Here is a 118,799-nt window from a genome sequence, read left to right as displayed (position 1 = left end):
AGTGATACATGGATGAACGCAGACGAGCCGACGAGGAGCACAGGCAGACACCAACTATAAATACACACACCAGGTAATGAGGAAATGGCACACAGGAGGGGACACAGCTGGAACTTAATGGGCATAACGAGACACAGACCTACAAAGTAAAACAGGAAATCTAGAACCCGAACCGGACACAAGGGGGGAGGACACAGAATAACTAGAACAGAGGGAAATAGTCACAAAACACAAAACGCTGGGTCAACGACCCAGGACCATGACAGTACCCCCCCTCCAAGGGCTGGCTCCAGACAGCCCAAAACAAAAACAGACGACCAACCCAGGGCGGGCGGCGGGGGCCCAGGACGGAGGGACCAACACCGAACAAAACAAGCTCCAGCGGACCGAGGGAATTGTCCAAAACAAAAACACACATGCTGGAGTACCAGGACAAAACACAGTTCAGGAGGCCGGCCCAGAGGCTCACAGCTCAGAAGTCCAGGACAGTTTATCTTCTGAGGCCGGCCACGTCGGCGACACAGCTCCGAAAGCCGACCGAGTGGAAGGCAGCGGTGGCGGAGCGGAGGCAGTTCAGGGGACCGACCGTGCACACGGCAGCGGCGGCGACGAGGAAACCGTTCAGGCGGCCGACCGTGCGGACAGCAACGGCGGTGACGAGGAAACAGTTCAGGCGGCCGACCGTGCGGACAGCAACGGCGGCGTCTAGGAGGTCGTCCATAGTGACGATGACGCTCCACCAGCGGCCTGGCAGATGACCGCCGATGTGTCTGGTGCTGCGTGGCCATCGCAGCACCAGACGAGACCGAAGCAGAGGCCGGACCAGGCGAAGCTGAAGCAGGAGCCGGGCCAGGCGATGCTGAAGACACGAAGGCTGGAGCCGGGCCAGGCGAGGCTGAAGACACGAAGGCTGGAGCCGGACCAGGCGAGGCTGGAGCAGAGGCCGGACCAGGCGAGGCTGGAGCAGAGGCCGGACCAGGCGACGGCGTGGGTGAAGACACAGAGGCCGCAGCTGGCGAGGATGGAGACACAGAGGCTGCAGCTGGTGGCGATGATGGGTCTTGGGGCTGGACGGGCTCCTTGGGCCCCCCAGCTGACGAGACAGGAGGCTGGCTAGGTTCTCCTGAACCTCCAGCTGACGAGTCTTGAGGCTGGACGGGCTCCTCGGGCCCTCCAGCTGGCGAAGCAGGAGGCTGGACGGGCTCCTCCGGCCCCCCAGCAGGCGAAGCAGGAGGCTGGACGGGCTCCTCGGGCCCCCCAGCAGGCGAAGCAGGAGGCTGGACGGGCTCCTCGGGCCCCCCAGCGAAAACAGTCTCTGGACCAGTGGGCACCGGGGCCCCTGGAACACACAGGTCAGAACCAGTAGGCGCACGGGCCTCTGGCAGGCACAGTTCAGAACCAGCAGGCGCACGGGCCTCTGGCAGGCACAGAACAGAACCAGTAGGCACACGGGCCTCTGGCAGGCACGGGTCAGAACCAGCAGGCACACGGGCCTCTGGCAGGAACAGATCAGAACCAGCAGGCGCACGGGCCTCTGGCAAACACAAGGCAGACTGCAGCTGCACAGAGCATTGACCCAGCTCAGGCAGCGACAGCCGGATACAGTCCTCAGCTGGCTTCTTAATCTCCAGGGGTCCAGAGTCGGCCGGGGGCTGGGACCCAGCCTCTGGGGAGGCCCTGGAGTGCGTCACAGTCTCTGGGCTGGCCAGCTGTTGCGGACTGACAACTGCGTTATGTGGTGTGTCTCTCTGCTTGACATGAACAGGTGTAAAACAGCGCTTTTCCGGTTGGACGGACTGGACTTGTAGTACAGGCGGAGCTGGTGTAGATGGTGGCTGAATAGGTGGCTGAGCTGATAATAAAGCTGATGAGTCTCTTGCCAACTGAGCTATTGACTGAGCTATGGATTGTAACCAAGTGTCTAATAGGTCTGGCTGTGACAGTAATGGAGGTGGCGATTGAGTGGCTAACAGAGCTAGTGGCTGCTGGGCGGCTAACTGAGCTACCTGCTGGGCAGCTGGCTCAACAAACACAGCCCCGGAATAAACAGTCATTCGAGCTGGCGAAACAGACGGAGTGTCTTTTCCACTCACCACAGCCGGCAGTTCCGAAGTCCTAATCTCCGGCTGTGGGGCGACGCGCCGACGGCGCGATCGTCGCTTCCTCCCGGGCAAAACCTCCGGCGGGCCGGGCAAAACCTCCGGCGGGCCGGGCAAAACCTCCGGCGGGCCGGGCAAAATCTCCACCGCCGGGCTGGGTTGGGAAGCGGTAGCGGCTGGTGGGTGAAGGTGCAGCTCATGAAGGAGGAAGTCCCGTGCCAGCGGGTGAAGCAAGTCTAGCAGCCAGGAGTGTGCCGAGAGTAGCTGCTGTAGCCTGGCTTCTACAGCGCGGTGGAACTCTTCTTCCTCCTGCTCGAGCCACAGGTTTACCAACCTTGCGACCGTATCGGTTACCTCCTCCCGAAACCCCTGGGTAGGTGCGAATGCTGCTGGGTCCATGTTGGTCGGCTCGTACTGTCACGGCTGGCGGAGGGAGCCGTGTGGTGTGGAGGAAAAGGAGGACCCAAAATGCAGCGAACTGATGACAGAGTGATGTTTATTTACAAGGTGGTGGTGGTGGCAAAAACAGGCAACTCAACATGAGCAATTACAAACCTAAACTGGGAGAAACTAAAGACAAACCTGAGACCATACAAAAGGGGTGCGGGGCAGAGAGACGCAGAGACAGGAACGAAACACCATAGAATGCAGAGCTACACGGAGGAACGCAGTGATACATGGATGAACGCAGACGAGCCGACGAGGAGCACAGGCAGACACCAACTATAAATACACACACCAGGTAATGAGGAAATGGCACACAGGAGGGGACACAGCTGGAACTTAATGGGCATAACGAGACACAGACCTACAAAGTAAAACAGGAAATCTAGAACCCGAACCGGACACAAGGGGGGAGGACACAGAATAACTAGAACAGAGGGAAATAGTCACAAATGTAAGTGAACACACCTGCTAGATGGTCAGCACAGCAGCGCAGCAGACGGCCGGTGATGCCGTCTGGCCCCGCCGCTTTCCTTGTGTTCACTCTCCTCAGTGCCGCTCGGACGTCATGCTCCGCGATGCTGGTCACCGGTCTCTCGCTGATGACGTCACTGTCCTCGGTAGTCAGGCGGTAGATAGCATTAGCCGCCTGGCTAACCTCGAAACGGGCGTAGAACCGATTCAGCTCGTTGGTGAATGCAGAGTCGGCGTTGATCGGCGCACTGTCCCTGGCTTTGTAGTCCGTAATGGTGCGTAGTCCGTGCCACATACTCCGTGTGTCGCCCTGGTGGAAGTGGGACTCCACACGTTCCCGGTACCTGCGTTTGGCATCTCTCACCGCGCGCCGCACGCCGTATGAGGCCGCTTTGTAGGCGCTCATATCGCCAGTGGCGAGACCCGCGTTGTAGGAGGCGGTCCTGGCGTTTACTGCAGTGCGGATCGATCTGTCCATCCACGGTTTCTGGTTTGGGAATGTGGTGACTCTCGCAGTGGGGATAATCTCCTCCGCTAGCATATTGACGAAGCATACTGCTACTTCCGTAAACTCGTTGATGTCAACTGCGCATGCTCTGAACATGTCCCAGTCTACGTCGTTGAGTGCGTCCTGTAGCGTACTTTCTGATTGGGCAGTCCACCGTTTTACCTCCCTCGTGGTCACGTCTTCCCTCCGTATGCTTTGTTTATACTGGGGAATGAGGAAGATGGCGTTGTGGTCAGACTTCCCAAAAGCCGGGTGTGAGACAGCTTTGTAGCCCTGCTTGTATGGCGTGTAGCAGTGATCCAAAATCCGATCCCCTCTCGTTGGACACGAGACATGCTGGTAAAAGTTTGGCATGACTTGTCTGAGGTTCGCTTTTTTAAAGTCTCCTGCTACAATGAGGGCTGCGCCCGGGTCCTTGTTTTGAAGCGAGCTCAGCACATCATGTAATTCGGACAAAGCCATACCTGTGTCCGCTTGGGGTGGGATGTAGACCGCCGTGGCGATGACCGAGGTGAACTCACGGGGCAGATAGAAAGGGCGGCACTTAATGCTCAGGAACTCCAGATGTGGCGAGCAGCCGCTGGAGAGAGTAGAAATGCTCCTGGCATCACACCACTTTCTGTTTACCATGTTGTCCCTGTCTCCCTTTCTGTTCTGTCACATGATCTGTTGCATTCTCCTTATGCATCTGTCAAGTTCCTAATAACCTCCTTCATGTCTCTCTGCTCCTTTTTCATTGTGTCATTCACAGTTCAGGTTTTTGCTAGTTCCTATTCATGTTTTGAACTTTCTCCTTTGTCTGTAATATTTCCATCAGCTCAATAAAAAGGCTTGCTTTCTGTTTAAACCTCCTTGGTTGATGGTTCATTGGTTGATGAATGGAATGAAATGGAGTGAAAAAGCAGCCGATATAAAAACACAAACAAAACAACATAAAACAAAAAAACCCCAACAACACTGAAAGGTCCTCAAAAAGCAAGATAAAGTATTGCTCACTTTGAAAAATGAAAGAAAGTCTTGATTCTTAGAAGCAAAACATAAAGAAATGAAGGGTGGACAAGGATATTCGGACAGTACTGTACATACTTACTCGTCGTATGCATTTATTTTGACTGCATTGATTTTTATCACCATAGACAGTATCACAGATGGCTGCAGCTTCTCCATCTGTAAAATGAAGTCTCTAATGTATGGTTGCAAAAATACTTCTGGTCCTATAATAGTCTGAGCTATTGATTTTTTGGTCTCAGTCCCTCATTTCAGGTCACACTGAATAAATATTTAAGTCCATTTCCCAGATCTTGGTCATATGATGTGATATGACTTGGTATCATATTTGCTACGTGAGTTTCTGAGACCTCTATCTCATCAATATGATTAATACTTGCCATCGTTTCAAAATGTTATCAACAAAACTCTTTTTTTGTCTAAAATGAACAAAAGTTGCCAAAAAAAGTTGTATCAAATGTGATACAAAAAATCTATAATAAATATTTAATAAAAATATATCATAAACAACATGGTAAAGGAAAAAGAAACATGAATTTAATAATAACCCAATAAGGGTTATTGAACATCTCAGTTCCAAAAAATCAGAATTTTCTGGGTATTTTTTTAACTTGTGTTGAATATGGTACAACTATCAGTCATTTTTAAACACTATGTGTGTTTCGGGAGCCTGACATCCAGCTCAGTGAAAGTCCAAAACAGGTTTAGAAACGACTGAAGGACCTGTATGGCAAATGGATCCAACCGCAAAAAAAAAACAACCAAGGAGCAGGTTGCCATATCGTTGAGCAGTTTTATTGCTCGTTGACTCCAGAACTCCAGGTGTGGGTGAAAGTAAGGGCTCCAAAGTCAACGCAGGAAGCTGCTCAGCTGGTGAAAAAGTTTCAAGCAGCTTCAGTCAAATCTTTCACTACACATGGAATCCTGGGTGAGGCCGAGGAAAGAACTGACAAGCATGTTGAACTACGTTTTTCAGATGAGGGAGAAAATGGAGCAAAACACCAAATTGGTGAAGAGGCAAGAAAGTGCAGCAGTGACAGTTGGCCTGTTACAACAGGGCCGCAAGGGAGAGATTGGTCAGCCGAGGACAGCAGGTACTCTTACTGCTGAAAACAAATTTTTTGAACTCAGCTTTCCTAGCACAGTATATGGACCTCGCCATTTAGCAAACAACTTATGAGATCCAGATGCCAGAGAGAAGAAATCCAAAAAAACATTTCACATCAATCTTTTTTTTTAAGCAAGATCTTGGAGAGGATTGTACATACCCAGCTGTTGGATTATTTGAATGACTGTCAGAAATCTTCCAATCGGGATTTAAGCCCTTTCACAGCACAGAGACAGCTCTTGTTAAAACTATGAATGACATTCTTGTTCCTACTGATTATGGTAAATATTCTGTGCTTGTGTTATTGGACATGACAGCTGCATTTGACACAGTGAACCACGACCTGCTGATCTCCTGCTTACACCACTGTGTGGGACTTTCTGATTTAGCATTGTCATGGATAAAATCATATCTTTCTGAAAGGAATTTTTGTGTTAAGCTGGGGCTGGCCGCTTCCTCTGTGGCCCCTCTGCTTTGCGGTGTGCCCCAGGGATCTATCCTTGGGCCATTATTTTTCTCGCTGTATTTACTCCCTCTTGGTGCGATTTTTCATAAACACGGAGTGTCATTTCATTTGTATGCCGATGACTGTCAGCTTTATTTACCTTTTAGTCATTTGGATACCTCCCCATGTCAATCACTGCTTGACTGTCTTAGCGATATTAAATTATGGATGGCAAATAATTTTCTGAATTTTAATGATCGCAAAACAGAAGCAATTTTATATGGCCCGCATCGTTCTACTGATTCTCCAGATGTTGATTTTGGTGATTTGACCTCCCATCTGAAAAGTTCAAGGTTCAAGGTTCAAGGTTCTTTATTTGTCACATGCATAGTTATACAAGTATAACACACAGTGAAATGTAGCCTGACACGCTCCTCGACATGTGCAAAAATGGGGGGGTAGAGGAAGAACATTACATATATATATAGTATATAGTATATACATTGGGTTTATTCAATCACTAATCTTGGTGTTAAACTTGATTTCGCAGATACTTTTGAAGGTCATGTAAATGGGGTGGTAAAATCAGCTTTTTATCGCCTCAGACGCCTGTCGAAGGTCAAGCCTTTCCCTTTCAAATGCAATTTGGAAACTCTTATTCATGCTTTTATCACCTCACGTCTGTCCATCCATCCATCTTCATCCGCTTTATCTGAGGCCGGGTTGTGGGGGGAGGAGCCCAAGCAGAGAGGCCCAGACCTCCCTCTCCCCAGCCACCTCCTCCAGCTTATCCGAGGGAACACCAAAGCGTTCCCAGACCAGCCAAGAGATATAATCTCTCCAGCGTGTCCTGGGTCTGCCCCGGGGCCTCCTCCCAGTGGGACATGCCCGGAACACCTCACCCAGGAGGCGACCAAGAGGCATCCTTGTGCGCCCAGGATGCCTCCTGGGCGCACAAGTCCATGCAATAGTCAAGTCCATACAATAGTCCATCCTCATGTCTGGACTATTGTAATTCCCTTTTAACAGGGGTTCGGTCGGGCACCTTGTCACGCTTGCAGTTAGTGCAAAATGCGGCGGCACGATTTTTAACCGGTAGTAGGAAATTCGATCACATCACTGCGGTTCTGGCTTCCTTGCATTGGCTTCCCATTGAATTTAGGGTTTGTTTTAAAGTCCTATTATTGGTTTTTAAATCTTTAAACGGTCTGGCTCCTGTCTACTTATCTGATTTGCTGAAGCCACACGATGCTCTGGAATAACCTTCCCCTCCATATTAGACAAGTGTCATCAGTGCAGGTCTTTAAGTCCAGATTGAAAACCTATTTTTATTCCCTGGCTTTTAACTCTGTAGGAAACTGACACCTTCTTATTTATTTGATGGTATTTTTAATTTGGTAGTTGTTTTGATCTGTGTTGTTCAGCACTTTGGTCTGCCTGGTGTGTTCTTAAAGTGCTATACAAATAAACGATGATGATGATGATGATGATGATGATGATGATGATGATGATGATCAATCTGCTAAATAAATGGAAAACCCGGGATAGCTGAGGAGGAATCTACACGTGTTGGGCTTAACTTTGTTTCTCTTGACCTTTCCATCTCTCTGTAACTCAGCAGGAAGAATTGCGTGCCATTATTCCACAACATCTTTTTCAGGAGAACCCTGGGGCGACAAACCTTACGGAGCATGGCATCTTCCTGAAAGGCAGACAATGTACAGGATTAAAAAAATTGGAAAAGTTTTGGAAAAGGGGGTAGCTCTGATGTTCGAGTTGGGGGTTATTGAGCCCTCAACCAGTGATAGGAGCAATCCTATTGAGAAGATGGTGAAGAAAGATGACAGCATCCAATTCTGCAATGACTTCAGAAAGGTAAATGCACAGTGTGACTTTGATGCGTTTCCTCTACCCAGGCTGGAAGATCTAATTGAATGTCTGGCCAAGTTCCTCTGACCCAAGGATAATTGACATCTATTTTAGTTTTAGAGTGTCTCTGTGAAATGCACTATACACAGGTACACACACACACAGGTCTTTATCACCAGGTTCCACATTTATTTACAATTTTCCCAGGTTATGACTGAACACAGTCTGACAGCTGTCGGTCCCAACTGATTTCCCTCAGTCTCCGCTCCTCTCCGTCTCACTATAAAAAGGGAAGGAAACCATCATCAGTCCAAATCGCCATCAGCTGTTCTCACCGGCATCTCCAGCACCGCCCCATTGAGCCCACTGCACCACTCCTCCCCTGCAGCCGCGCCCAGGACCACACCTCCGCCACAGTCTCGTTATTCTTTTTTTTTTTTTTTTTTTTCTTTTTTCTTTTTTTGCCTGTCCCGTTTGGCTCTTTTGCATCAGAATTGTTGTCTAAAGGCAAAGAAAGATGCCCAACGGATTTACTTTACCAAACTGACCATCCCAGCCTTGCTGAATGGTCCATTTGATTCACCTTTTATTGTTTATTTTATTTTCACTTACTGAATACGGGACAGACTTGACTGGGGGAAAGAAGGGGAGAAAGAAAGAGGGAAAGAGAAACAGCTGAGAAGAGGGACGGGGGAGAAGGGCAAAAGACAAAAACCAACAGAACGGGCAGAGAAAAAAAAAATGCATATATCAATCACCTGGATCACCTGCTGAGAAAGAAAAAAGAAAGCAAGCAGAAGAGAACAAGAGTAATAGAATAAACAACATCACAATGATATATGGGAATATGACAGTAAATACTAAATGTTAAACATTATTGTGCAGCACATAAGATCAACAGAACACAGTGTGCTTTGAGGTAGGAGCCAAAAAGGGTGTAGTTTGTGGGTGTGATCACCCGTGTGTACACCTGTGAGCATGGACGCGCTTGTTTTTTTTTTTAAAGGTTCCTTCATGTAATAATCTGCTAGAGGGTGTGGGGGGGCCACAGCCCCGTCCTCCAGGGCATGAAGCAGGTATGGAGGAGCTCAAAACTCCAGACATCCAGAGGCCCCCAGAACACAAGAGACCAAGGAAGACCAACAGAGGGGCAGCTGCGCCACTGTCCCGGAAAGAGCTGAGGAGAGTCCCAGATGAGGGCTCACTCAGCAGCCGCGGAGCAGAAGCCAGGGGGAGTTGCAGTGACGTGCCCGTGAGCTCCGCCGGCAGCCAGCTGCGCCTGAGTGACCGAGCCCCAGGCCGAGAGGCCGGGGGCACCCCACCTCCGAAGTGGCCCGAGCGAGCCCCAGGCTCCAGGCCCCGATAAGCGGCCGCCAAGGAGTGAGCCGGTGTGTACCTGGACGCCCATCCCCGGACACAAAGAACCACCAACGCACCGATGTCTGAGGGGGTCCGCCACTGGCAGGGGAAGTGGTGGTAGGGGGAGATAGGCCTCCAAACCTTGGAGGGCCTGAGATGTCCCCAGAGAGGTGGCGCCTGACACCCAACCTGACATATAGACACAGACATACAGGCACACACAGATACAAACATCCATTCCCACCCTCATGCTCTCATATGCACTTACTCCACACTCAACCAACGTGGAGACAGACATAAAGAGACGTTGTACACACGATCACACTCCCCAAGCGTACTCTACAAACCGGGTCTAGGTGCCCCCGCCCCTGGAGGGGGGAACTGCACCCAGACCCAGGTGGTGTTTCCCTTTTCCCTGCGGTAGGGGGAGGCAGACCGCCCCGACTCCGCAGCAGCAGGAAGGCTCCACACTCCAGACCGCAGTCGGACGGCCAACTCCTCCTCCTAGTCCTAGCCCCCCTGCTCCAGCAGGTCGCAGAGAATGGGGGTGAGAGAAGACTCCAAACCTCCCTCCACCCGCTCATTGTAGTGTTGATGCATGTGTGTTCTAAGGTGCATTTAAAACCCAGGAGGGCTTGGAGCTACCTGCCAGAGAGCAGCAGGTAAGCGCATGGTCCCTCCTGCTAGCCCTCAATGTCTACGTGTATTTAAAATTGAGAGGTGGGCAACGATGCCAGGGGTGGGGTATACACCCTGATGGTACTTTGGACTCCGTGTATCGTGCCCACCCCCAAGATCCTATATGTATGTGTAATGAGAGTGTGAGTAATGTGAATGTCTAAGTTGTGGGATAAAATTGAGGCAGAGGCAGCCAGAAGGGGACGGGGGGGGGGGGGGGGGGGGGGGGTAGCCTCCTCTGCACCCTGGTGACATACCCCTACTCCAAGGCCCTGCATGTGTGGGTGGTTGTGGTGGAGCGGGAAGAGGGAGGCAGCTGGAGATGGGGAGGGAAGGAAGGGAGGGGCAAGTGACCCCTCCCTGGGGCCAGCTCCCCCGCTGACCCCAGTAGGCACCCCCATACTCCGCGACCCGCCAGGGAAAGGGGGCCCAGGCCCATCCAGACCGGGCCCAGTGCAGCAGCGCCGCCCGGCCCCACAGAGCCCGGGACAGTCCACCCAACCCCACCACAGAGAAAACTGCACCCACCCCACCATCCACTCATCTTCCAGACTACATAAGACAATAAACACCCAGGCTGAGATCTTCCTCCACCTCTCCTGTATCTCCCCCTCCTGCAGAGGGAGCTCCTGAGGAGAGGAAAGCTCCTGCAAGATGTGACAATCTCCCCCACCAGTTGAAGAGCCCCCCAGGTGGCTCGACGCACCGGCAGCACCCTGCTCCAGGGCTGGGCCCCCATGCACCCACCCGCCCACAACCCCGGCAACACACCAACCAGGACCCAAGCCCCCGAGGCCCGGTCCGGGTCCCAGCCCAGAGACGGAGCGCCCCCAGAACCTCACGCCCATCCCGGACCCACCCAGGGGCAGCCAGGCTACCAGGTCAGTAACCCACGTCCGTCAGCACAGACCCTCCCCTAGCCCCGCTGCACGCAGCCGCGAGGAAACAGTCACCTGAGAGCCAACAGAGCCCCTAACCGGACATGACCGCTACCCCGGGTTGAGCCCCCCAAGGAAGATGCCTCCGGGGAACCCCCCGACGCCCTAAGCCTGTCCCTACCCCCACACCAATCACAACAGTGAAGGCGGGACCAAACTATGACCCCCCACCCCCACTAGGTGATGGAGCTGATCAAAGGAGCCCAGAGCAATTGATCTGATGTGGTGGCAGAGGCTGTATCAAGACTAATGTAATCTAATAGATAATTTCTATATTGGTTAGAATTAAGATTATTTTTATTTTTCCAGTTCATGAGGACTGTTTTCTTGGCTATGCATAGGGCAGTGAAAACCATATGGGCGATATTCTTTTCTGAAGTGACATTATCTAAGCTGCCCAACAAACACACTAAGGGGGAAGTTGGAATGTTACATTTCAGACACTTCGATAAGTCTTCACATATCTCGCGCCAAAACTTCTGAACTGGTGGACAGAACCAAAGAGCGTGGATATAATTGTCCGGTGAATTGGTTTGGCAGTGTGAGCAGTTGTTGGTAGACGAAAAGCCCATCTTGAACATCCGATGACCTGTATAGTGCACTCTATGTAATATTTTGTATTGAATTAATTGAAGACTGGGATTTCTAATTAGATGAAAGGTTTTTAAGCAAATCTGAGACCAGAAGTTTAGGTCTAAGTTAACTGATAAATCCGCTTCCCATTTTGCAATAGGAAGTGATATTGATTCATCTGTTTTAGAAAGCATTCTGTATATTTTGGATAGTAATTTGGGGGGTTTAAGAGTAAGAAATTGAACCACACTTGGTGGTGTTTGTAGTTCAACTTGACCCGGTTTAAATTTCTTTTTTACTATGGATTTAATTTGTTGATATTCTAAAAATCTTTTCTTGTTGATCCCATATTGTGTAACTAGTCCGTCAAATGAAATAAATTCTGTTCCTTCTAGTATATGTTCTAAATATTTGATTCCTTTATCACTCCAATCTGAAAAGTTTATCATATTATTGTTTTGTAATATGTCAGGGTTGTTCCAGATAGGTGTACGTTTGCATGGGATTAATGAAGACGCCGTCAATTTTAGAAACTCCCACCATGCTGTCAGAGACGAGCTGATGTTGATGCTTTTAAAGCATTCATGTCGTTGGATGTTTGAGCTGATAAATGGTAGGTCTGAGATCTCTAGATTATTGCAGAGTGCTTGTTCTACATCTAGCCAAGGTTCATCTAAGAGGGTGTGTTTTAGCCATCCTGAGATAAACTGAAGCCTGTTGGCTAAGAAGTAGTGCTGAAAGTTAGGCAGTTCTAGTCCTCCTTTATCCTTGGTCTTTTGTAGTGTTTTTAAGCTTATACGTGGGGGTTTATTTTTCCAAAGGAATTTGGACATACATGAATCTAGAGATCTGAACCAATCTTGTGGCGGTTTAGTTGGGATCATTGAGAATAAATAATTTATTTTTGGTAAGACCATCATTTTTATAGCGGCAACCCTTCCCATGAGTGATATGGGTAGACATTTCCATCTAGCCAGATCATCTTCTACCTTCTTTAAAAGTGGGATATGGTTTAATTTAGTTAGATCTGCAAGCTTGGGAGAAACATTAATACCTAAATATTTTATATTTCCCGATTGCAGTGGTGTAGAAGAGGAATTATGGAAGGAGCAATTAATCGGTAGGACTGTAGATTTTGACCAGTTAATTGAGTAATCTGATATTCTTGCAAAAGAGTTTATCAATTCAATCACCCCAGAGATATTGGTTTGTGAATTTTGGAGAAAGAGTAACACATCATCCGCATAAAGGCTGATTTTATGTTCCACGTTCTTGCATTTTATGCCCTTAATTACTGAATTCTGTCTAATTGCTGCTGCTAGTGGTTCAATAAAAATTGCAAATAGTGAAGGGGAGAGTGGGCATCCCTGCCTGGTGCCCCTCAAGAGCCAGAAGCTGGAGGATGTCTGGTCATTTGTTCTAACACAAGCTGTTGGGGAATTATATAATATTTTTAACCAGTTTATGAAAGAGGATCCAAAACCAAATTTGTGTAAAGTTGCAAATAGAAATTTCCAGTTAACTCTGTCAAATGCTTTTTCTGCGTCTAAAGAGAATATTGTAGTTTCTAGGTTTTTACTGTATGAGTAGTCTATCAAATTAAGTAATCTACGTGTATTTGTTGATGAGTGCCTACCTTTTATGAAACCAGTTTGGTCAGGATGAATTAAGAGGGGGGTTATTTTCTCCAGTCTCTTTGAGAGAGCTTTGCAGATTATTTTAAGGTCTACGTTTATAAGGGATATTGGACGATAGCTTGAGGGATATACAGGGTCTTTGCCTGGTTTTAGCAGGAGATTAATGTTTGCAGAATTCATATTTGATGGAAGTCTGCCCTTTTCTTTAATTTCCAACAACGTTCTGTAGAAAACTGGTGCTAGAATCGACCAGAATTCTTTGTAGAATTCTGCAGGAAAGCCATCTGGACCTGGAGCCTTATTATTGTGCATACTTATCAGGGCTTCCTGGAGTTCACCTGGTGTCAGTGGTGAATCCAGTGCCATTGCTTGAGTGTCCAATAATTTTGGAAGAGTTATGTTGTCCAAAAACTGATCAATTTCCTTTTTATATGGGTTTATTTGTGGTGAATACAACGTTTTATAGAAATCCCTGAAAATGTTGTTTATTTGTATCGGATCATATATTGTGTTCCCAGATGAATCTTGAACAGCACATATAGTTGTTTTTTCTTTATTTATTTTTAGCTGGTTTGCTAGAAATTGACCGGATTTATTACCATGTTCATAATTTTGTAGGCGTAGTCTTTGTACTAAGAATTTTGTTTTTTTTATCAATTATCTCATTTAATTCTAGTTTTGTTTTGCGTATTTTGTTCAATGTTTCCTGATCTTGGTGGGACGCGTAGGCTTCTTCTAGTGATTTGATGTTTTTTTCTAATTCCTGAATATTTTTGTTTTCTTTTTTCTTTTTATGTGATGAGAAAGAAATTATTTTACCTCTCATCACAGCTTTCCCTGCTTCCCATAGAACAGAAGCTGATGTTTCGGGAGTGTCATTATAGTCCAAATATGAAGTCCACTCTTTTTTAAAATATTTAATAAAGTCTTCATCTTTAAGTAGTGATATATTAAATCTCCAGTTTTTTCTTGGCGTAGTATTATTCTTGTGCATTAGTGTTAAAGATACAGGACCATGATCGCTGACAGCTATAGGGTGAATCTCAGTGTCTGAAATGTCATTCAGCAGTGAGCTGCTGACCAAAAAATAATCCAGACGAGAGTAAGAGTGATGGACATGTGAGAAAAAAGTATATTCCTTACTGGTGGGGTGAAGGGAGCGCCATGCATCGCAAAGACCAAAGTCGCTCATATACTGTTTGATTATATTTGTGGACTGCCAATTACGCTGAGTTCCCGCTGTTTTGAGCCTATCCATGTCTTCATTTAGTCCAAGGTTGAGGTCACCTCCAAGAACAAGTGTGCCATCTAAGTGTTCAGAGAGTGCACTGAAAAAACCGTGAAAGAATGAGGGATCATCAACATTTGGACCATATACACTTGCAATACATATCTTTTTATCAAGTATAGATAGTTTAATGATTAAGAATCTGCCCTCTGGATCTATAACTGTATCGAGTACTGTGAAATTAATATTTTTATGTATTAAAATTGCTGCTCCCCTTTGTCTAGAATTATAACAAGCTGAGAACACATTGGGAAACTCAGGTGTTTTAAGTTCATTCGAACCTCTAAGAGGTCTGTGGGTCTCTTGTAATAGGACAACATCCGCCTGTAGTTTTTTGAGTTGGTTAAATATTTTTAACCTCTTTTCTCTGGAGCCAGCTCCATTTATATTCCATGTAATGAACCTCAGTGTACCCATAGATGTTTGTGTATAACTAGGGATGTATGCTGTGTGCGTCGCTTAGACAGGTGGAGAGAATACGTCACTTGTTCATAAATAAAGAGAAGGAGAGAGAGAAAAAATGTGTGGCGAGATGCTCCCTGAGTCTGACTTTGTGTATGCATAGTTACTAATATGAGTAGGCTTGGCTTAAGTGTGTGTGTATCTTATATGACTGTGTGCGCTGTCTGACTGATGTAAATGTGCTGCCGTTGAGCGCATGGTGCGTATGTGTCGAAATAAAGGATGTTTGTGGATGAGTGTCGAAGCAGGTGATCGAGGCAGTGAAAGGAATAAAGAAAGAAACCAAGGACAGGGGTGAGCAGCATAAAACCAAGAGGGGGAAAGAGAGGGGGAAAGAAAAAAAACAAAACAAAACGTAAACATTCCAATTAAATCACTGACGGAGAGTGACGGTGTTAATTCTGCTATGAAATCACACTTTAAGATGTGATTTGATACTGGTAAGTTAAACAGATGTTAATGCAAGTTAGTGTGAGTGGATAGGGAAATGGTGTAGCTGATTCTTATCTGGTGTGAGGTTAATACAGCCACGGAGTGATGTTGGGGTCTCGGTGGAGCTGTCCGTCCACGTACAGCCGGTCCACAGCGATGACAGCGCGGGAGCCTTTCTGGATGAAGCCGCGTCGGATTGGGAAGAGGACCCTGCGTCGTTCCAAGATCTCTTTGGGGAACTGGTCGTTCACGCTGAAGTCCGTTCCTTTTAATTCCCTGCCGCGGCTTTTCACATGTTGCTTTTGTTTGAAGTGGCCGAATTTGGCCACGATAGGACGTGGTCTCCCGGCCGTAGCCCGAATGGGGCCGAGGCGATGTACCCGATTGAAGACGATGTTCTTCACAGTGTCCTCCGGCAGCTTCAGGTGGGTTTTGATGAAGCTTTTTACCGTGGTCTCCGCGTCCTCTCCAGCGGCTTCTGGAATACCAGAAAATACCAGATTATCACGCATGCTACGAGCTTGTAGATCGATAACTGTTTCTTTTATTTTTTGATTTTCTCTATTGAGCTGGGTAACATTATCTGTGAGACATTTCACCGACTCCCTTAGCGTGGCATTTTCAGCAGCAAGCGTTTCCACCTGCTGCTGGCTGTACTCCAGGGTGAAGCTCGGTGAAGAATCTCCACCAAGGACAGCCTTGCGTCGAAACTGGACAATCGCTTGTCGATTGACTCCAATATGTCGGCAATATCTTTGCCGGCTGGCGATGTTGAGCCGGGGGAATCTGCCGGGCGTTGTCTTTTCGACGACGGCGTCTCAGCTTTGGCCGGGGAAGCTGCACACGGGGTCTTCTTCATCACGAGATCCTGAAAGCACTGATCGATGTAATCTTGGAGAGTCTCTAAACTCTCCTCGTTGTTCTCCAGGGTGTTGGAGATTATTTAGACAAATAGTGTTAGTTATAAGACAATTGATAAGTGTATTTGGTAATGCTGAAGCTTAAATGAATTTGTTCAAATCTAAACTACCATTTGCTTTAATTTTCCGCCAAAATCTCCGGCGTCTGACGTCAGTTACAACATGAGTCGCTTACCTTGTCCGTCACTTCCGTCACTTACTCACCTGCTGCCCGTCCTCCTGTCTCTGGTGATGTCTCGTTATTCTTGTGGGTTGTTCAATGTGTTGAGTAAAGTTCAAAGTCTCCATTATGTCCTTGGGTGTTTTTATGTCCTTTTCACAGTCCCAGTTGACATTAAAATCTCCCATTACAATTATTTCATTAGACTTATTATTTATAGTATGATATTTAAGTAATATCTGTAGTTATTCATAAAAAATATTATTTGCGGAAGGAGGGCGATATAAACAGATCAACGTAAATGACATTTCTGGGGAAAGAGTGATTTTAACAGAAATATGTTCTACTTCGAGTAAAGTAAGTAAGTAAGTAAAGAGCAATCCAGGTGTTTTTTTACATGCACAAATATTCCTCCTCCTCTTGTTCCAATTCTATCCCTTCTGAATACTGTGTACTCTGGAAAGACAACCGCAGACTCAGGAGAAGAACTTGTGAGCCAAGATTCAGAGATACCCAAAATAGAAATATTGGAATTGCTTAGAATATGCTCCAGCTGCTCATGCTTTGGTAACATACTGCGAATGTTAATGTGTCCACATAGAAGCCCCTTTGGTTTATTTTTAGTGTCCCAGATTACTTTAGCCTGCTTAAATGTCTTGCAGATCTTTGTTCCTCTGTAACTTTTAATAGCAGGATTTCTTGTCCTTTTGTTGACAATGCTATGAGCATTTAATGATGAGAAACCCTTTACCGGAGACTGTAGTTTGGGTACAGCAGGTGGGGGCCCAGGCAGCCGAGATGGGGGCCCAGGCAGCCGAGATGGGGGCCCAGGCAGCCGAGGTGGAGACCCAGGCAGCCGAGATTGAAACCCAGGCAGCCGAGGTGGAGGACTGAGCAGCTGAGGTGGAGACCCAGGCAGCTGAAATGGAGGCCCAGGCAGCTGAGGCAGAAACCCAGGCAACTGAGGCGGAGGCTCAGGCAGCTGAGGTGGTAACCCAAACAGCAGAAGTGGAGGCCCGGACAACAGGGGCGCAAACACTATTAGCTGCAGATGTAGCCTTACTAACTGGGACGGTGGTTGGAGCACAGTTAGTTGAGGTGGAAAGCAATGCAGAGATAGCTGTGCCCATAGGCTAACTAGGCTAATTAGTTGTAGCCAGTCCAAATCACTGATGTTTGAATTAGGTCCAGGATTTAGTTCTATATCACCAGCCAAAAGTAGCATCAGAACAAGTTTCAGAATCTCCAGCGACAGTTGTGGTATATTTGATTGTTCATGTTTACCTGGGGGTGGTCTAGCATGACCAAAATCCAAGAATCTTGTGAACAAAAGATGTTGACTACATTTGGCTGGGAAAGTGGTATAATTATCCAGCTTTCTTGGACATGTCGAACTCCACAGAATATAAAAATGTATAAAAACAAAAAGACAAGTTAATGTCAAGATCCAGGGGGTTTTAGATGTTTTTTAGGTGGGTTTTTTTGGCAAAAGCACAGGACCTGCCAAGCTGTGTGTCTGCACCCTAGCAGAGATCTTGAATCTTGTGAACAATTGAGGCAGAAGATCCAAGTATAGCCAGTGTACCATCAAGTGGTACTTTTTTCCTAAATTGGTTTGAAAACCTTGTAAAAATCTGGCACCAAAAAGCATTCAAGACTGGGCAGTGCCAAAATAGATGTGCAGGGGAACCTTCATCAGCGTTACATCTATCACACAGGGGGGGATACAGGACTCTCAGTCTGGTTAAGTTTGAGTTTAGAAAAAGTAGTCTGTGAATGACTTTAAACTGGATTAGTTTGTATCTGGCATTTATTGAGCCTTTCTGAATGCTGGACCAACAGTTTTGTCATGGTGAATTGGATTAAAGGACTCAGGTGCGAGACTCCTTGCAGAATGACAGTGGATTTATTTACAGTGAAAAGGTGAGTTAACAGTTCGAGTCTATAATCCAAAAAGGGCAGTGCAGTGATACGGCGACCTCTCCTCACGGTGACAGTGCAGTAATAATCCACAACAACTCCTGGTGCCGGCTCCTCCTCCAATCCCTGAACCCTGGAGGCAGATGAGAAAAAACACACGCTCAATAACGAAAACGTCCTTCTCCTTCACAAACCGGGTATGCTAATCATGACTACGCTACCCGGTTTAGTTCAACGTTCCAGCGTTGGTTGTGACTCAACCGCCCCGTTAAATAGGTCTGCGCTGGCAAGGTAATTCTGCACAGGTGTGATGATTCTAGCTCAGGACACTCCCCTCCGGTCAACTGCCGTTCCGTGCCACGGCTTCCGGAAGTACATGTTCCAGCAGAAAAACACATGCACAGGATGGAGAGGAGAACACGACACAGTACACACAAACACCACAACAAATTGGCAAGACGATCGGTGAGGACCGTCTAGCCATGACAAGTTTGACCATTGGTCCTCAGACAGAGGGACACCAAGGTCTTCAGCCCATGTATTCCTGATTCGATCAGAATCTGCTGGAATTGTAAAGCACTTAAGCTACCTGCGCAGGTGAATGACCTTTTAGATTCTAAGAGTCATGAGGTGTATTTCCCAAAGCCTGACCTGCATAGACCCAATCCATCACAATAACTTATCGGCGTTAAGGGTTTTAAGTTTTTTCACTACCATGTTACATGAATTAGTGTAATTTATAGTCAAAGTTTATCTGTGGAATTGAATCAGTGACTTTATCAGGTGGTATATCATTCAGCCGTCACTGCTTCAGCTTCATCTTCATATCATTGCGTCATAAAAGCTGCTCAAATTTTCGGGCTCCTCACCCATTAAACATCAGCTGCCCCCCCTGCTCGGCCATCTGAATCTCATATTTGTCACTGTATAAGATAAGATGACCTTTATTAGTCCCACAGGTGGGAAATTTGTTTTGTTACAGCAAAAGTGCAAAGTTATGTAGCAGAAATTAGAAAACACTGGAATGCAATAAAATACAATAAAATAAAATAAAATACTATATACAATAGAATAAAATACAAATACTATATACAACTCAGTAGGAAAATATAAAAATACAACTTCGTCAGAAGAAGAATTGCACATATAGCAGTCTTATTGCACATGTGTGGGTTTGTGTGTTTGATCAGTTAAAGTCTTTGTTGTGGAGTCTGACGGCTGTGGGGAGGAAAGACCTGCGAAATCTCTCCGTCCCACACCGTGGGTGCCGCAGTCTCCCACTGAAGGAGCTGCTCAGTGCTGTCACAGTCTGCTGCATGGGGTGGGAGATGTTGTCCATCAGGGATGACAGCTTAGCCACCATTCTCCTGTCACTCACCACCTCCACTGGGTCCAGAGGGCATCCTAGGACAGAGCTGGCCCTTCTGATCAGCCTGTTCAGTCTCTTCCTGTCCCCAGCAGAGATGCTGCCGCCCCAGCAGACCACACCATAGAAGATGGCTGAGGCCACCACAGAGTCATAGAAGGTCTTCAGGAGTGGGCCCTTCACTCCAAAAGACCTGAGTCTCCACAGCAGGTACAGCCTGCTCTGCCCTTTCCTGTAGAGGGCGTCTGAATTGTGAATACAGTCCAGTTTGTTGTTCAGATGAACACCAAGGTACCTGTAGCTGTCCACAGCCTCAATGTCCATACCCTGGATGTTCAGTGGTTGCAGTGGAGAATGCTTGTGCCTGCGGAAGTCTACCACCAGCTCCTTGGTTTTACTGGCATTGATCTGGAGGTAGTTCAGCTGGCACCAGTCCACAAAGTCTTGAGTCAGTCCTCTGTACTCCTTGTCGTCCCCATCAGCGATGAGGCCGACTATTGCAGAGTCATCAGAGAACTTCTGCAGGAAGCACTGGGTGGAATTGTGGGAGAAGTCTGCAGTGTAGATGGTGAAGAGGAACGGAGCCAGAAGCGTTCCCTGTGGGGCCCCCGTACTGCAGACGACCCTGTCCGACACACAGCCCTGAGTCCTCACATACTGTGGTCGGTCGGTGAGGTAGTCCAGGATCCAGGTAGTGAGGTGATGGTCCACTCCAGAGTTCTCCAGCTTGTCCTTTAGAACCGAGGGAAGAATAGTGTTGAAGGCACTGGAGAAATCAAAGAACATGATTCTCACAGTGCTTCCAGCGGTCTCCAGGTGAGCGAGGGAACGATGTAGGAGGTGAATGACGGCATCATCCGCTCCAATGCCAGGCTGGTAGGCAAACTGAAGTGGGTCCAATATTGAGCTCACCAGGCGCCGAAGCTGAGCCAGGACCAGCCGCTCCAGGGTCTTCATCAGGTGGGATGTCAGAGCCACCGGCCTGTAGCTGTTGAGGTCCTTGGGGCGTGAAGTCTTTGGCACTGGTACAACACAGGAGGTTTTCCAGAGCTGTGGGACTCTTCCCAACCTCAGGCTCAGGTTGAAGATGTGCTCCATCACACCACACAGTTGGTCTGCGCAGGACCTGACGACCCTTGAGCTGATGCCATCTGGACCCGCTGCCTTCTTGGCTTTAACCCTCCTCAGTTCCCTCCTAACCTGGGTGGTTGAGAGAGACAGGCTGGAGCCTTGTGTTGAGTGTGTATTGGATGCTGTTGTTGGGGGTGGGGAGGAGTGAGCAGGGTGAATAGAGGAGGTGTGAAGTGTCTGAGGTGGAACAGCAGCAGTGGGGGTGGGTGAGTCTGCAGCCGATGTTGCAGACTGCCTCATGGTTGAATCAAATCTGTTGAAGAAATGATTCAGTTCATTTGCCCATCTCACATCCCTCCCAGGCAGAGAGTTCTGCTGTTTGTGGCCTGAGATGGTTCTGAGGCCTCTCCAGACTTCACCAACGTTGTTTTGCTGAAGCTGGTTCTCCATCTTCTGCCTGTAGCTCTCCTTCCCATTCCTTATCAGTCCCCTCAGCTCTCTCTGCACCCTTTTCAGCTCCTACTTGTCTCTGGATTTGAAGGCCCTCCTCTTCTGCTTGAGGACAGCTTTAATTTCTGGGGTAATCCAAGGTTTGTTGTTGGAGAAACACCGTACAGTCCTGGTAGGTACGGTGTTATCCACACAGAAATTAATATAGTCAGTAATGCATGTAGTAAGGCTGTCGATGTCCTCACCGTGGTCATCACAGATCACCTCCCACACAGTCGACTCAAAACAATCCTTAAGAGCCTCCTCGCTCTCCTCTGACCATCTCTGCACTGTGCGGGTGGCTGGTGGCTCCCTGCGCACTAAGGGCTCATACACAGGGACAAGGTGCACCAGGTTGTGATCAGATCTGCCCAGGGGAGGGAGAGGTGTATGCCTCTTTATTCATCTCAGCTCTTGACTTCTGCTACTGTCTGCCAATGAAGGCTGTCTCAGAATAAGGTATTTGCCATACCTGCTCAATAATTTGAATGGTATGTTCTTTTCTGTGACAAAGACAATAAGCCGACGGACCAGTTGCAGGAACCCAAACATGGCAGGTGTGTTTTATCATGATTCATATAATACTGATGACAGATTTTTAGGCTAATAGTCAGGCTAACACACTTACCTCTCATCTTTTCTTTCCTCACAAAACCGATAGATCCTCCCCTTCTTTTATGTGTCTCCCAGCGCAAATGTTTTGGTTCCTGCAACTGGTCCATCTGGTTATTGTCTCCCCAGAAACACTTCCTTTGTGCTATTGGAAATCTGTTTTTTCCTATATCAGTTGTGTTTTGTGCACTTTGTAGCGTTTTTCTTATTGCTTGTGTTTTCTTAAGTTGTAGTCCGTTGGGCCTCTCAGGGCCACCGTAATTCACCCACCCTTGACAAAATGCAGTTACACTTCTCTTCATTGAATGTGGACTAAAGATGCATCTTTAAAAGGGTTTGTAATTATAACTAGTGAATCGCTATCTGTACTGTTCATTCAACTGAGTGCTTTATGAAATACTGTAAAAAAAAAGTGTATTCACAGAAATATGAAAATGAAAGTAATCAATGTAATCAGCTTTAAAGCTGTACTTGTGTTTGTTAAGCATGGTGGAGTTTCCAAGCTCGACACTAAATAGGTAGGTAGCTGCTGCCTCAGGAGCTTTACAAGCATCTCAGTCCAGTTTTAAGTTATATTCTAACTCACTCAAATCTAAAACTGTGTGGAGAGGGTCCACACCTTCTGGTTCTTTGGTGTCCTCATCTCCGCTGACATCTCCTGGACAGACAACATCACAGCGGTCATCAAGAAGGTCCAACAGCTGCTGTACTTCCTGATGGTCCTCACGAAGTACAAACTGGACCTCAACCTGTTGCTGACTTTCTACCAGAGGTGGGACCAAGTCATTGTTTTGCAAGTCTCAAGTAAGTCTCAAGTCTTTATCCTCAAGTCTCAAGTCAAGTCTCAAGTAATGTCAGGCAAGTCAGAGTCGAGTCTCAAGTCACTGGTGTAAAAGTCCGAGTAAAGTCACAAGTCTGAAATTTTGAATTTCAAGTCCTTTCGAGTCTTTAAAAAAAACAAAATGAAAAAATAATGTTGCAGTTATGCTAAATGTAAATATTAGACCATGTAATTTTTAAATCTGTGTTTTTCTCAACACATGACAAAATAGTGAACTTAGAAAATATACACAAATTGTGAAATTGCACCTCTTTAAAATGCAGCTCAATTAAATATAGCTCCAAGAATAATTTTCACCGACAGTTCTGAGATAAGCTGCATGTTATTCTTGGATGCGGTTGTAGGACCGGCTTTATTAAAATCGCATGACAAAAATATCATACACATTAAAGAAAAACTGTATCACCAACGTAGCCTGGACAACATTTGCTAGTTAGATGAAGTCAGCTATCTCATCGTAGCATATTTATATGCATTTTTATAATCATACGGTTCTTGGAGTGAGTGCATACACTCATGAAGTTTAGTAACTTCCGGTCACTGCAACAAGCCCAGGTACAGTTTACCGACGGATGGGTACAGGACCTTGAAACGCACCGTGTAGAACGAAAGACCATCGTACGTATCATAAGTTTACCAGTCTCACAAATCGTCGTCATAAATACACATTCCTTAACCGTTTATTAATATAACCTTTGAGCTCAACGGTAATTAATTAACAGTGGAAATAATTTCTGGTACCCATCACAGAAATGTAGCAGTGACAATAATATTGGATGCTGTAATCGCACTGGGCAATTAGTGATACAAAAAACCTGTTTTATCCTGTGAATAAAAGTATATGTTTTTTTGTTTCTTTTTTTTTTCTTTTTTTTTTTGTCGCTTCTTTTTCCTCGGGACTGTGCTCCCAAAGTTTCATCAGCTTTCCAACAAGGAATAACAACATCCTGGAACACATCTACAGCAACGTAAGGGGCGCATACAAGGCATTGCCCCACCCCCATTTTGGACAGTCTGACCACATTTCTGTGTTCCTCTATCCAGCATGCAGGCAGTTCGTCAAACATTGCTTCCCAGTTAGAATTATTATTAAAGTTTCAAGTGAAGAAAATGATTCAGTGCTTCCTTTGATGCTACAAACTGGGGTGTGTTTTAGACTGCTGCCTTGAGAGATGACTGCTCTGTGGATTTAGAGGAATATGCATCAGTGGTTACCAGTTACATCAGCGCCTCCATTGACAATATTGTCCCCACCAAGTCCTATAAAACATATCCAAATCAGAAACCATGGTTGAACTGTGAGGTGCGTTCCATGCTGCATGCACGCTCCACTGCATTTGCCTCTGATGACGCAGAGGACTACAAAAAGCAAGATTTGCCCTACGTTGATCCATCAGGGAAGTCAAGAGGCAGCACAGATTGAAACTGGAAGGATACTACAACAACTCAGATTCTCAATGCATGTGGCAAGGCTTGCAACACATCACTGATTTCTAGCAGATTAGCAGCAGGGTCACAGTCAGCTGCAACGCACTACCAGACGAGCTGAATGAGTTCTACGCTAGCTTTGACAACCTCAACACCAACCAACACAGAGGGATTCTACCAGCACAGGCAGCACAGAGTTCTTCACTCACTGTGACGTCAACTGAGGTATGCAAGGGTCTGAGGAGGACTAACCCCGAAAAGCAGCCGGCCCTGACAACATCCCCGGCCGTGCTTTGAGAGTCCGCTTTTCAGAGCTGGCTGAGTTGTTTACAGACAGACATTTTCAAGTTGTTAAATTTGGATTAACCTCCAAACTGCTCAGCAACTTTTACAGATGCACAGTGGAGAATATTCTGACAAACTCCATCAGAGTGTGGTAGGGGAAAAGCACCACTCAGGATAGGAAGGCTATCCAGCGTGTCATTAAAACAGCACAATTCATCTACGGAGTACCCTTCCCACCACTACAGGACATTTACAACACTCGGGTCAGAAAAGGGGCACACAACATCATCAAGGACCGCACCCAAAACACAGCACACACTGTTCACACTCCTGCCATCTGGCAGATGCTACAGTACTGTGAAAGCAAGGACAACCAGATTAAATTAAACCAGAAAAGGTTGGGTCTTGTTTATGACCCCTGACTGAATAAAATCAAGTGAAATTGAAATGACAATCACGCAGAAGTGCTACGTCGGATCTACTGACTTGACTGCAGTATTGTTCATTTACAGATCTTTCTCCTTGGAAGCTCTTATCCTCTCTTCTCAGAGATTATGCATGACTATTTATATCCTGCGTACTTTTTTTTTTTTTTTTTTTTTTTTTTTCGCCTGTCCCATTTGGTTCTTTAGCCATCAGAATTGTTGTCTGAAGACCAACAACGATACCCAATGGATTTACTTTGCCAAATGGATCATCGTGGCATTGCCGTATTGGTCCATTTGGTCGATCTTTGTTTTTATTATTTATTATATTTTATTTCCAGATGTTACAGACGGGACAGACATGAGTGAGAGATAGGAAAGGGAGAAAGAAAGAGGAAGGAAAGGAAAAACAGAAGGGGAGAGGGACAGTGAGAAAGGGGGGGAGAAAAAAAATTAAAATCTCCTGGATCACCTGTTGAGAGAAGAATAGAAAACAAGCAAAAAAAGACAAAAAAAAAAGAAACAAAGCAACATACTAAACACAACACCATCGCATTAATCTAGCTAAGTGTAAACAGCAGTAAATACTAAATATTCAATGTTGTTGTGCAGCACGCAGGACAGATGTGCTTCGAGGTAGCAGCCAAGAAAGGTGTAATTTGGGTCTACGAGCAGTGAACACCCGTGTGCATACCTGTGTGGATCAGCGCGCTTGTATTCCAAAGGTTTCTCCATGTAACGATCTGCTAGGGAGTGTGGGGGGGCCACAGCCCCGTCCTCCAGGGCATGAAGCAGGTATGGAGGAGATCAAAACTCCAGACATCCAGAGGCCCCCAGAACACAAGAGACCAAGGAAGACCAACAGAGGGGCAGCCGCGCCACTGTCCCAGTAAGAGCTGAGGAGAGTCCCAGATGAGGGCTCACTCAGCAGCCGCGGAGCAGAAGCCAGGGGGAGTTGCAGTGACGCGCCCGTGAGCTCCGCCGGCCGCCAGCTGTGCCTGAGTGACCGAGCCCCAGGCCGAGAGGCCGGGGGCACCCCACCCCCGAAGGGGCCCGAGCGAGCCCCAGGCTCCAGGCCCCGATAAGCGGCCGCCAAGGAGTGAGCCGGTGTGTACCTGGACGCCCATCCCCGGACACAAAGAACCGCCAACGCACCGACACCTGAGGGAGTCCGCCACCGGCAGGGGAAGTGGTGGTGGGTGGAGATAGGCCTCCAAACCTTGGAGGGCCTGAGGTGTCCCCAGAGAGGTGGCGTCTGATACCCGACCTGACATATAGACACAGACATACAGGCACACACAGACACAAACATCCATTCCCCCCCTCATGCTCTCATATGCACTCACTCCACACTCAACCAACGTGGAGACAGACATAAAGAGACGCTGTACACACGATCACACTCCCCAAGCGTACTCTACTAACCGGGTCTAGGTACCCTTGCCCCTGGAGGGGGGAACTGTATATGTTTTTGTCAGTGTACCATGGTAATAACAGAAGCGAAACGCAATATTGTGTCAGGACAATTCACTATTTATGCACAATAAATAAAGGAGCATAGCGCGACAATTTCTGCTCAGCGCCAGACTTGCTTGTAACCTATATCACCAATTATGTTAAGAAAAATGACGCATTAACTACAACAGCAGACTGACCTTCGTGTAAATGCTTGGAGCAGACTAACCTGTGAGCTGGAGTGTTCTGGGACGTTATATTTGCTCTTTGAATGGCTGCAATCCAGGCCATCCGTCGCGTCTTTGTTACTTCGGAAACATGGCTCGAACAATTTCTCTTCAACGACGTAATCCGATAACAACCGATCTCTTTACCCGTCGGCTTCCCGTGGCTGTCATGCGACCGGCTATTGCAGTTAATAATACAACAGCTTCTTGACATTTTTGTGTTTCTTTTTATCTCTGTGTAACTGATTTTAATTGAAAGCCTGCGTGCGCTAGTACCGCTTGCCACGAGTTCCCAGAATCCTTTGCGGTTCTACCCGTGAATGACGTCACATTTTCAATCTCTATATAATATGCATGTTAAATTTTATATTTGGGGTAAAATATCAAGTCTTTTCAAGTAAACCGGTTCAAGTCCAATTCAAGTCCCACGTCATTGGTGTAAAAGTCCAAGTCAAGTCACAAGTCTTAGAACATTTTTTCAAGTCAAGTCTAAAGTCATAAAATTAATGACTCGAGTCTGACTCGAGTCCAAGTCATGTGACTCGAGTCCACACCTCTGCTTTCTACCGCTCATCCATTGAGAGCCTGCTGACATACTGCATCACAGTATGGTACGGCAGCTGCACTAAAGCAGACGGAGCGTGGAACAACACCCTGATAACGACTGTGTTTAGACTGTTCTTCCCATTCCATGCAAGGCCACCTGGGTTGGCTGTTAGACTGTTTACTTAGCCTGGCAGGGCGAAGGACACTGTCTCAGCTGAACTCTGGACACGCACACACATACATATATATACACATGCAGATATACACTAAACCCCCTTTCCAAACGCCTGCGACGCTTATTCCCTTCCGATGCTGACGGTGGATCAAGGAGACCAGCGCTTATGCTGCAGGCCCGGATGTGCTGTCTACACTGGCTGTCTCTCACCCTTTACCCCCCCCCCCCTGTTGCTTGTCATGTGTTTCTTTGGTGTATTACGAGTTGTTTCATGTGCTGAGGTGTTTTTTTCTGTTCTCAAACTGATCTCCCTGTTGGAGCTCAGTCTGGGGGGAGTTATTTTTTTCTCCTTATCTTTCCTCGTGTGGTGCTTTTTCCATTGTTATACCTCTGACCTGTCTTCCCCATGTGATTTTATGTGCAATAACCCAAACTGGAAATACACAACACTATTTATTTAAGTATTTATTTCCTTTTTTTCTCCAGATTGTTGTTTCTCATTGTATCGTCTTGATGCATTCACAATCATCCAGGTAAGTAAATCTCCAAAGGCTGATTCTGTTCATCTGGACAGAATCGCTACATCCAGATGAACAGAATCAACCTTTGGAGTTTTTCATTGTACATCTGTAGAGTGACAATAAATGCATTCTATTTTATTCTATTTTGCAACTCTGTCTTAAAGCAGGCCCTCTACTCTCCCTCATTTCATGTTCTGGCTTTGTCTTGGCCTTCAGAGGCCTTGAACTTTAATACAGACACTCCTTTCTCTCCTGACCTTTGCCAAACTCTCAGCCCTATCACAGGCTCTCTGCTCTGTGCTGGCAATCAGCAGCCTGCACATTAGAGCAGGCTCTTCTCACTCCTTGCACATCAGCTTTGAATCTATCAAAGGCTCTCCTTCTCTCTCTTAACTTCAGCCTGTTTTAATGTTTTATCTCAGTGTCTCTGTGCCCTCCTGGCCTCCAATGGCCCTTGAGCCTTTTTGCAATCTCTACTCTGCTTTGAACTACCCCTTTGCTTTCCAGACCTCTTGTAATACTGCTAACATTCATGGGTTCCATACCTATAGGTCAAAATTTCCTGCCATATGTCTATGTTTCAGGTTGAGTCTCCACCATCTTGGGCCTTCCCAAGGTGTGGAGGCCTGTCTCCACCCACCACACTCCCTGCCGGTGGCTGTCACCCACAGCTGTCGGTGCGTTGGTGGTTCTCGGTGTCCAGGGCTGGGCGCTCAGGTATGTACCCGGCTCACTCCCAGCGGCAGCTTAGCAGGGCCTGGTGCCCGTGGCTGGGTTGGGCACCATCCGGGGGTGGGGTGCCCTCAGACTTCGGGCTTCTGGGACTGGGGCTCGATTCTCTCTGGCGGGACTGACTGCCAGCAGACCCCGCGGGCTCATCAGTGCAGCCCGCTGTGGCGTCTGCACCGTGGCTGCTGGGTGACCCCATGTCTGAGGCTCTCCTCAGCTCTTTCCGGGAAGGTAGCACAGTTGCTTCTCCGTTGGTTCTCCTTGGGCTTTCGCAATCTGGGGGGCCTGTGGATGTCCGGGCCTGAGTGCCCTCAATGTCTGCTTCAGGCTCTGGGTCTGAATAATAACATTCAATAGTTAGTATTTAAATACTATATCTTACTGTCCCCCCTTCCCCTCTGTTTCTCTTTCTCCCTTTCTGTCTAATTGTCTGTCCAATTTGTAATAACTTAAGAAATTAAATTAAATTACATTTAAAAAAAATTTAAAAATAGGAACTTCCTGCCATGGTAAGATTGCTTTTCTTTTCTTTGGGGGTCCTACCCTAATCCTTATCACTACTGGGATTCTGTTCTGCTTCGATGGGCCATCAGACTGCCAAATACCTCAAATTGAGTTCTGTACATCAATAAATTATCTTCACTTCCTTCTAATGATCTTGTCACCATCCCGGGGCAGACCGAGTGAAGTGAGCGAGGTCGACCCAGGAGCAGACAGAGGCGAGGAGACGGAACTTGAGTTGCAAACCAGATCCTTTATTGTGGCTGAAAACATGAATACAACTCAAACGAAGGCAAACATGGGAGAGAGCTAACTGAACCTGCACTGGGAAAAACTAAGATAACAGAGACGATACAGAGGAACTATGATACCTATGAATACATGAAACGAGGAAACAGACAACATGACGCTGAACAGGAAGACTGAGGACCTAAATACACACATGAAGTGATCAGAGGAAGTGGCGACATGAGGACACAGCTGACTCGAATGAAACATAATGACAACACAGGGGCCTAAATGACCCAGAACCATGACAGATCTGTCCTTATTGAAATTTAGCTCATGCCTCAGTTTAATAACGAAGATCTGAAGTCACACATCTGCTGCTTCCCAGGTCTTGGCAAAAAATCCACTTTCCCACGCTGTCAAGCTGGTTGTTAAAAATCACTGCCGGCTTATGCAGAGTGGTCAACTGTGTGTCTTTACAGACAACAATTCACTAAGCTTCCTTTCTTCGGCCAAGCTAGGTGCCACAGAGCAGAGGTCGGCATCTCAACTGGTGGCATTCATCTTTGAAATGAGATATCAGTCATGCCGTAGTAACCAGAAGAAAATGCAGCTGCTCTTTCTTGACAGCATGAGTCTCGCTCCAGCTTGGCAGAATGTGTGTTGCTCAGGACTTTTGTTCCAATCCCGCTTCAGCAGGAATCATGTCCAGGACCGGTGCCACCTGCAACTCAGAGAAACCAGGGCCTTCCCATCACATTCTCTTGGAGATATTTGTACCCTACAGGAGTCTGATCCACTGCTGTGGGATTTGCTATGTCAGTGTTACCATTTGGTAGAGAAAGATGGGATACTCTATTGCCGGATCTCACTTCCTGATGGGGGCGAGGAAGTGCTCCAACTTGTCCTCCCAGAGGCTCTGAAGTCAGAGACTCTGAGATAGCTGGATCAGGAGCTTGTGTATTGTGCTTGTGTATTCACAGAATAAAAGGCTGCAGGGAAGGCTGGGAGCCGGAGTCGTTTGAGTACAGGTGCAGAGTTGCAAGTTAAAATGTTTGTCTTGCTTTGTTCACGGGTGATAAGTCTCTGAACCAGCGGGGCCTGCAAGCGCAGACCCAACAAGTACTGTTACTGGCCAAGGATGTCCTCTGATATCAAGCAGTAGGTTCAGGGTTATGAGCATTGTCAAATTGCAAAGGATTCGGGGCTGGTATCACATAGCTAAATGGGCCATTTGTAATCCTCCAGCAGTGGACTTGAGAATGTCCTGGTTATGACTGATGTTTTCAGCAAATATACCGTTGAAGTCCTTACTCGAGATCAGCGGACTTCTACTGTAGCCCAGGTTCCTCTGACAGCGTGGTGTTCCTAGCCGCATCTACTCTGACCAAGGCAGGAATTTAGAGTTTGTTGATGCACCAGTTGTGTGAATTATACCAGGTAGCAAAGTCTCATGCAATTCCATATCATCCAGTGAATAATGGACAGTGTGAATGGTTTAATAGAACCCTTCATAACATCTTGCACACCCTTCCATCATCCCAGAAACGGGATTAGTCTGTGCGTTTATGCACACATGCTCTTTTGTTATACCAGCACACCCCATCAGGGCACAAGGGAGTTGCCATTTTTCTTGTTTGGCTCTCATCCCAGGCTCCCCATTGACTTTCTTCTGGGTTGGGCTGCACTAGTGCCATCACCTCTTTACTCATTATCTACAGCTACATTTAATGAGCAGTACGGTGGCTTATTCTCAGCCCTGATTCACTTATTTTCAGCTGTTGTGGATAGGGCACCTGCACTTTTAGCAGCAGTTCAATATAGGACCCCTTAATTCTGGGGTAAGCAGCATTTGGCACTATTTTGCTACTGACTCCAAATTAGAATAAAACAACATGCTATATCTATTGTTATTTCCAGGATCTGACTGTTGCCAGCTAGAGCCTCTGTTCAGCGGTCAGTGTTGATTGTTTCAGTCCGGTCAAGTTGAGCAAAACACCTGCAGCAGCTGCTGTTTTGGGCACATCCTTTGGTTTTGTTTTGTTATTATTGCATCTTTTTATTTCCTAGAGGTGAAATTCATGCAACCGATCTCCTCCCTGTCATAGCCTCTCCCTCCTCACTCCAGGGGGTCATGCCCTCATCACTATCACCGCTGGGTCAGCGTGTAAATATCTAAACACCAAATACCTCAAACTGAATTCTGTACATCAGTGAATCATGTTCAATTCCTTCTAATGATATTTCCTTATTACCACCCATAATACTCTTTCTCACAGAGGGCCTCACTCATAAAAAATGAAAAAGAAAAATGAACTCATAAATGCATTTAAATTAGCAAATTAATTGGCAAGTTTTATTGCACAAACCAATATTGAAGCAGAAAATTCTTTATATTGATGCACGTTGCTCTTCTGGTCCTCCATATTGTCATGAATTTGACTGAGTGCAGGAAGGAAAGGACTCAAACGGAGGCAAAAAGTAAACTAAAAAAAAGTCAGCTTAATTTGCTGAATGGCAAAACAATACAAAACTAGACCAGGACATATATAAACTGATACAGGTAGAAGCACACAGGGAAACACACAGCCATGAGGGAGAATGCAACACCGGACGGAGGGAGACTCTGACCTAAATACACATGAGGATAAGTGGTTTTGATTTGACGTGTGTATATATTCTGTCTGTGACGTATGAAGGGGCGTCGTTAATTCAAACCCTGATGCTATAAAAATCTGTGTATGCTTTGATTAAGTCGAAGATTAATTCCTGTCTTCCCACGTGTGTATTCATTAAAATCAATTGTTTTACCAAGATCTTCTGGACCTGGTTGTTTGTACTCTCCTTCCTCAATTATGTGAACCTTAACAGGACTGAAACCCAAGGAGGTCACAAGAACTTATACAAGCACATAAGCACAGACTCACAGAGGGCAAAGACACAAGGGAAAACACTAAGTAATCAAGCAACTAAACAGGGAATATAAGAAACTCAAAACAGGATAACTAGGCACAAAAGAATAAATGTAAAACTAAAAAGGTGAACTTGTACATAAATCATAAGACAAAATGACAAAAACACAAGAAAACTCAAAATGCTGGGTCAAATGACGCAGACCATGACACATATATCCCACACTGGTGACTGAAGTGATGCTATAACTATGGAGAGTGTGATTTGATGTGTGAATTCTTACCTGCAGAGTGTAAATGCAAAGCCAGCATCCCCACTTGTCACTGTCCCACTTATTGGGCTTGCCTAACCTGCCTGCTACCACTGATGTACTATTTACTGATGATGTAAATGTAGCCACCCCTGTAACAACAAATGCCCAGCTAATCATAACTAAAAATGTCAGTTTCACCAGAGAATATCCAAAGGATGCTGTTAGTAATGTGCATCAGTTAGAAGAGCTTTTTGCTCAAATCCTCATAATCTACCTCACAAGCCACGGCACAACTTACATCTACGAGTTCCACCAAACAAGGCTCCACCTCATTCTGAGACACAGACAGACATTTCCAGACAAGGGGACCCCAACAGGTAGTGTGCTTAAAGGAGCTTTTCTTGGAACACGATAGTATCAGGCAAGACATGAAAACAGGGCGGTGTTAGAATGGTACTGCGCAAGGAATCCCAGTGGAAGGGGCTACATGAATAGGGACCAGTGGAATCTTCAATACCCAGCATCCAGACTGATGGTAAAACAACTATTAGCTCAGTGTTCAAACATTCAGAAGAAGGAACTGCTCTCATGGCTGAATGTGAATCTGCCTTTAGGAAACCAGACAAAACATGACATTAATCTGCCTTGAAAATCTTTGATTGGCAGTATCCAGCCCATTAGAAAACGGTTAAAACTGACTCACTCCCAAACAGAGACAAAGATTCAGAGTGCCACCACTTCCCCACCTGCACCACATTGTTTACCTCATAGAGGAGCTGGAGGGAATGCTACTCCTCTCTAAGGCTGTAACCAATGTTCCCTCTAAACTGCGCGCATGCGCAATTGCGCACTGCTGGCACGGTCTCTGCGCAGAAAAAATCTGCATTGCGCACACAAAAAAAAATTAAAGTAAATATGTTAACAATTCTGTTTTGCAGTGTTAGTCAGTGAGTGACTGGCTGCTCCCATATGGGATTAGAACGATGCCACCCTATCCCATAGTCCAGCCAATCACGTGATTCACATTCGTACATACGCAGCTAATCAACGTCATTGACAGGCTATGACAGCGTCCTTATGTGCCGACACCGGCGTTTTAACTAGCAAAGCGCCGTGGCTGATGTGGAGTGAAGCCACGTTATTGACAACGTGTACAACCATTGGAGATGTGAGCAGGACAGACGGAACAACTGACGGGAAAAGTGTGGACTTTATACCAGTTTTTAAATTGTGTTGATCGGCCACGTAAAACCAGAGTTATGATAAAATATCTGCAATGTTTGGTTTTCTTCCTGAATACTGTCGTTGTTTATGTTTACTGCAGGAAGAAACGGTAAAAACAGCGTTTTATAAGGAAAGCGCTCTCCGCCTGTGAGCAAAGACGAAACCAAAACACCCCCACCCTTTCCCATTGGTCGAAAAATCGAGCAATCAAAACATGCCATTTAGTTATTAAGAAACAGGGGGAAGTTTTAGGAGTGACGGCGTGTTTTGAGATGTGAGAGATTTTCGACGTTTAACGCAAATCTTGTGTAGTTAGTGTGTAGTTAGTGTGTAGTTAGTGTGTAGTGTAGTTTTTGTTGTGTGTGTCAGAACAATGAGGCGACTGCTGAGTGTTACAGGTGTTACAGCAGTGACACATCTGCTGTTGTCAGGCCTGCAGGTATCAGGCTGTTGTTCTCCTTCATCTCATAGTGGACAGAAATTATTTTTGGAGCGGCACAAATAATTTGTGTGGCATCAGATTTGATGCAGAACAGCTGATTGTTCTGTAAATAGTTTGAAATGTTTGTTTAAAAACGCCTTGGCTGCATTTTTAGGTAAACAGCTGCAAAAAACTTTGTTGTTTGCAAAACTCAGTTACTTTTTTGAAGAAGTAACTATATAATTAATTGCCCAACATTGGTCATTATATCCTGTATTTTGCAGACAAAGAGTTACAGACTCTCTCCCAGACCACAGACTCATAATACAAGTCAGAGCTTTATGTTTTTTTAAAAAAAAAAAGAAAGAAAGTTGTGTTTTCAAAATTGGAGTTCAAGTTATTTTACTTCCAATAGTGTTAACATACTACACAGGTCATGAGCAAGATTTTTTTTTTATTTTCATTGTAAGTGGGCTAAAGCAGTTAAAAGTTGTCTAACATATATGCTGTGATTTGATTATTTTAATAAAACACGTAACTTGGATGGATTCGATGCTGGTGTGACCACAGTGCACGTCTGCTGTTGCTCACAGTGGTCCAAGGGACGCTCAGGGAGTTTGTGTGTTCGCTCAGACACATGAAACATTAGAGGGAACATTGGCTGTAACTGGATTTAGCTGCTTTTGCAAAGGATGCTAATGATATTGGCTATATTCAAAGTCTACAGCTGTCACTAAACCTTGAAGACGACATTCCTATTCAAAAAGTCTACAGCTCAGTCCCAAAGCTGTTGTTTAGTGAAGTAAAGGAGTGCATTCACAACCTACTAGGTAAGGGCTGAATCATCACATCAAAGTCTCCTTATGCTGCCCCTGTTGTATGTGTTTACATGGCACATAATGCCTGCTGTTTATTGCATTGCCTATTGTGCAATAAACCAGAAAACCAAACCCTGATAGGCACCCACTGCCCTGTATCCAAAACCTGATTGACACACTGGGGGACCATTCCTGGTTCAGTATTCTTGATCAAGGAAAGGCTTACCACCTGTGATTTAACACAAAGGTTTCAAGGCATCTTGCAGGCTTTGTAACTCCCTGGGGGTCGTATAAGTGGGTTAGAATACCATTGGCCTCTCCAGTGTGCCTGCGGCCTTTAAGAGGCGCATGGAAGGGATGTTGGATGCATTCAGGAATGAATGCTACATTCCCTATTTGAACGACATCCCCTGTTATGCCAAAACCTGTGAGGAGCATTTTGGGGGTCTTCACAAAGTTTTGAATCACTCCAGCATCACGAATTGAAGCTAAGGCCTGAAAAGTGTGAATTGTTTCTGTGCAGTTAGTCAAGGCCAAAACTCCTCAGACTGGTGCTGATGTGGGACTCTTGGGCTTCCAAAGCCTGTGCATGAACTTCTCTAGCATGTAACTAGCACAACCTCACCAGAAGAAACCCAAAGGCAGTCAGCTGTCCTCTGGTACTCCTGTGGAATGGGCTGGTGAACACCAGGGGTCACTAAAGCAACACACTGACATACTCACCCATCCTCCAGTCTTAGCCCACCCAGACTTCCACTTACCTTTCTTGCTACACACAGATGCCTCAGAACAGATCCTTGGTCCTTGGTGCGCACCGCGGATGACGTCAGTGCGCACACTGTGTCTGAGGAGGATGTGCGGAAGTGCTTCAGGAAGGTGAACGCACGCAAAGCTACTGGTCCGGACGGGATTCCCGGCCGCGTCCTCAGGTCATGCGCGGCTCAGCTGGCTGGAGTGTTCACACACATCTTCAACCTTTCCCTCTCTCTGTCTGTAGTCCCAGCCTGCTTCAAAATGGCCACCATCGTCCCTGTACCCAAATCCTCCACCATCTCCTCATTGAACGACTGGCGACCTGTAGCCCTGACCCCCATCGTGAGCAAATGCTTCGAGAAGCTGGTCAGGGACTTCATCTGCTCTGCACTACCCGACTCACTGGTCCCTCTACAGTTCGCATACCGCCACAACAGGTCCACTGATGATGCCATAGCCCTGACACTACACACTGCCCTGTCACACCTGGAGAAGAGAGACACGTATGTGAGGATGCTGTTTGTAGATTACAGCTCAGCATTCAATACCATCGTTCCCTCGAAGCTGGACAGGAAACTGCAGGATCTAGGACTGAGCAGCTCCCTCTGCAGCTGGATCCTTAGCTTCCTGTCTGACAGACGCCAGGTGGTCAGACTGGGCAGCATCACCTGATCCCCCTTCACACTGAACACTGGTGCTCCACAGGGGTGTGTACTGAGCCCTCTCCTGTACTCACTCTACACCTACGACTGCACAGCCACTAACAGCTCCAACATCATTGTGAAGTTTGCGGACGACACTACAGTGGTGGGTCTTATCACCAACGGTGATGAGACAGCTTACAGGTGTCAATCAATCAATCAATCAATCAATCAATCAATCAATCAATCAATCAATCAATCAATCAATCAAAGGCTTTATTCGCCACATGCAGGTTGCCTTGCAGTGAAACAGGACCCCCCCGACCTTACACACAATTCAATTCAATTCAATTTTATTTATCTAGCGCCAAATCACAACATAAGTCGCCTCAAGGCGCTTCATAGATACAGAGAAAAAAACCCAACAATCATATGACCCCCTGTGAGCAGCACTTTGGCGACAGTGGGAAGGAAAAACTCCCTTTTAACAGGAAGAAACCTCCAGCAGAACCAGGCTCAGGGAGGGGCGGGGCCATCTGCTGTGACCGGTTGGGAGAGAGAAGGAAGACAGGATAAAAGACATGCTGTGGAAGAGAGACAGAGATTAATAACAGATATGATTCAATGCAGAGAGGTCTGTTAACACATAGTGAGTGAGAAAGGTGACTGGAAAGGAAAAACTCAATGCATCATGGGAATCCCCGGCAGCCTACGTCTATCACAGCATAACTAAGGGAGGATTCAGGGTCACCTGGTCCAGCCCTAACTATATGCTTTAGCAAAAAGGAAAGTTTGAAGCCTAATCTTAAAAGTAGAGATAGTGTCTGTCTCCTGAATCCAAACTGGAAGCTGGTTCCACAGAAGAGGGGCCTGAAAACTGAAGGCTCTGCCTCCCATTCTACTTTTAAATACTCTAGGAACAACAAGTAGGCCTGCAGAGCGAGAGCGAAGTGCTCTAATAGGGTGATATGGTACTACAAGGTCATTAAGATAAGATGGGGCCTGATTATTTAAGACCTTGTATGTGAGGAGCAGGATTTTGAATCCTGGATTTAACAGGAAGCCAAAACAGGAGAAATCTGCTCTCTCTTTCTAGTCCCTGTCAGGACTCTTGCTGCAGCATTTTGGATCAGCTGAAGGCTTTTCAGTGAGTTTTTAGGACTTCCTGATAATAATGAATTACAGTCGTCCAGCCTGGAAGTAATAAATGCATGAACTAGTTTTTCAGCGTCACTCTGAGACAGGATATTTCTAACTTTAGAGATGTTGCACAAATGGAAGAAAGCAGTCTTACATATTTGTTTAATATGTGCATTGAAGGACATGTCCTGGTCAAAAATGACTCCAAGGTTCCTCACAGTGTTACTGGAGGCCAAGGTAATGCCATCCAGAGTAAGAATCTGCTTAGATACCATATTTCTAGGCTTTTCAGGGCCGAGTAACAAAAACCTCAGTTTGATCTGAACTAAGAAGCAGAAAGTTAGCGGCCATCCAGGTCTTTATGTCTTTAAGACATTCCTGCAGTTTAACTCATTGGTGTGTGTTATCTGGCTTCATGGACAGATAGAGCTGGGTGTCATCTGCATAGCAGTGTAAATGTATGCTATGTCTTCTAATGATGCTGCCTAAGGGAAGCATGTATAATGTAAACAGAATTGGTCCTAGCACTGAACCCTGTGGAACTCCATAATTAACCTCAGTGTGTGAAGAGGACTCTCCATTTACATGCACAAACTGGAGTCTATTAGATAGATATGATACAAACCACTGCAGCACAGTACCTGTAATACCTACAGCATGTTCTAATCGCTCTAATAGGATATTATGGTCGACAGTATCGAACGCTGCACTGAGGTCTAGCAGGACAAGCACAGAGATGAGTCCACTGTCAGAGGCCATAAGAAGATCATTTGTAACCTTCACTAAAGCTGTTTCTGTGCTGTGATGAGCTCTGAAACCTGACTGAAACTCTTCAAATAAACCTCTGCAGATGATCTGTTAGCTGTTTGACAACTACTCTTTCAAGGATGTTTGATATAAAGGAAGGTTGGAGATTGGCCTATAATTAGCTAAGACTGCTGGGTCTAGAGATGCTTTTTGAGTAAAGGTTTAACTACAGCCAGCTTGAAGGCCTGTGGTACATAGCCGATCATTAGAGATAGGTTGATCATATTTAAGATCGAAGAATTAATTAATGGCAGGACTTCTTTGAGCAGTTTTGTAGGAATGGGGTCTAAAAGACACGTTGAAGGTTTGGAGAAAGTAATTATTGAAGTTAACTCAGAAAGATCAATTAGAGAAAAAGAGCAACACAGACATCACATGGGGATACAGATCGGAGATTGGTAGCGTTACAGAAAACAAACACTGAAATATACACTACAATGGGAAAGTACAAGAGGAAAAAAAGAGACCACTACTCATGCTGGGCTCCTGGGAGGACAGCATGAGAACAGGAAACAAAAAAAGCACAACATTATGGAGCACGTGACAAGCCACAGGGTCGGGTGGGGGGTGAGGAGTAATCCGAAGCAAACACAGCAGCCATCCTGCCCAGTGCTACCATTCCAGCGCGGGCTCAGACCCGCCGTGTTCCCCAGGAGGGAACAAGCATCGAAGGCGTTTGGAAAGGGAGGGGGGATGAATGTATGCATATCAGTGTATATGTCTGTGTGTGCGTGTCCAGTGTTCAGCTGAGACAGTGTCCTTCGCCCTGCTAGCCTAAGTAAACAGTCTAACAGCCAACCCAGGTGGCCTTGCATGGAATGGGAAGAACAGTCTAAACACAGTTGTTATCAGGGAGTTGTTGTTCGGCTTCAGCCTTGCGACCGCAGCTGGCGCCAAAAGGGTTTCCACATGAAGTGATGGTGGTTTTTACTTTAGTGCGAACAACTCATATGAATTTCAAAGCAGTTCTAACAGTCCAACACTGGTCTCTCAATATCCCGTTGGAGAGCCGCGAGCTTCTCCATGATGTTATCAAACTTGCGCTCTGTGATGTTGTCATTCTTGTGCTCAAAGAGCCGATTCTGAGAACTCACGACCACAGTGAGCCTCCCCAAGATGTAATCCAGTCTGCACTCAGAGATCTTATTATGAGTATTCACGGCAGCCGTAAGCCTCTCAAAGATCTTATCCGTGCTGCACTCAATGAGCCCATTTTGAGAAACTCACGCCTCTTCCCATCGTTTTAACAACCATCTCACCCTCAACGTCGCAAAGACAAAGGAGTTGATAGTGGACTTCCGGAGGTGCAGCACACATGCCCATCACCATCAACGGCGCTGCTGTGGAGAGAGTGAGCAGCTTCCGGTTCCTTGGTGTACTCTATCATCAGCAGGACGGTATGCTGACCGTCTGACTGTATGGTTCCAAAACACTATCACCAGCCGAGAAAGAGGAAACCAGCGGATGTCGCGCTAAACAACAGCAGCACGTTTAAGCTTGATCAGCTGTTGTTAGAATTTATTTAATATTAATTTCTAGTATCAGCTGATGTTTGCTGGAGCCACAGCTGTAAAGCTGCTGGTCATGATGTCGGTTTGGATATGTGGTGAGAGGGAAACATGAAGATGAAACCAGGAGATGTCCTTACTGAACCATCAGAGCTGAACAGGTGATGGAGAAACAGGTTTACCTTTTAGGTGACATGGATGAGTTGAAGTTATGAACTGTTTCTGAGAGACAAATAACACCAGGATCCTTTTCTAAGTAGCTGACAGCTGGTAACTGTGCAGGGGCAGATCTAGTTCTGCCAGGGGGGCAGGTAGGGCATTAACAGGGAGAGGGGGGCACACACTTTTATTTTTTATTCTCATTTAAAATGCTTTTAATAAATAATTATCTGAATCTTACAACCAAAGTTTTTATCTGATATAAAATGTATAGAAATCACACATATACCAACAAGACTGTACATCACTGTCACAACAGCGTTTTCATTCAAAGGCTTTATGGCTTTAATACCTGGGGGGCCGGTCTCTCGTCAAAATGCCCGGGCTGTTTTTTTGTCCCAGTCCAGCCCTGGGCGTGACACGCAGTGAGTTAATCTGAGAAGGTGCATTAAAAAATAAATGACGGTGCACATCGCACATTAGTTGTGCCGCTTCTTAATGACAGTATCTTAGCTAACAACCCCAACTACCAGATTCAACTTGTAATTGGCTAAAAAATAACTTCGCCTACCGGTGAGAGGGACGTTGCTAGCTGGTAGTTTTTTCAAGCGATGTTGAAATTTTCACATTCCGACACTTCAAATGCTTCAGGAGCTGTCTGCTCAGCGCAGCATCAGCACCACGGAAATACACGGATACATCCGTAGACTTGAGACAGAATTCACAATGGGTTTTCGGGGCTTTCAGGTGTTTGGACCAATGTTTTCTTTTCTAATCAAATCAAAAAGCTTTAATGAGCAGCTGGATTTGTCTCGCATTAACTGGTTGGACACAGAGGACATCGAAATGCAGCTGATTGAACTGAAAAGCTCGACTCGGACGCAGCTGGAATCCACTGCTGTGCGTGTGTTCATGGAGCTGCATGTTCACCTGCTGGACATCACTACCTGACAAGTTTAACTGTCTTCAGAACATTGCAGAGGCCTTATTGACAGTGTTTGGCTCTACATGTCTGTGTGAGCAGATTTTCTCTCACACGAGTCCTCAGGTAGCCTCTGAATGCTGGACACTCGGAGACCTGTGTGTCTGAGTGGGAGACCAGAGGTCACATTAACATGTGTGTCTCTGTATTAACAAACATGCCATATTGGCCCAGTTTATTTTTCTTATCATTGTTGTGAGGAAACTGTCATGATATGAGTGAACAGTTGTTGTTTAAGGTGCAGTTCATGTGGAAGCCACCGGAGGGTGGTGTGGAGATAATAAAAAAGTGATGGCTAAAACCTAAGACGGTGTCATGTCTGCTCCCTGAAGCAATATCGTAACAGAGACCATAAATAGCATTTGGATTTTCTGTTGTACAGTTCATTTGCTGTTATGGATAAAAAGTGTCTTTTTTTTGTTTCCAAACAGCTGATAAATATTCGCTGATAGCTGCCAACATCTGTGAACATAATTTTATAAAGTGGTTCTATATAGTAAGTAACTGTTAATATAGAGCGTTATTACATTTATTGCTAATGCAATCATATGGCACACTGACTTCTGAGGGAATTTTAGATGCACTCATCATCAGAAAGGTTGTCGACCCCTGTAATAGATCCATACACTGATATATATAACGGAACAAAACGTTCACCTGCTTTTATAGCCGGAACTTTATAATGTGACACACAGAGGAAACAGTCCTGGCGCTACGTCTAAGTTAGCCGCTTGTTGAAGCTGGAAAACGGTTGCATTCGCGTATAACAGAGAAATATTTGAGCTGTCAAAGTAACGATGTGTTCCGTTGAGTATTTGCGAGAGTTTGTTAGCGAGAGACTAACGGCTGCTGCTGAAGAGATATTCGGCGTCTTTGTTAAAACGATGGTCCAGAATGAGGCCGAGATCAGTCAGCGCAGACTGCAGGATATCACTGTGAAGTTCCCCAAAATAAAGTTACACAGAATCGGTAGGTAACGCTCCGATGGTGTTAATGAACCCAGAGTGGTACTGCTATGTGTTTGAGTACTGGTGAGCTGATGGACGGCGCTACCGAGCATGCTCATGTCTGTGATGTGATTCTTAGGTAAGCGTTAGTGAGGTTTGGGGTGTGTCCAAATTCAGGGGCTGCATCCTTTAAAGGACCCGGCCTGCCCGTGCACGAAAGACGGGAAGACCGGAAGTTAGCGGCTTCTGTAGGTCTAACCTAAGACGCGCGCCTCCTGTTGCCTAGCAACCGTGACAGTACCTGTTACACCCTTGGTGACCAGCATGCTCGACAGAAATAGAGAAAATCTTTATTTTGTGACTTTTATTGGAGAAATTGAGATGTTTCAGTGTCCTGTGATGATTCACCACAGCCATGGGCTGAGTCACAACGGTAATGTTAACTTCCTACATTATTAAGCCTGCAGCTATTGATTATTTTCTAATGATTATACCATCAATTAATTGAGTAATCTGATAAGAAATACTTTTGTCTTATTAATGAGCAGTTATAAATATTCAAAAGAGAAACCAAAATGAATAGAATAAACTCCTCATTGGTTCCATTTTAGAAATTGCAATGTTTTAAACTACATACAACATCTATTTGTACGTGCCATATTTAATAAAAACAATTCTTGAAAGAAAACATTTTAAATAAATAAATTTTTATTTATATAGCACCTTTCAAGACAGAATCACAAAGTGCTGCACAATAGATTGCAAGTCTTGCTACTGAGTCCACAGTTCTTAATGTTAGGGGGGAGAGTTCCACAGTCTCGGGGCCACAGTGGCAAAAGCTCTGTCACCCTGAGTCCTCCTCTTAGTATTTTTTTATAGCAAGTAAGCCCTGATCAGATGACCTCAAAGACCTGCTAGGGACATCGGGCTGTAGCAGATCAAAGATGTAGGCTGGTGCCAGTCCGTGCACAGCTCTGTAGGTCAAGACCACGATCTTAAAATCGACTCTAAATTTAACAGGAAGCCAGTGTAACTGAGATAATAACGGTGTCACATGTGAGTACTTGCAGGATTTTGTCAAAAGCCTCGCTGCAGCGTTTTGCACAACCTGCAGCCGATCCAGTGAACCTTTGCTTAGACACATAAACAGCGAATTACAATAATCCAAGCGTGACGAAATAAATGCATCTATAGCAATCTCGAGTTCAGAGCGAGATAAAACCGGGCTCAGCTTAGCCACATTTCTTAAATGATAAAAACAAGACCGAGCCAGAGATTTCACATGCCAAGGTGTCAAAGGTGACACCTTAATTCCTGATAGAGGATTTAACATAAAGTGAGAGAGGACCGAGGGCTTTCACTATCTGCGATAGAAACCTATCAGGGGCGCATACGAGGACTTCGGTTTTCCCCTCGTTGAGTTGGAGGAAATTTGCAGCCATCCAACGTTTGATCAAATCTAAGCAATCATTCAGACGCTGAAGCTTAGATAAATCCTCGGGCATAAAAGAAACGTACAACTGAATGTCATTAGCATAATTTTCTTAAATGCAAAAAAAAAATCTATATGCAATCTAAACGCAGGCATAAAAAAATTAGTGTCGAGGATTATTTATGATCACATTGCTTGATGAATCGTAGTCCTTCATCTCTCCCCTTGCAGCTGGACGCTTGCAGAGGGAAGTCAAAAATGGCAGTTGACCAAAAATAGCAGCAAACATTTATCAAGTATCAGTTAACTTGCGAGGTGAAAACACAATTTTGAGTTCAAATTGCATGGACTTGTTTTATATGTTTTAAACAAAGAGAAAGGGGAAACGGGACATCCTGCTGATATGTTCAGGTTGTATGATATAAGCATGACAAAAACAGAACAGAAACTGGGTGAGTGTTTCTCCATTCACTGTCAGTCTTGTTATTTGTTGCTCTATACAGGATGAGAACACATTCAACTAAAACACAGCATGGTTAAGTTAGTCCTTTGTTTTATCTTGGGATAAGGTGGGGCTCTTTAAAGGGCCACACATTACACACCAGTTTTTAGTTAGGATCGCTAATAAGATGAGTATCACAGACACTCAGATTCATCACTGTCACTGACCACTAACACTACCATGCAGTGGTTTCTATCTTTTTGACATTACTCTAAGAACAAGATTTCTTAATCATCAATCATCCTCACGATTTAAATTTGTAACGCTCTCAACCCCCAGAATTAACAGAATTTGGACAAACTGCCCGAAATTCATTGACAGAGATATTTCAGGGATATAGACTCAGTCTGCGCTCCATATGGGTTAATTGTTAAATGCGTTAGTTGTGATGACGGCACATTAACGCTGACAGCACTAAAAAAATATAAAGTCCCCAATTTGGGATTTCTTTGGCTTTAAACCAAATAAAAGAGGTAAACCTAAGGATGTAACCAAAGTGGTGTGCCGCTTGTGCAGACGTATAGTGCGAGCAAAGCTCTCAAACACGACTAACTGACATGAGCATGTACATGTCCACCATCCGGCTGAGTATGCTAGGCTATCACCAGCTTCTGCAGCTCTCTGAGGAGGGGCATTTGCTCGCAGATCAAAGAGGGTGCTGTTAAAACAGCGCTATTATTTTTTTTTCTGTTGACTTCTATGAGCTCCATCATGATTAGCAAACCTAGTCATGGGAAAATAAATAAATAAATCGCCCTTGTAAACACTATCGTCAATCGTCGATATATTGTCCAATTGCCCAACCCTAGGCTGATCATTTTCATTTCTATCACACGATGTGGATCCTCTTGGTCCTAACACTCTATACTCCTTATCAGTATAGATCACTGTTTCAGTACTAAGTATGAGTGTTTTTCTGTCATCACACATGTAACCTTGTTTTGTCCCTTTGTCTCGATAGACCTCCCACAACAACTTGTCATTAATAATAAAGATGAGGCTCTTATAGAGCAGCAGCAGCACTGTAACCAGGAAAGGAACTCCAGATTGGTCCAGGAGGAAGCAGAGCCTCTCCTGATAAAAGAGGAGCAAGAGGAAGACTGTTCCAGTAAGCTGCTTGTATTAACAGAGACCAGCACCTTTATGGTGACTTTAACTAATTAGGAGTGGTTGATGAACCTGACCCAAACGTTAACCAGTTCCTCTCTCAAACTTCTCCTGTAGTGGACACCAGAGACCAGCAAGGAACTAAACATGTAGAAATGGGATCAACCACCAATGAGGAGCTGAAGCCAAAGAAGAAATGTCACAGAACCAAAAATTACAATGTGGACATCTCTCCCATGTCAGGGAGTCACTGTAACATGGACACAGGTAAGAAATCTGTACATTTAACGATCGCTCCCAAGGCCCGGCCCAGACAAGCAGCAGCAGGATTATAACCATGTTTAAGCTCAACTTTTAAAATATCAAGTATTAAGTGTCTTTGGTGCCTAGATGAAAATCAGTCAGAGTGTAGCAATTAGACATCTGGTGCTTTTCTAAACAAATGTTCTTGCTGTTCAAGAATTGGACGACTTGTTCCTGTCGTGTTTCTCTCTAAATGCTGCGTCCTCATCACCAGCTGTAGCCCTGGCATAGCTGCAGTGTGTCCAACCCAGTGAGAATAAGATCATCAGGATTATTGAACGGGAATATTGTTCATCAATCCTTTGTTCAGTTCAGTCTACTGATCCCTTTGACTGTGGCCTCCTCCGTTAGGCTCACGAGGTTAACCTGCTGGTTTACACTGTGCTGACCACAACTAAGAAGCTCACGTCTTGGTTTCTTAGACATGTTTCGTTTTGTTTTTCAGTCAGAGAAAACAAAATATCTACAATATTAAGTCGGGGTTAGAGGAACATTTCTCTGTAGCCACCACGTCACCATACGCTTCCCAGAAACCCCAAATGGTCAAAAGTAGAATTATAACATCACCGTACTCTCAGCAATATTCAAATTTTAAGTGGATGGTTCAACAAAAATGTGTTGATTCAGGAAGGACATTTGAGCCCCTTCACATGCAGAGAAAAGCTAGTTGGAAAACACTGGCAGCCATCTTGAAAACCCATCTTGTGGTTTGTTGTAGGTTCATGTTCAAATTTCTGTCCACTGTTCACTCTTTGTGTCTCTTTGTAAGTGAGGTTTATTTATTAAGCGCTTTTCATAGACAGGCAGTCACGAAGCGCTGTACACAAAGGTTACAATAAAGAAAACATTAAGTAACAAAATAGACAATATAAACAATGCAAATTCAAAACAATTCAGAAGTGTTGATTAACAGAAGGCCTGTTTAAATAATAAAGTTTTAACTGCTTTTTAAAGGATTCCACAGAGTCAACCAAACGTAACTGTGGTGGCACGACTGAAAGGCTCCGCCCCCTTTCGCCTTCAGTCGTGTTCGGGGAGAAACCAACAAACTCTGAGCCTGTGAGCGAAGACGACGAGCAGCAGAGTATTTTATAAGAAGCTGGGGCCATTTAGTGCTCTGTATGTTAAAACAAGAATTTCATCATCTATTGGGAGCCAGTGTGAAGAATATAAAATGGACTACCGTTAGCCAGAATTCATTTGTTTACATGTGAGCAGCTGATAATAGTTAAACTTTCTTTGTCCGGCCTGGCTTTCTGCTTCAGGCTTCGTGTGCGCTCACATAAAATGAGGTGTTTCATACACAGATTACTCCAATCAGAAACTTTATCAGATGAAAATAATAAAATGTTGATTAAAGATCTGTACAGAATATAAAAAATGTGTTGCAAATAAGAGAAAATTCATTCTGCAGGGACTCTTTCATCTTGGGATTTTGAGCGTGAAGCAGTAAAATAAATATTTCAACTCAAGTTGATTGTGTTAATCCTGCTGTTTATTTTTAAAATGACAGCTGCACATTAGAGCGCTGAAGTTCGAACTAAAACATCTACCCTAACCTGGACCTACAACATGCTGCACACCAAACAGCTTCAGCTGAAGTGAAACCTGAACCCACTGGTGTTAACAATCCGTTGGCCGTCACAAAATTTGCTTAGATCTTCATTTGTATATGAATACAGCACTGACTGTTTTATGTGCCACTTTGTCTCTCCAGACCAGCTCCAGCAATATGTCTGCAAGGAGGAGGTTCTCGAGGACTTGTACCTCTTTAACCTGGAGAACTCTGGTCTGGATCAACAGGACGTTGGATCGGCTAAGATTAAGGAAGAATGGACGGAACTTTGCACAAGTCAGGAGAGACAGGAGCTTGTAATTGACCAGGAAACCAGTCCATTAACAGTAATTTATGAGGAAAAAAACTACTGCCAGCCGAAACCAAGCAGTCACCTGCTCCTCTCTCACAACTCTCTACATCAAAAAAGAACATCCACAGATGACAAACCATATTCTTGCAACACTTGTGGGAAAAGATTTAAATATGCATCAAAGCTAAAAATACACACGAGCATTCACACAGGTGAGAGGCCATTCTCGTGTGACGCATGTGGGAAAACATTCAGGAGAAAGGATAACTTGTTGGTCCATATAAGAACTCACACCGGTGAGAAGCCATATTCCTGCAGCATTTGTGGGAAAGCATTTAGAGACAGCTCAAATCTGATATATCACATTAGATTTCACACAGGTGAGAAGCGATACTCGTGTGAAACATGTGGGAAAAGATTTTATCATAAAGGCAATTTAACGGTGCACATGGTGACGCACACAGGTATAAAACCTTACCACTGCAAGATTTGTGGAAAAAGATTTGCTTGCTTAGCAAACTTGAAAATTCATGCAAGGACTCATACGGGTGAGAAGCCATATTCTTGTGCGACATGTGGCAAAACTTTTAGTCAGAGTACAAATCTGAAATTCCACACAAGAATCCACACAGGCGAGAAGCCGTATTCCTGTAAAACATGTGGGAAAAGTTTCATTCAAATGAGGGATTTGACCGTGCACATAAGGACTCACACGGGTGAGAAGCCCTATTCCTGTGTAACCTGTGGTAAGAGCTTCAGTCAGAACAGTCATTTGAATGTCCACATGAGAACTCACACAGGTGAGAGGCCATATTCTTGCAAAACTTGTGGTAAAACTTTCAGTCAAAATAGTCATTTGACTGTCCACATGGGGTCTCACACAAGTGAGAGTTCTTGCAAAACATTTGCAAAAACTTTTAGTCAAAATGAGAACTCACACAGCTGAGAGGCAGCGCCTTTGCAAATCTAGCAAAGGTTTCAGTTTCATGTCAGCAGTTGGCAAAGAATCACATTAAACTGGATCTATACACCGTTAGCTTCTTTACTTGAATCTGTGCAACATGCCAATGACAGCAGAGTTTGACAGGCATAAAAGAGTATTTTGCACCAACAAGGAGCTATTAGCTAAAAAAGTAGCATAGTGTGCAGTGTGTCCTTAAATAACCTGAAACTACACAAGAAAGTGTGGCAGTAATAGGGTGACTGTCAAGCAGCCATTCTTAGAAAGGAACACTTCAAGGATGCTAAATTACACAAGAACTAGACTGAAAATGAGCAGCAGCAGGGCATTTGGGGTGAGACTCCAAACCTTGGGTCAAAAGTCATACATGCATACAGGAGAGGGTAACAAAAGCCGTATGTAAAACATGGTGGAGGCTCTGTGGTGATTTGGAGCTGCATTTCAGCCAGTGCTGTAAGGGATCTTGTGTGGGATCATCTTATAAAACTTTTAAAACATGGCTTCAGCGTACATGTAAATATGTATATACATCTGTATATACATATGTATATACCAGTATGGTACATGTACTGTATTGGTCCCAGTGTAGGTCATAGTGTGAGTTGTCACTGTGTGCTAAATTTGTATTCAAACACTAACTGAAAAGTGTGTGAGTCTTGGAAACATTTATCTGTTGAAAACCTTTTGTTTCTGTTTTTTGGTGAGTTCTGAACCTTTTTGTCCCACTTTGTTCCAGACTTCGAGTATAACATTAAAACTTGATTTGTGTCAAAACTGCCTTTTAAACTAACTTCCTTTTGTCAACGAGGTTTCAATATTTACTTCCTTTTCTGATGGACTGACTTCAAATCTTTCTTTCTGTGTTTCAAAACAACACTGGATACAAATTCATGTGACCATTAGGTTCTGTACGGTAAACGTACACTGATACTAATGCAAACGGAAAACGTAACGTTCACGGTGGTCCAACAAAAATAAACACTATGTAGGAAAATCAAGCAAACTGGGATTTATAATAAATCATCCTGAAATAAACCCCATATGTGTGATGATGTTTGTGCAAATCTTCGTTCAGATTGGCCCAGCCGTTAAGGAGGAGGTGGGGTACGTACAGATGTGTACGTGCATACTTTGTGATTAGGGCCGGCTCTACGCTGGGGCAAGAGGGGGCAGCGGCCCCTTAAACAAACATCCTGCCCCGTTAAGTCAAACTTTTAGACGTTGAAGGACAATAATAGATTTCCCACAAACTGAATATGGACAAGATTTAGTACATTTACTACAGTAGCTCTCATTCGCTCTTTTCCTCCGTACTCTGTGTGCAGGCTCACACAGCACTCACCAGAGATCCCTCCCCCCCAGCTAAGCATCCAATCACTGTCAGTATGCAAATGAGCCTGTGTCAGGTTTCTCAGTAGGCAGGGTAGAGCAAAATGAAGCAGCAAATTTCTGTCGTCTCGTGAGATAATTAACTAAAAAATACATCTATGTTTGTACAGTGTGTGACTATTGTTTCAGTACAGACGTGTTTATCTCTGTGAGCCTGTCTGCTGCACAGACCCGACACAAAGCCGCCCAGCTTTCAGCTCTGCAATCAACAGTTCCCTCATTTCATATACTAAAGTAATCACAGTAATCACACACACACTTCCAGCAGCTCACAAAGGGAAGTTAAGGTCCTAAACCCCTGTCGTCACACCATGTTACATACAAGGAAGAGGAATTGGGTGATCTTGACCCATGACAAGTCCATAACATATAACTTGGATATGGAAGAGACATGGTGATTCGAAATTTTATTTAATCCTATTTTATTCTTACTTTATTTTGCACATTTATTTGAGAATTAGGCCACCCAAGATAAATTTTATATTGTTGGTTGTAAAGGTCTGGATGATAGTTTTATTTTATTGTTCTGTTTTATTTTTCAAGACTTGGTGAATTGACTTTATTTTTATAACTTGGCCCTTTTTAGTTTTGTTAATATTGGGTTTGAATATATTCGATAGAGGCCATCCACTTAAAGTAAATGTTTTTAGTTGTGATAATCTGATGAAGAATATTTTTGTTTTAGTTTTTGTTGTTTTATTTTTCAGTTTTCCCCCTGAGGGATTGCCGCCTTAACATGATCGGGCGTTTGCAAGCCTCAGTGACCCTGAAAGCTACACCAGCAGAAGCTTAGCCTTCAGGTGGGACATGCAGATGGTCAGGATTTTAGGTTAGAGGCCTGACAAAGTGCAATCCAATTACATGACAAAAACAGTTATCCAAAGCACCCCACCCCCAGCCACACTGCTCTTATGCTGAGAACTAAAAAAAGGTATAGGACATAAATGGTAATTTGGGATTTTTTTTTTTCATTTAATGAGTTCTTTTTCTCCCTATTGCCAGTCTTGGCAGCCGGGGGTCAGTCCGCCAGGGCCTCCGCTCCTGGCCGCCACCCGGCACACAATGCACCTCTTTGCTTAGGCTGCTGCCCCCGCGACCCGGCCCCGGACAAAGCGGATGAAGATGGATGGATGGATGGAGTTCTTTTTCTAGAGTGGAAGGACTACCTACTTTCCAAAACAGATTTGGGTGCACAAGTTTGAAATTATTTTTGGTTGATGATGAATTTTGCAGTTGTATCATCTGATCTGTGGCCTTGTGAGCCATCAAATAATTACCACCTGGTGCTCAGTTAGATCAGTTGGTGGGGATAAAATGCCGGACAGGCCTGGCACAACTAAAGCTATAGTGAGGGTATGCTGGAAATGCCCATAAAATTCTTTAACTCCCAGGACTTCAACAGTATTCCGAGGGAGGCTGGGGACACTGAGTCCGAAAGGACCAGTTTTCTAACCCTCCATTGCTGAGGCTGCTGCAAGGAGCTGCAGAGGTGGTTGGAGCCTGGTGGTTATCCCCGAACCAGATGGTGGAGACCGCAAGTGAAAGGAGCCATCAAGTGTGAAGTGAAAGGACTTCGGAGACAGCTCATGGGCACCAGCAGGCCAAGCGAACCGCAGCTCGGGCAATGGCTAAAGCAAAACTTGGGTTTGGGAGGAGTTCAGTGAGGCCATGGACAAAGACTTTTGGTCTGCCTTGAAGCATTTTGAACAAAACTTCAGGCAATTCAGGAGGGTAAAGCTGTGCTCTCCCCCCACATGGTATATAGTCAAGGTGCTGCTGAATTGAACTGAGGGCAGTGGAAGGAATCCTTTAAAACCTCCTTAACCGAACTGACACATCGTCTGTAGAGGGTACGAGGTTTCACTGAGGTGAAAACAACTCTTGGGTTGTTGTGGTTAACTCTTTGGTGGATGAGCCCCTGCGGTCGATCACTTTCACCCTGAACTAACTAGGATGACTCTTAAGTGATGAATAAAGTGATGATGACTGTAATGGTCAATGACTGACAAAATAGGAGAACAGTCAATCAGTCCGTTTTTGTACAAAAGGTGCAAACCTACTGCCATAAAAGAGTGTTATACTCTTATTACTTATAATTTTTTTTCTTAGCATTAATTTGTTTTTCTTTTTGGCAAAAAAGAATAAAATCCAGTCAGCTTCTACCACTTATCCAGAACGACACTGTAGGATGGGACCATGAAAAGTAAAGTTGGGGTTCCAAAGAAAAGACAAAAGAGAGGATGACACAATTTTATTTTTATTTTTTTTACCAAAAAAGGTTGGCCTTGTCTGTGGGTGATAGAAGTGAAACTCATAGCCACGTCCACATGAAAGAAAATCTGTGACTTTTATATTTAATATTTTAATTTAATAATAGTTAGATTACTTAATGTGTCTCTCTAACACAGGAAGTCAAAGCTGTCCTCAACATGAAGAAGAAGGCTTTCAGGAGCAAAGTGAAGGAGGAGATGAAGGCAGCACAGCGGGAGGTGAAACGCTGCCTGAGGGAAGCAAAGGACACCTACAGGAGGAAGGTGGAGCAGAAGTTGGAGAGGAACGATATGAGGGAGGTCTGGAATGGTGTGAAAACCATCACAGGCCACAACACCAAGAAAAGCACAGTGGGGGGGGGGGGGGGGGGGGGGGGGGGGGGACTGTGGAGAAGGCAAACGAACTCAACAACTTCTTCAACAGGTTTGACCAGCCCACAACCCCCCCACCCTCACCCTCACCTTCACTACAGAGTCCTCTCCCCACTCTCCTGCCTCCCTCGCTTCCCCCCCTTCCTGACACCATGACACCCCCCTCCTCCAATCCCTCTCTCAGCAGCAAGACATCTCCCCCCCTCCCCTCCTCCCAAACATCTCCCAGTGTCACAGTGGATCAGGTCAGGAGGCAACTGAGGAAGCTTCGCCCCAGAAAGGCAGCAGGCCCAGACAAGGTGTGTCCTAGGATGCTAAAGGCGTGTGCTGCTGAACTTGGGGAGCCGCTACAACGAGTCTTCAACCTCAGTCTGCGACTGGGGAGAGTGCCCGCCCTATGGAAGACATCCTGCATCGTCCCGGTCCCCAAAAAGAACCGGCCCAATGAGCTGAATGACTTCTGACCGGTGGCACTGACGTCACATCTTATGAAGACTCTAGAGCGGCTCTTCCTCAACCTCCTCCGACCACAGGTACAACATGCCCAGGACCCACTACAGTTTGCATACAAGGCGGGTGTCGGAGTGGAGGATGCCATCCTGTACCTCCTACACAGAGCCCACTCACACCTGGATGGGGGAAAGGCACGGTCAGGATCCTGTTTCTTGACTTTTCCAGTGCCTTTAATACCATCCGGCCCTGTATGCTTCAAGAAAAACTGAACAGGATGGAGGTGGACCCCTGCCTGGTGGCTTGGATCTCCGACTACCTCACCGACAGGCCACAGTACGTCAGGCTGAAGGACATCACGTCTGACACTGTGGTCAGCAGCACAGGAGCACCACAGGGAACTGTGCTGTCCCCTCTTCTCTTCACCCTGTACACCTCTGACTTCTGCTACAACTCTGAATTATGCCATATTCAGAAGTTTGCAGACGACACAGCCATCATGGGGTGTATCTGGGATGATCAGGAAGAGGAGTACAGAAGTCTGGTGAGGAACTTTGTCGCTTCGAGTCACACAAACCACCTGCAACTCAACACCTCAAAGACTAAGGAACTGGTTGTGGACTTCGGGAGGTCCAGAGAAGGTCCACTGCCGGTTCAGATAGAGGGGGAGGAGGTGGAGGTGGTCAACAAGTACAAGTACCTCGGGCTGTGGGTGGACAATAAACTGGACTGGTCATGCAACACAGAGCACCTGTATAAAAAAGCCCAAAGCCGACTGTACTTCCTCAGGAGGCTGAGGTCTTTTAACATCTGCAGGAAGCTCCTGAGGATGTTTTACCAGTCGGTGGTTGCTGGAGTACTTTTCTATGCTGTGGTGTGCTGGGGGAGCAGCACAGCAAAGAAGGACTCATCCAGGCTGGAGAGACTGATCAGGAAGGCTAGTTCTGTGGTTGGCATGAAGCTGGACACTCTGGTGACAGTGGCAGAGAAAAGGACATTAAAGAAACTGATGGACATTATGAACAATGCTGGGCATCCTCTGCACACGGCCATTAACAACCAGAAGAGTCTGTTCAGTGACAGGTTGCTTCTCCCCAAGACAAGAACTAACAGACTTAAAAACTCCTTTGTCCCACACGCCATCAAACTGTTTAACTCCTCTCTGGAGGGGAGAGGGAGGGGAAACAGGAGGACAAAGGAGGGGGGAACAACTAAGCTGTAGTGCCTCTTCACCTCACTGTACAATACCTTGTGCAATACTTTTTGTAAATAGTCAACGGTGCAATAGACTCAATACTTGAAATGTGCAATTCACTTGTATTTTTATTTTTTATTCCTATTTATTCTATTTATCCCCTTTGTATATTTTATTTATATTGTCTCTGTATTTATATATGTGTGTGTGTGTGTGTGTGTGTGTGTGTGTGTGTGTGTGTGTGTGTGTGTGTGTGTGTGTGTGTGTAGATATATATATATATATATATATATATATATATATATATATATATATATATATATATATATATATATATATATATATAACAATTCTGTAACTGTAACTTCGGTCGTTGCTGTGCTTTTTTTGGAAGTCGAATTTCCCAGAAGAACCCACCCGAGGGATTAATAAAGTTCTATCTTATCTTATCTTATCTTATCTTTGTTATTTCGCTGAACATCTAATCAATGCAGGCAAACACTGTGTGCATGCGTATATCACCTTTCCCTGCATCTGCCGACTTGGTGCCAGGCAAAAAAAGATCAAGCTTCTGGGTCAGCTTAGCTGTCCCACTCCCATCTCCCCACACCCACATTCCTGACACTGAACCAGCCCCACTGATATCTGGAGAAGTAGGTGAGTGGGAAAGTTGTTTTGATTCTAGATATTGTTTATTTGTAAATAATACCTTATCACTGCATCCCGCATCAACAAAGCATTTCTGGAGAAGTGTGCATTGCTCTCTGTATATGTTGCACTCTGCCCATGACTTGCATGTGATGAGAGAGCCTTCAGTGGGCTAAAACAGCCACAACTGTTTGAGGTCCACTCTGTCTCAGAAGACAGACACATTTCTCCTGGCTCTACTTTAAAAATTGATGTCCAAAGTTAAATTTTTCCTAAACTTAATTTTAAAATGTTTAAGCTGTAAAAAAAGTAAAAAAAATGTACATCATTTTATTGTTGAGAATTTAAATTTATTTCAATCCAAAATGTTAGTTTATTTGTATTTATATATTTGATCCAGATAATGATATCTTTATTTTTTGGAAAAGTTAATGTTATGTTAATTATGGCCTGTATTTATATAGCGCTTTACTAGTCCCTAAGGACCCCAAAGCGCTTTACATATCCAGTCATCCACCCATTCACACACTGGTGATGGCAGCTACATTGTAGCCACAGCCACCCTGGGGCGCACTGACAGAGGCGAGGCTGCCGGACTACCGGGCCCTCTGACCACCACTAGTATGCAATGGGTGAAGTGTCTTGCCGACAGCGAGACTGTCCGAGCCGGGGCTCGAACTGGCAACCTTCCGATTACAAGGCGAACTCCCAACTCTTGAGCCACGATCGCCCATATGGGGCATATGGACATGATGCTTGTGTACTGAGAGTCAGGCAACATCATGGGTTAATTTACTAACAAGTAATGACCCTTTCCTTCCTGTTTCCTCTCCCCATGAACTGGCTCACACAGACTCCAGGGGCCCGTTCTTCGTACCTCACTAAGTAAGTTAGCTGGATTTGATTGTTGACGATTTCGCGTGATCTTGGATCGTTCGGTTCCCCGAAGCTCATCCGGGACTTGCTGTCATAGCAACAGAGCCATAAGCGTAAACCTGCTCGGGAGCAGGCTTACTTTATGTAAACAGGATTAGATCGCGGCCACGCAGGTATGTCCGCTTCATTTATACGAAAGCAACAGCGATATTCCACCACTGTTTCACCATAAATAAATATTATCAATGTAACTAAAGATAATGCAGCACTTGATCCTTTTATTGATGTCACACAGATACATACAGGTCATTTCCTAAAAAAGGGAAATGTACTATTAACATTCTATTACATGTATGTGATTATTACAGATGTAATTCATATTTCAGAGTAGTAATTGTAAATTACTTCGTGTAATCAAGATGAGAGACCACGGCTATAAAAGCGAAGGTGGATTTGGGAAGTCTGTCGCAGCCATGTCCTGTCCGTATACGCGAGCCACCCATTGTGGAAGGTGCAAGATTGATAAGGAGAGTCCTCAGAATCCAGCGTATATTGCGGGACAGACAGGATCCTTTAGCTCAGCGCGACAGTGTGCTCATAGAGAGATATCGATTTTCCCGTGAGGGTATTATTCACTTAACCAACTTGTTGACGAGGGGGTGCAGGACCACCACCTGTCTTCTTCTGCTCTGCCCTTTTTTTGGTTGCTGTTATAAACAAACAAACAGATTATTTCAGGGTCTCTTTCCAAGAGACGAAAAGCAATATAAGTGATAAATATTACCATTCTGTAGGATATTCTTATATTTCACTTTTACTTGTTCCCATGTTCTAGTGGGTCCTGTTGTGGCTCTAATGTGAAAGAGGATATAATATAATATAATATAATATAATATAATATAATATAATATAATATAATATGGTGTAATATAATAAATCTACCCTACCGCCTACTGGTGTTGGCCAGAGGGGCCGATGGCGCGATATGGCAGCCTCGCTTCTGTCAGTCTGCCCCAGGGCAGCTGTGGCTACAACTGTAGCTGCCTCCACCAGTGTGTGAATGTGAGAGTGAATGAATAGTGGCATTGCAAAGCGCTTTGGGTGCCTTGAAAAGCACTATATCAATCCACTCCATTATTATTATTATTATTAAATTACTTGAGGCAGCACGGTGGCACGGTGGTTAGCACTGTTGCCGCACAGCAAGAAGGTCCTGAGTTCAATTCCAACATCAGGCCGGGGTCTTTCTGTGTGGAGTTTGCATGTTCTCCCCGTGTTTGCGTGGGTTCTCTCCGGGTACTCCGGCTTCCTCCCACCGTCCAAAAACATGCAGCTTGTGGGGATAGGTTAATTGGATAATACAAATTGCCACTAGGTGTGAATGTGCGAGTGAATGTGAGTGTGAATGGTTGTCTGTCCCTGTGTGTTAGCCCTGCGACAGACTGGCGACCTGTCCAGGGTGTACCCCGCCTTTCGCCCTATGACAGCTGGGATAGGCTCCAGCGCCCCCCGCGACCCTGAAAAGGATAAGCGGAAGCGGATGGACGGATGAAATTACTTACGAGTTTAATTTGTCAGCAACTTTCTGCCAGCCCTCTCTCCTTGCCTTTGCAGTGTTCCCTTGCATTTAATTAAACTCTGAAACTCCTGAAATCCCTCAATCAAGAGTTCTTGCTCTGCTGCCGAAAAATACTGAGCGCGCTCCTTCGACATTTTTGCCGACCAATCAAAGGGTTGCCGATCAATGTTTCTACTATCGATGCGTAGCCCCTGTTTATGGAACGCCAGGACTGCCATAATGAATTAATTAAATACACCATTAAATAGTTAATTAAATGTGTCAATAATTAATTAAAATTGGAATTAATTAATTAAAGAAATAGTTATGACACATGTAATTAATTAATTATTGACACATGTAATTAATTATTTAATGATATATTTATTTATTTCATTTTGGCAGTCCTGACGCCTGGCTCTCATCATGAAATAATTTTATCTGTCAGCCTCACCCATCAAACTCAGGGGGCGGGGTTAACGCTGATCGAGTCAAAACCATTGCTTTGGCCTGGTGGCCATTGTTTCTAGCACACAACAACCGGCATGTGGAAGCTAACAGAACTGAGCTTTGAAAAACCCTGTGTGTGTGTCACCAAATAGCGTTTTAATATTTTTTTAGCCGAGAATGTAGTGGTTTAATCTTCATGTGTCTGGTCGGTTTGTCAAGATACAGCCTCTTTGCAAAAGTGCTTCGATGATGTCGGAGATGTCTGCCCAGTCTCACGGCAAAGCGTGGGATAGACCCGCTCGCCTCGCAAGCAATCCCACCGACAAAGCGCAGGCCCCGGTACACAGCTGTAGTAACCCCCGCTGACTTCTTTTACTGAGGTTATTTATCGTATCGTATATTTATCGGTGTTTTATTTCCTGATGTTCTTATGTGTCCTACGTGTTTCAGTCGCCAATTCTGAATTATAACTAACATTAAAAACATGTTTAAGGAGGAGAGAGAGCAAATAAATCTGTTTAACATCTGATCAAATGGTTACTAGACTTCCTGACCAACCGCCCCCAACATGTCCGGCTGGATAACCGCTGCTCATCTACCATCACGATGAACACCGGTGTACCACAAGGCTGTGTGATGAGCCCTTTCCTCTACTCCCTCTTCACCCACGACTGCAGACCTGCTGATGGTTCCAACACCATCATTAAGTTTGCAGATGACACCACGGTGATTGGCCTCATCAGTGACAACGATGAGGCCGCCTACAGGGAGGAGGTGGATCGTCTGGCTGAGTGGTGCGACAGAAACAACCTGCTGCTTAACACCGAGAAGACCAAGGAGCTCATCGTGGACTACAGGAGGAATGCTGACCCACATCCACCCATCCACATTAAGGGGACGGCTGTGGAGCGTGTGAGCAGCTTCAAGTTCCTGGGAGTCCACATCTCCGAGGATCTCACCTGGACGACCAACTGCTCCAAGCTGGTCAAGAAGGCTCACCAGCGCCTCTTCTTCTTGAGGACTCTGAGGAAGAACCACCTGTCCTCAGACATCCTGGTGAACTTCTATCGCTGCACCATCGAGAGCATCCTGACCAACTGTATAACAGTCTGGTACGGGAACTGCTCTGCCTCGGACCGGAAGGCGTTGCAGAGGGTCGTGAAAACTGCCCAGCGCATCGCCGGAGCACCACTTCCTGCCATAAAAGACATCTACAGGAAGCGGTGTCTGAAAAGGGCTGGGAAAATCATCAAAGACCCCAGTCACCCATCACATGGACTCTTCACCCTCCTGCCCTCTGGGAGGCGCTACAGGAGCCTCCGGACTAAGACCACCAGGTACCGGAACAGCTTCTTCCCCACAGCTGTCAGACTCCTGAACTCTGCCTCCTGACATCTGACCCACGTTAAACTCATGGACTGAACATACACACACCCACAATGGACAACTGTACCCTCAAACACAATAATAACATGGACTGAACCACCACTCACAACCACTAGCACTTTATATAGCCTCTGTAGGAATTATATCTCACTTATCTTAACTGCACTACTGTATAGCTCTGTGTAAATAATCATTCTGTACATTCGATAATTTTTAATCCTACAACTGTTTACAACTTGCATAGTTCCCATTTCTGTATAGCTGTATATCTCAGATTCTGTAAAGTTATTTATTTCATATTCTGTATAGTTTTTCATATTTATATCCTGTTCATAGCCTGTACATAGCTTGTACTCACTACAGCCTGTACATACTTATAGTTATAGAATATTCACAACATACTTCATACCGTGTACATTATAACATACCATAATAGACCCATTTCTGTAATATACTCACATATCTATATTATTGCTAATATATATTGTAATATATCTATATCACTAAAGCACTTCTGGATGGATGCAAACTGCATTTCGTTGCCCTGTACCTGTGCATGTGCAATGACAATAAAGTTAAATTCTATTCTAATTCTATTCTATCTTTGGGTTTTTGTTCAGTAATCAGCGTGACCTGTGTATAAACACATAAAAGAGATAACGTTGGTGTTTCCGTCATGTAGTAACTGCTGGCTTTAACTGTACAAAGGTTGTTCGACACTATGAAACACATACAGACTTCATGATGTTCGGCTAATATTTTTATTGTGAATATTAATCATGCTGACCTCGCTCTGTACACCACGCAGCGAGGTCAGCATATCCACGATATCCTCAGCTCCATGAGTTAACACAGAGTTTCCCAGCTGACTATCTAACTGCCAACTATTCCAGAGACGTGAAAATATACAGCATAAAGAAAAGTGTAAGAGACTCAGCAGCAGATTAGAATAACATTTATACATTTAATAAATCACCAAATGAATCCAAGAAACGAGCAAACCTGTTCCGACAATTTGAGTTTGTATTCCCTCAGCTGCAGACTCGCTGCTGTTTAAATGTTTGAAAAGGAAGATTAGATATAAAAAACGTCAAACATAGACTCAGTCTGCCTTCACATTTGATATGAGGCCAGCACGTATAGTGGCCTCAGCAGGCTATTACTGAAATACACGTGCTATATCATAAACTATGATATAAACAGGGAGGTCCTATTAACATGTTTAGTTTTAAAGGACACCTTCCTGCCTTTAGTCTCATTCATGAGCAGTATTAGTTTTCTTCTAACATCCAGAAGTCTGCACGATGTGTTTCATAGTTTGTAACAAGCCTTTGACAGGTAAACATAACATGACCGAAAAAGCAAAAAAAAAAAAAGAGAGAGAGAGTGTTGACATAAGAAGAGAAAATTCTCTCAATTATGGAGACAGACAAATGGTTCATTTATGTTTGATGTGTGTTTATTCCTCCCTAAATATCGTCGGTGAAGTTCGCCATGCACGTCAGATTTTCCTGCGCATTTTTATACCTCTGCCAACAGAGAGAGAAAAAAATCACATTCTAACAGACAGCTGGTGCTTAGAATACAGTTGAATAACTATTAAAAAACAGATGATATTTAGATGATAGTTCAGTCTAACACATGTGCCAGTGAACCATTAAACGTCTGTGAAACTATGCAGTTATGAAACGTAACTTTAACCTCAGCCAAACCGATTTGCTCAGTTGTAAATAAAACAGCGAAGTAAACGTGACCCGACAGACAGAACCTGAGTGAATGAAGTCCAGCGTTTAACCACTGAGAGCTAAAACTCAGCTGAGGTTTGAAAGCTGTGTGCCGGTGATTGGACATCAGCCGCTGATAAAGCTGGCTCGCGTATAAAGTGCTCTGTAAGGAAACGAGCTCCAGCAGCTCTGCGCTCGGGGAAAACACTATATTTACTTATCTTGTGCAGAAAAATGCGCTGACATTGCTTTATATCGAGCACCGGCTGCCCAGTTAAACTGTGACTATCACCAGGTAACGTGGGCGTGTTTCTTGAATTAGCAGCAGGTGTTAAACAGCTGACAGATGAGGAGGAGGATGCATGCAGGTAAACTGAGGGTCTGTTGAGCTGATCGCTGGTTTCGTGAGAAAAATGTCAGCTCGTTCTTTATGTTACAGAAGCACAGAGACACAAGACCAGGCGGAAAGAGACGATCGTTCGGTGAAAATGAGAATCTGCGAATGCAACATGTGGAACACGGAGAGTGGAATATGTAAACAAACCGGTTAACGTAACCCCCTCGGTGCACTCTGCATGCTAACTGTTAGCAGAGCTAGTGAAATCTCTGAAAACATCTGAGCACTTTTGCAAACATGTTCTATGTTGACAACCTGACCAGACATACGGCGCGACATTCGCGGCTAAAACACTGTTAAAAGTGTAGCTGGTGACAGAAAAACTACACCACCACCATTGCTGCCTGTGATTTGATCTGCATTCTGGGATACCTGGCTGCCCCAAGTCTACACAAGCAATCGATTATCTAGGATCGACCTGTTTTGACTTACTTTGCACGGCAACCAATCAAATGTTAGAGAAGCTGCATGGGCAGCGTTAACCCCGCCCCCTGAGTTTGATGGGTGAGGCTGACAGATAAAATTATTTCATGATGAGAGCCAGGCGCCAGGACTGCCAAAATGAAATAAATAAATATATCATTAAATAATTAATTACATGTGTCAATAATTAATTAAAATGTGAAATACATAAATAATTAATTAAATGTGTCAATAATTAATTAATTAAATGTGTCAATAATTAATTAATTACATGTGTCATAACTATTTATTTAATTAATTAATTCCAATTTTAATTAATTATTGACACATTTAATTAATTATTTAATGGTGTATTTAATTAATTCATTATGGCAGTCCTGGCGTTCCATACCTGTTAAGCCACCCAGTGATCTCACATTACTTCATCCAGCTATACTAATCGTCAACAACAGGTGTGTTCGGAGAACCGGAATAGCGAGCTCAAAGTTAGCGCGATGATTTGATCTTGGATGTAGTAAGCGAGGTACGAAGAACGGACCCCAGGTGTGTTGGAGGTGTGGGCATTTGGGACACAGCCTCCCAACACCTACCACTGGTCCAGGAGGGACATACAACGTTCTGATAAGGTGCCAAGGGGGTTGTGGCAGGGGTGTGATCTTTGGCTCTGCTGCAGTGGAGGGGTGGTGCAGTGGGCTCAAGGGGAGGCTGAGCTGCAGGTGGAGGTAGTTAGGTTGATGAGCTAGCTTCCCTTTTCAGTGCTGAAGCATATCGTGTGTGTGTGCCTGAATAAAAGTGGCAAAACAGCCAATTAACGTCGTGTGGTGTTTGAATCATTCACAGGGGTATATGCTTTGGTGGACTCAGGCAGCACGCAGACCCTAGTCAACCAAACCCTGGTTCGATCAGAGGCATTGCTGGACACAGAGTAGGTGGAGGTCACCTAACCTTGACCGTATGTTTCTTCAAGTGAAGAAAGAAATACTGACATTTATTTACAGATACATTCTGGTGCATTTTAAATGTGTAACTTTTCACTGCCCTTTACACTTTTTACTTAAGAGACATTTCTCAGTACAGTAGTAATACACAGGACAGCTGAATGTAAATTGTGCCACATTTGTATAGCCTAAGCTTCTTTGTTTTACTTTATCTGCATATTTACCAAGTGGCAGTGGCTCGTCATGGTCACACATGAAGCCAATTCGTTCAGCTACAGGACTTTGTAGTTTATCCTCTTTTTCATGGATGCCTGGATGTTAAACTTTACATCTGGGAGAAGAGCCACACTGATCATTTTATTGAACGTGAAAGAATTTGGACCATTTTTAATTCTCTGTGATGACACAGTTTCTGTTTGAAAGTTTGGACAGTCGTTGGTTCGGACCTCAGACTTAAGAAGTGGATATTGTTATATTAACAGCTTTTCAACAACTAAAGTAGCAATGGCAGTATTAAGATTGACAGAGTGGGAAATGGTAGTGGTGCAGAGAACAGAAAACCAAACTAACACCCAGAAAAGCAGGCAGATGAGTGATTACATATCTTCCTTATTCCTTATTAAGCTTCAAGAAGAAGAAAAAATATATATATAAAGTTTTTCTATAAATTATATATGGCCTGTTACAAATGCTGTCATATGTGACATCATTTAAATAGGACCTGCCTGACAAAGTGGAGTAGACTTAAAGATCCTAGAGAAACACAGTAACTGAGATCTCTCAGTCTGGATAAGGTTATAATGCCATTTCTAAAGCTGTGGGGAACCATAGTGAGAGCAAAAAGGAACATAAAGGCTCATCTCGGTTTTGCCAAAAACATCTTGATGATACCCAAGGCGAGACAAAAGTTACATTTTTGGAAGTTGTCCCATTACATGTGGTGTAAAAGTAACACAGCATTTCAGAAAAGGAACATCACACCAACAGTCAAACGTGGTGGTGGTAGTCTGATGGTCTCAGTCTGTTTTGCTGCCTCACTTAGTCATAGCGCTGCATACACACTTATTTAGCACAAAGCTGTGGTAAATAGAAGCGTGAATTCCTCTGTCTGCCAAAACATCCTGAAGGAGAATGTGCAGCCATCTGTTTCTGGCCTGTAGCACTTGGGTTCTGCACCAGGACAACGATCCACAACAGACCAGCGAGTCCACCTCTGACTGAATTCTTTCCGTTGCTACGCTTCACAAGAAACAACCCTTTCCTACCAAGAGCTCATGACCATAGGTAAGGGAAGGCATGTACACTGACCAGCTTAGGTTTTTCAATTTCAATTCAATTCAATTTTATTTATATAGCGCCAAATCACAACAAAAGTCGCCTCAAGGCGCTTCATAGATTCAGAGAAAAACCCAACAATCATATGACCCCCCTATGAACAGCACTTCGGCGACAGTGGGAAGGACAAACTCCCTTTTAACAGGAAGAAACCTCCTGCAGAACCAGGCTCAGGGAGGGGCGGGGCCATCTGCTGTGATTGGTTGGGGTGAGAGAAGGAAGACAGGATAAAGACACGCTGTGGAAGAGAGACAGAGGTTAATAACAGATATGATTCAATGCAGAGAGGTCTGTTAACACATAGTGAGTGAGAAAGGTGACTGGAAAGGAAAAACTCAATGCATCATGGGAATCCCCGGCAGCCTACGTCTATTGCAGCATAACTAAGGGAGGATTCAGGGTCACCTGGTCCAGCCCTAACTATATGCTTTAGCAAAAAGGAAAGTTTGAAGCCTAATCTTGAAAGTAGAGATAGTGTCTGTCTCCTGAATCCAAACTGGAAGCTGGTTCCACAGAAGAGGGGCCTGTTTTGTGTTTAGCTCTCTCTTCACCACGACTGACTGGAACAGTGTCTGCAACACTGCCACCCCAATCCATCTGTCAACCTCTTGCTCCCCTCACTCATGCACAAGACCCCCATACTTACATTCCTTCACTTGGGGCCTAGAGTGAGCTACTCCACTCTTTTCCAGCTGAGGACCATGGCCTCAGATTTTGAGGTGCTTATTCTCATTCGCATCAGTTCACATTCTGGAGACAAAAACCTTATAGTTCCTGCTGTATCCAAGGACTAACAAATGAACTCTCCTTTCCAGCACATTGGCAGCATATGGCTGAGGAGTTTCTTATACTGAAATTTTAATTTCTGGAATACAGTTCAGTGCTAGATGTCACGATCCAGGGTTACCAAGTTTTTTTTTTCAAATCTTCTATTTAACTTCTGGATAAAGGTATAGCAAAGGTTACTCTTTCAGTTCTGGACTGAAAGAGTCCAGAACCAATAACTTTATCGATTCTTCATAAGATACCAATTTGTCTTTGCAAAGGCATGTTTAGTTCTATGTTGAATGTCTTTTGGATTTCATATTCGTTTTAGCTTTTTAAGGGTTTTTAAGGTTCAGTGAATTTACTTCCTCTTCTAATCTATTCAATCCAAAATATGACATTATCTTTTCCAATTTGTCTTTTCACCACTATAGTTTATCACTAAAGCATTCCAACCAAAAATTAGCAGGTTCTATTATTATAGCATATTACAGCTTATTGCAGGCTCCGATCTCCTTCACTGGCCCATTTTGGCCTCCACAGCATGTTTTTGTCCCGTCTTCCTGGCCTCAGCCCAACCGGTTGCGGTAGATAACCGCCCCTCTGTTTCTGCTGGAAGTTTCTTCCTGTTAAAAGTGAGATTTCCCTTCCCACTGTTGCCAAAGTGCTTGCTCATAGGGGCTCATACGATTGTTGGGTTTTTCTCTGTATCTATTAATGTAGGGTCTACATTACAGTATAAAGTGCTTTGAGGTGACTGTCGATGTGATTTGGCGATGTATAAATAAAACTGAATTGAATTGAGCCTTAATGCAGGCTCTCTCCTTCGTCTGTCCTTTGCTAGCGCTCAGCCTCTTGCAGGCTCTCTGCTTTCTCTCCTAGCCTTCACTGGCCTTGATCTCTATCACAGATCATGAGCTCTGTCTCAGCTCCGTAACGCTCTTCTGGCCACCGATGGCCCTTTAACTCTGCCCGCTCTGTGTCTCATTTACCACAATCCACTTCTAAGCTTAGAATAGAATAGAATTATTGTTACAATAAAATTGTGGAATTGTTTGATTGCTTTCTGTTTATCAATAAATCATGTTCCGTTCATCCTAAAAATCTCTGCTTATTGAAATGAAGCTTACACATGGTTCAATAAAGAAAAATCTGTATCGCAGATCTGTCTGTGTTTGTTGGCCAATCTATCCTTTTCATCACTTCCACTTTCCTGTCAAGCTCACTGCTGACATCACTGGTCTAGTCCAATTATCTTTCTATCCGGCCCTCGCAGTCTTTCATGCAGACCGGCTCTTCCTCATCTCAGCCTCTCACATGCTACTCAGAGCTCCATCCAAGCCTCTTCATCTTCATCTTCTTTGTGAATGTTTTGTCTAACTTCTGCCTGTTACTCCCAAATAATAATTTACATTATTTGCGAACACTGAGTTTAAAACTAGTGATTTTGTATTATTATTTTGTACACACTCATTTCCTGTTATGGCATTAAGTTTCTTTGTATGCACCACTGGCTGTATAAACATCACTGGATAACAGTCCTTTCTATAGTCAGTGGTGCATAGGTTGTCATTTTTAAATAAAGCTTGTTAAAAATGTCGATGGGTTTTATTGTGAAAGGAAGGAACAGGAAGAAGTTTTTTTGCACATGCGTAGAACGTTTCTGGCTCTGCTCGGTAGTCGAAGCTGAAAACGGTTGTGTACTTTATAGCAGATAAATATTTGAGCTGCTGAAGTAACGATGTGTTCAGTCGAGTATTTGAGAGACTTTGTTAATGAGCGACTAACGGCTGCTGCTGAAGAGATATTCGGAGCCTTTGTAAAAACGATCGTCCAGAATGAGGCCGATGCCAGGCAGCGCATACTCCGGGATATCACCGTTAAGTTCCCCAAAATAAAGTTACAGAGAATAGGTACGTAACAAAACCACCGCTGCATGATAAAGCTGCGAACTAGTGGATCAGTAGCACGCATTTAAAGGGGTGAAACGGACAGGTAGATGTAACGAGGTCACGGAAATGCTGCTGTAAACTTCACTGAAAATAAATTGATGCCCTCGGGTTATTGTGAAGGAGCGCATACCTGAAACGGTTTACTGCAGGTTCCAGATGGCGTGGGAAATTGATTCACATTTCAGGCGTGGGTGTAACACAAAGAAGGTTACTTTATAGTTTGATATCGATCACATAACGCGTTTCTTTTGTTAGCAGTGCGTGTCTCTTTGTGTCTCTGCTTTTGGCCACATACTGATTTATATAACCCCACCCCCATTCTCTCCGTGGGATACTACTACATCTGTCCTTTCAAGTTGTCTTTGTGTTAGCTGCGTTGAGAAATCTGGAGAAATTATAAAGCTCATGGACAATGGAGACATTCAAGGAGCAGCTGAAACGAGCACAGCGAGCAGGAAACACAGTATTATCCCAGTTATATTTTCCCAGTGCAGTAGTGTGTTTATTTCTAACACGACTGCTCTAAAACTTCAACTGTATTCATGCAATCAGTACACGGTACTCAGTTTGTTCAGGTCCCAGGTGTCCCTTAAGAGGGTCGTTGACCCACTATTCAAATCAAATCCAAATCAAATCACTTTTATTGTCACATCATATGTGCAGGTACACTGGTCCATTACATGCGAGTGAAATTCTTGTGTGTGAGCTTCACAAGCAACAGAGGTGTGCAAAACATACCATAACATAAAACAAGGAAAATATAAGAATGGCTAAATCTGAGAGTAATAAATATATGTACAATATATAATAGTATATGCATTACTGGATGTGTATACTAAATATGTTTTTCTACGTGTGTGTGTGTGTGTGTACACATATTTTACAAATTAAATAGAGTAAACAATAAATAAAATGTATAAACTATACAGAGGTTGGTAGTTGAACATGTGCAAAACAAGTGGCATTAATGTACAGTATGGAGTGCATAATGTTGAAGTTCCAGTAGTAAGGGTGAGGTGTCTGTGATGTATATTCATCATGTGAGCCAAGGTGTCAAAAAAGGGTGTAGGTCGCTATCGGCAGAGACTTCGGGTGAAGCCACTGTGGGACCTCGCCTCGCCCTATCATGTGACTTATTCAGATCAACTGACGCAAGATGTGAGTAGGGGTTGAGGTGCCTGGGAAGGGATCTCAAAACTGGGATGTAGGTAGCAGACAGTTGGTGTCGTAAGCCCCGCCCTCTGTTCAAGGATGGTTTCTTTCACTCCTCTTTCAAACCATCTGTTTTCACTGTCCAAAATGTGGACATTGGCATCCTCAAAGAGTGACCTTTGACCTTTAGATGCAGATGTACAGCCGAGTCTTGTCCTGTCAAGGTGGCGCTTCTATGCTGTGCCATGCGTTTATGCAGTGGCTGTTTAATTTCTTCACTGCAGAGGTCTGAGCTCTCCTAGTTGCACTCCACAGCATACACTGTGTTGCTTAGCTTGTGTTTGGGATGAACCAGTTTGTGTATGAGTGTGTGGCTCGTTGGTGTCTGACCTTCTTTACTCTGCATCTGTGCTGGTTGGATGAAGGCCCAGCTGGGATAACCACATATTTTGAAAGCTTTGTTTACATGTGTGTTCCATTTCTTTGCCTCCTGCCCTGGGCGTGTTTTCTGCCCAGTGTTGTAGGGTCCAAGTTTGTGTTCCAGACGGTGGTGGGAGTCAAAGAGGAGGTAGTGGTCTGTGTGTGTGGGCATCAGCTATACTGCCGCAGCGTCCTCTGTTGTTGTGGTTGTGTCACATACAAATGACATCACAGGACTTGCAGTTGCATTGCTATGACGTCCGACACACATTGAGGTGGTATTTAGTAGTAATTAAAAACAACAGTAACAGAGTCGAGTCAGGCTAAGTTGGTAATAATGGAAGACAAGCTGTTGTGGTGCAGACATGTACGACTGTGTTGGTTTTATGGTTGTTTTATTGATGTATGAGTACAGAAGCTCAGAGCTTTACAGATTACACAGAGACACAAACACTCAGATGTCTCTATGTCCAGTTTTTAACTTCTTCCCTTCCTCTATTTTTAATTTAACCAGGAAGATCCCATTGAGATTAAAAACCTCTTTTTCAAGGGAGACCTGCCAAGATAGGTAGCAGCACATATCTCACAGTTACGGAAATTACACAATTAAACACAGGCACACACACACACACACACACACACACACACACACACACACACACACACACACACACACACACACAAAAGCACTTCCTGTGTCAGTGCTTATGTGCTTGTATTGTCTGACACATGTTGTTGAGGACAACACTCCAGCAGCTTCCTGTGCCCTAACAGCAGGCATACATGGACGTGACTGTGTTGTGGTGGCCTGTGTTTTTAACAAGGCTAACACATATCCCCTGAACTAACTTTCACTGTGTTTCTGTGTTTCACTGAGTTTCTGTTTCACTGTGTTTCTGTGTTTCACGTTTTCTGTGTTCCACTGTGTTTCACTGTTTCCGTGTTTTTCTGTGTTTCACTGTTTCTGTGTTCCACTGTGTTTCACTGTTTCCGTGTTTTTCTGTGTTTCACTGTTTCTGTGTTTCACTTTGCTCCACTGTTTCCGTGTTTCTCTGTGTTTCACTGTGTTCCACGTTTTGTGTGTTTTTCTGTGTTTCTGTGTTTCACTGTGTTTCCGTGTTTCTCTGTGTTTCACTGTGTTTCTGTGTTTCACTGTGTTTCTGTGTTTCACGTTTTCTGTGTTCCACTGTGTTTCACTGTTTCCGTGTTTTTCTGTGTTTCACTGTTTCTGTGTTTCACTGTGTTTCACTGTTTCTGTGTTTCACTGTGTTTCACTGATTCTGTGTTTCACTGTGTTTCACTGTTTCTCTGTGTTTCACTGTGTTTCTGTATTTCACTGTGTTCCACTGTTTCCGTGTTTCACTGTGTTTCTGTGTTGCACTGTTTCTGTGTTTCTCTGTGTTTCTGTGTTTCACTGTGGGGACAGTGTTCTTTGGGTTGTATGCACTCCTTGTTTTCTCCAAACATAAGCGGCGTCTCTATGGCCAAAGAGCTCTAGTTTCATGTCATGTGCCCACAGGAGGTATTTCCAATATGCATAATCTTTCTCCAGGTTGTCCTTAGTGTACTTTATTCTGGCTTGAGGGTGAGGGAGATTTTTTTGTTGGTCAGTAACGTTGCAGTCCATTGTCTGGGTTTTAGTGATTGTATTCTTTGAATCTACTTTTCACAACGTGGCTAAGTCATTCACTCTAGTGTCTCGGCAGCTGTTCTGGGTCTTTAGACCGCTGGATCTTTCTTCAGGCATTTTCTGTATTGTGTGGCACACTTTATATTTCTTGATGTTGCTTCTAATTCCAATTCTTTAAACCTGGAAACGCTGTAATAACTTATAGCCATCTCCTGATTTGTGAGCAACAAAAGTTATTTTTCTCAAGTTTAAATGTCTTTGGTTATTTATATATGACTTCCAGCGCCACTCCAAGCTTGCAGCCAGTATCAGCAGCTGCGATCTGACAGAGTCCTTTTTTCACTTTGTCCTTGATGTAAATATGTAAGAAAATTGTGTATGTTTCTGTTCTGTGTCCTGTGTACTCTTTGTTTGTATATGTGTCTTTTTGGCTGCTGTTACAACCAAATTTCCCCTTGTGGGCCAATTAAAGGATTATTCTATTCTATTCTATTTTTGGCATGATGTTCAGACAGCTCAAACCTTTGCTGGACTGTTAGTGTGTGTACATTGGAAGATAGCCCTCAGTTTGAACGTAACAACCTTTGATGATTACAGAGTTAACCTTGTAGAGTTGATGGATGTGCCTGTGCTCCAAAGCACATGACCGATTCAGGACTTTTGTCGACTATGCGAACTTCATACTATAAACCAGTTTTTAAATTGTGTTGGTAAGCAAAGTAAAAATAGGCTTATAATAAATAATCTACAGTAGGGGTAGGCAACCTTTCTGATGACGAGTGCCATTTAAAATTTCCTCAGAAGTCAGTGTGCCATATGATTGCATTAGCAATAAATTTAATAACTCTCTATATGAACAGTTACACAATATATAGAACCACTTTATAGAATTATATTTGTTTGCAGATGTTGGCAGCTATCAGCGAATAGTTATCAGCTGTTTTGAAACAAAAAAAAGACACTTTTTATCCATAACAAGAACTACATGACAGCAAATGACAGGAATATACTGTTGGTGTTTTTATAGACTTAAAAAAGGCGTTTGATACAATTGATCATTCTATATTAATGAATAAACTAGAGAGATATGGCATAAGAGGGTTAGCATACAAGTGGATGAAAAGTTACCTGGATGACAGAAATCAATATGTCGAATTCAATAATGTAAAATCTAAGCAGTTGAAGGTAACTTGTGGTGTTCCTCAGGGCTCTGTGCTGGGCCCTAAATTATTTTTATTATATATAAATGACATATGTAGCATTTCCAAACTGTTAAAATGTGTATTGTTTGCTGATGATACCAGTCTGTACTGCTCAGGTAAAAACCTAGAACAGCTTCTGACTACAGCGGAAAAGGAGTTAAATATATTAAAAAACTGGTTTGACATATATATATGTATATGTGTATGTATATATATATATGTATGTGTGTATGTATGTATGTATGTATGTATATATATGTCTATGTATGTATATATATGTGTATGTATTAGGGGTGCAACGATATTCGTATCGATATTGAACCGTTCGATACAGTGCTTTCGGTTCGGTACACATATGTATCGAACAATACAAAATTTGTAATTTATTTTATCAACTTTCCTTCTGACGATGCTGTCTGTGTTGAGCGCTCAGTGGATCTGCACTCGACAGTGCAGCCTAGGCGGAGTAGTCGAGTGCAGATTCACTGAGCACAGGGCAAGCTAGCGAGACAGAAGTTAAGCTCTCCTTGCAACATGCCAATATGAACCCCTCCACCCTCATTCAGATCTGGCGTTTGGAACTATTTTGGTCTTCATGTGACGTATGACCCTGAAGGTAAGCGCGTCATGGACTAAAGTAAAACAGTATGTTGGATGTGCCACGCAATGCTCAATTACATGGGTGGGAGCTAGTGTGTTAGCGCAGTTAGCTCGCTAACGTGTTGGCCGTCCAGCCCCACGCTCAGGGCGATCCGCGGTAGCTCGTTAACAGAGATTTGCCGTGTTGTGGCGTTAAGGTCATTTCAACGAGATTTACGCTGACAGCACTAGTGGGAACACAACGAATATGACTGCACATTTACTCCAACATCATCCTAGTGCAAAGACAAGTGGAAGCCGACAAAAACAACAAGCATGCATGCTACAAACTTTACCCGAGTCATTTAGACAGCCGTTAGCACAGGATTCTCCTTATGGGGACCTGATATGTTTAATATGCTGCTGAGAATATAGCCCAGAAGAAGCGTATAGTATAGCTTTTATTTTGGAAAGAGACATTTCTCTGTAATAAACTCTCTTTTCCAAAGATGAGTGATTCCTCAATCAGATACAGGGCTCGCAATATCGCTAGCCCGACGTCCCGGGGCTAGCGATCTTTCCAGTCGGGCTACCAAAATCTCTCTCTGCCCTGCCCGTCGGGCTATTGTAGGAAGGAAAAATATATGTCAATGCTTTTGCATTCTTTCGGAAATGTAGCTGGGTAATTATGTCATTGGCATCGGTGAGCCACTGTCAATATGTGACATATTGAAATCGCGTTTGAATTTGCGCTTCTCACATAAGCTCAGCGATTCTCTGCGCGATCAACCTCTCACATGTTTAAGCTTGCTGCGGGAGATTTCACTTGTCATGTTTGCATAGTAAGCTAACGATTAATAAGACGATGTCAGAGGAATTGGTGCACAAATTATCATCACTCACAGATCAGTGCTGTCGCTCTCTATACACAGTTCGCACGATTGCAAAGTGAAAGCAAAAAAACAAGCGCAAATTCAAACGCGACTTCAATATGTCACATATTGACAGTGGCTCACCGATGCCAATGACATAATTACCCAGCTACATTTCCGAAAGAATGCAAAAGCATTGACATATATTTTTCCTTCCTACAATAGCCCGACGGGCAGGGCAGAGAGAGATTTTGGTAGCCCGACTGGAAAAATCGCTAGCCCCGGGACGTCGGGCTAGCGATATTGCGAGCCCTGTATCTGATTGAGGAATCACTCATCTTTGGAAAAGAGAGTTTATTACAGAGAAATGTCTCTTTCCAAAATAAAAGCTATACTATCCGCTTCTTCTGGGCTATATTCTCAGCAGCATAAGGAGAATCATGTGCTAACAGCTGTCTAAATGACTCGGCTAAAGTTAGTAGCATGCTTGCTTGTTTTTTTTCTGCTTCCACTTGTCTTTGCACTAGGATGATGTCGGCGTAAATGTGCAGTCATATTCGTTGTGTTCCCACTAGTGCTTTCAGGTTAATCTCGTTGAAATGACCTTAACGCCACAACACGGCAAATCTCCGTTAACGAGCTACCGCCGATCGCCCCGTGCATGGGGCTAGACGGCCAACACGTTAACGAGCTAACTGCGCTAACACACTAGTTCCCACCCATGTAATTGAGCATTGCATGGCACATCCAACATACTGTTTTACTTTAGTCCATGACTCGCTTACCTTCAGGGTCATACGTCACATGAAAACCAAAATAATTCCAAATGCCAGATCTGAATGAGGGTGGGGGAGGTCCATGTTGCAAGGAGAGCTTAACTTCTGTCTCGCTAGCTTGCCCTGCGCTCTTCCTTCTGACGATGCTGTACGTGTTGAGCGCTCAGTGAATCTGCGTTCGACTACTCCGCCTAGGCTGCACTGTCGAGCCTAGGCGGAGTAATCGAACGCAGATTCACTGAGCGCTCAACACAGACAGCATCGTCAGAAGGAAAGTTGATAAAATAAATTACAAATTTTGTATTGTTCGATACATATGCGTACCGAACCGAAAGCACTGTATCGAACGGTTCAATATCGATACGAATATCGTTGCACCCCTAATATATATATATATATATATATATATATATATATATATATATATATGTATGTATGTATATATGTATGTATGTATGTATATATATATATATATATATTAGGGGTGCAACGATACACAAAATTCACGGTTCGGTTCGATACTTTGGTGTCACGGTTCGATATTTTTTCGATACAAAAAAAAATGTTCATGCCTTTTTAATTTGTCATTTATTAAAATTATAAATATATATATTTTAACTCAAAAGTACAGTTTTTAAATTTAACCCTAACCCCTGTGCGTGTTTTTTATTTTGACAGCGAATGCGCACCTGTGGACTACTTATGTGCAGCCCTGGTTATTTAGCTCGTCATATTGCAGCCACAGAAATTCTTTTGTCCATGAAACCATAAAGCTGCACTTTCTTTTTGCCTTATAGTCTGATTTGTCATAACTTCTCCGTTTTGTGGTAAGCTTTTCTTTGGCTGTCACTTCTTCACCCTGACCTGTCTTATTTGGCTCAGCAGAACTGAAATGCTTTTACACACGCACTCACATAAGCTCAGCGATTCTCTGCGTGATCAACCTCTCACATGTTTAAGCTGCGGGAGATTTCACTTGTCATGTTTGCATAGTAAGCTAACGATTGATAAGACGATGTCAGAGTAATTGGTGCACAAATTATCATCACTCACAGATCACTGCTGTCGCTCTCTATACACAGTTCGCACGATTGCAAAGTGAAAGCAAAAAAACAAGCGCAAATTCAAACGCGACTTCAATATGTCACATATTGACAGTGGCTCACCGATGCCAATGACATAATTACCCAGCTACATTTCTGAAAGAATGCAAAAGCATTGACATATATTTTTCCTACAATAGCCCGACGGGCAGGGCAGAGAGAGATTTTGGTAGCGCGACAGAAAAAATCGCTAGCCCGACGTCCTGGGGCTAGCGATATTGCAAGCCCTGTATCTGATTGAGGAATCACTCATCTTTGGAAAAGAGAGTTTATTACAGAGAAATGTCTCTTTCCAAAATAAAAGCTATACTATCCGCTTCTTCTGGGCTATATTCTCAGCAGCATAAGGAGAATCATGTGCTAACAGCTGTCTAAATGACTCGGCTAAAGTTAGTAGCATGCTTGTTGTTTTTGACTTTGCACTAGGATGATGTCGGCGTAAATGTGCAGTCATATTCGTTGTGTTCCCACTAGTGCTTTCAGGTTAATCTCGTTGAAATGACCTTAACGCCACAACACGGCAAATCTCCGTTAACGAGCTACCGCCGATCGCTCCGTGCATGGGGCTAGACGGCCAACACGTTAACGAGCTAACTGCGCTAACACACTAGTTCCCACCCATGTAATTGAGCATTGCATGGCACATCCAACATACTGTTTTACTTTAGTCCATGACTCGCTTACCTTCAGGGTCATACGTCACATGAAAACCAAAATAATTCCAAACGCCAGATCTGAATGAGGTTCAATTTGCCTGTTGCAAGGAGAGCTTAACTTCTGTCTTGCTAGCTTGCCCTGCGCTCTTCCTTCTGACTATGCTGTCTGTGTTGAGCGCTCAGTGGATCTGCGCTGGACAGTGCAGCCTAGGCGGAGTAGTTGAACACAGATTCACTGAGCGCTCAACACAGACAGCATCGTCAGAAGGAAAGTTGATAAAATAAATTACAAATGTTGTATTGTTCGATACATATGCGTACCGAACCGAAAGCACTGTATCGAACGGTTCAATATCGATACGAATATCGTTGCACCCCTAGTATATATATATATATATAAAAATAAAAAACACCCAGCACGCCCCTGCGGGCGGTTTATCCTTCAAGCTCGGGTCCTCTACCAGAGTCCTGGGACCTTGAGGGTCCTGCGCAGTATCTTAGCTGTTCCCAGGACTGCGCTCTTCTGGACAGAGATCTCCGATGTTGTTCCTGGGATCTGCTGGGGCCACTCGCCTAGCTTGGGAGTCACCGCACCTAGTGCTCCGATTACCACGGGGACCACTGTTACCTTCACCCTCCACATCCTCTCGAGCTCTTCTCTGAGCCCTTGGTATTTCTCCAGCTTCTCGTGTTCCTTCTTCCTGATATTGCTGTCATTCGGAACTGCTACATCGATCACTACGGCCGTCTTCTTCTGTTTGTCTACCACCACTATGACCGGTTGGTTAGCCACCACAATTTTAGGGCTGCTCAATTAATCGAATTTTAATCATGATTACGATCTGGGCTTTCAACGATCATTAAAAATGACTGAGCCGATTATTAGCCCCTCCCTCATTTATCCGCGACACCTTAAAGGCCGGTCCGTGAAAATATTGTCGGGCATAAACCGGTCCGTGGCGCAAAAAAAGGTGGAGACCGCTGATTAAGAGGACCCGAGGGAAGCTCGGAAAGCTAAGCAGAAGTTATTTGGAGAGAAGAGTGACTGCCGTTGGCTGAAAAGAGAGGTAAAAAAAAACTTCAGTGGTGTTGCACACTATTTTATATTATTTTTTAAAGTCATTATTCAATACGTTGTTATTGTTAACCCTTTAAAGCTGGTCAGAGCTGCACGCTCCGTTTTGTGTAGCTATTTTTAATTCCCTGTAGAACCTGAACCGTGTAAGCTAGCGCAATATTTTTTTTTGCATATGAAACCGGAGGAGTTGTACTTACATCTTATGCCGTCAGCTTGTCCTCGGTCACGGTTTCCTTCCACATAAAGCTTTGCAAAATTTGCATAAAAAGCGCTTGCAGGAACAAAAACATAATATTCCAGAAACACGCTTTGCCGATCCGATCAGCTGTTCGTAACACTTCCCACAGTGAAACAGACGTCAGCGCGAACTATCGCATGTCCGCCATTTCCTGCCCGAAACCGGAAGCGACGTCATTTTCGCAGAAAATGTAGTTTTTTACTTGTAGGCCTTAAAAGCCTATAATGGTGTTTTCATAAGTCATGTTTGACTTTTCTGAATTGTTTCTGGGATGCTTAGAACTCGAATTGCACTGCTGGAAATAGTTTATTTTGATGCACCTGCTGTTTTCTTTGCAAATTTGCATCATAGGATTGTTTTTTTGTTTTTCCTGCAGTATATAAAAATTGGTGTATCTCCAAAATAAAACTATGAAGACACTCAAAATAAATTTCCTGTGGTGGGAAACTATTTTTTGCAACTTTTTTGTATTTAAAGTTTTGAGAGATAAACCTCTTAAATTTCTCCAAGTAGAAATATATGTAAAAAAAAAAACAAAAACAATTTTCAATTTTTTTGTAGTTTATTGCACTTTTTTGCAATTAATGTAGTTACTATGGACTTAATGCATACATATTATTAAAATATGGGCTATAACAGTAGTATAGCAACTTGAAATGCTCCCACAAATGGCACTACAACATGTAAAAAAATAATATGAGCTCTGGCGGACTTGGTTCTATAGTAGGTCTTAAAGGGTTAAATAAATATCGTCAAATAATTGAGATCTCAATTTCAGTGAAAATAATCGTGATTATCATTTTTGCCATAATCGAGCAGCCCTACACCATTTTGTCCGTCTGTATCTGGAAGTCCCACAGGATCTTAGCTCGGTCATTCTCCACCACCCTTGGGGGCATCTCCCATTTTGACCTCGGGACTTCCAGGTTATACTCGGCACAGATGTTCCTGTACACTATACCGGCCACTTGGTTATGGCGTTCCATGTATGCCTTGCCTGCTAGCATCTTGCACCCTGCTGTTATGTGCTGGATTGTCTCTGGGGCATCTTTACACAGCCTGCACCTGGGGTCTTGCCTGGTGTGATAGACCCCAGCCTCTATGGATCTTGTGCTCACAGATTGTTCTTGTGCTGCCATGATTAGTGCCTCTGTGCTGTCTTTCAGTCCAGCTTTGTCCAGCCACTGGTAGGATTTCTGGATGTCAGCCACCTCCTCTATCTGCCGGTGGTACATACCGTGCAGGGGCCTGTCCTTCCATGATGGTTCCTCATCTCCCTCCTCTTTCTTGGGTTTCTGCTGCCTGAGGTATTCACTGAGCACTCGGTCAGTTGGGGCCATCTTCCCAATGTATTCTTGGATGTTCGTTGTCTCATCCTGGACTGTGGTGCTGACACTCACCAGTCCCTGGCCCCCTTCCTTCCGCTTAGCGTACAGCCTCAGGGTGCTGGACTTGGGGTGAAACCCTCCATGCATGGTAAGGAGCTTTCTTGTCTTTATGTCAGTGGCTTCTATCTCCTCCTTTGGCCAGCCTATTACCCCAGCAGGGTACCTGATCACGGGAAGGGCGTAGGTGTTGATGGCCCGGGTCTTGTTCTTACCGTTCAGCTGACTCCTCAGGACTTGCCTGACCCTCTGCAGGTACTTGGTGGTTGCAGCTTTTCTAGCGGCCTCTTCATGGTTCCCATTTGCCTGCGGGATCCCCAGGTACTTGTAGCTGTCCTCTATGTCTGCAATGTTGCCTTCTGGTAGTTCAATCCCCTCAGTTCTGACTACCTTCCCTCTCTTTGTTACCATCCGACTACACTTCTCCAGTCCGAACGACATTCCAATGTCATTGCTGTATAGCCTGGTAGTGTGGATCAGTGAATCGATGTCTCGTTCACTCTTGGCATACAGCTTGATGTCATCCATGTACAGGAGGTGGCTGACAACTGCTCCGTTCCGTAGTCGGTATCCGTAGCCATATATAATATATATACCCCCACCCGCCCCCCGGAAGAGGGGGGTATATTACAGCACTGAGCTTGAACTCTGGGTCAAAGATTCAAGTTGCAGTTATATATATTTCCAATCACCTTAAATCTTCACTCAAAAGTGTATATACAGATGTATTATACATAAGAGACAAATGTTGTTCCTTCAGTATGTTGGCATTACTAAATTTGGCTCAATGCTTACATATATGTGTAAAAAGAAAATGTACGAGCTGTGAAAACTGTTTCTGATAGAATGAAGAGTAGACTGATATATGAAATATTCCTTTATTGGGTGAGAAAATCAGACCATGTCATAACTGCTTTAAGTCATACAGAATAGATATCAGAGCCTTAAACAGGCTGACGTCTGCTAAATGGGTCAAACTGGGCAGAAAGTCTACAAACACATAACATCCTTATAGTAGAGCTGGGCGATATGAGATTTTTTCATATCACGATATGTTTTTTTCATTTCAGGCGATAACGATATCTATCATGATATAAGCCAAATAACTATATTTGTAAGATTTAAATGTGCCGTTGCTCACAAGTAAAATGTGAAATAATCAGCAGCTTGTTTTTATTTAAATATTTATTTCCCATAATAAGTTCAACAGGGTAGATGTACTTAAGGAACATGAGACTTTTTCAGATAAATAAAGGCAAATATTGCAAACTACACAAAAGGCAGCCACTAAAGCGTTTAAGTTTCAAAATAGCACAAACGAAACAGACTACTAAATTGTCAATTCCACTTAGAAACAAAATATTAATTCTAAAAATAAATCTTAGTTTGTTTTACAGAAGAACAGACAAAACTGACTAACTTTTGTCAATATCAAATAAACTGAGAACTAAAAGGAAATTCTCAATCTCTCCTTGTTGTATAGCTGAGCTTTTCAAACAGTTTTAACAGTTACTTTAGTCTGACAAAAGCCGAATGACGAATTAGCGCTTCCAGTCAGAGACTGAGGCTACGTCCACACGTACACGGGTATTTTTGAAAACGGAGATTTTCCGTTTTCGTTTTAAAAAATAATCCCGTCCACACATAAAGGCACTAATGTCACATAACTTTGCCGACATGTGGCCAACAGTAATGTTTTAATTTTCTTCGTTATTAAACATTCACACATAATAAATAAGTGACATCATATTCAGTACTTACTTTTGACAGTTCACTCTTTGGCCGCTCCCTTCTGCCTTCTGCCGTATTTTGCGGCAAAATAATCCACACCCACCGCCGCGCTATGAATTGTGGGATATATGGGACCACAAAGCGTGCACCGGACCACACTTGATATTTGGGGAAATCGACGGCGCATTTGGAGTACGCATTTGAAGTGCACTTCGAATTGGGACCGCGTGGCGGTGACGTAATCGGACTTAAAATGCGTACTTCAAGCGTGCAGACCCTGAATTGGGACACAGCCAGAGAGTTACAGGACTCTCTCCCAGACCACAGGCTCATAATACAAGTCAGAGCTTTATTTAAAAAAAATAGAAAAAAAGAAAGTTGTGTTTTCAAAATTGGAGTTCAAGTTATTTTTACTTCCAATAGTGTTAACATACTACACAGGACATGGACAAGATTTTTTTTATTTTCACTGTAAGTGGGCTAAAGCAGTTAATTAAAAGTAGTCTAACATAAATGTAAATGCTGTAATTTGATTATTTTAATAAACCATGTAACTTGGATGGATTCGATGCTGGTGTGACCACAGTGCACACGTCTGCTCTTGCTCACAGTGGTCCAAGGGACGCTCAGGGAGTTGGTGTGTTCGCTCAGACACATGAAACATCACAGGGAACATTACCAAGTACTGATGTCACAGGTGCTGGTCCAAAACACACCAAGGGCAGAGAGCCTGAAGATGTCTGAGATATGTTGATGTTGGGTGGACAGGATTTCTTTTATTAATAAAACATTATTTAAGGAATCTTAAATCTCAGAGTCAGTGAGCTGTCGGCTTTCAGCCCCGACGGCGTGTTCGTGTACGTGCTGTCGGGTGAGAAATCCGAGAAAGAGAAAGCTGATTCTGATGGTCCGCTCTGTGTTTATGGCTTCCTGCTCTCATTTGCTGTTTGTTGAAATAGTTTTGTGAGCTTTAACCTGAGATTCCGGCATTTCTGGCAAAATACATTTATATTTAAAAGTCGATTCAGGATTTCATGAATCGATATCGCTTTGTTCAAGCTACTCACCTCTCTCTATGTGCCTGCACTTTCAAACGTCCATGCGAAGGACTAAGGGACAATTACAGGACCACGGCCAATCGCAGAGGTCCCATCCCTGACTATCTCTGGACGCTAACCCCCCAAATGCGAACAATCAGAGATTTGGTTGCCCTCTAGAGCCCTGCAGGTCTATTTTCAGTTGAAGATATGGGTGAGTGCTACAGAGTCATGCATTAAATGAAGCACTGAAGCAAAGAGTTTGCAACAATGATGTTTTATAATTGAGTTAATACAATTACTCAGTGGGTGGCTGCAGCTCAGTGTCCACTATAAACACACCGCTTTGCTGAGTGTCAACAACAGATGGTGCTTTCTTCAAAAAAATACCTACTCGTGCAGGTAACTACTCGTGTAGTGCACGAATACCTAAATGCTTGCTCCATGGAGGATGATTGTTGGGATGTTCTCTTTGAGAGCTTTCATTCTTAAATATTTTCACCTGGTAAAATATATCCATCCATCTTCTTCCGCTTATCCGGAGCCGGGTCGCGGGGGCAGCAGCCTAAGCAGAGAAGCCCAGACCTCCCTCTCCCCAGCCACTTCCTCCAGCTTATCTGGGGAACACCAAGGCGTTCCCAGGCCAGCTGAGAGATCAGAATCAGAATCAGAATCAGAATACTTTATTGATCCCTGGGGGAAATTATTTTTTGTTACAGTGCTCCATTTTAAACCAACATTAAGACAAGACAGACAATACGCTAACTAAGAATAGTACAATATATACATATATATACATACATACATACATAAGTCACTTATAAATAAATAGTTGGAAAAGAAACATGTGTAGCTGTAGCAGCAAACAGTGTGTTAAGTGGATGCGTTGTACAGGGAGATGGCCACAGGCAGGAATGATTTCCTGTGTCGTTCAGTGGTGCTTTTCGGTAATCTCAGTCTCTCACTGAACGAGCTCCTGTGACTGACCAACATGTCATGGAGTGGGTGGGAGGTGTTATCCAACATTGTCTTTATCTTGGACAGCATCCGCCTCTCCGACACCACCTTGAGGGAGTCCAGCTCCATCCCCACAACATTGCTGGCCTTACGGATCAGTTTATTAAGTCTGTTGGCATCTGCGACCCTCAGCCTGCTCCCCCAGCATGCAACAGCATAGAGGATCGCACTGGCCACAACAGACTCATAGAAAATCCTGAGCATTTTCTGGCAGATGTTGAAGGACCTCAGTCGCCTCAAAAAATAGAGACGACTCTGGCCCTTCCTGTAAAGTGCTGTGGTGTTTTTAGCCCAGTCCAGTTTATTGTCAATGTGTACTCCAAGGTATTTATAGTCCTCCACAATGTCAACACTGACCCCCTGGATTGAAACAGGGGTCAAGTGTTTCCTGGTCTTCCTGAAGTCCACGATCAGTTCCTTGGTCTTTGCCACGTTGAGCTGCAGATGATTCTGCTCACACCACGTGACAAAGGAGTCGACCACAGCCCGGTACTCTGTCTCATCATCCCTGCTGATGCATCCAACCACCGCAGAGTCATCAGAAAACTTCTGAAGATGGCAGGTCTCTGTGCAGTGGCTGAAGTCTGTGGTGTAGAGGGTGAAGAGGAAGGGGGAGAGGACAGTCCCCTGTGGTGCCCCTGTGTTGCTAATCACCTTGTCAGACACACACTGTGGGAGACGTACATATTGTGGTCTTCCTGTCAGGTAATCAACAATCCAGGACACCAGAGAAGCATCCACCTGCATCGCTGCTAACTTATCACCCAGGAGGGTCGGCCTGATGGTGTTGAAAGCACTGGAAAAGTCAAAAAACATGACCCTCACAGTGCTCGCCGGCTGGTCCAGATGGGTGTAGACACGATTGAGCAGGTAGATGATGGCGTCCTCTGTTCCGAGACTAGGCTGATAAGCGAACTGAAGGGGATCCAGATGTGGTCTTACTATGGGTCGCAGCTGGTCCAGGATGAGCCTTTCCAGGGTCTTCATGATGTGGGAGGTCAGTGCCACGGGCCTGTAATCCTGGGGGCCACTGGGACGAGGCGTCTTTGGTACAGGGACGAGGCATGATGTCTTCCACATCACCGGGACCCTCTGCAGACTCAGACTCAGCATAAACAGTTTATGAAAGACTCCACACAGCTGGGGGGCACAGGTCTTGAGGACAAGGGGACTCACTCCGTCTGGTCCAGCAGACTTGCCTGAGTGAAGTCTCCTCATTTGCATCTCAACCTGGTATTGAGTGAAGGTGATGGGTGGGGGAGGGGTGTCAGGACTCTCACAGGAGGCAACATGTGAAGAGAGAGGCTGGCACAGTGGTGTGGCTCTGGATTCCAGGCTGACTGCAGGTGAGGTTGTGGGGGTGGGAGCAGACACTGTGGTGTCGAATCTATTGAAAAACAGATTCAACTCGTCGGCTCTATTCTCACCTCCCTCAGCTCCCCTGCTGTTGGTTGGCCTGAATCCAGTGATGGTCTTCATGCCCCTCCACACCTCTCTCATGCTGTTCTGCTGGAGTTTCCACTCCAGCTTCCTCCTGTAATTGTCCTTAGCCTCTCTGATCTTGTCCTTTAGTAACACCTGGATCTTCCTCACCTCCTCTTTGTTGCCCCCTCTGAAAGCCCTCTTCTTGTTGTTGAGGAGGGCTTTGATGTCCTTAGTCACCCACGGCTTGTTATTTGGGTAACAATGAACAGTCTGAGCTGGAACAATGGAGTCGGTGCAGAAAGTTATGTAGCCTGTGATACACTCAGTAAGCCCATTGATGTCCTCGGCGTGAGGCTCACAGAGTGTTTCCCAGTCGGTCACCTCGAAACAGCCCTGTAGTTCCGCTATTGCCTCCTCTGACCAGAGATATAATCTTTCCAGCGTGTCCTGGGTCTGCCCCGGGGCCTCCTCCCGGTGGGACATGCTCGGAAAACCTCGCCCAGGCGGCGCCCAGGAGGCATCCTTGTCAGATGCCCAAACTGCTCGGCTGGCTCCTTTCGATGTGGAGGAGCAGCGGCTCTACTCTGAGCCCCTCCCGAATGGCCGAACTTCTCACCCTATCTCTAAGAGAGAGGCCAGCCACCCTTCGGAGGAAGCTCATTTCTGCCGCTTGTATCCGCGATCTCGTTCTTTCGGTCACTACCCACAGCTCGTGACCATAGGTGAGGGTAAGGGCGTAGATCGACCGGTAAATTGAGAGCTTCGCTTTTACGCTCAGCTCCCTCTTCACCACGACGGACCGGTACAGCGTCCGCATCAGTGCAGCCGCAGCACCAATCCGTCTGTCAATCTCCCGCTTTCTTCTCCCATCACTTGTGAACAAGACCCCGAGATACTTAAACTCCTCCACTTGGGGCAGGAACTCATCCCTGACCCGGAGTGGGCACTCCAGACAAAGAGCGATTCAGAAGATCCCTATGAAAAGACCATTGAGGGAACAGTTCACCCTGCCCGGGATAGGGTTACCGGGGCCCCGCCCTGGGGGGGAGGGTGCCCGAGGGCGAGCGTCTGGTGGCTCGGCCGGACACAGCCCGAAAAGGGGACATGGGCCCATCTTCCTGCAGGCCCACCACCCGCAGGAGGCGCCATAGGGGTCTGGTGCAATGTGAGTTAGGCGGCGGCCAGGATCAAAGGTCCTGGCGGACCGATTCCCGGCTACCAAGACTGGTAAAGTATAAAAACTCAATATTGTGCAAAAGTCTTAACCTGCTCATGGTTTATGTATACTTTGCATAGGAGAGGCCACAGTTTCACCTACTGCGATATATTTTTTTGTTCTTTGGCTACTGGCTGATTTTAAAATCATTTTCAGTCCAATGCTGTACCAGAAGAGGAATGTTTTTCCAAACCCTGTTTTAACCTAGCAGCCATCCAAATGTGAAGTGTACTAGAGCAGTGTAGATATGGGTGGGTGACTTTAATCAGCTGTTGTGTGGTGAGTTCAGGGTGAGCTTTGTGGGAGCTGTGAATGTGCGACATGGCACTAAACAAAGCAACCACATGGTGCCTTTCAGAAAACGGGTCATTAGAGGACTGCCGATAAAATATTGTCTAGACTCTGTCAATTCCATAAATGTAATTTTCCTACTTGATTTACAATTTTGCTGAAACTAATTGTAAGAGGAGCATGTGCTCTGAGGAGAGTCAGAAACACACCAGGGTAATAAGAGTGATATTGGATTTTTCATAAACACAGCTCTCCACTAGAAGCCAGGGATGTTCCTGACGTCTTAGTCTGTTTTTCTTTTTTTAATCGCCTAACTCGTCTAAAACTAAGAAACACTCAGATATTATGTTACATTTGAAAAACCGTTAAGTAAACATGCCAAAAACTAATAACATTTGAACAACTAATCACATTCTTCATACCTGGCATTGTGCATTATGAGCATTACACGCTATACTGCAGACAGACACCCAAGAGGAAAAACACACAATAAACTGATGTCAAACATGAAAACATGTTACTACAAAAGATGTTTGCATATTACTAAAATATGACAACAAATAGCATTTGAAGCGTGTGGCACATCGTGCTGTGCGTTATGATTGATGCATGCTGCAGACTGGTGCTAAGGCTAATACCTGGAACCAGGAGCAGCCTGTTTGTGAATTCATAGTCCTTTGAGAAGTTCTTGGACTTTAGACATCCACTGCAAATGATTTTCATCAAGTATCAAAAAGATTTCTTGAAAATTTCTCCAATTAATTTAGGCTAAAAATGGAGGACAAGAACAAAAAGATCTGTATTTCAGTCAGAGAGACTTTATTTATCCCCAAGGGGCAATTAAAGTAGATGATACCTTGCCGACCATACATACAATACACAAACATCACATTGGAGAGACAGGTCAGGCTAGGTAGCACTGGCTGCTCGACTACATGAGCAGCGACCCAAACCGAAACCATAGAAAATGCACAACATAAAGCTCTGTGGAGGATATTTAATTTACAAATGAGGCACTGAGAGGCTCCATCCTCAATCGCAGATTGACGCTGAAAGGTTAAAAACTAAGGCTTCGCATTGTTAGTAGTTCCAGTCCCCTCTCTTTATCGCCGCCTCCCATGCCATGCCTCTTGTTGTTACAAGGAGAAAAAATAACTCCCCCCACACTGAGCTCCAACAGGGAGATCCGTTTGAGAACAGAAATGGATGGTTAATGTACATTTTTAAAAAGCTGCTTCAATTAAAGCTGTCCAACAAATGATGAAACAGTGTGAGCAGCATGCTCTCACTGTAGAACCTTAAATTTAGCATTTTTATTGTTGTTTTATCACAAAGAAACCTGTTTCTGTCACTAACTTGAATGTCCAATGATCACAGGAGTAACCTTTTGTCATGTGTACCTTTTTATTTCTTTTTTTCTGAAGATCTCCCACAACATGTCTACAATACGGACGTTCTCACAGACCAGCAGCTCTGCAATGAGGAGAGCATCTCCAGTTTGGACCAGGAGGAAACGGTTCCTCTGCCGATTAAAGAGGAACACGAGGAACACTGCTTCACTGAGAATGAAGAGCAGCTTTTACTGAAGCAGGAAACTGACACCTTCATGGTGCCTTGCACTAATGAGGAAAGTGATGATAATGAACCCAAAATACGTTCTGACCAGTTCATCTGTCACAGCTCTCCTGGATCTAAGAATCATTACCAGGAAGTAGACAACCGTGTGGACACCAGCACAAAGCTGAAGCCAAAGAAGAGACAACACAGAAACAAAGGTTACAATGTTCCCATTCGTCAGAGTGAATGTAACATTACTACTGAAAAAAAAGAAAATGGCAAATCAAAGCAGTTTGGCTGATATTTCCTTCATATAACTCACCAACACATGCCTTCATGGAGATAACTCTAACTTTGTCCTGGAAAAATAGTTTGTTCCTTTCTAACAAAAACTCGCTTACTAATAAAAACCATCCTCTTTTCTGCACCGTAGCTATGCTGACAGTCAGAGCTCTGCACAGCCCAATAACCTATTAACTTTAAGTAGTCATGATTTCATAAAATTCTTCACAAGCAAAAGAATTTAGCCATTCAAGAGAGGAAACGATCACATCCTTCCATGAGATCCATCTTCAAGTATTCAACTTAAACATCCACTGATTTTTATTTAGACTGCTTCTTTCAGTCTCTCCAAACCATCAGTGTGTCTATTAGACACAATAGAAATACAATGCATTGATATTAAAAGTGATAATTTTATCAGTGTTAAAAACATTATGTACCACGGGTTTTTATGCTGCTGTAAATTAACCATTACTTTCAAAGCCTTTAGTTGATAAAGCTGCCTCAGGTCATTACAGATCTACCTATTTATTTTTCAAAAATGAGACCTGATAACAGAAATCAGTTAAACTGCAGGTTTGTCTGAAAGACATAACGGTCTGCATGTCCAGTAATTGTTTTTCTCCTAAATTCAGACAAAATGGAGCTTTAGAAACATGACGTTTACTCTGGTTTAACACAACGACTCCAGAAACACTGAAGAGTCTCGGAGTCATTTTTAACCAGCATATGTCCTTTAACGTCCGAGTTAATGGTGATGGTGAAAAACTACACCACACATTTGTTACTTCAAGGCTGAACTATATTGACTCCTTGTTGTTGGCTATTTTAAAGGCTCCCAGAAAAGCATAAGTGGATCTAAGACACTGCAGCAAATGTACAGCAGCACTAACAGGAACTAGAAATGGGAACTATTTCTCCCATGCTGGGTTGTCCTTACTGACTACCTATTAAATCCATAATTGAATTTAAAATCCTTCTTCTCACCTACGAAGTCTTGAATCATCAGGCCCCATTATATCTTAATTACCTCATAGTACTCATACTATCCCAACAGAGGACTCGCGGACTGCAGGCTTGTCTTTATTAACGCACAAGCCTCGGCTGTCAGCTGCACACATACAAATTGGTGGAAGCAAATACATTTAGATGGTGAACGGATAGAAAAAACTCACAATATCATACACCAAATACAACAATGTTTAAGGTCATTATTGGTGTTGAAAAATGTATTTACCTCTCATCGCAGTAGTAATGTTTTTATGTGTCCCTTTATTCCTTTAGACCACTATGCATGCAAGGAGGACATTTTCGATGACAAATGGCTCTTTAACCTGGAGAATAAATCTGGTCTGAACCAGCAGGACCTAGGCCTTCTACAAATAAAAGAGGAAGAGGAGGAACTCTTCACAAATCAGGAGGGAGAGCAGCTTGTGCTGGAGGGAGAGCAGCTTGTGCTGGAGGGAGAGCAGCTTGTACTGGAGGGAGAGCAGCTTGTACTGGAGCAGCAAACCAATCCCTTCATGATCTCTTCAGTTTTTGAGGAACAGAGTTCCTGTAAAGAAGAGCCAAACAGCCAGCTCCTTTCTCACGACTCTCTATGCCAGGGAAGAGCAGATGAGAAACCATATTCTTGTAACACCTGTGGGAAGAGATTTAAATACGTGTCAACATTGAAAGTACACACGAGCATTCACACAGGTGAGAAGCCTTTCTCTTGCGACGCATGTGGGAAAAAATTCAGGAGAAAGGATAACTTGTTGGTCCATATAAGAACTCACACCGGTGAAAAGCCTTTTGCCTGTAACATCTGTGGGAAAGCATTTAGTGACAGATCAAATCTGATATGTCACATTAGATATCACACAGGTGAGAAGCGACATTCTTGCGATACTTGTGGGAAGCGATTTTATCATAAAGGCAATTTAACGGTGCACATGGCGACGCATACAGGTATAAAACCTTACCAATGCAACACTTGTGGAAAAAGATTTATCCGCTTGGAAAAGTTGAAGAGCCACATAACCATTCACACGGGTGAAAAGCCATATTCTTGTGAAGCATGTGGGAAAAATTTCAGAAGACGTGACAAAGTACTGAACCACATGAGAACCCACACAGGTGAAAAGCCCTATCCCTGCAAGATCTGTGGGAAACCGTTTAGGGACGCTTCAAATTTGATACGTCATGTTAGGTTTCACACAGGTGAGAAGCCATATTCTTGTGCCACGTGTGGAAAAAGATTTACACAAAGCGGTAATTTGACTGCCCACATGAAAACTCACACACATATAAAGCCTTATCAATGCAACACATGTGGGAAAAAATTTACCTGCTTATCAAAGTTGCAAAGGCACACAAGAACTCACACAGGTGAGAAGCCGTATTCTTGTAAAACATGTGGAAAAGGTTTTGGCCAAATGAGGGATTTAACTGTCCACATAAGGACTCACACAGGTGATAAGCCCTACTCCTGTGTAACCTGTGGTAAAAGCTTCAGTCAGAACAGTCATTTGAATGTACACATGAGAACTCACACAGGTGAGAGGCCATATTCTTGCAAAACCTGTGGTAAGACTTTCAGTCAAAATAGTCATTTGACTGTCCACATGGGGTCTCACACAAGTGAGAGTTCTTGCAAAACATTTGGAGAAGTTTTTACTCAAAGTGGTGGGAGTGTTCACGTGAAAAATCACACAGCTGAGAGGCAGCACCTTTGCAAATCTCCTGGCAAAGGTTTCAGTTCTGTGACGGATCACACAAGAATCCACATGGGTGAGGGGGTGAAATTTAGTGAAACTACAAGATGTGGTCAAAGTAGTGACTGACAGTGTACACAAGAAGTTGCACAAGTGAGAGGAAGTATGTTTGTAAAACCTGCAAGAAGAGGTTCATTCCATGAGGTTTAATGCCACCATTGTCAAAGCATATAAAACTGCAAAATGTGGAAGATGTCAAAGTAATTGTCACTGAAACATTGATACAAATCACATGGCAAAGAGAAATTGTATTCAAATAATTATGTCACGTTATTAAGAAATGGTCGGGGAGAGATGCATCGTCAAAAACAGGAAATGTGTCAAGAAGCCAATAGAAGGGAAGCGGGGAGAAAATCCTCCACATCTTATGGAGCGATAGGTCCAAATGTAAAAAATTCAGCTTGCTAGAGTGCATGAAGAAGGTCAAGAAGAGACAACGGTGAGTGTTTTACAGCCATCGTTAAACACAGTGGGGACTCTGTTTTGGTTTGGGGCTGCATTTCAGCCACTGATGTTGGCAGTCTTATCAAAACTGATGAAATTATGAACCTATTAAAGAAGTGTCTGTGCATCTGTAAAGCTGTAAAGTGTCAGCATGACACTGGGCCTCATTTACTAATGTTTACGTAGAATTACTCTGTGTAACGAAAAAAAAAATTGTTCCCAAGAAAAATTATTGTTGGATTTATAAAACATACAACCGGCCTATTTAGTTTTTACTGCTTATTTTAATAAATCTGAAGTGTTCGGAATCAACAACCTTGTAGAATCTCCATACAGTTTGCATACTATCTGCAGACTGACCCGCCCCAATTTTCTACATAAGGACACATTTCCCTCCAGATGAAGTGGAGAAAGTGGTGATGATGTGGTAAAGAGAGACGCCTGCACCTCTAGGCAGGAAATAAGGAGAAAGTGTGACTGCACAAAATTAAATAATAATGTCTGAGGTCCAAGGTGGAAGCTTTCCAAAGTGTTTCCACAGGAGTGATGACTTTTTAAAAATAAATAAAAAGCGATACTGAGTCTGAAATGCAGGAGTTCATTTCCCCTGAAACACTTATTTTCGCTCAAGTAAGAAAGAAAATTTGAAAAAGGCGCTATGACTAACAGACGGAGGACAAGGACCACATGGAGTAATCTGTCAGCCTCATATGAAAAGCTCAATGCAATGAAAACAGAAAATCCAGATTCTTCAGCATCAAGGGTGTAGTACCAAAAACATATATATTGTAAATGATCACATCCAGCAATGGTAGAAGTCATTTTCAGTGGAAAAATAAGAACATTTAAGAAACAATAAAACACAGATTAATGGAATATTTTTAAATTAATAGATGAGGCTGTGGATGCTGCCCGCCACTCTGTTGTGGTAAAGACAGGTTTGGTGTTCCCTCAAATAAGCTGGAGGAGGTAGCAGGATTGAGGGAGGTCTAGGCGGCTCTCCTTAGGCCTCTGCCCCATGACCCTGTCCCACATAAGTGGAAGAAAATGAGTGGATGAAGGTTGACTCCCACACCTCTTTGCATCCATATATTTTTTGTTTGTTTGTTTGCGCTTATCCGGGGTCGCGGGGGGCAGCAGCTCCCTCTCCCCAGCCACCTTCTCCTAATCTCTTTAGGATTCCTGGGTCTGCCCCTCTGCCTCACCAAGGAGGCGCCCAGGGGGCATTCTTGTCAGCTGCCCTTACCACCTGAACTGCCGCCTTTCAATATGGAGGTGTAGCAGCTTTACTCTGAGTCCCTCCCGGATGGCCAGACTCTTCACCCTTTCTCTAAGGGAGAAGCCAGCCACCCTTTGGAGAAAGCTTATTCCGCCATCAAAGCTTGTGACCATAGTTGAGGGTTAGGGACGCAGACCATTACGAACCGGTACAGCGTCCACATCACTGCAGCCGCAGCACCAATCTGTCTGTCGATCTCATTTTCCCCTCTCCCCAAGACTTCAATACTTCTCTCCTTGGAGAGAACAAGTCTGATTTATTGCCGGCAATGTGGACCGCGCAATTGCAAGTCGTATAAGGACTGAATGGCGAATAGCAACAGGCCAGACACCGCTTATTCCTGAAGCACCTCCCACACAACACTAAGAAACAGTTAAATGCCTTCTCCAGGTCCACAAAACACATGTAGACTGGGCAAACTCCCATGCACCCTCAAGTATCCTTGAGAGGATAAAGAACTGGTCCAATTTTTCCACTTGGCCCGTTGGTACGAATCAATCAAAAAAAATTAAATCCAAAGTCCCACAGGGTAATCAATCCCAATAGGACTCCTCCTTCTTCTCCCCAGCATCCTTTGGAATGCTGTCAAAGTTCTGCCCAATGTGGGAGTTGAAGATGTGGCATTCCCAGCACAACATCACTATATATTCATGTGCCCCACAGATCTCCTCCACCACTTGATCCAACTCACCAGGTGGTGATCAGCGCCTCTCTTCACCTGAGTGTCCAGAACATATAGCCAAAGATGGTAAATGGGCTGGTTCTTATATAGCGCTTTTCTATTCTTCCGTGGACTCAAAGCGCTTTACACAACTTGTAAAGCATTCACACAAACACATTTTCTACGTAAGTGCTTTCTAACTAACATTCACACACACCTTCATACACTGATGAATCCATCGGCGTATGAAGGTTAGTATCTTGCCCAAGGATATTTGGCAGCCAGGAATCAAACCACCAACCTTCCGATCAGTAGATGACCTGCTCTACTGCCTGAGCTACAGCCACCCTGATGATAGGATTACAAAGTCAATCATCGACCTGCGGCCTAGGGTGTCCTGGTGCCACAGTCTGTCCTTATGTTCAAACATTGTGTTTGTAATGGACAAATTGTTATTTGCACAGAAGTCAACACAACACTTATTGTAGGGTCTACCTTGGAATATGAAACACTTTGAGGTGACTGTTGTGTTATGGCGCTGTATAAATAAAATTGAATTTAATTGAATTGAACACCGCTCAGGTTCAGATCTGGCAGGCCATTCCTCCCAGTCACGCCCCTCCAGGTCTCACTTTCGTTGCTCACATGAGCATTGCAGTCTCGCAGTAGGACGACCCTCAAGCACCACACCCAGGTACTCCAAGAAGGCTGAGTACTCTAAGCTGTCAGTTTATACATGTGCTGAATACACTGTTTTCATTTAGTGTTTTTGTTTTCTTTACCTGTGCTATTTATTTTGTGGTATATGATCATTTGGAAAACTGTAAATAAGGCTATAATAATTTGGGGGGGGGTGTTGTTTTTTGTAGCAAATTCAAATTCCTACTGCAGCCAGGCTGTGATTTGTTTGTTATCCATTGTCAGAGGGGTTACAACATTTGTTTGCAAAATACAAAGAAATTCAGTTATGAAAATACTGATAAATCACAGATTTTCCTGTAAAAAATTGTGCATTTGCACTGTTTGTAAATGAGGCTCGGTGATTCCAAACCAGTGAATAAACCAATAAAACCATACCTGGTTAGCACACAGTGGAGCACAATCCCAGAATCCAGGGATTGTGTTGACAGCAAATGAAACAAAAGGCAGCCAACATCAAAACAAAAGCTTTTTAAAGCTGTTCAATCAGCCTGGAGGACTTTTCCTAAAGACTTTGATTTTGCCTTACTTGTAAACAAAATATAAAGAAGCTTGTGTGTGTGTGTGTGTGTGTGTGTGTGTGTGTGTGTGTGTGTGTGTGTGTGTGTGTGTGTGTGTGTGTGTTAACAGGTCTAAACTTTAACTTAAAATGTTGTCCTAGATTCAACGATTTAAACCTTGGGCTTGTTTTCGCTACTATAATCTATTACCAGGTTACCGGCAATGTAAGTCCTGTAGTTAATGACCCCCAATTTTTTTAAAAAAATTTTCAGTAATGATGGAAATTTGGCTGTATAATAAAATTGAGAAAAGAGTGAGAGTTCTTCAGCTTATGGCATGCATCTGCATGACTGCATGACATTTAGGATTTGTTTTCTTTATGAGAGCAAAACAAACTTTTTAAATGTTATTTTTATTGAAAAATGGCATGTACAAAATTCCAGAAGTGTATTTTTTGTCAATACATGTCAGAGATGTAACTGTCTAAATCTGGTAATTTTCTTTCTACCTCAGTAGTGTTTGAATTATGATGCAAAGAAACCATAGACTTCTCCCTGATAACTAGACTTTAATGTTTTAGAACCTGTTTCATTTTGTATCTGTTCAATTATATAAACTGTGTTTCAGTGTGAGGCTAGCTTACTGAAGATGTGTAAACATTATCTGTAGTATTGTCAAGCGTGCTATATAAGTGAAGTACAAATGGTTTTTTGCTTTTTTTACAAGGCTTTCCAAAATGAGTCTTTCCAATACGAATTCAAAATGATGTTTAGGAAATGTATATGAAAATGACTATTGTAGCAATGAGCATCATCATAACTAAATGATGATATAGTAAGTGTTCAGTACTTGTTTTTGTGATCCAAAATATGTATTCTAACAATAAATATTCATAAAGAAATTATGTAAGAATAACATACTATATTATACGATATCATACTATAAATAAGAACATACTACATTTTGAAGCTGCAAGCAATTAGTCTTCAATGGGTCCCAGACAGGGACATTCAAATTCTTTTTAAAATGAGGAACAGTTCATTTATAACATGCAGGGACTTTTTAATATCACGACTCACCTTCTGAAAGGTTACGTTCCAGACAGTATTATAGAATAAATTTGGTTCATTTCATTAAACTCTTGGTCTCAAAGTGAGCAATCGTAAGATGTCTTGACATTGTGCGAGGTGTTGGTTAAAACAAGTGCTTTCTCATCTGTAACAGCAGATGTTTTTTCTCATTTAAGAAGAAGGCAGTAAAGACACTTTGAATAAACAGAATTTGCAACATTGTTGTTGCAATGTGGCACAGTCATTAATAGGATGAGGGACCTATGGAATCTTCAAGACCCATAGCACAAGTCACCATCAAGTGCAGGATCTACCAAGGACATGCAATGTCCCCACTGCTGTTCTGCATAGGCCTGAACCCCCTCAGTGAGATCATTAACAAGACTGGTTACGGGTACCGACTATGGAATGAAACAGTTGTCAGACACCTCCTGTACATGGATGACATCAAGCTGTATGCCAAGAGTGAACGAGACATCGATTCACTGATCCACACTACCAGGCTATACAGCAATGACATTGGAATGTCGTTCGGACTGGAGAAGTGTAGTCGGATGGTAACAAAGAGAGGGAAGGTAGTCAGAACTGAGGGGATTGAACTACCAGAAGGCAACATTGCAGACATAGAGGACAGTTACAAGTACTTGGGGATCCCGCAGGTGAGTAGGAACCATGAAGAGGCCGCTAGAAAAGCTGCAACCACCAAGTACCTGCAGAGGGTCAGGCAAGTCCTGAGGAGTCAGCTGAACGGTAAGAACAAGATCCGGGCCATCAACACCTACGCCCTGCCCGTGATCAGGTACCCTGCTGGGGTAATAGGCTGGCCAAAGGAGGAGATAGAAGCCACTGACATAAAGACAAGAAAGCTCCTTACCATGCATGGAGGGTTTCACCCCAAGTCCAGCACCCTGAGGCTGTACGCTAAGCGGAAGGAAGGGGGCCGGGGACTGGTGAGTGTCAGCACCATGGTCCAGGACAGGACTGGGCACGCGTGCCAGCTGTGGCATGCGAAGGGTTAACTGATGGCATGCTGATGGATGCTCCTGAAGCATTTGAAGTGTTGGAATGTGAAAATTTTAACATCACTTGAAAAAACTGCCAGCTAGCAACGTCCCTCTCACCGGTAGGCTAAGTTATTTTTAGCCAATTACAAGTTGAATCTGGTAGTTGGGGTTGTTAGTTAAGATACTGTCATTAAGAAGAGGAACAACTAATGTGTCTATGCAAGCTAATTTGCGATGTTCACCGCTGGCCCGGCCATTTATTTTTTAATGCACCTTCTCAGATTAATTCACTGCATGTCGTGCGCAGGGCTGGACTGGGACACAAAAATCGGCCCGGGCATTTTGACGAGGTATTATAGGAAAAGCCATAAAGCCTTGAATGAAAAAAGACGCTGTTGTGACAGTGATGTACAGTCTTGTTGGTCTATGTATGATTTCTATAAATTTTACATCAGAGAAAAACTTTGGTTGTAAGATTCAGATAATTATTTATTAAAAGTGAGACATTTTAAATGAGAATAAGAAAGAAAGGTATTACTTTGTGCCCCCCTTTCCCTGTTAATGCCCTACCTGCCCCCCTGGCAACACTTTGCTAGACCCGCCCCTGTCAGCTACTTAGAAAAGGATCCTGGTGTTATTTGTCTCTCAGAAACAGTTCATAACTTCAACTCATCCATGTCACCTAAAAGGTAAACCTGTTTCTCCATCACCTGTTCAGCTCTGATGGTTCAGTAAGGACATCTCCTGGTTTCATCTTCATGTTTCCCTCTCACCACATATCCAAACCAACATCATGACCAGCAGCTTTACAGCTGTGGCTCCAGCAAACATCAGCTGATACTAGAAATTAATATTAAATACATTCTAACAGCTGATCAAGCTTGAACGTGCTGCTGTTGTTTAGCGCGACATCCGCTGGTTTCCTGTTTCTGGCACAAAATGGGCGATAAATAAACAAGAGAGAAAAGCTGATCAGCTGATCATTGATCAGTTTCATGATTGAAGTAGAAACAGGAGAGGCAGGGGGAGAGAATGAGAGAAGAAGAGGCAGCTGTGCAGCATAATGACAGAACAAATCCAGCTTTGTGTCTTTTTCAGCTGAAGTTTGGGACAAACTGTTCTTTTTCAGCTCAAAACGAAACGCATAATATTTTCTCTGAATACGAGACGATTCCATTTTTTACGGAACATTTGGCAACTCTACTGACTAACCTTATGAATAAAATAATGTTCACTGTCAGTAACATCATAGCACCACCCAGCTGTATAGAAACTCTGTCTCGCTAGCTAGTAGCAGTACGAGTTATTGTAACTGAGGGTAAAAAGTGAGCACTATGAAAATAAACTAAACTTGGTTTATATCTGACCCAGATAGACTGCAGGTCATAACTTCTTACCTGAAGCTCAGTTCACCTGACACTCGGACTGGTGGGCGCCTCGGGTCTCTCCTCCTCCTGCCTCCCCTTTCTCTCATCCACCTGTTGCCTCTGTGGAAGCTCCAAATAACTGAGTTATTTTTACACATCTGCCAGCATCTGGCCAATCCACCACCTTTCATTGTTTATACTGTTATAAAAAAAAACCCAAAACAACAAACAAACAAACAAAAACAAATCATCGGCCCATAAAAATGAAAAATCACGTCGGCAAATACAATACAATACAGTTTTATTTATATAGCACATTTAAAAACCCGAAGGCACACCAAAGTGCTTCACAGTAATATGGAGAGTCACCATAAGTCAATAACAGGGTACAAATCGGGCACTAGCACAGACAGGATAGAGGCACTAACAGACCAGAAGAGTTAGATAAATACAAAATCCGCTAAGAAGACAAAAACAGCAGTAAAATTAATAATAAAATAATAAATTTAATAAAAGATTTAGAAGTTTAAAATTTAAAAGATTTAAAAGGGTATTAACTAGTCAGGAAAGCCAAGTCAAATAGATATGCTTTCAATCTTGATTTAAAGGACTAGATAGAGTCCGAGGCTCGAATCGAAGCAGGGAGGCTGTACCAAAGCTTGGGTGCAGCTGAAGCAAAGGCACGATAGCCTCTGGTGTTCAGTCTAAACTTAGGTTGGGCCAGGAGTAATTCACCTGATGATCTTAATGCGCAACAAGGAGTGTACAAATTGAGGAGGTCAGTGAGATTTTAAACTCAATGCGATATTTGATTGGTAACCAATGTAGATCAACAAGAGCCGGAGTAATAGGGTCAAATTTCCTAGCTCCAGTAAGAAGGCGAGCCGCAGCATTCTGAACGAGTTGCAGCCTTCGAAGAGAGAAGGCTTGGAGACCACAGTAGAGAGAATTACAATAATCTAACCTGGAGGTCACAAAAGCATGGATATGTTTTTCCAGGTCCCTGTGTGGTATATAATGCTTAGCTTTAGAAATTTGAAGTTGAAAAAAAAACAGATTTAACTACAGATGATACTTGCTTATCGAGCTTAAAGGAGCTATCCAAACAGACACCCAGGTTACGCATAGAATCAGGGAGAGAGTTAGCAAGGGGCCCCAGCAGGGCAACAAGCTGGTCTCGAGGAACATGGCTGTCGAACACCATAACTTCAGTTTTTTTCTCATTTAAAACGAGAGAATTTTCTGGCAGCCAATCTTTAACCTCTCTCAGGCAATCGTTCAGGGAGGTCAGTGATGCTGCCAAATCATCAGTCAGTTGACAATAGATTTGAATGTCATCAGTGTAAAAAGCAGAGATGGGCAGTAACGCGTTACTTGTAACGCGTTACTGTAATCTGATTACTTTTTTCAAGTAACGAGTAAAGTAAGGGATTACTATTGCAAAAACGGTAATTAGATTACCGTTACTTTCCCGTAGGAACGCTGCGTTACTGCGTTACTAAAACTGTGATTTTTTGCGAGAATGTCTCACGACAGTGACGTAAGCGAGTGCGCCGTTAGTGACAACAGCTGTGTGCAGATCAACAATGGATTACATATCGAGTGCGGGAGAGAGTATGAGTGTGCAGCGTTTAAAGCGTGGAAGTACTGACCTTACTTTGAGTTTGATTCCATAAAAAGTGACAAAAACATTAGTGTCCGCTGTGCGTGGGAAGAAAACTTCTTTTTACAGCGAAAAAACCCCTAAACTTCCAACAAGCACCGAGTAGCTACGACGTGATGGGAAACTCACAGAGAAACTCGTGGATTCTTCCACTGACCGCGGCACACCTGCACCAGGGTAAACCTCCGCCTGCCCCACTCCTGCTTTACAGGTGAAGGTGACAGGTGACCGCTGAGTCTTTGACTTTATTTATTTTCTGCTGTGTTTTACTTGCATCTATTTGAAAGACTGAGTGTAAACACAAAAAATATTTTATTTTATGTGCTGGAATGTGCAGAAAATAGGTTTAAATGTTAAACTAATTTCTTCCAGTCAGAGAATGTTGCATATAATTAAATCTTTGCTTGATGCATGAAGTTAAAAGATTAAAACTAATAAAACAAGTTTTAAAAAGAGACTTTTCCATTTGATTACATTTTGTATGATGGATTATGCAGAAAAAGTAGAATTGGGCTGAAAGATCTATCACTTTATCACCTCTTCAGGTTGTAAATCGTGTTTTTAAAAAGTAACTAAGTAATTAATTACTTTTGAAAATAAGTAATCAGTAAAGTAAAGGGATTACTTTTTTGGGGAAGTAATCAGTAATTAATTACTGATTACTTTTTTCAAGTAACTTGACCAACACTGGTAAAAAGTGATAAGAAATATTGTATTTTTCAAATATGGAGCCCAAGGGTAGCATATACAAAGAGAATAATAAAGGACCCAATACAGACCCCTGGGGCACACCACAACAGAGAGGGGCAACAGAGGAAGAGTATCCTCCCATCACAACAGAGAAGGATCTATCTGTGAGGTAAGAATTAAACCAGTTAAGGGCAGAACGCGTGATGCCTACAATGTGCTCTAGCCTCCTCAAGAGTATATTATGATCAACCATGTCAAAGGCTGAAGACAGATCCAATAAAACTAAAACGGCAGGGCGACCAGAGTCAGCAAATACAAGAAGATCATTATAGACTCTTAGCAGGGCCGTTTCAGTGCTATGGTGTGGCTTAAAGCCAGACTGGTATTTGTCAGTAATATTATTTGCAACTAAGCAAGCCTGTATTTGGAGAAAGACGGCTTTCTCTAAAATTGTGATAAAAACGGAAGCTTCGAGATTGGCCTATAATTGGCAGAGTCTTTCTGATCAAAATTACTTTTTTTAAGAACAGGGTGCACTACCGCATGTTTAAAAGCAGTCGGGACACAGCCCACTAACAATGATAAATCCATTAAAAATAAGATGCAAGGCCCAATTTCCTCAAAACCTTCCTTGATAAATGCCCGGTATGCCCGATGACCAGTCCAGCAATGGCTGCAACAATGTCACAGTGATAATTTATACAGAGTATGCAATATTAAGGTGTTGTTAAATATCAACACTTCACCGAGTTCTTTTGATTCCTCAGAGGCATCCGATGAAAGACAAAACACTGCTCACTAGACCATTTAACAATTTATTTCTCTTTCACATTACTTCTAGGAGGGAGATGCGTCCTGCATGACACGTTGCCGCAGATCTCAAAATGGTGACGCGCACTTAGCAGTTTTATTACAGAAGCTCTCTCATTCTAGTCTGAACAACAGTGTCTCAGTAACTTTCCACTAGAGATGCTCCCCTCTTATGTACATTTTCCCAGGAAAGCGTGAGCGACACATGGTCTCATACCTTTATTTTTCAGGGCTGTGTCCACTTAATACTACACTATATAACTTTATAACACTTATTAATAAAAAGTATAGCATTATTGAGGCACTGCAAATTACTTAATCCCAACAGTGTATATGTAGAGATATGTACAGAATTGCAAATTTACAGGTTAGGGGTAATTACAGTTGTATTATGCTGTGTATAAGTGTACAAAAGTGCAAATTTACAGTTATGGATAAACAGTTCGACATAGTCAGTGATTCAGTAGCCTGATGGCCTGTGGATAGAAACTGTTTTTTAGTCTGGTTGTCCTTGCTTTCACACTCCTGTAGCGTCTGCTAGATGGTAGGAGTGTTGTAAATGTCCTGTAGTGGTGGGAGTGGTACTCCACAGATGAGTTTTGCCAACATGCTAAGAGAGCCTTCCTGTCCTGAGTGATGCTGTTCCTGTACCACACTATGATGGAGTTTGTCAGGATACTCTCCACTGTGCATCTGTAAAAGTTACTGAGAAGTTTTGAGGTGAGTCCAAATTTTCTCAGCTTCCTTAGGAAGAAGAGTCGTTGTTGAGCCTATTTGATGATCTACCGTGTGTTATGAGTCCAGGTGAAATCCTCACTGATGTGGGTGCCGAGGAGTTTGAATGTCTTCACCCACCTGAGTCCCGTTAATGCATAGTGGGGCGTGCTGGTCTTTCCTCATTCTTGTGTCAATAATCATCTCCTTAGTCCTCTCAGCATTTAAGGAGAGATTATTTTCCAGGCTCCAGGACACCAGCTGAGCCATCTCTTCCCTGTAAGCCGTCTCCTCTCCAGCAGTGATCAGGCCGACGATGGTTGCGTTTGATGTTTTTAACGAACACCTTTTATTGCATGTAATGCACAGACACACCAACAGAGGGCAGTAATATCCCTTCAACATACATTGTAAAATTACTATTACAACACTCCCACTTAATTTTACCATGGAGTTCACTTACTTCACTGGCATTGTTTATTTCTTTCCCCCAAAAATATGCACCTATATCACAGTGTTACTAGAAAATAAAACATTTTCTCTTTTGTTTTGAACTCACACAAAAGAAAAAAAATGTACTGTGTCCATCTTAGACAAAACTATTATTCTGCATTACAATATGCCTGACATTTTTTTATTGAGCATCAACAATGGTAGTACAAAGATATACATGTAGCAAGGCCACAATGCTCCTTTTTATATATTTACCCCACCCCAAGAACATGTTGGACGCCGATCCAGAATTTAAATGACGTACAAGGAAATTCACCATATTTGAAGATGTGCACTTAAAGGGCAATAATTTGCACAAAATTAATCACAATCATACAGAAAAAGGATGTACAGCAGCTGTCAAGCGTCTATCAGGTGGGTATGGTTTTAATTTTCTCTAAATGTTTTAGCAATGTATCCCAAACGGCAAAGAATCTCTCCTTCGACCCCTTGAGAGCGTACTTTATCTTTTCCAACTGTATAAATTGTGTCAGGTCACTAAACAACAAAGCCACTTTGGGTGGCTTTTTTGACTTCCAATGCAATAATATCCTTCTTGAGTGCAAGCAGTGTAGTGAAAGCGATTATGTTTTTATGACTCTTCCTTAATGTTCTATGTCGTCTATCTGTGACACTAAATATACCCATAGCTGCATTGGGTTGAAGCTCAACATTCAATGCTTCAGACAATGTTTTGAAAATTGTTGACCAGTAGGCTTTTAAAGTTGGACATGACCAAAACATATGTGTTAAATCTGCAGAGGGATCTCTACATCTCTCACAGCTTGCATCTATGTTTTGAAATATTTTGGCCAGTCTTGCCTTGGAGTAATGAATGCGGTGTAGATATGCTTGACATCTTAACATAAGCATAATATAGGCATGTTAAGCATATGATAGCCCTTTTTAAACTGAACACAGTCCAATCTTCTCTCTGAGATACTCAAACTTTTGTCTAGACAGTGGTTTGGTTAAGATGTCAGCCTTCATGTTTTCTGTACAGCAATACTTCAGCTGGATTTGTCCATTTTGCACACATTCACGAAAGTAGTGGTAACGAATGTCTATGTGCTTTATTCTTGCATGATCAACTGGATTTTTTGCGATTGCAATTGCTCCTTGATTGTCCTCCAGGATCACTGTTGCTGTGGTCTCCATTCCAGGCTCAGTTAGTAGTCGTCTTAACCAAACTCCTTCTTGTGCAGCTTGGCTCAAAGCAATATACTCAGCCTCTGCAGTTGAAAGTGCAACTGTTGCTTGTTTCTTGCTAAGCCAACTGACCGCACCTCCTGCAAGTAGAAAGATGTTTCCAGTTGTAGAACGTCGATCGTCCTGATCACCTGCCCAATCAGCATCTGAATACCCAACCAAGGTTCCTGTTTCTGTTCTTTGATATTTGAGTCCCAGGTTTAGAGTTCCTTTCAAATATCTCAGGATTCTTTTCACAGCTGTCAGGTGTGTAGTGTTTGGGTTTGCATTGAACCTTGACACCACACTCACTGCTTGTGCAATATCGGGTCATGTGGCCATGGCTGCATACAATAAACGTCCAACCATGTACTGATACATGCTTGGGTTTACAGGTTGAATGACATCATCACTCTTTCTTAATTTGACATTTGTGTCAGCTGGAGCTGCTACTGGATTGGCACTGTCCATTCCATACGTTTGTAGTATGTCTTCAATATACTGTCTCTGATGAAGCGCAACATGGTTTTTGTCCTTGTCTTGGACCACTGAGATGCCCAGAATGTAGGATAGCTCACCCATGTCCTTCATTTTGTAGTGTTTCTTCAGAGTGTCCTTTAAGGTCTTCATGCTCTCTGCTGATTCTGTAATCAAACTCAGATCATCAACATACACAGCCAATATTTCCAACTCCTGACCTGTTCTAACAAACACACACTGATCTGAAGTACTCTGTGTAAAACCAATGCTTTTCATGAACTCTGTAAAAGCTTTGCTCCAGCAACGTGGCGACTGCTTCAGTCCATATATTGACTTGTTTAGTTTGCACACTAGATGTTCCTGCCCAGGTTTGATGTAACCCTCTGGCTGCTCCATGTAGATTTCCTCTTCCAGGTGTCCATTCAAGAATGCAGTCACAACATCCATTTGATGCACATTTAGATTGTTTTGCACAGCAAATGATAACAGTGTACGAATTGAACCAAATCGTACGACTGGAGAGAATGTTTCATCATAGTCTGCACCATAAATCTGTGAATAGCCTTTGGCAACAAGTCTGCACTTGTATCTTTCCACTTGTCCATCACTGTGATGCTTAACTTTAAAGACCCATTTTGATCCAACTGCTTTGCGATCCTTTGGTAGATCCATTAAATCCCATGTGGCATTTTCCAGCAGTGACTCATATTGCAAACCAGCTGCTTCTTTCCACTCCTTTGCATTTGGACTTGACATAGCCTCTTCCAGTGTATTTGGTTCTGTGACACAACAGATGTTTGCATAATGATCAACTGTAACTACGTCAGCAAACTCCTCAAATCCATATCTGTTTGGAGGTCTTCTGATCCGCTGATCTCCTTTTGCAGCTTCACTGGTGACAGTCTCCTCAGTACTTGTTTGTCTTTCACCCGTGTGTAGTGTCACCTCATTCCCCAAACAGAGATCATTTTCACTTTGTTTGTATTGAGAATCTGTTTCATTGAAGACCACATCTCGTCGAATCAGTATTTTTCTTTTCTCCTCATCCCAGTCGGTGGCCTTTTGCATTGGTTGCATATCTCATAACTTTTGCACTGTCCACTCCTGCTGTGACAAAACAAATTTCCCACGTGTGGGACTAATAAAGGTTATCTTATCTTATCTTATCTTATCCCAGGAACTTTCACTGCCTTTTTGTCCAGCTTCTTTCTCTCTGTGTCTGGAACATGAGCATAAGCAACACATCCAAATACTTTCATATGGCTAATGTCTGGTTTTTTTCCATACCATCTCTGATAGGGTGTTTCGTTCTTTAAAGCAGATGTTGGGAGCCTATTCTGTATGTAAGCTGCAGTAGCAACAGCTTCTGCCCAGAATGTGTTTGGCAACTTTGCATGTGATAGCATGCTTCTAGCTGATTGCACTAGAGTTCTGTTTTTTCTCTCTGCAACACCGTTTTGCTGTGGTGTCATTTCAGTCATTTCATGGTGGATGCCTTGAGCTTTCTAATATTCTTGAAACTCTTTAGATGTGTATTCCCCACCATTGTCAGTTCTGAGTCTTATTACTTCCTGCCCACATTCATTTGAGAAGGTTCTTTCAAACTCTTTGAACTTGCTCAGGACTTCCGTTTTTTCTCTTATGAAATAGACTTTACAACATCTGGAGTAGTCAATAATGAAAGTTACAAAGTACTTTTTTCCTCCTACACTGTACAAAAAAATTGCAATATAAAAGTATTTTACTGTGTATTTTACAGTTTTGTACTGTTTTTCTAGAATATCATTAAATTTACATAAATAGACTGTGATTTTACATTTCAAGTGTAAATTAGCGTAAAATCTCTGTAAATGTAATAAAACATAATTTTCTTGTTTTTTAAATGTATTTGTACATTCACAAATGTATCATAATTGCACAAATATTTGTTCGTTATTTGAAAGATTGAACTGTTAAATTCAAATGTAATGCAATGGAAAAATATATAAAATGATTCTCATAAACTTTTTTTACATTGATTGATTGATTGATTGATTGATTGATTGATTGATTGATTGATTGATTGCTTTATTGGCCATATGCAGGTTGCCCCGCAGAGGAATAGGACCCCCCCCCCGACTTACACACACAACAAAGACATCACATGGGAATACAGTCGGAGATCGGCAGCGTTGCAGAGAAAACACTGAAAAATTACACAACAATGGGAAAAAGTACAAGAGGAAAAAAAGAGACCTCTTCTCACGCTTGAGCCCCGGCTCGGACAGTCTCGGTCGTTGTGTCCTTGGGCAAGACACTTCACCTACTGGTGTTGGCCAGAGGGGCCGATGGCGCGATATGGCAGCCTCGCCTCTGTCAGTGTGCCCCAGGGCAGCTGTGGCTACAACTGTAGCTGCCTCCACCAGTGTGTGAATGTGAGAGTGAATGAATAGTGGAACTGTAAAGCGCTTTGAGGGTCCTGAAAAGCGCTATATAAATGTAATCCATTATTATTATTTAAACCAACTGTTAACTGTATATTTCTGTACATTCAAGTATTATTATTCATATTGCCGCATTCATTGACCTTGTTTATAGGTAATTTCATTGTTTAATCACATTAACATGTTCCTAATTTAATGTTTAAAAGCACTTGAAAAAGGCAAAATCCCATGTAAAATTAGGGCAACAAACTGTATTGTCATTACTCAAAATAACCGTAGTTTTGTGAGAAAGTTATTTTCTGTTGTTTTCTGGTATTATTTTGGTGCCCCGGCTGCCGGAATATTACTGTTTTTCTAGGATTTTTTTTTTAACGGTGTAGTGACGGACCACAAACGTCACTATGCACTAATTGCAACTTGCGTTTCGATCGTATTTCTCCCACTGATTTGTAAGGCTTTCTTGATAATTTGCCCTCAACACAAGCTTCACAAAAAATGTCCTCCTCTTGTTTTGCAAAGCTAACTCCTTTTACCAAGTTTTTGAGTTTTTTCAGATTTGTAGTGTCATCTAGGCGCTGATGCCACATACTTGCTGGAACTGATGCAGTTGACGCTCCATGACAAGTTGTGCAGTTTCCCTCGATATCCAGCTGATACAAACCGTCAGATCTTTGTGTTCCCATTCCATGGAGAGCTCCATTCTTTCCTCTTATGTAGCAATGAGTCCTTTTGAACTTCACTGTTTCCCTTCTTGGCAGCAGCTCCCACTGAGAAAAGGTTCATTGATAATTTGGGAACATACAGCACATCATACATTGTGACATCTTTTCCATCACTAACTCTGAATGACATTTTCATTGTTATGTTGCCCAGACCTAAAGCCTCAACTACTCTGCCATCACCGAGTTTCACTGTTCGTGGTTCTGAAAACTCTTGGTAGTTTTGTAGAGCTTCTTTATTCCGTGTCATATGTTTTGATGCTCCTGAATCAATTAACCATTCTTCTTGCTATGTATCACTTTCACATGTTAGTAATTAGTATCAAACTTATAAGAAAGGGGACCACTTGAACCCAAATCAGCATACTGAGAACTGCTAATTACATCTGAGAGCATCTTTGAGAAAAGTTTGAGAATGTTAGACAACAAGCTGTGAATGTGATGAAGTGTTGTGTTAACACACATGAAGCTGCTTCAGTTTGTTAGTAAATCTGTATTTGAACAACAAACCAATTTATGAAAGAAAATATATCGAGAAAAGGCTTCTGTGTTTACTGTGATAACCACAAAGAAGGAGACATAGACTGTATCCCAATTCAGGGTCTGCAGCCTTAAAGGCCGCATTTTAAGGCCGATTACGTCACAGCGACGCGACGAAGGCTGTCCCAATTCGAAGGCTGCTCGAAATGCGGCCCTCAAATGCGTCCTTCATTTCCCTGAATTTTAAGGCTGTGGCGGTGTAGACTTCGTGGCCCAACATATCCCAGAATGCATAGCGTGGCGGTGGGTGTGGATAATTTTGCCGAAAAAAAAAACGGCGGATGAGGGGCGCCCGAAGAGTAAACTTTAAGTAAGTACTGAATATTATGTCACTTATTTAAGTGCAAATGTTTAATAACGAAGAACATTAAACATTCCTGTTGGCCACATGTCGGCAAAGTCATGTGACATTAGTGACGTTTGTACTAACTTGGTTTTAAAGCCTTTACTTTAAAATATACGCCGTTCAATAGCTGAGCTTAATCTTACAGAGAATGATCAAAGCTCATGTAGAAACAAACACATGAACAAAAGATTTTCTCCTTCATTTCTGTCAAACACAGCTGTATGACACGTTTCCAGCTGTTAGTATCATGGTTGCTAGGCAACCTGGGCAGCGCAACGGAGGCTAGACCGTCCCATTTCACAAGCCTCGCACTTCCGGCCTTAGCGGTCTTTGAGTACGCGGCCCTAGAGGATCGTTGAGGCTGCGTACTTTAAGGCTGCAGACCCTGAATTGGGATACAGCCATGGTCGTGTCCAAATTCATGGGCTGCTTCCTCCTGAGGCCGCATTTGTAGACCGATTACGTCACAGCGACGCGCCGAAGGCTGTCCAAATTCGTAGACTCCTCCGAATGCAGCCGACAAATGCGTCCTCCTTTTCCCCGAATTTGAAAGATGGGTCGGGTGTGTCCTTCGTGGCCCACCATATCCCAGAATTCATAGCGCGGCCCAGCCAAACTCCAGTTTCCAACAATGGCGGCCGCTACTAAGTTTTAAAATTACTCATACTAATCTTTCTGGGTCACAAAATAAACTTTTAACATATTTTCAGGCGAGGAAGTAGCTGTGTAAACATCAAATATCTGCTCGGTTTATCAAGATATCCCATATTTGCTAAAGTGCTTCGATGTTTTCGTAGACGTCTGCTACCCACCAGCTCGATAGCTAGCCGGGAGCTCGAGGGTCACTGATGCGGCCGAGAACGGCACAACTCCCGGCACATCATTTTCAGATCACCGCGGACTTTCGCTGCTCGGGTTAAACGTAATATATAATTCACTTAGACCAGCAGTCCCCAACCTTTTTTGCGCCACGGACCAGTTTATGCCCGACAATATTTTCATGAACCGGCCTTTAAGGTGTCGCGGATAAATACAACAAAATAAAACTAGTACCGGTACCGAAAAAAAGAAAATTTATTCATAACCAGTGTTGGGACTAATGCGTTATTAAGTAATGCGTTACAGTAACTACGTTATTATTGTGGTAACGAGCACGGTAACTAGTTATTATGCCAAAACCGGGAACGTGTTAGTCGTTACTGGGATTTAGATAGGCTCGTTACTCGTTACTTCGTGTGGTGGCTATCGCAGAGCTTCCACAGATTCAGTAACATTAGCAAGTGGTGGAGGCAAGCAGGTGGATGAGGGAAAGGGGAGGCAGGAGAAGAGACCGGAAGCGGCCGCCCGTCCGAGAGTGTCAGGTGAACTGAACTTCAGGTAAGAAGTTATGACCTGCAGTCTATCTGGGTCAGATATGAACCAAGTTTAGGTGGAGTTTATTTTCGTTGTGCTGACTTTTTCGTACTGCGTGCTAGCTAGCATGACGGAGTTTCCATACAGCTGGGTGGGTGCTATGTTACTGATGTTGAACTTTATTTTGTTCATAAGGTTAATGATTAGAGTTGCCAACCGTTCCCTAAAGAACGGAATCGTCTCATATGCAGAGAAAATATTACGCGTTTCGTATTGAGGTGAAAAGAAACACAGTTTGTCCCGGACTTCAGCTAGAAGGGAAAAGACACAAAGCTGGAGTTATTCTGTGTCTTTGCTGCACAGCTGCCTCTTCTTCTCTCATTCTCTCCCCCTGCCTCTCCTGTTGCTACTGTAATCATGAAACTGATCAATGATCAGCTGATCGGCTTTTCTCTCTTGTTTATTTATTGTCCGCTTTGCGCCAGAAAGATGAAACCAGCAGATGTCACGTTAAACAACAGCAGCACGTTTAAGCTTGATCAGCTGTTGTTAGAATTTATTTAATATTACTTTCTAGTATCAGCTGATGTCTGCTGGAGCCACAGCTGTAAAGCTGGATATGTGGTGGTTTTGTCCCAGTCCAGCCCTGTATGCAGCTCATCTGCAGTCTGCTGTTACCTACATCTTCCTATTCAGAAGGCAGAATTTCCGAGTTCTGAGTACAATCGAAAGCACCACGACTGCAGTTTTTGTGTTGGATGTAAAAAGCACACATGACGCTGTGATGCAGGCTAGAATCATGGCAGCAGTCAACGACGGTCCAGGCGTGGGATTTCTCTCGTGGAAATGTGCACATTATTTTTTCCTTTGGTAGGTGGCACAGTGCACTTGTGGCAAGTAAGCAAGCTAGAAGACTGGCAGTCTTGCTGGGTATCCAGTTAGCAACACATTAACAAGAGAAGTCTGAGTAAAACCAAAGTTACTTTCCCTAGTAACTAGTTACTTTGAAAGTATCGAGTAACTTGAAGTAACTGAGTTACTTTTGATGGAAATAACTAGTAATGTAACTAAGTTACTAATTTAAAGTAACTTACCCAACACTGTTCATAACACACGTGAAAAGACCCAGGAAAACCGAGTAAACGATAAAAACGATAACAAAATAACGCTGAAAACCGATAAAGACCCTGAAAACCACACATTTCACACCTGAGCCTCAACTCTCGCGGCCCGGTACCAAACGACTCACGGACCGGTACCGGTCCGAGGCCCGGGGGTTGGGGACCGCTGACTTAGACAACCTACAGATGTTATTGTTGGGCTTTTTCAGTGTTTTGTTTGTTCGTGAGTAAATCGGTTTGGCTGAGATTAAAGTTATTAGATTAGATTAGATAAAATAAAACTTTATTAATCCCCCGGGTGGGTTCCTCGGTTTTTACACAGCTGACTAAACGTCAAACAGAAAACTGATTAAACAGAAGTATGAGACAGTCGAGAATTTACGCCAGTGACTTGTTAGAGGATGCAGCCCATGAATTTGGACACGACCCATGAGACGGGGCTTTGTGGAGTGTGCCAGGAGGAGGTGGAGACAGTGGAGCATGTAATACTGCGGTGCAAGGGTTATGATGTGGAGAGGACAGTTCTGCAGAATAGGTTGACGGAGCGGGGAATTTAATCTGAAGAGTGTGTTGGAGGGTAGTAGGGCACAGGTGAGGGAACTGGTGGGGTTTCTGAAGGATATAGGTGTTTATGAAAGAGTGTAGGGTTTTTTTGATACAAATTGTAAACTCACTGTCTGACCCATACTCCGGAACAGTAGGAGGCGGTAATGCTCCTTTACGTTGGTTGCCAACCGCCGTTAAACACAAAGAAGAAGAAGAAACGGGAGGCGAGATTTGCAGCGTGTGTGGAGTTCGTAGGTCAGAGAGTCAGAGCCGCTTTCAGCAGTAATAACAAAGAAAGTACAGAAAACGTCAAAGATGCTGTCTGCGCGTTTCCTGCGGTTACGGTCTCGAGCTCTTCCCCGGATTTTCAGTAACGGTCAGTTTAACTTCGCGCAGCATCGCGCGCCATTCTCCGTGTGCTGCGTGAGCGCAGTGAGGAGGAAGCAGCTAACTCTCAGGCACTCGCTCCTGGCTCTCAACGAGGTATTTAACCGTCAGGTACACATGAGCGTCAGCATCGCGACGCTTTACTGCATACGTTTAAGCTACGCTGATGATGTCATGAGTAACAATGCTGCACTGCTCCAGCTAACAGCTAACCGGCGTTTCTACAGTGACATGCGCACCGCTGTTCTGAAAGTTTAAGCGTCATTTTGAGTGAGTGACGTAAATGTGTCAGCTGAGCCGAACAGTGACGTGGGCGGTCCCAGGGAGGGTAATGTCAGCTGGATGGTAACAGAAGCATGTGACAGATTGTCTGACGTGAACATTTACAGAGGTCATAACAGACAAAAGCATGTGGATACTCCACTCATCAATAAATAGATAAACGGTGACATGAACATGTCTGAGTATCCGTAACCACGTCGTTACACATTTACAGACTCAGCTGATACATGTTAGTTGGGTGAAATTCACAAGTATTTAACACATATGTTACATTAGGATCCTTCGTTCGTTGGTTGGAACTGCAGAGTTGTGTTGTTCTTCAAGTTCAAGGTTCTTTATTTGTCACATGCATAGTTATACAAGTATAACACACAGTGAAATGTAGCCACTCTTGAAGAGTGATCATCATATTTGACCGTCGCCTGTAGAAAATACTTTGATGTGTTTTGGCTCTTTAATGAAGTGCAAACATTTACACACAAGTATAATCCAGGCTCGAATAAAAAAATGGACAGAAAGACGAGTGGCGGTTTCTATACGTCATAAATGTTTTATTGACAGTACAACATAGAAAATATATCAGACGTTTAAATGGAGAGAGAGTGTGTGTGTGTGTGTGTGTGTGTGTGTGTGTGTGTGTGTGTGTGTACACGATCAGTCAAATGTTTGGACACACCTTTCTATTTAATGGGTTTTCTTTATTTTCACTACTTTGTACATTGTAGATACAACCTGAAGACATCAAATATATCAAGCAAGATATATTATGTGTATTTTCATGTGTGTGTGTGTATATATATATATATATATGCATTATCTCCATGAGCTTCATGAGGTCGTCTCTGAAACAGTTTCCAACAGTCTTGAAGGAGTTCAGAGATGTTGAGCACTTGTTGGTCCTTTGCCTTCACTCTGCGCTCCATCTCATCCCAAACCATCTCCACTGGGTTTATGTCAGGTGACTGTGGAGGCGCAGCACTGCATCACTCTCCTTCTTGGTCAGTTAGCCCTGACACAGCCTGGAGGTGTGTTTGGGGTCCACAGATGAACCCTGACAGGCACACCTGTGAGGGGAAACCATTTCAGGTGACTGTGTCAGGAAGCTCACTAAGAGAAGGCCGACGGTTTGCAGCGCTGTCAACAAAGCAAAGGGTGGAATCATCAAATATATGAAGTAAGTAAGTATATATGGAACTATGGAGCAAAGAAAACAATGGTAAGTAACTCTAAATATGTTTAAGTCTTCAGTTTGTATCTACAATGTAGAAAGTTGTAAAAATAAAGAAAAACATTAAATGAGAAGGTGTGTCCAACCTTTTCACTGGCAGTGTACATATATATATTTAAAAAAAATAAAACTATAAAATGAGTTTCTCAGAAGTAAAGTTGGACAAAGAGCTCAGATGGTTCTGACAGACCTGTGTGTAAGGGACCGGCCGAGTCCTTTTCTGAGATGTGTTACTGTCCTCAAATTCAAAATGACTTTTTATTCATAAAATGAAACATTTCTCTAATCTTAAACATTTTATGTACTGTGGATGTGGTATGTGGCTATGAGTTTTGCAAAACATTGCATTCTGGTGTTATTTACATCTTGCACGACGTCCCGTTTTTGGAGGAATTGTAGTTGTAAAGTCGTCTCCCAGTGCCAAACACATTTTGTTCCTTTTGTTGTTTTTGACCAGATGCAGTCCCACGGTCCGTCCACCCGTGTCATCTCCACAGCACCGCCCTCCGAGCACGGAAACCTCATTTATGCTGGCAGCTTGGGTTTAGCTGTTCGGGGTCAGTCACTTGCATCTTGTTGTGAAATATCATAACAACAACAGCTGTTGTTCACCACAGGTCTCAGTGACAGTGCGTCCAATAACTGTAAGCCTGTAGACAAAAACAAACACAGTTAAACTTCAAGCCCTCATTAGGCAAAGTTTGAGTCTTGGTGTGGATGTTCCTCATTGTGACTAATGTCAGAAAGGATAATAAGACTGACTTCATTTACTCCAGGAAACCATGACGTCGAGTTATATAAGCTGTTGAAACACTTTGGTTAGTAACTGGATGCCTGTGAGTTTGTTGGTGAAGAGCTGTTGAGATTTATTTTAAAATCTTAAAAATTCAACAGATGTTTTCTTTAAAAAAAGAAACAAGCCAGGTGGACACCTACAAAAAAGTCCACTCTGCTCTGATTGGTCAGCTCCTACAGGACCTTTGCTGAGCACGCCTTGATTCTGTTGTATACACAGTGCATACGCACTATTGTTTGTTGTGTTGGAAGTGTTGGCACAGATGCTGACAAAGAGGGGACGCATTGAACAAGACTCCTATCAGGGAGTTCTTTCTGCCCGCTGTGTCTGAATGCTTGTCCAGATTGGGCTGTCTGTCTGCCGTCTGTCTTCTGTAGGGTCTTTACAGTAATTCACAATAAAACTGAATTGTGAAAGTAACTATGTAACATGGCTCTGATAGTGGGGCATGCTTTACGTAGACATTGACGTGTGGACTGTTGTTGGAAGTAACACGGGTTGTGTGACTCTTGTTTTTTGGCAGGGGTGAAGATGTTCTCGTACAGCACTAGTGCAGCCAGTCTCTTCCTCATGCCACAAATACTCCTGAAAACTGGACTCGGAGTCCAGAGTTTTGCCTTGCAGGCAGCTTTCTGTGGAGTCATTGGCGTTTTTACCTTCCTTACCCCCATCCTTCTTCACATCATCACCAAGGGTTACATAATCCGCCTGTACCACAACCCAGACAAAGATGTCTACACAGCAGTCACCTACAGCGTGTTCCTCACCGAGAAAAAGAGCGTGTTCCACCAGAGCCAGGTGAGGATCCCGGCCGTCAGTAAGATGTTCACGACTTTCTACGCCGGGCAGGTGGGGTTCCTGGTAAACCCGGACATTTTCCCCGTCCCGCACGACTACAATCATCTGATGGGCTACGATAAACCGTTCAGTTTCAGAGCAGATGACATGGAGCAACCTGACAAAAGCTGAGGAGGCAGAATGTTGTTGACCGAGTAAACCTGAGTGCACAGCTCAGACTCTGCCAGAGACAAACATCCACGGACAAAATGCTCCCACGTTTGTCTTCGCTATAATAAGTGCTAATAAAATAAAATTCTAACTTTATTATCCGGACTTGTGTGTGTTGCCTTTCTGAAGCTGTGAGCAATGATGTCAGTTATCAAGAGTAAAGTCATAGAGCTGGATGCTCTGTTCCAGGGCTGAGACCAGACTTACATCCACAGCTATCATCATGTTAGCTCACGTTTAATTTTCCTTTGTTTCTACCACCAGTTTGATTGTTTGAACATTGTCAGATTCGTTTTTGTTTTAGTTTCTTTTATCATGTTTGGTTGAGAACAGTTTCTCGTTCTCTCAGCCTTTACCTGGGGGCTGTCCTCTGTGTCTGCTGGGTTGGGCTCACGCTTGCTGTCAAGCTGTGTGTCCTAGAACAGGACTGGGACAACATCAATATACAAATGCAGAACATTTAATGGCCTTCAAGTTTGGGTCTTCTATCATATTGTACTGGTTTGCTACTCTCCAGTATGTACTCTGTACTGTCAGGTCCATGTGTGCAGACTTAATCAAAGGGTTAAACAAGACCACTGCATTAACTGTTTAAGAATTACACCTTTTTTATTACCTACTCTTATATTTTCAGAGGATTAAAATTAATTGGACAAACTAACATAGTTTTATATATAAGTATTGCAAAAATAAATCTAGAGCTCGTTAGCATCGCTAGATACTGTCTGCCTCTCCTGACCAGAATTCAGCTGCTCGTGTTATCACTAGAGCCTCTTCTACTCACTACATCGCTGTCATCAGCTTTCCAAGTGACCGATGTAAAAGCAGGACTCAAACGCAGGACCAAGTGACAACAGTGCATGTGTCTACAGTCCATATTAAACACAGTTCACAAACAGCTGTGATGGTCCAGTTTCCTCGAGGCTTCCACAAAGTCCAGGCAGAATCCAGGACTCTCCAAAATCTTCAAACAGTCCCGAGCACAGGTTGTTTGTTTTTACTCACAGTTCAATTTGTGAATTGATATCACTTTTTTCAGGAGATTTATGTCTGCAGGATAATTCTCTCACCTGTGCAGGACAAAAAGAATTAGGATCTGATAGGCAAGGCAAGTTTATTTGTATAGCACAATTCAACAACAAGGTGATTCAAAGTGCTTTACAGAGACATTAGAAACAAAAACAGATAAAAAGCATGATTTAAAATTGATTAAAACAAGCAAACAAACTAACTAATTAACAAACAAACAAAACAGTATATAAAATCAAAACAGATAAAATCAGTAGTTAAAATGTTAGTTTTGAAATTTAAGCTTAAAGTGTGGATTTGGTGCTTTATTCAAATGCAGCTGAGAACAGGTGAGTCTTCAACCTGGATTTAAATAAACTGAGTGTTTCAGCTGATCTGAGGCTTTCTGGGAGTTTGTTCCAGATATAAGGAGCATAAAAGCTGAATGCAGCTTCTCCGTGTCTGGTTCTGACTCTGGGAACTGATAAAAGACCGGATCCAGATGACCTGAGGGATCTGGATGGTTCATACTGGGTCAGGAGGTCATTGATGTATTTTGGTCCTAAACCATTCAGAGCTTTATAGACCAGCATCAGGACTTTAAAGTCTATCCTCTGACGGACAGGCAGCCAGTGTAAAGACCTCAGAGCTGGACTGATGTGGTCCACTTTTTTGGTCTTAGTGAGGACTCGAGCAGCAGAGTTCTGAATGAGCTGTAGTTGTCTGACTGATTTTTTAGGTAGACCTGTAAAGATGCTGTTACAGTAATCAAGCCTACTAAAGATGAATGCATGGACTAGTTTTTCCAGGTCCTGTTGAGACATCAGATCTTTTATCCTTGAAATATTCTTGAGGTGATAGTAAGCTGACTTTGTTATTGTCTTAATGTGTTTTTCTAAGTTTAGGTCTGCATCCATCACTACACCCAAATTTCTCGCCTGGTTTGTGGTTTTTAGATGTATAGATTGAAGTTCTCTGGTGACCTGTAATCGTTTTTCTTTGGCTCCAAAGACTATTACTTCAGTTTTGTTTTTGTTTAGTTGGAGAAAATTGTGGCACAACCAGTCATTGATTTCCTCAATGCATTTACCAAGAGCCTGTACAGGGCCTTGGTCTCCTGGTGACATTGTGATATATATTTGTGTGTCATCTGCATAGCTGTGATAGTTTATTTTGTTGTTCTTTATAATCTGTGCCAGTGGGAGCATGTAGATGTTAAACAGAAGGGGTCCCAAGATGGAACCTTGGGGAACTCCACATGTGATGCTTGTCTGCTCAGATGTGAAGTTACCTATTGATACAAAGTATTTCCTGTTTTCTACGTATGTTTTGAACCAGTTTAGTACAGTTCCTGAAAGACCTGTCCAGTTCTCCAGTCGTTTGAGTAATATTTGTGGTCAACTGTATCAAATGCTGCACTGAGATCCAGTAAAACTAGGACTGACATTTTTCCACTGTCTGTATTCAGACATATGTCATTAAACACTTTGGTCAGAGCGGTTTCAGTGCTGTGGTTCTGCCTAAAACCTGACTGGAAGGCATCGTAGCAATTATTCTGTTTTAAGAAGTAACTGAGCTGTTGAGAAACTGCTTTTTCAATGATCTTACTTAAAAACGGGAGATTTGAGATCGGCCTGTAGTTGTTCATTTGTGTCTTGTCAAGATTGTCCTTTTTCAGTATAGGTTTGATTACAGCAGTTTTTAGTGGTTCTGGAAACACACCTGATAATAAAGAAAAGTTGACGGTCTGACTCTAAAGTCTTTGAGACCTTGGGAGTGACAGGATTCTTGAAAGGCTTTAAAAGAGATACAGATAGCTGACAACATTAAGGGAAACCTGAATGCACGTCACCTACGGACCACCTGCTAGCCGTGTTATGCTGTACATGGTTGTCGGGGATTTGGGTGACTTTGTTTTCTTCTGCCTTAGAGCGAGGGAGGAGGGAGCAAATGAATCCCAGCTGACCAGCTGGGGCTGAAAAAATAAGCTTGAAAGTAAAAATGCCAAAAACTGTGGAGATGTTCTCTGTTGGCTCCAACACTGAGCTAACCCCCTGTGATCTTATTCACTGTCACTGTCTAATATAGAACCATTAACACCATATTTACAGTCTGGCACACAAAACTGCCGTTTCTTTTCTTTCCTTGGAGCAAATACACGATTTGTGGTTTTGTTTTTAGTTAGAGTAAACATGGCAGGTGTATGGACACAAGGCTGACTACTCACATCAGCTCATCTCATTCATTTCCCAGCAGCCAAAAGTCTGGCAAAAATATATACAGAAACACTTCCCCATCAAAAAAGTTTATATTTTTTGAAAGAATGGGGTTCCAATACTTTATTAGGACACCTAAAAATGAATTATTTGTAGCATTTTAAATAATAATGTCTTTAATATTATTGTTGTATATAAATTAACATCACATTAACATGAAAAAACCTGTTGCAGATGTTGGATGTGCTGCAATAACTTGAGCTTCTGAGTGCACACAAGGCTGTGGCAGGCAAAACGTTTCTGCAGGGCAGGGATGTAGATCAGCCGGTAAATGGAGCGCTTCAGCTCCCTCTTCACCACGACGGAGTGGTGCAGCTTCCACATCACTGCAGCCGCAGCACCGACCCGTCTGTCGATCTCCCTTCACCCATGAAACTGAGATACTTGGGGCAGGAACTCGTCCCTGACCCAGACTGGGCACTCCTCCCCCTTTCTGGGTGAGGACCATGGCGGTGCTGATTCTCATTCCTGCTGCTTCACACTCGGCTGTGAACCCCTCCGTATCGAGCTGGAGGTTACCATCTGATGAAGCCAACAGAACCACATCATTGAGAGATCCTGGGACCGCCTCAGTGGAAGCCTTCTGCCACCTAACTGTGTCTGGAGATTCTGTTCATAACAATCATGAATAGAATCAGTGATGAAAGGCAGCCCTGGCAGAGTCCAACTTATTGCCTGCTAGGTGGGCCAAGCTCTTGCAACAGCTGTGGCTCGTAACTGACCCCGTACTCCTGAAACACCTTCCACAGAACACTTTGAGGGACACCGTCGAATACCTTCTCCAAGTCCACGAAACACATGCATTCACATTGAATGTCCATAATTTAGACTTTAATTTCAGGAAGTTTTATTAAAACATTTAGGCAGGTCCAAAGTAAGAGCGAATCAAATAATCTGCAAACATTACTTAAATCCCTCTGACCTGATGCTGACTTTGTTTCCATCTTTGGTGATGTTGGAGAAAGGACGGCACGACCAAATATGAAGATGCACTTATCTCTGCGCCACATTCAGTGGAAGTATGATGGAAATCCTTCTGAATGAAGCCTCTAACATGAGCAGATGAAAAGCCCAAAATTACCAAACCAGTTTGCACAGCCACAGGTTGGGCTGCAGTTTTTAACTGTGAACGTCTTGGATCAAATCTTCTGGACTGCTCATCTCGAAGAAGACAAAAGGGAAGAACCCCGAGTCTCACAAGTTGTCTTATCGTCCACTGTCCACCCTCACCTTATCCATCTCTCCATCTGACTTACATGATTCAACACCAAGTTGAAACTTTAAAATCACTTCACTGGGTTTTCCTTGTTATCCCTAATGTAGGAAACATGTTTCTTTCTACTTCAGTTTGTCTTTAATAATAATAATAATAATGGATTGGATTTATATAGCGCTTTTCAAGGCACCCAAAGCGCTTTACAATGCCACTATTCATTCACTCTCACATTCACACACTGGTGGAGGCAGCTACAGTTGTAGCCACAGCTGCCCTGGGGCAGACTGACAGAAGCGAGGCTGCCATATCGCGCCATCGGCCCCTCTGGCCAACACCAGTAGGCAAGTAGGGTAAAGTGTCTTGCCCAAGGACACAACGACCAGGACAGAGCCCGGGGATCGAACCGGCGACCTTCCGGTTACAGATACGCTTCCCAACCCCCTGAGCCACGGTCGCCCCATTATTAGCCACGGTCGCCCCATTAGCACACTTTAGCACACTTTCACATGAACCTTCACTGTAACAGACCTGTATTACTTCAAGTGCAAAGAAAACCTTTTTCTTTCTGAGCGTTTGGTAACATTACTCTTATTCAGAATCATGTATAATGTTGAGTTGGTGACACATTCCTCATCTTTCACTAATCTGCCAAGATCGAAAACGAGTCACGTCCATGCACACAATCTGGGTATAAGAATCACTTGTATTCAGCACAGTTGGACGGTCATGATAAGCTGTATCAGTCCTCAGACAAGTGATGCCGAAGATAAGCAACAGTCACACAGCGACGGCTCAGGACAGCACGGCGAGCCCCGTTTCTCTCCAAAGCCAGAATCAGCTTCTGTAACGATCACCCATTCACTCCGCCCTGTGTGATCTGCTGGTCACTCTTACTTCCTGGCACCAAACTGTTGTGGAAATTCAGTGCATTAAATAAAAGAAGTCACGCTGTTAGAGTTATATTTGAGTTTATTCTTGCAAGAAGGAATTCAGTCACAACAAGGCTCTCCTGCACTGTCCCGGGGAATTCCCAAAGAAAGGATCCAGACCCTACTTATACACAATGTGGGAGGAAATCTCCAAACTATTTGTCCTGCTTCCAACACTAACATGCTGATGTGTTAGTTTTTATCTGCTGTGTTTATCTTGATAAAATCATCCCAATGAGAGATGTGGTTTTGTGTATCTGTTAGGATCCTTGTGGCAACTGCTCTCCAGTCTCTGTGCTGCTGTTGTCATAGTCTTTGTGTACGTCCAGTGCTCCATACAGGCCCTCCAGCATAGCCAGTACTCTCCTCTGGATTGAATCCACCTGCTCCACTGGGCAGTATTCATCCAAACTGGACCTGAAAACACACATGAAGATAGTTAGACCCTCTTTCTGTGTCACTACACTGTTAAAGGACATTTAACCATCTGTGGAGCTGATTTACCTGGACAATGTCACCAGTGTGGGTTTGGGAAGGACCTTCAGGAAGAGCTGCACAGCTGAGAGAAGTCTGCCAATCTCTTCATCAGAGCTGATGTGATGAGGAAGCTCGACTGTGTCGCAGGTTAACCCTGCCTGGTGAACCTGAGGGAGGAGTGATGAGGCGAGTTTATTCATATTTATTTATATGTTCCCGTTCACTAAATATAACTTTATTGCTATTATTTATTATTATTATATACAATTATTATTACCATTTCATAGTCAGGGCATGAATTTCTTGCCTTTAGACTGGAAACCAGTTGAGGTAGTGAATCCATGCTGAAAAACACAGAAACAGTAAGACGATGTGGGGGCTGCTCATAGAGGCACACTAGCTCATCCCAGGCAAACAGATTCTTTCACTCACTGGTTAAACAACTGTAATCACAGGGGTGTTTGTTGCTTCAAAGAAATTTAAGGTGGAGCTGGCTCAAAAGCTTTCAAAAGGCTGGTGTACATTCGAATGGGTGACACGGGTGGGGCTGTGATGATCGAAGCTTGTGCCGACAATAATCAGGACAGA

The 118,799-nt window shown here is 43.7% G+C and overlaps 4 protein-coding genes across 8 annotated transcripts in view; 3 read left to right on the top strand and 1 right to left on the bottom strand.

The window, feature by feature from the left end:
* Window positions 1-41,539: 41,539 nt before the first annotated feature.
* LOC308383778 (uncharacterized protein) lies at window positions 41,540-48,981 on the top strand. Its single transcript, XM_080861892.1, has 4 exons — window positions 41,540-41,809; window positions 44,683-44,829; window positions 44,946-45,095; window positions 46,849-48,981. Exons 1-4 carry the CDS (start codon window positions 41,638-41,640, stop codon window positions 47,943-47,945), a joined length of 1,566 nt encoding a protein of 521 aa, XP_080718018.1. The 5' UTR covers window positions 41,540-41,637; the 3' UTR covers window positions 47,946-48,981.
* Window positions 48,982-65,796: 16,815 nt separating this feature from the next.
* LOC308412852 (uncharacterized protein) lies at window positions 65,797-92,194 on the top strand. Its single transcript, XM_080907485.1, has 3 exons — window positions 65,797-66,049; window positions 85,321-85,671; window positions 87,020-92,194. The coding sequence occupies exons 1-3, from the start codon at window positions 65,878-65,880 to the stop codon at window positions 88,561-88,563; spliced, it is 2,067 nt and encodes a 688-aa protein (XP_080763611.1). The 5' UTR covers window positions 65,797-65,877; the 3' UTR covers window positions 88,564-92,194.
* A 16,601-nt stretch (window positions 92,195-108,795) lies between these two features.
* tmem70 (transmembrane protein 70) lies at window positions 108,796-112,410 on the top strand. Of its 2 annotated transcripts, none has more exons than XM_080907072.1 (3): window positions 108,796-109,102; window positions 110,959-111,058; window positions 111,821-112,410. In XM_080907072.1, the coding sequence occupies exons 1-3, from the start codon at window positions 108,920-108,922 to the stop codon at window positions 112,264-112,266; spliced, it is 729 nt and encodes a 242-aa protein (XP_080763198.1). In that variant the 5' UTR covers window positions 108,796-108,919; the 3' UTR covers window positions 112,267-112,410. The 2 variants fall into 2 exon arrangements, with proteins under 2 accessions (XP_080763198.1, XP_080763199.1); XM_080907073.1 differs by having other exon boundaries at window positions 108,798-109,087.
* A 4,009-nt stretch (window positions 112,411-116,419) lies between these two features.
* Window positions 116,420-118,799, bottom strand: part of cUnh5orf22 (chromosome Un C5orf22 homolog) — a 17,436-nt gene continuing 15,056 nt past the window's right edge. For all 4 annotated transcript variants that reach the window (XM_080906581.1, XM_080906579.1, XM_080906578.1 and 1 more), the window contains 3 exons: window positions 118,489-118,555; window positions 118,239-118,378; window positions 116,420-118,151 (listed from right to left, as the gene is read on the bottom strand). In XM_080906581.1, coding sequence (XP_080762707.1) covers window positions 117,995-118,151; window positions 118,239-118,378; window positions 118,489-118,555 — 364 coding nt within the window. In that variant the 3' untranslated portion in view covers window positions 116,420-117,994. The remainder of the gene's footprint in view (window positions 118,152-118,238; window positions 118,379-118,488; window positions 118,556-118,799) is intronic.

The sequence above is a fragment of the Rhamphochromis sp. 'chilingali' genome (assembly GCF_963969265.1).
Source record: "Rhamphochromis sp. 'chilingali' genome assembly, chromosome: 16".
Taxonomy (NCBI): domain Eukaryota; kingdom Metazoa; phylum Chordata; class Actinopteri; order Cichliformes; family Cichlidae; genus Rhamphochromis; species Rhamphochromis sp. 'chilingali'.
This window is presented reverse-complemented; position numbering and strand designations above follow the sequence as displayed.

Excerpts from the sequence above, each read along its gene's own strand:
- LOC308383778 (XM_080861892.1), top strand. The coding sequence starts at position 41,638 with ATGTGTTCCGTTGAGTATTTGCGAGAGTTTGTTAGCGAGAGACTAACG. Across the intron at positions 41,810-44,682 it reads AATAAAGTTACACAGAATCG|ACCTCCCACAACAACTTGTC; the intron begins GTAGGTAACGCT and ends TTGTCTCGATAG. Across the intron at positions 45,096-46,848 it reads TCACTGTAACATGGACACAG|ACCAGCTCCAGCAATATGTC; the intron begins GTAAGAAATCTG and ends TTGTCTCTCCAG.
- LOC308412852 (XM_080907485.1), top strand. The coding sequence starts at position 65,878 with ATGTGTTCAGTCGAGTATTTGAGAGACTTTGTTAATGAGCGACTAACG. Across the intron at positions 66,050-85,320 it reads AATAAAGTTACAGAGAATAG|ATCTCCCACAACATGTCTAC; the intron begins GTACGTAACAAA and ends TTTTTTCTGAAG. Across the intron at positions 85,672-87,019 it reads GAGACAACACAGAAACAAAG|ACCACTATGCATGCAAGGAG; the intron begins GTTACAATGTTC and ends TTATTCCTTTAG.
- tmem70 (XM_080907072.1), top strand. The coding sequence starts at position 108,920 with ATGCTGTCTGCGCGTTTCCTGCGGTTACGGTCTCGAGCTCTTCCCCGG. Across the intron at positions 109,103-110,958 it reads ACGAGGTATTTAACCGTCAG|ATGCAGTCCCACGGTCCGTC; the intron begins GTACACATGAGC and ends GTTTTTGACCAG. Across the intron at positions 111,059-111,820 it reads CTTGGGTTTAGCTGTTCGGG|GGGTGAAGATGTTCTCGTAC; the intron begins GTCAGTCACTTG and ends GTTTTTTGGCAG.